Raw genomic sequence first — 108,506 nt, 5'->3', positions numbered from 1 at the left:
GGGAACTTCCCAATCCAGGGATCGAACCCTGGTCTCCTGCCTCGCAGGCAGTTTCTCTACGGTTTGAGCTATAGAGAAATCCTGGTGTATATACTTCATATAAGATCATACCTTATATTCTGTTCATAACCTGTAACTGTATGATAAGTTTCCATGTCAGATATGTTTTCTCATTGTTATAATAGATGTGTTGGTAAAGAGCAATTTCATCATTTCCTCATTTTTAACATTTAGCTTGCTTTTACTTTTTCACTTTTATAGATGATTCTTTGATGAAAATTCTAGTAGTTGTATCTTTAGGCTCATCCATGATTGCTGCCTTGGAACTGACTGGTTAGTGTGTTAGTCACTCAGCGTCTGACTCTTTGCGACCCTATAGACTGCAGCCCATCAGGCTCCTCTGTTGGTGGGATTCTCCAGGCAGGAATACTGGAGTAGGTTGCCATTTCCTTCTCCAGGGGATCTTCCCAACCCAAGGATTGAACCCTGGTCTCCACCTTGCAGGAAGATTCTTTACCATCTGAGCTATAGATGTTAAATTGCTGGGTCAAAGGAAACATAAAATTCTGGGTCTTTTAGTATGCATTTTCACATTATCTGGATAAAGATCATACACAATAAGGTTATGGCTTACGGCAGAATATCCAAAACAGTATTATCACATCAATTTTCTTTACTCCATACAGATCAATCTTTAGAAATATTAATATTTACAGCTGTTTTCCTGAATAAAAAAATCAAATACTACAAGCTCACATTTTTATAATCTGATATAAAAGAAGTAACTACCCTCTGGAATGTCACCTTTATTAAACCAGGGCTCTCTGAGAGCACCTTACAATGTAGTGCTTGTTTTATAAAAACACATTCGTTTCATTTCGAGATCAGTTTGTGAGGGGGCCTGGGGGTATTCCCACCCTCTTTTGTGCTCTGATTCACCCTAGCAATGCCGACTCAGCACTTTGTTTTCGACTACAGGGTCTGGCGCTCCTTAGCCATACCATGCCTTTTCGATTAAATCTGATTTCTTCCTTCAAGTGGATGCTTTATTCTCATAGCCAACAGGGCACAGGGTTCAGAGAAAGAAGATCATGTTCTGTAATGTTTATTAATGTCTTAAAACTATGTGCCCATCTGTTCTGAGTCTGAAAGAAATCAAAGTTAGGCTTACAGAAAATCAGGCACAGTTAATCAATCAGTTAACCACTGTTGAGTGCCAACAATATGTGAGGCAGCAGAAATCCTCAAAATCGGAGAAGACACAAAATACATCGGTAAATATTCTACTTTCCTTTCATTTTGGTTGCTTTTTCTGAAATATGGGACAAATGTTCGTTTGCATTTTGTTTTTCTAGACTCTTCTTTTCTTAGCCTAGGGGAAGATTGAAGTGGCTAAGGTTTGCAAGTATCCTGATTTTCCTCAAAGGATGCTTTTTAAATTGAGGAGATTGAGTGTCTTGCCATATGAATGTTGGCTTTATGTGTTTCCTCTTCTGTGAAATGTCCATTTACGTCTGTCCCTGTCTTTCTATTGGGTTATTGTCCTTTGTTTATTGACTTGTAGAAGTTTTTAAATATTCCTGGTAGATTCTTTGTGATATATGACACATTTTCTCTGTTTGTAGGTTTATCTTTTTACCTTCTTTAACATGTCTTTTGATTAATACAAGTTTTTAACTTCAGTGTAATCAAATCCATCACATTTAATTGATAATGGGCTTTTTTGGGTCCAATGTTTAAGAAATCCTTTCCTACCCTGCAGATCTGAAGATAAACACTCATATTTTTTTCTGAGAGTTTTAAAGTTTTGCTTTTGATATTTGAATCCTTAATCCATCTGGAGTTGATTTGCATGTCTGATGTGAGATAAGAATCTGATTTATTTTTCATATGGATAATCCTTCTCTTCCTATTTCACTTATTGAATTTCTCATAAATAATCCAGGAAATGCAAATCAAGACCATAGATACCAATTTACATCCATATAGCTGGTAAAAAATTGAGGTCTAATAATACCAAGAGCTGAAGCAGATAGATCATTAGCATGGTGAGAATATAAATTGTTACAGCTGCTTGGAAAACTGGTTTTATACTGCAAAGGTAAACATTCACACTACCTACAATTGACCCACATTCCATTCATAGATATAAACCGAGGGCAACTCCAGCAGGTATGCACTGGGAGAATAAACCACTTATGAGAAAGTTCATTGCAGCAAGAAATGTGAAAACCCGAACTCCAGGATCCAGGAAGCCAGATAAATAAACGTTTTATTTCACACAATGAAATGCTATACAGCAGTGAAGTTGAATGAATCATAGAAGCCCACAACTCTTAGTAATAGAAGTAACTCTTGGCAATTGAAAACTAAATGGAAAAAGTGTCCCAGAAGACTATATACAGAACAATATGCTTTTTATAAAAGTCAAAAGCAGTGAAAACTAATCATCAATTTGTTTGCCTGCATATATGTGTGATAAAAATATTTGAAATCAAGAATGAATAAAAATACAAGATTCAGAATTGTGCCCACACAGTAGGCAGAGGGCAGGCAGTAGGGGGCAGGGTGGGGAGGGGCAGGGGCAAGGCAAAAGGCGGAAGTTTCTCTCAACGTGTTAGTCCTCTAAGTGGATAGTGAGTTCAGGGGTATTCATTAAATTATTAACAAATAAACACACAAGTAGATAAAATAAAAGAGGGCCTAGTTTGGACCAATGATGAGAGTGGTGGGGGGGGGGGGCGCAAATCAGCACAGAGCTGAATTGCCTTAAAGTATAAAGCGATGATATTCAAAAACCAAGATCAAAAAGCTATTTGAAGGAATTCTTTAGCCGTCCTGTGGTTAGGACTCTGCCTTTCACTGCTGAGCGCCCAGGTTCAATCCCTGGTCAGGGAATTAAGAACCTACAGGACTTAATGGCATGGTCAAAAAAAAGCTATTTGATGTAACAGCTAAGTATTACTAAATCAAAACTCCTCACTGTATTAATTTTTTCACCAGATCCTGATTAGGTATTAGGGATTCCCTTGTGCTCAGCCGTAAAGAAGCCACCAACTGATGCAGGAGACGTGGGTTTATCTCTGGGTTGGATCCATTAGAGAAGGGGAATGTCAGCCACACCAGTATTCTCGCCTGGGAAATCCCATGGACAGAGGAGCCTGGTGGGGTACAGCCCATGGGGTCCCAAAAGAGCTGGACACAACTTAGCAACTAAACAACAAGTACACATGCAGCCTGCATATTCAAATTTAAAGTCCGTGTCCTTTCAGCTTTGCTTGGACCACAGTGAAAAAATAAATATGTTCTCTATGGAGGGACTGGGTGGAAAGAGAAACAAGCTGATGAAGAAAACCTTCAGTTCTTCTGCGGACTCTCATTATGTCACAAGAATAAGTTAAAGACTACGGCATTTCCAACCTTCTAATAATAAAAGCAGCTTGCATTTTTCTGGGATTTTGTATTTGCTTAGTGTTCTCATGTACATGCTTTATTTGATGGGACAAAGAGCCTGACAACTTAAAAAAAATATATCAAGGCTGTCAGATGTTGGTGATGAAAAACAATAATACAAATGAAACGGAGTGCTGGTGTTATCTGAAAGTTGTCTCTGTGGATAAGAGCCAACTAAAGACAAAACGTAAAATGAGAGGTAAACTTATCAGCATGATCTTTCTGTGCTTTAATTCTTTAAATCTTCTTCTAAATAGGAGGTTGCCTTTATCGTTGTTTCAGTCACTAAGTCGTGCCTGACTATTCTCAACCCCGTGGACTGTAGTCCCCCAGGATCCCTGTGTCCATGGATTTCCCAGGCGAGGATACTGGAATGGGTAACCATTCCCTTCTCCTGGGAATCTTCCTTCCTGACCCAGGATTTAACTTGTGTCTCCTGCATTGGCAGGCAGATTCTTTACCACTGAGCCCCCAGGGAAGACCCTGTGCATGCATGCTAAGTCCCTTCAGTCGTGTCCGACTCTTTGCGACCCCATGGACTGTAGCCCACCAGGCTCCTCTGTCCATGGGAATTCTCCAGGCAAGAATACTGGAGTGGGTTGCCATGCCCTCCTCCAGGGGATCTTCCCGACCCAGGGACTGAACCCGAGTCTCGTATGTCTCCTACATTGGCAGGCAGGTTCTTTACCACTAGTGCTCCTGGGAAGCCTGGAAGTTACCTTCCTGTTGTTGTAAAAGGACAACTCAACAAATATTCATCGAACTCCTAAAATATGTAGGCATCGTGCTTGGTGGAAGAACAAAACAATGAACGGGAAAGAAAACAGACATGGAGCTATCGATAGATGGTATTCAGCAAAATAAATAGATTTCTGTTTTTATTTTAAAAACTGTATCATGCATGATATCTTTGATGAAGCTTTAGCTGTCTTTGCCTGAAACATATCCATAGATAACCCTGTATGCGAGACAGCAGAAGAGACACAGATGTAAAGAACAGTCTTTCGGACTCTGTGGGAGAAGGCGAGGGTGGGATGATATGGGAGGATGGCATTGAAATATGTATAATACCATATGTGAAACAGATCGCCAGTCCAGGTTCGGTGCATGAGACAGGGCTCTCGGGGCTGGTGCACTGGGATGCCCCAGAAGGATGGGATGGGGAGGGAGGAGCGAGAGGGGTTCAGGATGGGGAACACGTGTATACCCGTGGAGGATTCATGTCAATGTATGGCAAAACCACTACACTATTGTAAAGTAATTAGCCTCCAATTAAAAAAATAAATTTATATTTTAAAAAATTTAACTTTCTTCTTTTTTTTTGGCTGTGCTTGTCTTCGTTTTTTATACATATATTTTTAAATTAATTAATGAATTTGAGGGTCCCTTGGACTGCAAGGAGATCCAACCAGTCCATTCTGAAGGAGATCAGTCCTGGGATTTCTTTGGAAGGAATGATGCTAAAGCTGAAGCTCCAGTACTTTGGACACCTCATGCGAAGAGCTGACTCATTGGAAAAGACTCTGATGCTGGGAGGGATTGGGGGCAGGAGGAGAAGGGGACGACCGAGGATGAGATGGCTGGATGGCATCACGGACTCGATGGACGTGAGTCTGAGTGAACTCCGGGAGATGGTGATGGACAGGGAGGCCTGGTGTGCTGCGACTCATGGGGTCTCAAAGAGTCGGACATGACTGAGCGACTGAACTGAACTGAACTGAATGAATTTATTGTGTGGTCGGCTGCACTGGGTCTTCCTTGCAGTGCACAGGCTTTCTCTAGTTTTGGTGTGCAGGCTTGTCTTTGCATTGGCTTCTCTTGTTGCAGAGCACACGCTCTAGGGCTTGAGCCCAGGAGCTGTGGTGCACGGGCTGAGCTGCTCTGCAGAATATGGGATCTTCCCAGACCAGGGGTGGAACCCGTGTTCCCTGCATTGGCAGGCACCAGAGAAGTCCCCATATCCAGTACAATTGCTGGCTCCGTATCTGTCTCCACTAGACCTCACCGTGCTGACTTGCAATCATTGGTACAGACATCTGCAGTGCTGCCCTGTGCTTAGTCGCTCAGTTGTGTCCGACTCTTTGTGACCCTGTGGACTGCAGCCAGCCAGGCTCCTCTGTCCATGGGATTCTCCAGGCAAGAACACTGGAGTGGGTTGCCATGCACTCCTCCAGGGGATCTTCCCAACCCAGGGATCGAACCTAGCTCTCCTGCACTGCAGGCAGATTCTTTACCATCTGAGCCACCAGAGAAGCACAAGAACAGGAGTGGGTAGCCTACCCTTTCTCTAGGGGACCTTCCCAACCCAGGAATCTAATCAGGATCTGCTGCATTGCAGGTGCATTCTTTACCAGCTGAGCCCCACCTGTGCAGTAGATGTCTGTCATATTTCTTCTGTCCAGGCTCTTTTCCGCTCAGAAACTCCTTTCTCCACCTTCTAAGGCTGTCAGACACATGGCCCCGCCTCCCCCACCCCATGGGGAAGCACAGGACACAGGCCGGCAGGAAGAGAAGCTAGGTCTGCGATGCAAGTGGAAGTTTTTTGGAGGCTTGGTTTGGATCCTGAGAAGAAGAATGTGTCCCTTCTCCTAAAATCACTAGTACGAACATCATGGATGACTAGAGCTTTGCCTTCATGAGAAAATCTAAGAAGCCAGAGGAGAGCAGAACTGTGAGATGGAGACACCGAATCCTGATGATTCACTTTAAGCCTGATCCAGCAGTGCCTGAAACCCATTATCTCGGTTAAAAGAACCAATATATTGACTTTTAGCTTAAGCCTGTTAGGTTAGTTTTTTTGTCACTTAAAACTAGGCAGTCCCAACCAGTGCTGTGCATGTCTCTTAACCAGACCGTGAGCTTCTAGGAGCACCTATGAGCAAGGGTCCAGTTGGCACCAACATTGACCTGGTGACAACTGGTGACACAGCAGGCAAATATCTAGACAAAATTGTTCCACATCTAGAACAGGCATGTGTAACCCTAGGTCTGTGAACTTCTAGTTGGATCCATGCGTGGATGTGTATATGAGGATTTTTCAGGTAAGAAAGTTAAACTTGTTATCAGGACTTCCCTGGTGGTCCAGTGGTTAAGAATCCACCTGCCAGTGTGGCGGGACTTGGGTTGGATCCCTGATCAGGAAAATCCCACTTGCCCCGGGGTGACTATGCCTGCGCAGCACAACTACTGGAGCCCATGCGACCTAGAGCCCAACGCTCTGCAGCAAGAGAAGCCACAGCAGTGAGAGGCTCTCGCACTGCAACCAGAGAGGCGCCTGCAATCATCAGCCGAGACCCAGCTGAAAACAAACAATGAATTTTAAAAAGAAAAGCAAAACTTATTTTGGAAATACTAGTCATCAGATTGACTAGTTTTCTGTGAATATGGTTTCAGTGTGTCTGCCCTCTGATGCCCTCTTGCAAAAGAAGACTCTTGAGAGTCCCTTGGACTGCAAGGAGATCCAACCAGTCCATTCTGAAGGAGATCAGCCCTGGGATTTCTTTGGAAGGAATGATGCTAAAGCTGAAATTCCAGTACTTTGGCCACCTCACGCAAAGAGCTGACTCATTGGAAAAGACTCTGATGCTGGGAGGGATTGGGGGCAGGAGCAGAAGGGGACAACAGAGGATGAGGTGGCTGGATGGCATCACTGACTCGATGGACGTGAGTCTGAGTGAACTCCAGGTGGTGGTGATGGACAGGGAGGCCTGGTGTGCTGCGATTCATGGGGTCGCAAAGAGTCGGACACGACTGAGCGACTGAACTGAACTGAGTCATCAGATGTGCAAAAGAATCCCAAAGGAAGCGAGTTCAGGAGCTCCCACTGGTTTAAATGCTGTGCCTGGCAAACTCAGCTTGGTTTCAGGATCGTGGGGAAGATCCACAACATCAGGTCCAGCATTCGGCGACCGACACCAAAAGCGGTCATCACATCTGCAGACATGGAGCCGGGGGAGAAAGAGCTCTGCTAGAACTTTCCTTCAAGTTTAGGCAACACGCAAGCTCGCTGTATTCCAAGTACCATCTTGCCAGGTTTGTTTGGCTTGATAACTAGTCTGTGTGGATAATTTCTGGTCTGTTTTTCTAAGTCCACTGACGGATAGAGCTGGGAAATGTAGGTAAGAGGAGAAATCCAGGCCCCTTTGGGTACAGGCTCCCCACGGTCCCCCACTCCCCCACGCCCTGCTCATCTCATGTAACTGACAGAACCCCTCCTGCACCCCTCCCAACGCATGGGCTCCCTTCAGTGCTGACCACACCGAGTTCTGGTATCAACCTCTAGACTGCTCTTTGCTTTTGTTTATTGTGGTAAAACACATATAACATTGAATTTACCTCCTAACCTTTCTTTTAATGGCAAGCCTCACAATTTATTTATTCTTTATTTGTTTTGGCCACAGCATGCCGTGCCGCACACCATGTGGGGTCTCAGTTCCCTGAGCAGGGGTTGAACCTGTGTCCTCTGGAGTGGAAGCACAGAGGTTTAGTCACTGGACTGCCAGGGAAGTCCCAACCACTTTTAAGTGCACCATTCAGGGGTGTTGAGTACCTCCATATTGTTGTGCAACCATCCCCACCATCCATCCACAGAACTTTTCATCATCCCGAACTGAAACTCTGCCCATTGACAACTAATTCCCTGTTCACCTCTCCCGCAGCCCCAGGAAGCTCTATTTTACTTTTCTGTCTTCTGAAATTGACTAATATAAGTGCCTCATATAAGTAAAATCATACAGTTTTTCTTCTTATATATATATATATATATATATATATATATTTTTTTTTTTTTTCACTTAGAAGAATGTCCTCAAGTTTCATCCATGTTGTAGCATCTTGCTTCCATTCCGAGTGACCTCTGGACCACAGTGAATTAGCTTCCCAAGCCTGCCCCTTTGAGGATATCATGTGGGCTGGCTCTCAGAGAGCTGCACCGAATGCTGAGCCCAGTGCTATGAACCTTCATCTCCCTGGAACAAATGAGCCTCTCTCAGGGACTTCCCGGGCAAGCCGACGGGAGAGTTTATTATCCCAGGCCCACGAGGTCTCTGAGTATTGCCTTTGTCATGACTTCTCCCACAGGTATGATTTGTTGGGAGATTCCATCAAATAATTTTTGGAAGTTCTTCATACGTATTTGCTGATCTCTCTCTCCCATGCATGGTCATCAAATATTTACTGGCTATCTGCCATGTAATAAGCTTATCCTAGGTGCTCGAGATATAACTGCTGCTGACCCAACATATGACATGAGAGCTGGGACCCCAGCTGGTGATCTTGAAGATGAAGGCCAGGTTCTGAGGCTGATGGAGCGGAAAAAGAGGCACCTGTTACCTTGTTGTACTGTGAAGTCACCACATCAGCCCAGGCCTAGCAACCATGAGAAATGAGAAAGAAATAATCTTCTCTTTTAAAAAATAATTGGTATTTTGGGTTTTCTGCTATATGCAGCTGGAACGAAACTCCGATTATTAAGGTTCTCTATCCCTCACCGTTGTTCAGTCACTCAGTGGTGTCCGACTCTTTGTGGCCCCATGGACTGCAGCACGCCAGGCTTGCCTATCCTTCACCATCTCCCAGAGTTTGTTCAAATTCATGTCCACTGAGTCGGTGATGCTCTCTAACCGTCTCATCCTCTGCCGCCCTCTTCTTCTGCCTTCAATCTTTCCCAGCCTCAGGTCTTTTCCAGTGAGTCCTCTCAACATATGTACTGTCCTTGGACCAGCAGAATCAGCATCATCTCTAACCTTGTTAGAAACGCAGACTCTCAGGCCCCACACCAGATCGACTGAATCAGATTTTGCAGTTTCCCTAGGAGATTTGTATGCACAGCGAAGTTGGAAAAGCACTGCTTTAAGCCATTTAAGGAGGCTGACTTTCCTATAGTAAGTTTTGGCTCCATTTTAGTATTTTTTTAAATGATGGAATATATCATGACATGTGGACTGGATGTAGACATGGATAATTCTCCATATTTATTCATATGGATTTTCTTTATTTTTTCTTGAGATATAATTGGTCTATACCATTACAGCTGGTACAACATAATGATTCAATGTGTGTATACATTGCAAAATGATTACCGCAGTAAATCTGCTTAAATTACAAATCTTTTTTTCTTGTGATGACAACTTTTAAGATCTACTCTCTTAGCAACTTCCTTTTTTATTATTTTTAAATTTTTACTTATTATTTTTGACCACACCACACGGCATGTGGGATCTTAGTTGCCCAACCAGGGATTGAACTCCAGCCCCTTGCGTTGGAAGTGCAGAGTCTTAACCACTGGAAGTCTCTCTTAGCAACTTTCATTAATGGTTTTCAAATATAACAGATAATCTTTCTGCACCAATACACATGCGGATAAAAGAGGGTATCAGATCTATCATTCCCAGGTGGTACAGTGGTAGAGAATCTGCCTGCCAATGCAGGAGACGTGGGTTCGATCCCTGGGTCAGGAAGATCCCCTGCAGGAGGAAATGGCAGCCTACTCCAGTATTCTTGCCTGAAAAAATCCCATGGACAAAGGAGCCTGGCAGGCTACAGTTCATAGGGTCAAAAAAGAGTTGCACACAACTGAGCAACTGAGCATGCCTGCAAATAAAAGGTATCAGATCTTTCACTAGGTGAGGTCAGAGCAAGCTCCAGAGCAGCGATAGTGAGGAAGAGAGGAAATGCTAGTGAAGAATCAACCAGGACTGGCAGCTACTCCCCAAACATCAGCTTTCTTCTTAGGACAGCTGGGCTGGAGGACGCAGTGGGACCTCCTACTGCAATCCCGCTTGATCGAGAGCAGTCAGGTCTTGTAGGGAATATACTATGCACAGGCCTGTACCATTATTAGCAGGGCTTCTTTGAAAAATAAGAATGACTTTTTCATCACCCCCAGACAAAGGGCTACGAGCAGTAAAAAGTACATCGTGGAAAAACATCTTGAAAACAAGATGTCGAAGTACTGATGTGACTGATGGAAAACCACTAGTGACCGTTCTCTTAACCAGAGCCTCGAGGGAGTTGCTGTGGAAGGTCGTCACTAGCCAAAGGGCCAAACAGAGTCATGAAAGGCCTGAAGGTTTGACATTGAGGACTGTGTGTTGTATATCTTTATCCCCGATCTGAGATTGTAAAGAACAGATATCTCTAGAGCACGTACAAGGAAGTAGATGTTAGCAATAAAAAGCAGGCAAGGATTAGGATCTGGGCTTCTGCCTGGAAATGGCATCAGCCCCCTGATCCCCACTTGATTTCTGAGTCTTCTTTTTCTTTATTCTGCTGCGCACCACTCCCTCAGGTCGGTTCGTTGCTGGGCTGGTTCCAACAGGGTCTGCGGCTGAAAAGCTGGCAAGGATGTGCCTCTCCTCTGGGTGGCACCGATGACACCAAGGCTGGTAGCATAAGACCCCCCCCCCACACACACACACACCTGAACAAAGGCAGGTCCAAGAGGGGACCGTCAACTGCTCTTGCCACACGGGGGTACAAGTGGCTTTGACTGGTCAGCCACCCTATCAAGAATCCTGCTCGAACGTGGCCATCGGTGAGTCACTCTTCCATTCAGAAGCAGCCAGAAAAGGGATGGAGGGAGAGGCAGGAAGTGAAAGTATTGGGACTGGTCATTTTCCTCTGGGCTGAGGCAGGGATAGAAGAGCTAAGGGAAAGATAAATCCACCTTGCAAATTCCAGAAAGCCTCACAGTGCCTGACAGCAACAGCCTTCAAACTGGAGGTAGCAAAGACTGGCTGGTTTGTGAGCTCTTGGCAAGTTTTAGGAAATTCATTAGAAGATCCTCAACTTCAGTTTGTCTTTTTTCTTAAAACTGTTCTTCCAGAGAAGCAATGTGGCCAAGGTATCATGTGGTGGTGGTGGTTTAGCCAGTAAGTCGTGTCTGACTCCTGCGACTCCGTGGACTGCAGCCCACCAGGCTCCTCTGTCCGTGGGATTCTCCAGGCAAGAATAGTGGAGTGGGTTGCCGTGCCCTCCTCCAGGGGATCCATTCTGGTGTTCGATTTCCTCCTCCGTGTTCTCAGTAGAGCTTCTGCCACTTAAACGAATCAACCTCTCGCTCAGTCTCCCATCAATCTCCCAATGATGGATTACCATTCTGTGTAAAAAGCTCCAGACACCCACCCACAAAGGGCAATGTGAAATAGTGGTGTTGGTGCCCAGTGGTTATGAATCCACCATCTAACACAGGGGACATGGGTTCCATCCCTGGTCTGGGAACTAAGATTCCACATGCCACAGGGCAGCTAAGCCCGCTCACCGCAACAAGAATTCTGTTCTGGAGAATGAAGACGCTGTGATCAATTTTTTTTCTTTCAGTTTTTAAAAATGGGCAATTTGGAATGGAAACATAGGTTTAAAGAGAAGAGAGTGTTGGAAAATGTCTTGCTGTTAATATAGGGCTTATTCTTTTTTTTTAGTGGATGATGGATGGATAAATTTAAGGGACGAATTTGGATATGAATAAAAGAGTGACACAATTTATTTTATTTTAAAATGTATTTATGGAACCCAGGAAATAACATCCTTTCAGTTCCATATGCTCACAATGAAAAACTTCTCGAAGTCACTCGCAACTTCTTTCAGAAAATATATTAAAGTGGCACTGAAACTAGTAGTCGCTCAGTCGTGTCCGACTCTTTGCGACCCCAGGGACTGCAGCCCTCCAGGCTCCTCTGTCCATGGAATTCTCCAGACAGGAACACTGGACTGGGTTGCCATGTTCTTTTTCAGGGAGATCAAACCCAGGTCTCCTGCATTGCAGGCAGATTCTTTACCATTTGAGCTACCCAGCAAGCCCCTTTGCTAAAGAAGCCCCTTTGCCTCTGAATCTGAATTGCAGATTCCCAGAAAAGAGGACCTGACTGATCCGGTGTCGATCAGATAGCTTACCCCTGGTAGAATCAGTTGTGGTCTGGGAGGTGTGGTCACAAGACTTACTGTCAACTCAGTAGGGGCCGTGAGGGATTGGGTAGTATTTGCACGATGGTCCTCGGAGAAGAGAATGGTGCCCAGGAAAGCTTAACTACTTAATAAAGGTTTTTACTTAATATGCAAGTGGTCTCAGTAAATGGACTTCTATGCTGAATCCATTTTTAAAATATACGTATACTGAGGGAATAGGCGATGGTCACTCAGAAACACATTGGCACCGACTCTCTGGAAAATCTGTAGGCACTGATTTTCAGAGACCACTGGGGATGCTGATCACGCAGCCAGGCGCCACCAGCTCCGTGTGTCTCCATGAGGGACGAGAAGCAGGCAGGCTCTTTGTTCATGGATGGAAACGCTCAGCACATGAAATATCACACAAACCGCCCTCCTGACGTGAATTTCCTCCTGCTTCCAGGCAGTGGTCCAACGTCTATTTTCGTTTCCTTCTTTAGCATCCGTCAGTGTCTCTGCCTCTTCTTTCATAAGCCAACCTATATTTTGCTCTTATACTTTTAATTGGGTTGAGTAATACAGCTACTGGTTTAGACCAGATTGAAATGATTTGCTTGTGACTATGAATAACACCACGGGGAATAAAAAGGAAACACGAACAGACAGGGTGTCTCCAGAGAGGCACAGGGGATCGTCTGAGGAACAGCAGGCTTCAATTCAGTGTCTCCCCACGCTGTGGACACTTCTGTACTCTCTGCATGAACTTAGCTGCGTCACTTGCTCCTACTTGAACTTAAAAAAAAAAAACAGCTGTATTGGGATATTACATCATTTAGTGTACCATTCAGAGTTTTTCTGGTATATTCACAGAGCTGTACAATCATGCATTGCGTGCTTACTGGCTCAGTTGTGTCTGATTCTTTGCAACCCCATGCACTATAGCCCACCAGGCTCCTCTGTCCATGGGATTCTCCAGGCAAGAATACTGGAGTGGGTTGCCATGCCCTCCTCCCAGGGGATCTTCCCAACCCAAAGTTCAAACCGGTGTCTCCTACATTGGCAGGCGGATTCTTTACCGCTAGCGCCACCTGGGCAGCCCACAATAATCACCATCATCTAATTTTGGAACATTTTCATCGCCCACAGGACAAAGTCCAGACCCACTAAGTGTACCTCCACATCCCAGCCCCCACCGCCAGCACACGCACTCCCCAGGCCTAAGCAACTATTAGCCTGCTATAGGTCTCTATGCACTGGCCTATCCCGGACATTGCACACATGTGAAATCATACAATTTGTGGCTGACTTTTTTCACTCATATAATGTTTTCAATCCTTTTTCTTGTCAAATAGTGTTCCATTATACCTAGATATACCACTGTATTAGTCAGTGCTCTCCAGAGAAAAAGAATCAACAGGATGAGCACGTATGTATACAGAGATTTGTTTTTTAAATTTTTATTTTATATTGGACTATAATTAACTTACAATGCTGCGTTAGTTTCAGGTGTACAGCAAAGCGGTTCACATACATATATACCTACTCTTTTTCAAATTCTTTTCCCATTTAGGTTATTGCAGAATATTGAGCAGTGATGTTCAAGCTGGTTTTAGAAAAGGCAGAGGAACCAGAGATCAAATTGCCAACATCCGCTGGGTCATGGAAAAAGCAAGAGAGTTCCAGAAAAACATCTATTTCTGCTTTATTGACTATGCCAAAGCCTTTGACTGTGTGGATCACAATAAACTGTGGAAAATTCTTCAAGAGATGGGAATACCAGACCACGTGACCTGCCTCTTGAGAAATCTGTATGCAGGTCAGGAAGCAACAGTTAGAACTGGACATGGAACAACAGACTGGTTCCAAATAGGAAAAGGAGTACGTCAAGGCTGTATATTGTCACCCTGCTTATTTAACTTATATGCAGAGTACATCAGGAGAAACGCTGGACTGGAAGAAACACAAGCTGGAATCAAGATTGCTGGGAGAAATATCAATAACCTCAGATATGCAGATGACACCACCCTTATGGCAGAAAGTGAAGAGGAGCTAAAAAGCCTCTAGATAAAAGTGAAAGAGGAGAGCGAGAATGTTGGCTTAAAACTCAACATTCAGAAAACGAAGATCATGGCATCTGGTCCCATCACTTCATGGGAAATAGATGGGGAAACAGTGGAAACAGTGTCAGACTTTATTTTGGGGGGCTGCAAAATCACTGCAGATGGTGATTGCAGCCATGAAATTAAAAGACGCTTATTCCTTGGAAGAAAAGTTATGACCAACCTGGATAGTATATTCAAAAGCAGAGACATTACTTTGCCGACTAAGATCCGTCTAGTCAAGGCTATGGTTTTTCCAGTGGTCATGTATGGATGTGAGAGTTGGACTGTGAAGAAGGCTGAGCGCCAAAGAATTGATGCTTTTGAACTGTGGTGTTGGAGAAGAAGACTCTTGAGAGTCCCTTGGACTGCAAGGAGATCCAACCAGTCCATTCTGAAGGAGATCAGCCCTGGGATTTCTTTGGAAGGAATGATGCTAAAGCTGAAACTCCAGTACTTTGGCCACCTCATGCAAAGAGTTGACTCATTGGAAAAGACTCTGATGTTGGGAGGGATTGGGAGCAGGAGGAGAAGGGGACGACCGAGGATGAGATGGCTGGATGGCATCACTGACTCGATGGACGTGAGTCTGAGTGAACTCCGGGAGTTGGTGATGGATAGGGAGGGCTGGCGTGCTGCGATTCATGGGGTCGCAAAGAGTCGGACACGACTGAGCGACTGAAGTGAACTGAACTGAACTGAGCAGAGTTCCCTGTGCTATAGAGTAGGTCTTTGTTGGTTATTTATTTTAAATATAGTAGTGTGTATATGTCAATCCCAACCCCCAATTTATCCCTCCCCTTCCACGTTTCCCCTCAGTAACCATAACTTGTTTTCTAAGTATGTGAGTCTGTTTCTGTTTTGTAAATAAACTCATTTGTATCATTCTTTTATACCCCACATTTAAGCAATACTGGGCATCCCCCAGGGTTCAGCAGTAAAGAATCTGTCAGCAATGCAGGAGCTGAAGGAGACGCAGATTCAATCCCTGGGTCAGGAAGCTTCCCTGGAGGAGGTCATGGCAACCCACCCCAGTATTCTTGCTTGGAGAATTCCATGGACAGTGGAGCCTGGCAGGCTACAGTCCATGGGGTCTCAAAGAGTGGGACACAACTGAAGCAATTAAGCACACACTCACACATAAGCAGTATCATATAATATGTCTTTCAGCACTGCAATGATTGTTGTAGGGCATGAATCCTTCTGAACCATGGTTTTCTCCAGATACAAGCCCAGAAGTGGGACTGCTGGGTCATTTGGTAGCTCTATTTTTAGTTTTCTAAGGAACTTCCATCTCTTCTCCACTCTACTCTTCTTACTTCACTTACTATGATAATCTCCAGGTCCACCCATGTTGCTGCAAATGGCATTATTTCACACTTTTTCATGGCTGAGTAATATTCCATTGTATATATGTACCATATCTTCTTTTTAAAAAATTGTTAATTTAATTGGGGGATAATTTCATTACAATGTTATGTTGGTTTCTGCCATACAACAATGTGAATCAGTCATAAGTATACAAATATCTCCTCCTTCTTGAACTTCCCTCCCAGCCCTCCCAACACACGCCTCTAGATTATCACAGAGCACTAGCTTGAGCTCCCTGTTATACAACAGCTTCCCACTAGCATCCCTTTTTCAGGCTGAGTAATATTCCACTGTATATATGTACCACAACTTCTTTATCCATTCATCTGCCAATGGACATTTCAGTTGGATCCATGTCTTGGTTACTGTAAACAGCACTGCAACGATCGTTGTGGGGCATGAATCCTTCTGAACCATGGTTTTCTCCAGATGCAAGCCCAGAAGTGGGATTGCTGGATCATGTGGTAGCTCTATTTTTAGTTTTCTAAGGAAGCTCCATACTGTTTTCCACAATGGCTGTACCAGTTTACATTCCCACCAACAGTGCAGGAGAGTTCCCTTTTCTCTACACCTTGAAAGGTATTTAAGTAGCTGGCTCATATGATTGTGGAAGCTTGACAAGTCAAAAATCTCATGGAGTAGGCTACAGGCTGGAGACCTATGGAAGAATTGCCATTCAAGTCCAAAGGCAGTCTACTGGCAGAATTCCTTCTTGCTCATCTTTTATCGTCTTTGGACATTCAGCTGACTGAGTGAGGGCCACCTTCATTATGGAGCATCATTTGCTTTACTCAGAGTCTACAAATTTAGTGTTAATCTCATCCAAAAAATACCTACACAGAAACATCCAGAGTAATCTCTGATCAAATATCTGGATGCCATGGCTCAGCCATGTAACTGTACCAAATCAACCATAACAACTACCCTGTTATTTATGCGTGCAACGGGTGATCAAAATTTGTGATTTCATTTTTTAGTTATTACAATGTCGCTATAAAGATTCATGTACAAATTTTTGTGTGGACCCATGGTTTCATTTATCTAGGATTGAAACTACTGAACTAAATGGCAATTCTATGTTTGAAATTTTGAGGAACTGTCAAAATGTTTTCCTAAGCAGCTGCACCATTTTACAGTCTCGCCAGCAATGTATGTTGCTTATGTTGCTTATGCTTTTGGCTTCATACGTTAAACAAAAATCACCTAATCTAAGGTCTCAAAATTTACTTTTGCATTTTCTTCTGAATTTCATAATTTCACATAATCATATAAGTGTGTGTAATTCTGAATTAATTTTTCTGTGCGCTGTGAGGAAGGGATACAACTTCATTCTTTTGTGTGTGTCTACCTAGCTGAGCCAGCACTTGAACTTTTGCTTTCGTTACCTAATATTTTCTGAAATCATTTTTTCATGTAAACACATTATTTTAAAGAAAACATCATAGCATACTGTGAATGTAAAGCAAGTATGATTTGCCATGAAAACAGGGGAGCATGTAAATACTAAGAAAACAAAACAATGCTATAAAATGTTCGAGATACAGATGACTGCTGAAGGCTTCCTTTCTTTGTTAACAAGGGGAAATCTGTGAGTATTAGGGCGTTGTTAAGGATATACCAGCACCAAATGGAGATGTTTCAAGTTAGAAGAATAAAAAAGAAACATTTGTCTCACTGAGTGACTTGAGCTGCATTAGGGCCTCCCTGAGAATGAATAGATGAATAGGGAATTCTCTAAGCACCTTTTTAAAAAATATAAATGTATTTATTTTAATTGAGGTTAATTACTTTAAGCGAGGGTTGGCCCTGCAGGAAACATTTTTCTGTATCCCTAGCCTCAAGAGTCGGAGGCAGCCATGGCACCCCACTCCAGTACTCTTGCCTGGAAAATCCCGTGGACAGAGGAGCCTGGTGGGCTGCAGTCCATGGGGTCGCGAAGTCGGACACGACTGAGCGACTTCCCTTTCACTTTTCACTTTCATGCATTGGAGAAGGAAATGGCAACCCACTCCATTGTTCTTGCCTGGAGAATCCCAGGGACGGGGAAGCCTGGTGGGCTGCCATCTATGGGGTCGCACAGAGTCGGACACGACTGAAGCGACTTAGCAGCAGCCTCAAGAATAATGGAAGAACCTGGGCTGAGGGGGGCGTCCACCAGGAATTTGAGCCCAGGCGCACCACTTATCGCCTGAATCTGGGCAAGTTAGCCTTGCGGAACCTTGTTTGCTCAGCTGTGGCTAATTTCTTTCTAAAGGGTGGTCTGAGGATTTACTACTGGGTTATGTGGAAGGCAGTTCCACAAAGGGTCGGCGTAAAGAAACATGAGTGCCCTCTCACCACTTCAAGAAAAGCAATCTAGTACCCACGTAGGGTTTTCCAAAATGTGGGATGCTAGCACCCTAAGAATCTCCCCGCAGAGGAGCCTGTAGCTCAGTGGCTCCACGGCATGCCGTGGGCCTCTACGGCTTCGATCACTTCTGTTTTGACAGACTGGCCTTGGCGAATTTTCCATTCCTGAAGACATAGCCTCTGACAACCATCCCCAAGGTCCTCTCAAGGCTCGGGGAATTCGGTGTCATGACTCTAAGGGGAAAACGGCTAAAAACATGGAGAATCCAAACACACTGCCGAAAGTTCAACCTTCCTAAAGCCAGCAGCAGCATCCACGGTCTGTCCCACTCACTTCCTCTTCCCAGCCTTCGGTGACGAATCTTTAAGAAGCAGAAACAAGGTACCCAGGCTCCCCCTGGGCTGCAGAAAGGAGGGATTGGAAATCCCAGCTGAGAATAATCCGTTTCTGAAAAACCACAGGCTCATTCGTGCTGGGAGGAGTTACTGAGCCCTTCCCCCGGGACTGTGCGGTACTGGGACGGTGGGGTACCGATGTGAGACAGGATACAGGAAGCCCTACCTAGGACCCCTCTGCCCTGATGGGGAGATGAACCACACAGGAGGGGTCCCAAGCTGTGACATCTAGGCCCGGTTCAGGGGCGAATGCAGCCTTGCTGGGGAAGGAGCGAAAAACACATGGTCCAGAGGAAGAGTGGGTGGAGAGGCTGGAGAGCTGAGGTGCACGGAGGGGTCGGGGGTGGCCGTGAGGGAGAAAAGCAGAATGGAAGCCGGATGTTAGACACCCGGCGATCTTTCTTTAAGGCAGTCAGCTCCTTCCGCCCTGCGTTAGGCCCTGGGTTTCCGGTTCCGGTTAGCACGGGGAATCCCGATAGCAGACTTGAACCTACATGCTCTCCTAGGTGGGGTTGTTCTTTAAGAAAGCCACCCAGCGCACATGTATGGGATCTAGAGAGATGGCACCGGTGAGCCTAGATGCGGTGCAGCCGTGGGGACGCAGGCGTGGCGAGCGGACTCGTGGACACAGTGGGGCAGGGAGAGGATGGGACGGATTTGGACAGTAGCTCTGGAACATGTGCGATGCCACGTGCGAAACAGACGGCCGGAGGGATCTGCTGTGTGACGCAGGGACCTCAGATCGGGACTCTGTGATGGCGTGGGGGGTGGGGGTAGGCTCAGGAGGGAGGGACATACGTATGCCTGTGGCTGATTCCTGTCGATGTGTGGCAGAAGCCAACACAATGCTGTAGAGCAATTTTCCTCTAATTAAAAATAAATGAACTTTTTTTTTTTTAAAGAAAGCTATCGACAGACCAAAGAAGCTGTTGATGGAGGTGCAAGAAGTAGATGAAATGCTCACCAGAGCGATTTAAAACTGGCCAGGTAAATGTGGGGCTTGAAAACACTCAGAAGAAACTCCTCCCGGCAGATCTGTCTGTAGCCTTGCCTGGAAAGTGTACACTCGTAACCATCCTACTGTGCCGTTTACATCCACGAAGTTACCCTTACAAGACTGCCTGTGACAAATCCCCTTGGAAGGGGGTGGCCTTTCACAGTTTAATGTCCTCTCCCCTGTGGTGCGTAAGCTTTTCTCTTTTTAATTACAGTTGATTTACAGTGCTGTGTTAGTTTCAGGTGTACAGCCAAGTGATTTAGTCGTGTCCGACTCTTTGTGACCCCATGGACTGTAGCCCACCAGGCTCCTCTGTCCATGGGGATTCTCCAGGCAAGAATACTGGAGTGGGTTGCCATTCCCTTCTCCAGATCTTCCCGACCCGGTGATCGAACCTGTATCTCCATGTCTTCTACATTGGCGGGAGGGTTCTTTACCACTAGTAACACCTGGGAAGCCCATATATAGGTGTGTATTTTATATGTGTGTGTGTGTGTGTGTGTGTATATATAGTAGGGTGTATGTCTTAATTCCAAACTCCTAATTTATCCCTCTGCCCTTTTCCCTTTGGTAACCATAAGATTGCTTTCTATGTCCATGTGTCTCTTTTGTAAATGAGTTCTTTCGTATCCCTTTTTTAGGTTCCGTAAGTCAGTCATATCATATGATATTGGTCTGACCTACTTCACTTAGTATGATAATCTCTGTGTCCATCTGTGTTGCTGCAAATGGGCTCATTTTATTCTCTCCTGGCTAGCATTAATCTCAAAACATTTCATGCAAGGTGGTAATGGTATGGTGGTTACAGAGGGGAGAAAAGCCAGCACAAAGACGGGAAGGCTAGAATCACACTGTCCCAGCACGTGGTGGGGGGAGATAAAGGGATCGATGGAATCAGACAGGTGGCCAGTGGGGCCAACCCGAGTGGACATGGACCCCACCTCCCAACCCCTCCTCCACTGATTCTGCTTGACTGAACCTGGGCATTTGTTATCCTCTTCTCTCTACTTTTTTGTGTATTTGAAAATTTTCATAATAAATAATTTTTAAATTGTCTGATTGATCGTGGAACCAGATGTACCAATTCGTATTTAAGATGTACTTAAAAGGTATTTGTTGCTCCTAAAGTATCTCAAGATTAAGTTATTTTGTTCAACTGAAGACCTTGATGGGATGGACACGTGAATAGATACATGAATAGACAGATGGAGGGATGGATGGTCAGATTGCTGCTAAAACAAAGGCTGGTTTTGGGGGCCCTGGTCACTCAACTCCAGAGAGCACTCACCTGCCCAGTTCTAAAGTACCAACCCTTCTTGATTCCATCTCTGATTTTCCTTCTAAAGTCAGATCCCCATGTCAAACATCAGACAGACAAGATGCTTTTCTTTCCACCTCCTTTTGGATTACTGACATCCCTGAAAGATGCGAAGCGCTGACCTCAAGATGAATGGCTCCAAAGCCTGTCACCAAACCCCCCAATGACCTATTTCCAAACAACAGGCCCTAGTTACATCCTAAATGTGGGTGTTTGCCACTATTAGCATTTCCTGCTGTTCTTCTCCATCCTGACCCCTTTTCCTTTAGGAAATTAATGGAGGTCTCACATTCACTCGATCCACGGTTAACCCCCACTTGTTAAACTCTGATTGTGTGCTACTAAAACTCAGCAACAACGGAAACTGCCATGCCTTTTTTGTGGTTCTCAGAGGATCTGCTGTTATATAATGCTTATGTGAGGAAAGTGGGTTTTCAAACTCTTTGGGGTACGCATTCCAGTGGGGCACTGGAACGGGCTCATCCAGGCTCCAAAGACCTGGCTGTGGCTTCCCTCCCCAACTCTGTGTCCTATGACGCTAAACCGGCGGCTTGAAACCAGCTGGAGTACGTACACCACAAAACCAGCACATTCTCCAAATCAAGATTTCTCCCCTCTCACCCCACAGAGCCAGCTGTTAAACATTTACCAGGATACAACAGGCTTTTTGCATGTATTACCCCATTTTCTCTCTACATTACCCCTTAATGTAAATGATTTACTCATGAGAAAAGCCAAGCAAAACCAGCAAGTGACAGGACAAGACAGTAAAACTTGCAGCCCAGTGCTCATGGTTGCAAACCAGGTCCTGCTCCCCTGACACACCCACAGCCCCCCAACCACCTCCTCCCCACCCTCCTAACTGTAATTGGCTCTCTTTATCTTTGGCTGCACTGGGTCTTCATTGCGGCGTGAGGGCTTTTCTCTAGTTGCAAGGTGTGGGATCTAGAGCATGCGGGCTTCTCTAGCTGCAGGGGGCGCTCAGCTGCCCCGTGGCATGTGGGATCTTAGTTCCCCGACCAGGGATCAAACCCGCGATCCCTGTATTGGAAGTGCAGAGTCTTGCACACTGGACTGCCCGGGAAGTACCTCTCCTTCTTTACTTCTCATCTTTCCCCTTCACTTTTTCCAACCAGATTTTAAGAATAAGAAATAACAAGATAGAAGATGAAGCGGAAATGGGGCAGGCAATGGCTTTTTTAAAATATAATTTTTTTAAGTAGATGACAAAAGTGACATATAACCTAGAGAGCAGCACTTGTCATGGGGTCTGTTACTGATTAAGACCCTCACAAGCTAGCCTGGGGAGTTTCACAATACCTATTGAAAAGGGTGAATTTGGGCAGTGATAACAATTGAAAAGCAGAGACATTAATTTGCCGACAAAAGCCCATCTAGTCAAAGCTATGGTTTTTTCCTGTGGTCATGTATGGATGTGAGAGCTGGACTATAAAGAAAGCTGAGCGCCGAAGAATTGATGCTTTTGAACTGTGGTGTTGGAGAAGACTCTTGAGAGTCCCTTGGACTGCAAGGAGATCCAACCAGTCCATCCTAAAGGAGATCAGTCCTGGGTGTTCATTGGAAGGACTGATGGTGAAGCTGAAACTCCAATACTTTGGCCACCTGATGTGAAGAGCTGACTCATTTGAAAAGACCCTGATGCTGGAAAGATTGAAGGCAGGAGGAGAAGGGGATGACAAAGGATGAGATGGTTGGATGGCATCACCGACTCGATGGACATGAGTTTGAGTAAACTCCAGGAGTTGGTGATAGACAGGGAAGCCTGGTGTGCTGCAGTCCAGGGATGTTGCAAAGAGTCAAACATAACTGAGCAACTGAACTGAACTGAATAATTATTCTAAAGACCAGCAGGATATTAGAAATGTAAAAAAGAATTATTAGCAATAGATTATTTACATTCTAAATAGAGACTGTAGATAAGATACCAGAAACTCAGAGGCTTGGGATTTATAATCTCTCTCCACGCATGCATGCATGCATGCTAAGTCACTTAGTCATGTCCGACTCTGTGCGACTCCATAGACGGCAGCCTACCAGGCTCCTCTGTCCCTGGGATTCTCCAGGCAAGAATACTGGAGTGGGTTGCCATTTCCTTCTCCATCTCTCTCCATAGATCTCCGAATTTTCTTTCTTTTTTCATTATCTGACCATCCAGGTGCCGTAAAAAATAGGAAGATGGCCTATTGGAAACCCCAACTTGGATTCTCCAGGCTGGCTCCCATTTTATATAATTACATATTGTATCAAAACCTTAAATTTGTACTTCCTTATGAAATGTTACCTAAAGTCACTGAATTTTCATCTTTTCATAACCCTTTTCATATAACCATTCACAGTTTTTAATATGATTAATGAGGTAGGTTTAGCCTGGCTCTTTGATTCAGGAAACAGAGCCTCTGTATGGGGACGGTCCTGACCCAGGGCCCTTGTGGACGGCTGGAGAAACTGGCTGTAGTTTGTGACTCAAGCTGGGTAAGCTTAGAAGGAGCAACTGCCTTTTGGGGCTCAGAAGGCTCCAACCAACTACCTTGCAGAGAAACAAAAAAGAGATTCAAGCATTTACTAAAGAGGACAGCTTCCATTTACAGGTGGCTGCAAGGCTACAATGAGACGACATTTGCACTGTGTCACCCGTGAGGCACCGTGGGGGAGTGAATTGCCCCAAGTCATCCAGCTTGACTGGATGGGGCATCTCCAGCCAGCTTGAAAGGCGATGCCCATCTTCCTCCAAAACCTGTGTCCTTTCCTCGATGCCCTGGTCTCAGGTCACTGGGAATAGACTCGTGAAGAACCAGGAAGATGCTCCTAAAGAAAGCAATGGGTGGTCTCCTGTGATCCTCCCTCCAGCTCGGCCACCCCACACTCTGCAAGCTCTTCAGTTTCTGTCTTAAACCGGCTCCCAGGACACAGCATGTCAACATCAGAATCAGATCCGAAAAGGGAGCATACATAAAATGCCTAGGGCCAAGCCCTCACTCAGATCAACTGCATCAGAATATGTGGAGGGAGTGCCCTAACTGCAGTATTTTTTAAACTTTCCTTAAGTAATTTTAACATGCAGCCAGGATGGGGAACCATGGTCTCCAATCCACACACAGTAACCTCTTCCTGGGCCACACAGGTTCTTACATTTCCCAGCTCTGTCCCAGGCCAATCAGATCTGAATCACCGAGTGCTGTCTTTTAAACCATATTACTCTACAGTCTACTGTGGGGTATTTTTACTTTGTTACTATGTTTTCATTAGTTAATTTATGGGATATATTTTGATCATTATTATTTGTTGTGTTGTTGAGTCGCTAAGCCATGCCCAGCTCTTTGCGACCCCATGGACTGCAGCACACCAGCCTCCCCAGTTGTTCACCATCTCCTGGAGTTTGCGCAGTTTCATGTCTGTTGAGTCAGTGATGCTAACCATCTCATCCTCTGTTGCCCCCCTCTTCTCTTGCCCTCAATCTTTCCCAGCATCAGGGTCTTTCCTGATTGAGTCGGCTCTTTGCTGCAGGGGGCCAAAGTATTGGAACTTCAGCTTCAGCCTCAGTGCTTCCAATGAATAATTCAGGGTTGATTTCCTTTAGACTGACTGGTTTGATCTTGCTCATGGGATTCTCAAGAATCTTTCCCAGGACTACAGTTCAAAAATATCAGTTCTTCAGTACTCAGCCTTCATTATGGTCCAACTCTCACATCTGTACATGACTACTGGAAAAAAAACCAGCTTTGACTATACAGAGTTTTGTCAGCAAAAGTGATGTCTCTGCTTTTTAATATGCTGTGTAGGTTTGTCATCACGTTTCTTCCAAGGAGCATCTTTTAATTTCATGGTTGCAGTCACCATCTGCAGTGATTTTCAAGCCCAAGAAAAGAAAATCTGCCACTGTTTCCACTTTTTCTCCTTCTATTTGCCATGAAGTGATGGGGCTGGATGCCATGATCTTAGTTTTCTGAATGTTGAGTTTTAAGCCAGCTTTTTCACTCTCCTCTTTCACTGATAATTAAGGAGGGAAAAAAAGAAAAAAAAAAGAATCTCTACGAGGGGCCTAGCGTTGGTTTCTTAGGCTCCCCACCTGATGGCCAGGGGCACCTGGTGCTGTTTCCTGCAGGCTGATGGAGCACACAGGCGCCAGAGGTCTCCAGAGAAGCGCTGGCCAGAGCTCCTATTGTTTAAAAGGAAATTCCTCGAGGCCCACCGGAAAGCCTCCTACACCGGAGAATCCATCAGAAGCCCACATCCTCGTAGGCGTCCCCAGCAAGGCAGTTATGAGAGACAAAGATAGTAACAATGACTGAGAACACGCATAGGGCACTGTGTGTGGGCCGTTCCGAGTGCTTTGCGCATAACTCATTAATTCTCACTGCAGCTAAGTCTGAGAGTCGGAGGGGTACATAAGTGACATAGCCCATTGACATTCATCTCAAAGAAACATGGGTTTTTATGCAACAGTGGAATAGTGGGCTGAAAGCAGTAATTGGGAATATGGGTACATATTTTTTGTGAGAAAATAAACAGCCTCCACTTGAAAGACCCGCAAAATGGGTGGAGATCTCAGTTAAGTTCAAGAGGAAATGCTGAGGGCAGACACGGAAGATGTGTAGAACTCTGATAACCATATCTCTTGACGTAACTGTCCTAACTATGATAACCGTAACTACAATAAATCTCGAGTCCCTTGGACTCTACAAGAGATCGAACAAGTCAATCCTAAAAGAAATCAACCCGAATGTTCATTGGAAGGACTGATGCAGAAGCTGAAGCTCCGATACATTTGGCCACCTGCAGAGCTGACTCACTGGAAAAGACTGATGCTGGGAAAGTCTGAGGCAGGAGAAGGGGCTGACAGAGGATGAGATGGTTGGATGGCATCACCGACTCAATGAACACGGGTTTGAGCAAACTCTGGGAGATAGTGCAGGACAGGGAAGCCTGGTGTGCTGCAGTCCCTGGGGTGGCAAAAAGTCAGACACCACTTAGCGCGACTGAACAACAAAGGTTAGCCAAGGAGTGGGATATTCCCAGAGGGTAAGTTGTGTAGAATAAAAGGAAGAGGCACAGAGGGAAGCCTAAGGAAAACACAATGAGGATGAGTCTGGTTCAGAACAAGCCAGAGGGGTTATGCGTTAAGTGGTCACTATGAAATGGACCACAGCTCTATTAAGAGGATTAGTCCCTGACAGATCCTTGGTGGATTAGGATAGGGTGAGGATAGGTGAGCTGGCTTTCAGAATTCAGCAATGGTCCAGACAGGAGTCCTTTTAAAGGCAGTCTTAGCTTCTGATAATTAGAAAATCTCCAACCAGTCCGAAATCAGCTGTGGGAACTGATGATATGGCTGCAGATTCAGAGGCTCCCAAGAGCCAACGCTAATACATAACCCAACTCAGGTGATACAGACACTTTAGCAACTTGAAGATACCGAAAGTTCACTTAATCACAATTTGTACGGTGTGTGTGCTCCGTCAGGTTCAACTCTTCCACCTGGGAATTTTAGAAATAGCATCCACACGTTCAGAAGGAAGGGGGTAGAGCTAGCAGGTATGCTATTAGTAATTAAAATCATTTTAACAAATTGTTAACAAAATCTATTAATGGGACCATCCAGTCTATTTCATAGCTAAAAACTTACCAGACCTCATTATGTTGTAGCCATGCGTTCCGGGAAACAAACTCACTCAGAAGGACAATGCAGATGGTGAAGTGCAGTTTATTACACTGGCGGGCCCAAGGCAGAGTCTCCTCTTAGCTAAGGACCCCGACCAGTTTTTGTGAAAACCTTATATACCCTAAGTGTAAGTGCCCAAACCCACCTCCCCAAATTCCCTGAAACTAGTCAGAACAAAGGAAGAGAAAGATATGATCAATGTTAACCCGTGATTCATATGCCTTAAGCCTAGGTAGTTAACAGTGAACAATTATCAATAGGCCTGTGGTCACACCCCAATAAGCATAATAGAATTTATGATTCTATTTGGTTACACAGATAATTAGCGTATTCTTTTAGGCAATGGAGAGTCTAGGTATGAGCCCTGGGGTTCTTCCATCCAGGGGGCCTGGTTTTCCAGTTGGTATGTCATTTCCATAGATACTGGGCATATAGCTTAAAGTTCACAGTCCAGCCCATGATGGAGTCCTGCTTTCAAGATGGAGCCTGTTCTGTTTCCTCCTTCAATTAACTCTTCTCAGAGGAGTCGCCAGGCACTGAAATCCACTGTAATTCTTAAGTTTCGCAGCTACTTAAATCTACAATGTCCAAACATTTTTATTCCACAACATATTAAAAAACTTCAGTCATCTACTAACAATTCTCACCTCAAGGCCTTGAGCCTGTTAAGTCCTCATGGAAAGTTCTTCTCACCAATATCTGATCAGCAAAGCTGTCCAAATGTCATCCCACTAGAAATGCTTTCTTGGCCCACCCCGCTTAGAAACAGTAAACCCTTCCCAATCACATGCTTAGTGAAGAATATATACACACTATCTCAGACTAATTACTTGTCTGTCTTCAGTTAACTGCTGTTTATCTGCGTATCTTTCAATTTTTGAGAGGGGGAAAAAGATGTATTAAAATCTGCAATTGTAATTTGATATTTCTATTGCTCTCTTCAGCACTCTACTCTTGTTCAATATAAACTAAGGTATAAGTAAGTGCATGTAAGTCAACAGTAGACATAGCTTCTCATTATTTTTGAGATGACTGAGGTAACAGTTTCAAGTGTACAGCACAATTCACTGTATGTACATACTGCTATATAATCATAGTAAGTCCAGTTAATATGTATCACTACAGTTGAAAAATTTTCTATTTACCATTTATAGTGTTAAATTTGTATTTTTATCAATGTATATGTAATTCCTCTTTGCAACTGTATTATGCGTTAAATTCTACTCAAACTATTACTCCATCTTTATTCTGGTTCATATTAGCTTGCTATATTTCTATCTCCATGCTCTTATTTCAATTTTCAAGTATATGAACAATTTTAATACAATCTAAGAATCTGAGTTTAACCCATTTATTATCATCAGTGGTCCATCAGAATTTTTCATCCACTGTAATCTCTGTTCCTCTTTTTCTGCTTTCCACCAGATAAATTTTCCTTTTATATTTGTAGTTTTTAATAATCATATTCATGTTTGCGCATAGTGAAAAATCCATCAATTTCTTTATCGTTTCAATGTCTGTAACGTCCTCTTAAGGCACTTCAGCTTTTAAGTCTATACCTCCAACTCTAGCCTTGATGGTAATGCCTAGAATTTTGTTACGTTAAAAATAGCTTGATAACAGTCAACTCTGCAAAGTTACTTGATCACTCTTCTCGTTTTATCTCTAGGAGCATCTTCCTGATTTTGTTACCTCTTAATATTGTTCCAAAAGTATTTTCCACCAGGACTTTCTAAGGCAAATCTGAGGTTTATATGACTAAGGATATTTTTAAATGCTGTCATATTCTAATGCTAATTTGCTTGGATATACAATTTTAAGCTCAAAGTAACTTTCCTTCAATCCTTAAAAAGCCTTTCATCTTCTTACATTCAATAATGCTTTTCAGAAACCTGATTTTTCTTCACAGTAATCACTACCTGACATTATAATGATTTGTTTGCTCTCCCCCTACTAAAATATAAACTCCATGAAAAGGACACTTTAGTTCACTACTGTGTTTGTCATACCTGGAACGATGTCTGACACACAAAAGATGCTCAATAAAACACAGACTGGATTATATATAGCTTTTTACCCTGTAGGCTTTGCCTGCTAAATCCATTCCTCAGAAAAGAAACCAGGAATTTCCTAACAGTCCAGTGTTTAGGATAGTCTGTGCTGCCACTGCAGGGGGCACAGGTTCCACCCCTGGTCAGGGAAATAAAACCCACAAGCCATGTGGCAGGGCCAGAAAAGGAAGAAACCACAAGAAACCTAAAGGCAAATTCTGAAGTCATGACACAATCACATGAATCTTTGCCTTTTCCTATTTGTTCCAATAAACCTGGCAGGTTCAAAGGACTTCTCCTGCTGAGACTAGAGATCTCACTAAGTACTTAGCTCTCAGATGCATCTCCTTTAGCTTTCCAAAACTAAAAGGTCCTCTGCCCAACTTGGGATAGGGTGGAGGGACGTGACTGAGGGACACGATACAAAACCCTTAGTAAAAAGGATCCCTACCCACATTCCAGGTTTACAATGCTCACACTCAAAGTGGGATGGGAGGAAATAGATACAAGCTCTATACACAGAGCAACATACCTCTGGGCCTCACTAAGCCCGGTGGCACTCTCTTCCTGCCTCTACACATCCACTGTGCCCACCCTATGTAACTCAGAAACTCCAACGATCCCAATGGAATCCTTTTTAAAGACTGCTATTGAAAGCACAATTTCCACATAAATTATGATTAACTGGCACCTTTTAAAGAAATGGCATTTACTGATAGTAACATGAAAAATTACATGCTTCCCAGGGTATTTAGTGACAAAGATAGCCTACTTCTAATATTATTAAAACACTAAAAAGAAGCCAAACCGTTATGGCACTAATATTGGTAGGTGGTTATTTTTTAAAAAATAAACTTGTAAAACTATGATAATTTTGTATTCTCTCAAAGAAAGACTTTGCAAAAATATTTTGATAGTGTAAAGCTATAAAAAAACACAAGCAATTTTGATAGTGCAAAGCAATAACACAAACACAAGTTAAGTACAAAATAATTTATTACAGTATTATATAGGTTGGCTTTATTTTACAATGAACTCTTTTCTCTCAACAATTATGAATCTAAATATGAACAGCATGAAGGAAAACAATTTTAATTAGAACAGTTTCTCTAAATAAAATCTCTTTTGAATTTATATTTGTCTTAAAAGGAAGTATTAACGTTACAGACATATTTATATGGTTCTGAAAAAAACATTCAATGATGCCATTACTGTTTTCTGTACAAGACAGAACAAAAGCTGCTGCTGCTGCTGCTAAGTCACTTCAGTCGTGTCTGACTCTGTGCAACCCCACAGACGACAGCCCACCAGGCTCCCCTGTCCCTGGGATTCTCCAGGCAAGAACACTGGAGTGGGTTGCCATTTCCTTCTCCAAGAACAAAAGCTATCCCCCCCTAAATATTGCTCAACACTATATTTTAAGAGCTACACTATTGCAGGGAGGAAGCCAATCCTAACTCCAGGTAGGAAACGGTTTCTTTGACTTGCTTTTGTTTGATCACACTTACTGATCACACTTAATGGGTTGGCTGGAGGACCCTGGCCCTGTGCTTGCCAATAAACTAAAGTGCCTTTGTTCAGAACCCTGTCCACCTGCAGATGGCAGAAGGGAGAAATTAACACATCCCCTGACTGAAGCTTGCCATTCTGAAAGATGTTTGCAAGACTAACAGTCTTTTTACTTTGCTTCCTCAGCTCCCCCCATCCCTGATCTATGAAAGAACCTGGCATCCAGACCCTGTAAGATGGTTATTTTGAGGCACTGGCCTGCCATCTTCTCGGTCGGCTGCTTTCCAGATAAAGTCTCTTCCTTGTCTCAACAGCTCGTCTCTGGGATTCACTGCCCTGTCGTGTGGCAAGCAGAGTGAGCTTGGACTCGGTGACAAAACTAGCTGATGGTCTAGATTCTCATTGTGCTGATATTAAAATGTGTTTAATAGTCAATGTATAGCTGTAACAGTAAGACTATCTCACTGAAATCTGTCTTCTGCCCTGTCAAGCCCTCCTGAAGCACACTACTCATATATAGACTACTTAAACTCCCTGGGGACACACAAAGCGATTTAGTCAAAAAAGCATAGCTCTCACCTGTGGGTCAAGACTGACCTAGACATGCAACAAAGACACTACTGAACTTCCATGGGTAAGAGGCAAACAGATCCCCACACCCTGAAGTATCAACATACAACTGCACCACCCTTATTCAACAGGCAATAGCATTTTCATGGATATTAAGAAGAAAATGGTGCATCAGAACAAAATTAAGGTGGACAAAGTATCACACTAAAGTTAAGCTTTAAATAAATATTTGCCAAAAGGAGTTCCATACCATTTCTGACATACAGTTAATACTTGAATATTGATGTGCTTTAAAAAACAGACAGACAATAACAAAACAAACCAAGAAGGGATCAAAACATAAAATTCTGAAATGAAACCTGAATCTAAAGAAAATAATACAGTGGAGCTGGATTCAACTTAGGTTAATTAAGAAATTATCATCGTTACAATATGAAGTGACAGCAACCATCACAATGTTGATAAGTGAAAAATTTAAGACAACTGTACAAGAACAAACAGGTAATTTTAACAGATTGTTACGTAAAGTGGCAGAGTCAGATAAAGAATAAAATAAGCTTACAGAATACTCCATTCAAAAAAATGATATCCATTACAGCTGACCTCTGCGCAAAGCAACAGTTAGGTGCTCTGACCCTCCGTGTAGTCAAAAATACACATACACTAATAGCCTGCCGCCTGTGCACACACAGTTCCTCCCTACCTGGGTTCTGCATCAGATTCAACCAACCACAGATCACAGAGGAAGGTAGTATTTACTACGGAAAAAATCAACACGTTAAGTGGATCCTTGCAATTCAAACCCATGTTGTTCAAGGGTCAATGGTATTTCATTTCCTATCTATATTAAAATACAAGCTGGAAGAGAAACCTTAACCTGAATTGAGCTTTGAGTCTAAGAGAAGTCAGCTTTCTAGAGGATTTCAAGTTTCATTTGCCAAGACATCACAGTTGGCTGTGGGGTTCAGAGCCGCGCCGTGCCTGCCGGCTTCGCTCAGAGCGGGCAGGAAAGCAGGAGTGAAGGGGAGCAGCTTGTGACAGGCCATCCTGTACTCCTCATACTGGGAGTGGCAGCTCCCAAAGCTGCCATCGAGCAGCGCCTCAGAAACCTTTATTAAAGTCTATGTAAACAAGGAAAAAGAGAAAATTATTTAAAAAATAGTCTAGTTAATAATCACCTTAATCAAAAGATGCAGTCTGTTAATTAAGCAACAGAAAATCAACAAGGCCTCACTCTAAGATAACTTCTTGCTGTCTATAACAAGTAATCAGCACAAAAAGGAACATTAAAAAATCAGTTCTATGAGGCCTTGAAAAAGCAACAGAATTCTAATACTTTAAAAAGGTGAATCTCTAAAACTATAATCATTTAAGTGGAGTCGCTCGGTCGTGTGTGACTTTCTGAGACCCCCATGGACTGTAGCCTACCAGGCTCCTCCGTTCATGGGATTTTCTAAGCAAGAGTACTGGAGTGGGTTGCCATTTCTTTCTCCAAGGGATCTTCCCAACCCGGGGATCGAACCCGGGTCTCCCACACTGCAAGCAGACGCTTTACCCTCTGAGCCACCAGGGAAGCCCATGATCATTGAACGTGTCCTTTATCAACAGTAATAGTTTCCATTTACTGAGTGCTTACTACATGTCAAGCACCTCACAGTTCACTATTTCAGTTAACTGTTATGCTAACTCTGAGTTGGACCGTCTTTTCATCCTCAACTTATAAATGAGGAAAAGGACGTTAAAGAGGTAAATTACCTAACATGATACAGCTCAGAGTGAGCAGAGCTGAGATTCAAATCCAGTCGTAACTCTGAAGACCCACTCAGGAATTACGTTGCAAAGAGATGTTTTGTCAGCTCACTCAGTATCCACAATCTGTGGCAATCGGTTGGTGAAAAATCTTACCTTTACATTTTTATCTTTTATAGCTTCATCCAGTCTAGTGGCAATAGCAATTGCTTTCTCTTGCCTTGACTTGTCCAGAAAATACATCATTTTAGCACCTGAAATACAAAGACATTTCAAAACCAGTAAATGTGGACGTCTTACATTTGATCTGAACCGATCAGTGACTTAAAATACAGCTCCAGGTACCCAGTCAGCAGTGGGCTGCACAGTGGCCTTTTTTCCCTAACTCCCTATTCCATGATATCCCACTGACAGCTTGGGGCCACAAGAAAATTATTAGTATTACGTTTAGACACACACACAAAGGCCCCTACAAATTGGGGCTTTTTCTGTGACAAAGAGATGGCTGTGAAACATTTACCAGGAGACCAGGGTTAACAACCCCATCCCCCCGAAATGTAAACATGGGCTACCCCTGTGGCATCAGTCAATATTTCAACTAAAATCATTTTTGAAACATGACACTCTAAAATAAAACACCTAAGGAACAAACTATTACCAGAGTAGTGTGATAGACGGACAACAGGAAAATCTTTGCATGCTCATGAAGAAAGTAATTTTTAAAGCTATTTTAAAGTAAAATCCAATTTATGTTCCCCCTATAAATTCATGGTCCATGTTCATTTTTTATTGGTCTTTTATTAATTTATATTATTATTAATCTATAAGATTAGTATGTATATTATTAGCTTTAATCAGTTACACATCTGTGAATATTTTCCCTTCTTGGCCTTTTGACTTTATGGCTTTTTTTTTAGTGAAGCAAAAATTATCTTTTTCTGAGAACATAATGTTTAGAAAGGCATTTCCCATTATTACAACAAAGAAATCTCTCCTTCCATTATCCTGTGTTGTTGATGAGAAATTCTTACCTGCCCTTACTACCAAGAAGTGCTGTAATTTTTCATAGGAATTAACTTTTTTCATAGATAACAGAACCAAGCAGTTTCCCTTTACAACAAGAAAGCTTAGGTTAAAATATTTAAATATGTGGCTTAAAGTAGGTGCATAGTTAATTAGATTATGTACTTCATTTATTTTGTCCCCAGTTCCGTTTCCAGTCTTTTTCTAGTTTGCATTTAATGCTACCTTGTCATTTTATGAATTTGTATAGACTGCCTAAAATCCTTCCTATAACAGGGCAGGATATAGGAAGTCCTCAAAACACAAAATATAGAGAGTAATAAAAATACAAGAAAAAAATAAGCCTCACGTAACCTCAACATTCAAAGCCAACCATTAAAGCTTTAATACACGCTTGTCTTCGGCTTTTCTGCTATGGGTATTTTTACACGGCTGAGACTGTATTATGAGTCAAGCCTGTCTGTACACTGTTTGCCCCTGTTGTGAACCTTTTGAACAGACATCATTTTCTATCACCACCTGGTGGTCCATCCTATAGACCTACTACTGTTCCCCCTGTAACCGGACATTCATTACATTTGCTTCCATCCTTTTCCTCATCCTCACACACAGAACTCCAGTTAATACCTTTGGCCTTAAAACTCTTTCTTTGCTTTGGATTCTTTAAAATTATTTACACAAGTATGAACAGCTACAGCAAAAGACAAAGTTCTTGGTAAGAACGACGCACTGTCCTCCTACTTCAGGCCAGTTCACACCTGCAGCAGTAGAATACAAGGCTGCTCATACAAGCTTTTCCCTACTTTAGCCTCCTTTTTTCAGACACGAATAGCCCTTCCTTTTAGGTGGTAGGTTAGGTTAGAGAGCTTTCTTATTCTCAGGGGAGGCTTGTACTGCTGTGAACTTCTCTCAAGAGTTGCTTTGGCGGCATCCCATAGATTCTGTATGGCTGTTTAAAAATAATCTTTCCTAATCTGAAAGATCAAAATGGTACTGTGTGCTTTTTCTCTGATAGTTTGATCATCTTGCTAAACTTTTTTTTTTCATCACATTCTAACTTTTTGCCATAAACATTTTAACCCTGGGAGCTAAATACAAACCTGAAAGCAGATGCTGAAGAGAGGTAGCATTATGTTTGAGAAAATCCTCATTAAAACTTTCCAAGTCCTTGTTAACAAATATTTTCTGCATTTCCTGAGACAGAACTTTGCTCACGATGTCTGGAAGGTTACTGTGATTAGACACTATAAAAACAGAACATTTGTAGTTTACAGTATGTTTGGCCTGTCCTTTGAAACAAAATCAATTGAAATACATTCATATTTACTATTAAGCCTGATACATTTTACATAATAAAAATAGGAGTGCTCCTTTGGAATATGAATATATTCCAGCTTAAATTGCACTAATTTCTAACATATCTTTGCTAGTATCTTCATTTAAGTACTTCGCAAACTTTTTTCTTTGTACTAATCTCTTTCATGTCCAGCTTAATAGAAGATAGGCAAACTGTCATAATTATTTTTACATAAATATTACCTTTTTTATACTTACCAGATTTAGAAAATTTAATTAAACATTCATGTAGCCATGGGTTATTCTTATTGATAGCAAAAGCTCGTTTAACCGACTGCAGCATTAACAGAAACTTTCCTATGTCAAAAAACATTAGAAAAGTAACAGCATCAATATTTAAGTATGTTATTTTATTCCCTTTATTTTAGCCTGACTTAAAATCCAGAAACAAAGTATTATCTTTCCTATAATCTTCAAAAGCAAAATTCAAAGTTGATTTTGGTTATCAGTGACAACTTTTATTTTCTAAAGAAATGCTTGAAAAATCGTGAAGAATTACTTCAGGTAAACAATCTGTACGCCTATTCAAATAATTCATTTGATCATAATATTCTAATCTATTACTCAGTAAAGTTTTCAGTAGCAAAGGAAAAAGGGATTAAGAGCCTTTGTGGGAGGTTGAAATGAAGGTTTAAGAAACAAAAACAGATCTAACTCACAAACATTATACTGAATATAGTCACCAATAAAATAAAAAATTAAAATCTGAATCCAAACTATTACCTTTTCTAAAATATATTTCAAATGCTAACAGATGAGTGTCAATGTTATCAGCAACAAGGTTCTTAAGAGGTATAAGAAACTTGATAGCTTCTTCTAATGGATTTTCTATCTATTTTGAAACAGAAAGAAAAATTATTATATTTAAAAAGCAGTCACACAAGTCAAATTTCCCCCCAAATTTTATAGTAATGCATAGCTGAAGTAATCTACATAGTTCTTTTTATATAACTAAGAAGCAAAAAAAAATTTTTAACTATCAACTATAAACAAAGTATAGTCAATACTTTTCAAAATGGGAATAGCTCTATTGTTTTCATGATTAGAAAATTCAAAAAAATTTTATAAAAATTAAAAAAATACAGAAAATTGTTCTGTAGACTTAATGAAGTGGTACTACAAATACCATTATACTACCAAGCCCCTTAAACTACAGACATTCTAAAGGAGACAAATACAACTGCATGACATAATTGAAAAAAAGTCAAGTTTAAAATACTAGATTCATAGTGAATAAACTAGAAAGCTAAATATTTCCCTAAATCTGGTTCCTAAATAACTATTAATATTTTGAGAAAATTGTGGAGATAAGCTACTATTCTCTTTGCTGCTAAAACATTATCTAGCAAAGTATATAAAATGCTGCCATATTTCACTGTATTGCTGCTCTAACAAATTACCAAAAATTTACTGTATTAACACAAATTTAGGGATTTCTCTGGCAGTACCATGGTTAAGATTCTGTGCTCCCGATGCAGGGGGCACGCATTCAATCTCTGGTTATGATAAGGACAGAGTAAAGGGACAAAGTAGGTGATTAAAGTTAATCCCACGAGGGAATTTAAGTAGAAAAAATGTGGGCGACCTCTTTAAGTTAATGATTACTCAAAGAAAGCAGGTTTACTTAACCACAAAACCAAGCAGCCTTGCTTGGCAGCAAAGTCCTGCAACAGAAGCACAGGACGTGCCCCAAAACAATAAAAAGATGGTGGCACGAGGCCCACATCCTGCCCAGTGAGCTCAGCGCATCAGTGATCCCGAGGACATGCACACACAAGAGAGAGCAATGTGTGACCCGAGCCTGACCGTGTAGGGACAAGAAAAACGTCCCCGCCCAACCTGGAGGAGCAGCAGGTGATGGAAGCACAGCGTCCGCTCGAGAAGACACACAGGTCCTCTCCCTCCTCCTCACTCGTGCTTTGATTACGGAACTGTAGCCGACCACGTTCTCGGGCGTGGCACTCCCCCACCTGCACACTTGTAAGCCTCCCGAGGGTCTAGTCTAACAGATCACTTTGCTCTTGCTGAAGTCTCTCTGCACCGAGACATACAGGACTGTGGTACTGGAGTTCTTTGGAGACCCTCAAATGACACCAAACGGTGTCAGTTGGGCCACCAAGTTCCCTCATGCCACACACTGCAGCCAAAACGAAACAAAACCCCACAAATTTATCTGACATGGTTCTGCAGGTTACAAGTCCAACGTGGGTCTCACTGCACTCCAAGAGGACTGTGTTTCCTCTTGGAGGTTTTAAGGGAGCGTGTTTCCACGCCTTTTCTCGGCCTCTTCAGGATGCCCACCTCTCCTGTCTCGGGGCCCCCACTCTCCTTCACAGGCAGCCACAGAGGACAGGGTCCTTTCCCATCACTCAGCCCTCCCTGCCTGCTGCCCTCCTCCCCCTAAGGCCCCTGTGATATAACTACACTGGGCTCACTGGGTAGTCCAGGAATCCTCTCCCTGTCCAGTTTTTTATTTTTCAAATTTTTTTTGGCTTCACCATACTTAAGGCATGTGGGATCTTAGCTTACTTGTCTTATTTAAAGGCCAGCCATATATAACCTTAAATTTCATTTGCCACCTTAATTCTCTCTGCTATGTAACGTAATATATTCAGTTTTCAGGGATCAGAACATGAACGCATTTAGAAGGCTATTATTCTGTCTACCACAAGTACAATTCTACCTATAATCTGCATTAGCCCAAACTCACATATTATCACTTAAAAGTTACTGATGACCATCAAAATGATCTTAGCTAATACTACAAATCTGGCTTCTGATTTACAGATTCAAATAAATCATATTTATGGTCAGCAGAGAATTAAATAATACAAATCTTATCAAATAAATACAGTGTAGTCATCTCACCCTTTCTAATTTTTCAGGTAGAAGTTCTTCTTTGAGACCACTGGTTTCTTCTTCTTCATCCCGTTTTTTCTTTTGATTTTTTGGTTGATGTTCCCTTTCCACATGCTTTCTCTCTTCTACTTTAGCCTTTTTCTGAGCTCTTCTCTGCTTGCTAAGCATTTTCTTCAATTCTTTGGCTGACAGGTTTTCTGTAAATATTCAAATGAATGAGAACTCTGAGTCAGTGCTCTCAATTTCCTCATATTCTTACTCAATGCATACTATTAGTATATCTGGCCTTCCCTGGTGACTCAGAAGGTGAAGAATCCGCCTGCCGTGCAGGAGACCCGGGTTCAATCCCTGGGTTGGGAAGACCCCCTGGAGAAGGCAAAGGCTACCCACTCTAGTATTCTGGCCTGGAGAATCCCGTGGACTACAGTCCATGGGGTTGCAGAGAGTCAGACACAATTGGGCAACTGTCACTAGTGTATCTGGGGGGACGGGGAGGCACCTGTATGACAGTTTAGAGAGAGTGTATTCCTAATGACCTACTTACATCTGGCACACCAAGGGCAACAGCAAATGCTGCAGCAACTGAAATCAACCAGCTCTAGCCTAGCTCTTCCTCCTACACAATACATGGGCTTAGGCAAATCCTCTCTCTCAATCGCAAGTCCCGAACTGTATAAAGTAGAGCTGAAGATTATCCTTTTGGAAAAATTCAAGGAGAAGTGAGAAAAAGCACACAGGTGTAAGTGATCAGAAATCTGCTTTCATGCCACTATTTCTCAAATATTCTTGGGTACTGACGTGTTAGTGGTTAAAACGTTGTATTTAGATATTCTCATTGGCATTACTCTTTTCAGTCAAGTAGGTATTAGAAGCTGTACAAATATATTTTTTTCTCTAAAAGCTCAGTTATTTTCAATTACCACTTTAAAAAACAAAACAGCCCATAAACATCAATTACAGGACAACACCCTATCAACTTTTTCTAAGTCTTCCCCCTATTTTTTGGGGGTATATCCATTATCTAATGTTGCCTTCACACTCATTTGATAATATACTTTTCCATCATGAAGTTAATGACATTCTGAAATTCTGTGTTCTCAAGTCTCTTTTTAGTTACCTGAATTTCTCTCTTGTTGTTTGCTTTCACTGGTCAAGGGATTATCATACAGTTTCAAGTATATTTCAATAGCTGATCTAGCAGCCTTGAAATAAAATCCATGTCTCCTGAGTATATCTTCTAATCTCAGAAGGTCAACGTAGGCCCGAAGGGTCATCTTCCTCATGCAGTAAGTATGGAAGTCAAACTGATCGTCAGTTATCTCAGAAAAGTGCTTAAAAACAAAACCACAAAGTTATCCCTTACATTTATGTCAATAACGCCTACTTTTTGAAAAGAAAATCATAAAAAGCCCATAAGATAATGTAAGCAGTCGCAATTTCACTTAGTTGCCCTCTCCACGGTTTAACATACAAAGGACCTCAAGTTGTTCTTTGCACTCAACTTAAGCTTCTCTTCCTTACATTCCGTCCCCATGCCCTATAAATCATGTTTCAAGATACCCAATTTATATGTAATAAGTGAGATGAGGGGAACTTCCTGGTAGTCCAGTAGTTAATGGAGGAAGAAATGGCAACCCACTCCAGACAGAGGAGCCTGGCGGGCTCCAGCCCATGGAGTCACTGCTGAGCACCAGCAGTGAGGACCCGGTGCTTTCAACCCAGGCTGGGGAACTAAGATCCCGCAAGCCATGTGGCACAGCCTAATAAAAGAAAGGCAGATGCCCAGGTTATTCTTTAAATCTGGAAATTAGAATATACCAATATTTTAGTTTTATAAATACTTCTCAGTATTCCCTCAAAATCAGCAAGGTAGAGTTAAACAGAGCTCTTAATGGAGACTAAACATATACAGGTTTACACTGAATGTCTATGCATCAGATGGTTCTACTCAACCCTGACCTCTTCAAGGACAAGCCTGTCATATCCATCCCCACTCCCTGGCACAGGGCCTGGCACAGAAGACATTCAGTAAGCGTAATATGTGCCAACTCAAGAGAGAAGCTGCTTTTCAGGCATGTGACTTCGTAATTTCCTACAGCCTCAATTATTTAACCTAAGTTAGGAATAAAAAAAATATACACAGCCAATCTCATAGGTTGTTAGGGGATCGAGTAATTATTTTAAAGTTCATTCTAAACAGTAAACTGCTTCACAAGCACAGAGTGTTATGGCTTTCTCTCACTCATTAAACTCGTTTATCTAACTATACCCCATTTTAGCAAAAGTTTTAAATCTGGAGTCTGTGTATAAATAAGCAAAGTAACGTTTTTCTAAGGAGAGAGCTTGAAGCTTTCAACTGATTCTCAAAGGGCCCATGGCCCCCAAAGGGTTAAGAACTAATCCCTTACATGAAAGAAAAGATGACTAACTCCCCAACAAAACAATTTATACTTTTATTTTCTTCCCTACGTGCATCTCCACCTCCATCTTCTTTCTTTTTCCCTACTTCAGCTGCTCCAAAAATATATAGAAAAATGAATGATTCATTACACAAACACAGATCAAACTCTTCTACTACTTGACCTCTCTCTGTCCTGGGGGCCTAGTAACTCATTCGATAATTTTAGTTGTCTTGGTAACTAGAAATACATCGTGCACAGAATTACATTAAGAGCCTGATATTCTAAAATATTAAGATAAAAAGAATAAATGTACACAGTGTAAGGGAAAGAAACGGTGAAAAAAATGACTATTCCACATTAGTTTATATTTACTACTTCACGAACCATGCTTTAATGGTATATTTGAAAGTTTCATTCCTCTGATCAATAAGACAAATCAAATAACTTTTTTTAATGAAGACATTACATAATTGTTCACGGTTAATATAAATCACATTATACCTAGCACTATAATATCTTAAAATTCAATACAACTGACTGAGGAAAAATGGCAGTGCCCCAAATCATGGAACACATGAGACGAAAATGTCTAAGAGGTTGCAGTGTTCTTAGGGCGAGAAACCTTTATGTGTAAAAAAAAAAAAAGGCAGACGCAAGTTTCAAGAGACATTCCTAGAGCATGAGGTTTGAGTGAGGTCTCGAGGGAGCCACACAGAACCACAAGCGTGTAAGCCGCCTCTTTATCAGTAACCGCCCATAGGCCGCCTCTCTCCAGCCACCGTCTTCCAGAAACAAAGCAACCCACTTATCCTAGTGTGTCTGAGGCTTTCTCAGTTCTTGTGCTTAAAGCCCTGTGTCTCAGGAACCTGCTCAGGATGGCATATTCCTACTTAAGAACAACTAAATCATCTTAGGCTGACTTTCTTATCGTTTCGTTTTGAAATGAACATGGACAAAGAAGTTGCAAAGACGGTACAGGGATGTCCTATATCCTCTTTGCTCAGTGTCCCCACCAGGTTACATCCTGCAGTTAACTGCCAACACAAAGAGCTGAGATGGGCTTGATGTGTGTGAACAGTTCCATGTGACTTCACCATACGGAGGTCTCTCTAACTACAATGCAGGGGACACAGGCTCAGTTCCTGGGTGCAGAACTAAGATCCCACATACCGAGGGGCAACTAAGCCTGTGAGCCCGAACTACTGGGTCCACGTGCCACAACTCTGAGAAGTGTGCATGCCTCAACAAAGATCTCGTGTGCCGCAACGCGGGCCTGACACAGCCATAAACAAACAAACAAGTAAAAGAAGTAATAGCCAGACCAACCAGGGCAACGAGCAACTCAATTCCTTTATAGAAAATCTGTCGTTATAAAGTAAGTGTCAACTTGATAAAGATGAAGGCGCAATGGAAGATAAAGTACGGGCTTCCTTGTGGCTCAGTGGAGAAGAATCCCCTTGCCAATGCAGGAGACATGGGTTCGCTCCCTGATCCAAGATCCCACATGCTGTGGAGCAATGAAGCCTGTGCGCCCCAACTACTGCCCTTGTACTCTAGGGCCCTGGAACTGCAACTGCTGACGCCTGTGCGCCCTGGAGTCTCTGCTCTGCAACAAGAGAGGCCACCACAATGAGAAGCCAGGTGCTACACCTAGAGAAAAAGTCCACACAGCACTGAAGACCCAGCACAGCCATAAATAAATAAAACTAATAATTAAAAAAAGAGAAAGTTACGAACGTCCTATGGTTTTGATTTACTGGAAACCTTAGATCTTATCAAAAAGTTTTAGAAATATGCACTGCTCCTCTCAGATATAAATCTACATGCTAAAATAATGAGAAACTAATCACCTGAGAAAAAGGTGGGGGGGGAAGCTCATTCTTGAAAGAAAAAATAGTTAAAAATATTATTCTGAACACAAGTTTATAGCCAATAGTCTGCAGGTGGTCATTCTGTCTTATTTTTAATAAAACTTAAGTTCTAAACATCCGATTGGGTTGGACTACATAATCACTATATGTAATCTTAAACCCTGTAAGGAAGGCAAGGAGGAGGCAGAAAAAGGACTACAGTGGACCATTCTAGAATTCTAACATTTCAAATCCAATTAGTAAGAGTGCAAAGCAGTATGTCCTAGGCTGAAACTGCCTTCAGTGAAAGAATTCTTGAAGGCAGGACTCAAGTCCTTCTTGGAACTTAGTTCTCTATTCAATAACCTTTTATTTAGAAGGTCAACTGCAAAATTATATATATATAATTTTTTTGCCACACAGCATGCAGGATCTTAGTTCCCTGAACAGGGATTCAAACTGTGCCCCCACTGCACTGGCAAAGCAGAGTCTTGACCACTGGACTGCCAGGGAAGTCCCCAAAGTTTTATTTTTGAATAAGGTGCTCGTTTCTTTACTAAAATATTTAAAACCCAGGCACAAAGGTAACTCAAATAGGTATCTGTTGTACCTTTTAATTCTGTAATTACTCCTAAATCCTTACAATTGTTATCATTAAGAATTTTTTTTAAGATGACATTAATGTTATTAGAAACTCATTTCAGAGAGCTCTCTGGCGGTCTGGAGATTAAGAATCAGCCTTCCAATGCAGGGGACCTGGGTTCCACCCCTGGTAAAGGCACTAAGACCCCACAGGCCTGGGGGCAACCACACCTGCTCAAGACAGGGAGAGCAGCCAGGGCGCTGGGACGACTGAGCCTGTGCACCACAGCCGCTGAAGCCACGCTTCACAAGAGAAGCCCTCGCGCTACAACTAGCGAAGCTCCTTCGTGCCTCGACAAAGATCAGTGCAGCCAAAATGAGAGAGAAAAATTAATCATTTCAGAAGCATTCATCAGCAAACAATCACCCTCTCTACTCTACACTAATGTTTTTCCTTTTAGTGTGAATTACCCACTATAAAGACTAGCTTCTACGCGTAATGCTAATAGGACCTTTTCTTCTGTATCTGCCTCTGGCTATATTCTTAAGGACCAACAGCAAACCCTAAAGATACTTAGTAAAGTTTCCAACGATGATAATTACATAACATAACCAGAGGGTGATGATTTCTACCATCTCTGATAACCAGTGATCGTCTGTTAATTTTTTTTTCCTTCAAAAATGCTTTCTACCAGTCAAAACACATTTTTTAAACTGGAAATACAGGTGACCCTTGAACAATACCATGTGGGCCCACAGATATGTGAGTTTTTTCCAACAGTAAATTCTACAGGACCACGTGATCATGGTTGGTTGCATCCATGGATACAGAAACAGGGATATGTTGGAACCACGTATACAAAGGACCAACTGTAAGTCACAGGGAGATTTTCAACTTCCCAGAGGGTTGGCATCCCACACCCACTTTGTTCCAGGGTCAACTGTAGTTATTCAAAACCACTAAAAACTCAGGAGAAAGCATAATCTAAATGAAACTTAGTAATGGAACAGCTGGTAATCACAGTCTAACAATTTCTTAATAAAAAACATTAAAAAGAATAAAGTAGTCACTAATGTTAGGAGGAATGGGACTAGAGACAGAGAAGCTCCCAATGATCCCAAGGTGCTGAAATTTGACTTCCACAGAAAGTCTGATCAACTCCTAATTATAGTCGTGCTGGAACAACTAATATGTAAGTGCCAAGCTACGGCTCCCTGAGAATGTTCTGGGTAACAGAAATGCATCTTTCCTTAGTAACGAGCAGAATGCTTTTAAAGTGACGATCGTCTAGGATGTCAAAACAAGCTAGTGATCTATGGTTTGGTCACAGAAATCAGAGCCTGACTTAAACTCAGGATGCTTGGATATTGCCTGAATATTTCACATATCATCCAAAGGCTTTACAGTTTCCGAGAAGATGAGAAGGGTTTTCCCCAGCAATCAGCCATCAAGTTTAGGCTTAAACAGCAAAGAACAAAGCGAAAGCTACACTACTGCTGAAAGGGCTCTAACGGAATCTTAGTTCCAGTTCCCGACCAAAGCCACCCCCTAAGAGGTCCAGCCTTCCTTTGGGCAACTTCACAACTTTCACGTGGGGAAGAAGGCCAAAGTGGCTGCCAGGGTGCAGACCGCAGGCTCACCTGACTGCGCCAGCTCAGGACGGGGCTGCCGAGTGACCCCTGGCTGAAGGCTGCTGAGGCCTGCCTCGGGGGTGCATTGTGGCTCTTTTCCTCCCGTGGTCCATTTGGAAGGAGAGTGCTTCGGAGATGACAAAGAACAGGAAAACAAAAATTCACACACAAGGAAAAGAAAAGTCCCCCTTCCTAAGGCACATCGCACACAAGATCCTAGCAAGTCGTAACATAAGCCTGCAAGCCAGCCCCACGTTGGGTACAGGAGTGCAGGAGGTGAGAACACACACCCTGGGAAGACAAACTGGAGAGAGGCTGACTACAGAGCAGATCCTGACACAGAGCGGAGAGAGGTGGCCCTTTGCCTGTGCATCTTCCAGGCTGGGGATGAAAATCAAGTAACGGCCCAATTAGGAAAGAGAACTTTTGAGTACATGTTAGTAATAGCAACAGTAACTTAACTAATCCTTCTCTTCTTGCTTCAGACAAAAATATACAGACATGTCTACCTCATTACCACCTGAGGATCCAAAGAAAGGAATCATTTATTCACAATTTCTGAATGTTTGAAAGGCTAAAGATCGAGAATTTTTTCACAGTGAAGTTTTCCAAAGTCGTTAGAAGAGGTAGATGAGCCCTTGTAGAAATCTACCTGCTTTTCTGGAGAAAAATGAAGCCCAAACTCTTGTTAACTTACCCTTTCTACTTCATGGCACTTTTTCAAAGCGTCCCCGTACCTTCCCAGGCGCTGGTAAGCGGAGATGCACTCTGTCTGAAACCACATGCACTGCATCTCATTTAGGTTCTCCATGGCAGATGTCCCTTCCTGAAACGGAAGCAACCACAAATAAAGAAAGCAAACAACACAAGAGAGCCTAAAAACCCCGTTTTCTCTTTTACAACAATGTGTATGAGGATTACGGTGACAATAAGTAGCAGTGACAACTTATATAATAAACACATCAATGTGCTTCCGAAAGGCTCCTACCAACTTGAACCTGTATGCCTTATTTACCCAACTCTCTTGAGACAGTCAACAACCCACACAGAAAAGACTACAGGTAACTGAAGCTAAGTTTTAAACACCAAAGCTTTTATTTAACCTATTTAAGACAGGGATCCTATGAAGCACCTGTCTTTTGTCTATTAAGCAAAAGCCACTTAACCTTTCCCTTGCTGACCTAGGATCACTGCTATTTGCAACATTGTTTTCAAATCTCTTCATAGTAGTTTCCAGCCCGCTTTTCAGTTTTGCAAGTCTCCTTCCTCCACATCAAGCCATCAGTTGTCACTTCCTTTCAGAACTATGTCTATGAGGATTATGATGACAAAAAGGGGCAGTAGTGAATTAAATGAAAGAATATTCGCTAATTCGGGCTCAGTGTGTATCACGGGAGAATGCAAAGCACAGAGTGCCTGGTCTCAGTGCAGGGACATGGAGCTCTGTCACAATGTAGGACAGTTATTTAAAATGCATTCTACGGGACCCCAAGAATGACAGCAAAGATATGGGTATATTTACGTAAGTTCAGTCTTCCATTTCTTTTTCACACCCACTGTTTATCAGTTTAATTTTCAGAATTCTCATTGAAAAAGTATAAAAACCAGTTATCTCTGGGTAAACAAAATTATGGTGGCATTTTATGTCTTCTTCATGGCTACAGGTATTCCATCGTTTGATAACTACATATGTTTATAAGAAATTGACTGTATTTTTCATTTCAAAACTTTACCAACTAGAACTATTCAACCTGCCTCAGCAACTCTACAAATATTATAAACTGAAAAATCTGCAAGAAGGAAACAGGAGCACTTCACTTACTTATTACAGAGCAGATGTGAATTGGAATGGAAGTCGTTAGCAGCCCTCCTCCCCCAGCTCACCGCTGCCCACCACCATCAGGGACACGCCTGGCCAGTGAAGCAATGCGGTAACTAACTACACGGCACAGCAAGCTGTCAAGAGTGGACGGCTGGAGGCGATTATGACGAGCAAGCTGAGCCCCAGACTTTGGGAACTACTTTCCTCAAACAGCTGAACTTGCCCCTTCTTTCTCATTCTCCTGGGTCTTTTCAGACATGTCCTAGTTGGCTGTGGTTTGCTGCGTGGGTGTTTTGTTGTTGTTTTTTAAACTACTGAACTTATTTAACTTAGATACCCCCATTTCTAATTGTACTTCTATTGTACTTTACGTCTCATCTCTACAGGGCTTCCCAGATGGCTCAGTGGTAAAGAATCTGCCTGAAAATGCAGGAGACAAAGGAGACGGATTTCGATCCCTGGGTCAGGAAGATCCCCGGAGAAGAAAATGACAACCCACTCCAGCATTCTTGCCTGGAAAATCCCAAGGACAGAAGAGCCCAGCAGGCTATAGTGCACAGGGCTGCACAGAGGCGGACGTGACTGAAGCGACTTAGCACGCACACACCAGAAGCACAGGCACGCTCATCAACCACAGTAAGCAATCACACTTAGGATAGGAGCTGGATAAGATAAAAAAATGACAACAAACGTGAATTCCAAGGAACTATACCAGCAAACTTCACGCATCACCAGAGAATTCAAGTTTAATTTTACTAACTCAGACAATGACATGCTATTTCTTACCCTTGTGAACTTGGAGCACATTTCCTCTGCTTCCTTTATCATATTTGCCCGAAGCATATACTTTGCACATTTGGAATTGATGAATCTATCAGCCGTATCCAAAGACTGAGCTTCATCCATCCACTTGACAGCTTCTCTGAGATTACCCATATGCTTTAAGAGATCAAAAAGTTTTAAAGACATCACTGTTATGATTAAGAGAATATGGGCACGATACAACAGAAAAAGTTCTTAAAGACAAATTAGAAATGTTACATTTATGTCAAATCTATGTAGAATTTTTTTAGATACATTAAAATTCATATTTACTAAGAGCTGAATGAAACGATCAACACTGACTATATGACTCTGCAACATAAAACTCCTTAGGATTATTAGCGTATGGGGAATAAATAATCAGGGTGCCCTAAAAGTTATCTCCACACAGAAAACTCCATGGGTCCTTAAAATGGCCAAATTCTTCAACTATTCAAAAAACATGACCAAGATTTTACCTTGTAAATTTTTGCTTTCATATAGAATAATTCTATTAGAGTTGGAGTGCTAGCAATTGCAGCATTAATATAATCCAAAGCCAAAGAATACTGCCCAAGCTTATCAAAGTGCTGTGCCAGGAAGTACTGAACCCAGAGTAGTGTCGTTGGGGGTTCCTTCTCCCCGTTCTCTGCAATCAAACAAACACAAAATTATTATAAGGAATGAAGCAAAATGAAGCAACTCGCTTTCTTTCTCCCAATGCATAATGAAACCAATAACTATTAGAATAAAAATCCAGTAAAAATGACCAATTTCAACAGAAAGAGATACAACCTCAAGCCACAAAGTTCAGGGAGCAGCAGCCGAGCAGAGCAACGATGCTGCTTTCACAAGCTTCTACCCACACCTCATGCCAAGCAAACAGTCTGGGAGAGGAGGCAGGTCAACCTAACTACGAATTCTCAGGCAGAGAGCATTAAGGCAGCAGGTCCAGGAAAAGCCAAGGAAAACAGCCTGGAGAAAACATGTCCCTAACCACCATGGTAAAATTTCCACAGAGGCAAGAACTGCCAGGGCTTATGTGGATCATCCAGGTCTCGACACAGATCAGGGAAACCCCAAGTTGAAGGGTATCAGGAGGGTACACTCTTGACAAGATTGTCACAAACAACCATCTGACCTCTATCTGGGTTCCCATTCTGTGCCCTGAAACTACAGAAGAATAAACAAGAAACACCTAGCTCTCAAAATGGGTATCAGAAGGGAAGACACACAGGTATAAAATGAGGTAGGAAGAGCAGAAAGGAGAATTTACTCATGTTACCTCAGAAGACAAGAAGGTCTCCTAGACTAGCTGACCAAATGAAACGACAATGCAAACACACAAATTAACATAAATCAAGATACAAATAATAAATATAAGCAAAGAGCCAAGCATTATCTTGCTCCTCTCATATACACTGTATTTAAGGGGGATTAAATATCTGAGGAGGAAAAGTTCTTTACAAGAACTCCAGCTAATATTAATAAATGCAGAAGGAATGATGATCAGAATGAAATAAGGATCAAGGCAATTTTTGCAGTGGCTGCAAAAATCATCAGATAAGTGACCAATAAGAATCACTGCATGGCCAGATGAGGCTGACAAACATCTAAATTCTGATGAATCCGTGTTTCACAAGAAGACAACCAGAATGTCTTCGGCCTTCAGATGTGCTGTAACAGGAAGTTCAAAGTGTCACCTGTGAAGTACTAATCAAGCCTATAAACCTAGGGGACTTCCCCAGAGGAACAGTGCTCAGGACTCTGTGCTTCCACTGCAGCGGCAAGGGTTCAGTCCCTGGTCGGGGAACTAAGATCTTGTATGTTGTGCAGCACAACATGCAAGAAAGGAAAAAAAAAAGCCTATAAATCTAACTTGAAGTTTGTAAGAAATATGGATGACAGCAAGATGTCTTAAACGCTACCATGAGAAAACCGTCGGCAAAATTCAAAGCATGGTGCGTTCCATGAGACAAACGACCTTGCAACAAACAGCCTTTAAAAAGAGGGGAGAAAGGAAGGACAGGACAGTGCCACCCAAGATTAAAGGAGCATCAGAAACATAGCAAACAAACGTAAACTGGGGACCCAAGCCGGATCCAGATTCAAAGAAACCAATTATACATCTTTTTAAATAGTCAGGAAAATCTGCGTGTGGACCAGGTGTTAAGATGTGTGGTCTGAGAGTTCATTTTGTGGAAGACACACTAAGGCTCCCCCATGGCTCAGCACTGAAGAATCCACCTGCAGTGCAGGAGATGCGGGTTCCACCCCTGGGTCAGAAGATCCCCTGGAGGAGGGCATGGCAACCCACTCCAGTATTCCTGCCTGCAGAATCCCATGGACAGAGAAGCCTGGCGGGCTACAGGCCATGGGCTTGCAAAGAGTCGGACACGACTGAGCACACGAACACAAAACTAGGAATTCAGGAAAAATACATCTAAAAATTAACTACCGGATCTTGGTCAAGCTACTCAACCACTGGACTCTTTACTCATATTAAAATGAGGTTAACTCCCACTTCACAAGATTACGGAAATTTTTAATTACTTTAGGTTGCAAGTGCTCTTCTCATTTCATTCACTAATTAAAAAGCTAGTGAACAGCTATCATGTAGCACATGATGAACGTAATTTTACTGTAAGTGATTAAAAATGGACTGAAATGAATGATCAAATTTCAACTCAATCTAATTTAAACTTACCATAAGGGCTAAAAAAGTCACACGTTTTAAGAGAGGTTTCATAATTAGTAACAAGCTCCTGGATTATGGAAACCTGTTAAAGAAACATAGTTTTAAAAAAATCTTTTATTAAAATATTTTATTTATTATGGATTAAATTAGATTTGGAAACAACATACAGTTTATTTCAGAACAATAAATTAACTATAAATTGAGATGCCTGCTTTCCCCACTCCCACCCTCCATGTTGGAAGGAAAATGAGAAAAACAGAAAATGTACTGCTCTCTTTATTAATAGTAAAATAGGATCTCATTAATTTCTCATCTCAATAATTAGTTTCAAATTATGAAACTAATGGACAAATTATCACTAGTTACCACACACTCCCTTTTGGCCAATGAACACACCTGTGTAATTTATTAACAGTTTATCGCTTTTTGCTTCCCACTGTCACAGGGTAAAGCTGTAAACCATTATATTCTCAGATCTTCTAAAATGCCAATACAAAAAAAGTCAAGTGAAATAATCTAAACTACACAGTGAGTTGATGGAAGAAGTTAAGTAAACTTGTAATTAAATGTCTAAACTCTGTTTCCAGTGATCATTTTCATGAATTGGCATTCCAGTGCTATACTTAGGTAGGACTAAAACATCATGAGCCACACTGCAGACACGCTATGCCCAGAAAGCACACAGCAAGAGCGACATGGATTAGAGTGGCAGGAGAAAGCAGCTTCTGTGTACAGGCTGTGATGTTACCTGTTCAGAATGCATCACAAAATATAGCCATCTTACTTATGAACTTCAGAAAAACAAAGGTCAAAAGTGAAGAACAGCAATTAAAATTTATAACAGTATGTGATCAATATAGTCTTATTTTAATACCATCCCACTGACAGCAGTCAAAAAACAAAGATCAAATTAAAACACTTCTCAGGCCTATATATCTTTCTGATAAGAATACTACACTATATGGTGTAATTCTCTCAGATAGAAAGGCAATAAGGAATACGTGGGACAACATATAACAGTGGGGGAAATACGTAACATAAACAAAAAAAAAACAAAGAAAGAATTTACACTCATTACTGAAAATATGACCAAATGGATTAGGGTAGTAGAATATGAATACAGTCTTAAAAAAAAAAAGTGACAATAATGCTGTATTATCTAATAAGATCTTTAAAACAAAGATCATTTTAAAAGAATGTTTATTAAAATCTGAACAGACCTACATCTGGTAAGGAGATTAAACAAGGAATCAAAACCTACTGACAAAGAACAGCCCCAGACCCTATGGCTTCAACGGTAAAGTCTACTGAACAGCTTAAAACCTACCACCAAACTTTCCCAAAAACCTGAAACGAAGGGAACACTTCCAAAATCATTCCACGAGGCCAGCATTACTCTCATACCAAAATCAGAAAAAAACACCACAAGAAAGCTACTGACCAATACTCATGATGAATACATACAGATGCAAATCCTCAACAAAATACTAGCATATAGGCCTCAGCAGCATGCTAAAAGGATCACACATCATGACCAGGAGGAATTTATTCCTGGAATGCAAGGACGGTTTACCTTAAAACTGATCAATATAATATGCCATATCAACAAAATGAAGTAAAAAGCCCCACGTAATTATCTTACTTGCTGCACAGAAAGTATGTGATGAATTTCACCACTCTCTCATTATAAAAACACTTATCGAACCATGAATAGAAGGAAATTATCTCAATATAATTGATGACAAATATGAAAAACCCACAATGAACATCAGACTCAGTGGGGAGAGACAATTTATTTCCACTACTAAGATTAAGAACAAGGCAAGGATGCCTGCTTTCATCACATCTACTCAACACAGTTCTGCAAGTCCTACTGCTGGAGGGCAAGAAAGAGAAATAAAAGGCATCCAAACTGTAAACAAAGAAGAAGTAAAATTTTCTCTGCAGATGTTTCACAAAAAAACCAGCAAGACACAGAAAGTCAATACACAAAAATCAGCTGCACTTTTACACATAAATAATCTGAAAAGGAAATTACTAAATCAACTTCATTCACAATAGCATCAAAAAGAATAAAATGCTTAGAAATAAACTTAACCAAGGAAGTGAAAGGCTTGTACAATGAAAACTATAAAACACTGCTGAAAAAAATTCAAGATGACATAAATAAATGGAAACACATCCCATATTCATGAACTGGAAATTTTAATATTATTAAAATATCAATACTACCCAAAGAGACCTATAAACTCAAAGCTATCTCCATCAAAATCCCAGTGTTTTTTTTCCGGAAATAGACAAGCCTGTTCTAAAATTAACATTTGGGCTCTCAAAGAATCCAAATAGCCAAAACAATCTTTAAAAAGAACAAAACCAAGAAGACTCACTTCTGATTTCAAAACATACTACAAAGTTACAGTAACTAAAAAAAAAAAAATACAGTGTGGTATTAGCATAAAGATGGACATAGGGACTAATGGAATAGAACCTAGAGTCCGGAAACAACGCTCACATTGGCGATCTTTTACGAGAGTGTCAAGACCAATCAATGGAGAAATAAAAGTCTTTTCAACAAATGGATTGGGAAAACTAGATGTGCACATGCAAAGGAATGAAGGTGACCTTAACCTAATTCCATATAAAAAATTAACCCAAGGACCAAAGACCTAAAGCAATGAAACTCTTAGAGGAAAACATAGGACAAAAGCTCCAGAGTATCAGGCTTGACAATGATTTCTTGGATATACCACCAAAGGCACAAGAAAAAACTGACAAACTGGACTTCATGAAAAATGAAAAATGTGTACAACCAGATGCTGTCCACAGAATGGCCACCCCCAGAGTGGGAGAAAATATTTGCAAATCATGTATCTAACAAGAGGTTAGTAACCAAAATACAAAGAGAACTAAAATTCAACAACAAAAACCCCATTCAATGTTTGATAAAATACTTAACAAACATTTGTCCAAAGATATACAAACAGCCAGTAAGCACATGAAAAGATTTGCAACATTACCAGTCATTAAGGAAATACAAGTCAAAACTACGAAGAGATGCCACTTCACACCAGGAGGATGGCTATCTAAAAACAAACAAAAAACAGAAAACAACAACTGTAGACAAGGATGTTTAAAAAAAAAAAAGGAAACTTTGTGCACTACTGGTGGAAAATGGTACAGCTGCTGTGGAAAGCAGTATGGCACTGCCTCAAAAAATTAAAAATAAGACTACCAAATAAAAAATTAAAAATAGGACTACTTCCGCTATGGACTTCCCTGGTGGCTCAGATGGTAAAGCGTCTGTCTACAATGCGGGAGACCCGGGTTCAATCCCTGGGTTGGGAAGATCCCCTGGAGAAGGAAATGGCAATCCACTCCAGTACTATTACCTGGAAAATCCCATGGACAGAGGAGCCTGGTAGGCTACAGTCCATGGGGTCGCAAAGAGTCGGACACGACTGAGTGACTTCACTCACTCTGCTATAGATCCAGAAGAACTGAAAGCAGATCTCCAAGAAACATTTGTACACCCATGTACACAGCATTGCTCATAACTGTCAAAACGCGGAAGCAACCCAAATGTGGGAGAGACATACGACAGGTATTATTCAGCCATGGAAAGAATTCTGCAGTGTGTTACAACATGGATGAACCTTGAGGACATTATGCAGAAGGAAATAATCTAGTCACAAAGAGACAAATACCATCTGACTCCACTTATGTGAGTTACTTAGAGTAGTCAAAATCACAAAGCTGTAAAGTTTAATAGCTGTTGCTAGGGGCTAGAGGAAGTGAAAAATAGAGTTACTGTTTAATAGGTAGTTTTATTAATAGTGCCACAAGATAAAAAGAGTTATGGGGATGGATGGTGGTCATGGTTACAAAAAAAGGTGAATGTATTTAATACCATTAAATCATACACTTAAAAATGGTCAAAATGGTAAACCTTATGTTAAGTGTATTTTGCCACCTAACAACAACAGTGGTTCTAAAAGCACAATCCTCTGACCATTAATATCATAAATGTTAACATTAGCATGACCTGGTAATCTGTAGGCATGCAAATTTCTGAGCAAACCCCACATTTATAGAATCAGAAACTGAGTCCAGCAACATTTTCAACAAACCCTCTATAAATAATTCTAATATACCCTAGGGTTTGAGAACTGATTTTTTAAAAATGCTGTAATAAGACTATTACTATAAAGCAAAATAAAGTAATACGGATTTTTCAGCCACCAAGACTAATTTCATTCAGAGTATATGTAACTTAAAAAAACCCTTCAGGTTCAACTTATGGAAATTCAGGACTCAACTTATGGAAGCAATAAGTTTTTCATGAACTTACACTACCACCTACTGGCAGTTACTAAAGCTGCAGCTAGAGTAGATTTTTAAGTAAGGGTGTACCTTTTTGCATCTCTAGGGTGGAATACATTTTAAAAATTAGTTTTAATAATTTTAAAAAGTACAACAAAATACTGAAGTTACACAGAATATTACACTCTTAATAAAGGAGTGCAAATACTACTGAATAAAATAGAATCTCTAGCTTCAGAACTGAAAAACAAGACTTAATTGAGGGAATAAATCAAGGTAATGGAAAGCTCATATGAAATGCTCTAAATTAAAAACTACAAAGATCACTGTCGTTCCTGGTTTACCTGGCATATATATTGAATCTAAAAAATGTGTATTATAGTCACTCACTAAGTAATTAACTAAAAAATTCAATTTTCCAAATTTATCTATGAAAGTTAGTCTAAGGAGTTTTACTGAGGTATAAAGGATCCATTTAACTTCAAGTTTACTTACCATTTACACTGCAATTATACTGTAAAATTACATATTCAATTATATAATTGTATACCATATAACTATAGTCTCTTGTATAATATAACTGTATATTCAACTTCTTTCTTCTAAAACTTAATAAGTAATGGCTAGCCTTGAAAATAGTATTTCCACTGGAATTTAAAATCAAGAAGTCCAATTTACTCACATTAGGTATCTAATATCACAATAAAACTTCAAGCCTTAAAATAAGTTTAAAATCATACAGAATTTCTATGAACTGAAAATATTTCAAAGTTCAACCACCTTCTCCTGATTTAAATACTTTCTTCTAACAGTTATATTTGACCAGAATTGAAAGAGCTTTGCTTTTGCTAACCAAATCTAACATGGGCAAATGTGACGATTGTAGATAATTTCCTTAAATTATTGATTGCCCTTAACCAGCTTTTATTATATATGAGTTAAAAGAATTCTTTATTAACCTTAAAGCAAAGTCCTACAAAACATATATGACACACAATTTTTCACAATATAAATACAGATCAAGTTTAAAATGTTACTGTAAAACATGAAAGCCACTGAAACTGTCTTTTCAAATTTTTTTAATCCAAATGAGAAAACCAAGCACAACAGTTTATCAACAAGGACCAAAACTGGATTAATTTCTAATAAATATACAATTAACATAAGGGACAATTTTGGTCCCCAAGCAGCTAGCTAAACTGTCCAAGAACTATGACACTAAAATGAAACTAACTTCTTGCAGAGACGACCTGTGAGGGGATGAGGATGGTGAGAGAGCTGAAATCTTCTCTGAACCAAGAACTTGACAAACTTTATCATTTAATTAAAACACACAGCAACTCTTTCAGTATTAACTGCTCCAAGTTTATAATCCAGAAACAGATTCAGGTAGCTGCTCACGCAAATATGTGATGGAGTCAGGATTCCAAACCAGGCTGGATTCCATAGCAATGCTCTTTTCCCTATACCAATATTTCCCAAAGGATGACCACGAAGCTAATTCACCAACTGAAATTTTCAAAGCAGATTTTAATATTAGATATTTATTTTATGAGTACAAAAACTGTATTAACCCAAATCTGGCTTTTATGAAAGACAAAAAAATAATCAAATTTGGGGAAAAATAATCAACACTGTAGTTGTTACATAGATTCGGCAAAAATTGTGAAAAGGATTAATAAATAAGTTGACATGACACTATACTAAGACACTTTCCTAGGTAGGAAAAGTATTTGCTTTTATTTTCCTCTCCCAAAATTTAACTGTTTTTAAGCAAGAAATGAATTCATGAATTCATTACAATTAACGGTTGATCAGCATATTTGAAAAATACTAACTCTTGACACTGTTACCACTGCAAATAATGCCTTTTGGAATTTTTAACGACAGAATTATTTTTCCTTTAGTGAGAAATCCAGGATTCTAAGAAATATTCTTTTTTTTTTTTTTCCTTTTTTCAGAGAGACTGTATTTGCAACCATAAATGCAAAAGGCGGAAAGGGCTATTTTAGTGTTGTGAGCTGGCTGTTGCCACAGAAAGAACCAGTGACCATAAGATCTGCAGAGTTAGACAAAAGGGCTTTTATAAGTGGAGTGGACAGAGCTAGGAAGAGCCTGGTGTGGGGAAGCAGGATAAGAGGACAGCAAATAGGACAGTGTTTTATTCTGACACCAGCCTCTTCTCCAGTAGAGACCCAGGAATACGGGCTGTCTGCTGTCTCAGCCTGAGAGCAGGCTCAAGCTCAGGTACCTACTCCTGGCCATGAGCCTTTACAGAGTCACCCCCTATGCCACAGCAACTCCCCTCTTCCTGTTTTTCTTCTCTTCTTCCTCCTCAGTCTGCAGAATCTAAGAAATATTCTTAATGTAGTTCTTCTATTATTTGGAGCATCTAAGAAAGAATCCCTTATACTGCCCTTAAATACAAATCAAACTGTTGCTTTCCTTGGTAATTACTCCCATAGATAGTTTTCTGAAATACCTAGTTTTCCAGAAGTATACAGGAAATGAAGCATTTTTTAGAATCATTCTGCTTGACCATTAACTGTGTTGTCATTTTTATAATGGTGACAGAACTAATTATTTTTACAATGCTGCTCAGCATCATTTTCCCCCCTAACTTACCTTCACAATTAAAGTTAGCTAGTAAATAAATACAAAATTTAATTTTACACCCACCTGAGTTAATTCAAAAGGAACAAAGATACCTTAGAGACAATATATTCCAAGATGAACATCTAATTTACCCCCACCTCCAGCAACAAATTATAGGTGTTTCCCAGTAACCAGAGCCAAACAATTCAGTACTGTCCATAGACATATGTCAACAATGTTCATGACGATTCTCTTTCTTCACTGAACAGGCCAAGTGTTCTGTAACTCTGGGCCTACCGTCAAAGGTTTCTAAAGGTCACAAATACCTCAACAGGTCCTTCAACTGAATGAGGATCTTGACGTATTTTCACAGTTATGGGCAGATTTAACACAAGAAAGAAAGGCTGTCTTGGAAGCAGCCTACCTTCCCTTCCTGTGTATGGACAGCCATACATTTTCTGTTGAGAAAGCTACGCTTCACCAGTCTGTCTCACCAAGCACTCAGACTCCATGTTCACTCGTGTTCAGCGCAACTATGCACCAATGTCCAGCTTCAATGGAATCAAATGTACCTGTAACAACCCACGCAAACCGTGATGATTCACTGCGTTCACTCAAGAGTCCGACACAGTGAACAGCTGCAGAAGGAAACTGCCAAATACTTTCCACTATAGGTGAAAATGGAAGTCCAGAATTAATTTCCACCTCTTACCAGGGTCATTTTGGTTTCTTTTAAAACCCTCCCAAATATTTTTAAAGTATATGCTGTAACCCTGAATTTATCCTTCAACTAGAAATAAGTAAATTTTTTAAAAAAGCAATTGCAAAAAGATGAGCAAATTAAACATAAAACCAGCAGAAGTAAGGATATAATAAAGATAAGATTTGAATACTAGTGAAATAGAAAACAGAGGTGGGGGGGTCAGTGAATCGAAAGCCTGGCCTTCAGAAAAGACTGCCAAAACTGGCCAGCCTTTAGTTACACTGACCAAGAAAACAAGATTCAAGTTATTAAAACTAGAAATCAAAGAAAAGACACTACTTATTACTGACTTCACAGAAGTAAAATTATTATAAAGAAATATGATGAATAATTATATGCCAATATTGGATCATTTAAATGGACAAACTTCTAGAAAAACTAATCTCAGAAGCCAAATAAGAAAAAATAGAAATGAATCAATAATAAACAAACAGTTGAAACAAGTAATCAAAAACAACCCACACAGAAAAGTGCAGCCCCAGACAGCTTCACTGGTAAATTTTACCAAATATTTAACACCAATACCAATCTTCACAAATTTCTCAAAGAAAGAAAAAAGGAGAGAAAATTTCCCAACTTACTATAAAGTCATTATTACCCTGATATATCAAAGCCAGACAAAGACATTACAAGAAAACTACACAGTATTTGTCAGAAATTCTGACACAAAAACCCTCTATAAAACTCTAGCAAATTGAACCTGAAGTGAAGTTGCTCAGTCGTCTCCAACTCTTTGTTAACCTCATGGACTGTAGTCCCCCAGACTCCTCTGTCCATGGGATTTTCCAGGCAAGAATACTAGAGTGGGTTGCCATTTCCTTCTCCAGGGATCTTCCTGACCCAGGAATCGAACTCGGGTCTCCTACATTCCAGGCAGACTCTTTACCATCTGAGCCACCAGGGAATCCCAAATGCAGGAAGACCCCGGTTTGATTCCTGGGCCTGAACAATCCGCTGGAGAAGGGATAGGCTACCCACTCCAGTATTCCTGGGCTCCCCTTGTGGCTCAGCTGGTAAAGAATCCGCCTGCAATGCGGGAGACCAAAGTTCGATACCTGGGTTGGGAAGATCCCCTGGAGAAGGGAAAGGCTACCCACTCCAATATTCCAGCCTGGAGAATTCCACAGATTCCATAGAGTCACAAAGAGTTGGACACGACTGAGCAACTTTCACTGTCAAATTGAACCTAGCAACACATAAAAAGAACTACATATCATGACCAAGTGGGTTTTATCCCACTAATGCAAAGTTGTTTAACACCTGAAAATCAATTACTGTATGACATAATTATCAATAGAATAAAAAATAAACACATGATCATCTCAATAAACAGAGAAAAAGAATTTGATAAAATTCAACACCCTTTCAAAAATGTTCAACAAACCCAAAGTAGGAAGGAACTTCCTCAACATCATAAACAGCATATACAAACATATCCATAGTTTAAACAATATTTAATGGAGAAAAACTAGACACATTCCCATTGAGACCAAGAACAAGACAAAATCGTCAATTCTTATCATTTCTATTCAACATATACTGGGGGTTCTAGACAGGACAAGTAGTCCAAAAAATAAATAAAAGGGATACTAATTGTAAACGAAGAAATAAAACTTTCTATTTGCACATGACAGGAATTCATTATACCAACTGTTAACAACTAGTAAACAGATTTATCAAGGCTGCAGAATATAACAATATAAAAAAATCTACTTACTAGCAAGGAAAAAAAAAACCTGAAAAATTAAATTAAGATAATAATCTCAATCCAAAGAACACAAGAACACTAATCCAAAGAGACAGATGCACCTCTCTGTTCACTGCAGGATTATTTACAATAACCAAAACATGCAAACACCTTAGATGTCCATCAACGGATAAATGGATAAAGATGTGGTGTAATACATGGACTATTACTCTCCTCAGCCAGAAAAAAGAATGACATCTTACCATCTGCCACGACATGGATGGACCTCAACAGTGTTATGCTAAGTGAAGTAAGCCAGAGAGAGATGAATGTCACATCATTTCACTGACACACAGACTCTTAAAAAAAAAAAAAAAGAACAAAATAAAGCAAAAACTGACAGATACAGATAACAGACTAGTGAAGGAAAAGGAGTTGGGAGTGAGTGTGAAATGGGTGAAGGGGCTCAGCTGTATGGTGACAGATGGTAACTAGGCTTGTAGTGGTGAACAAATTACAGTGTACACAGATGTCAAATTATAACTGGCTCTACGTAAGTTTCAACATGTGCACCTGAAACTTATAAAGAGAAAATAATTCTATCTAGCATAGCATAAAACAGTAAAATACTTGGGAATGAATTTAATGAAAGATGTATAAGAGGAATACTGAAAACTACAAGAGACTGTTCAAAGTAAGTAAGGACGCTCTAAATAAATGGAAAGACTACCAATGTTCATGGACTGAAACACTGGTGTCAAGATGAAAATGGCAATTTCCATAATGGAAATTCCCAAAGTGATCTACAGATTCAAAGCAATCCCTATAAAATCCCAGCTGGCCTCTTTGTAGAAGTTGAAAAACTGATCCTAAAATTCAACTGAAAATAAATCCTTAATGGCCAAAAGAAGATTTAAAAAAAAGAACAAACAAGGAATATTCACACTTCCTAATTTAAAAAACTACCTGAAAGCTATAGTAAACAAGACAGTGTGATGCAGCCTAAAGGTGGACATACAAGAGAGCCCAGAAACGAGCCCTCACATTCATGGTCTATCTATTTTCAGCAAGGCTACCTAGCCTTTCAAGGGAAAAAAAAAAAAAAAGTAAATGGTGGTAGGAAACTGGAAAGACAAAGCAAAAGAATGAGGCTGGACTCCCAGCTCACATCAGATACAAAAATGAACACAGAATGAATCAGACTTTAACATAAGAACCAAAGGTACAAACTCAGGAGTAAACATGTATAGAGCTTCATGATCCCAAATTTGGACATGGTTTCTTAATATACAACACAAAAGCACAGGCAACACAAGGGAAAAAAGAGAAAATGGGGTTTATCAAGACACTTTCAAGAAAGGAAAAAGACAATCCACAGAAGAGTAGAAAATATTTTCAAATGTTTATATTTATTATTTCAAATATCATATGTCAGATAAGAAACCTGTTTCTAGGATATATTTAAAAACTTAAAATTAATAATAAAAAAAATAACCCAATTAAAAACTGGGCAAAGAACCTGAATTGACATTTCTCCAAGGAAGATATACAAATGGCCAACAAGCACTTGAAAAAATACTTAAAATCATCAGTCATCAGGGACATGCAAACCAAAATCACGAGGAGATACCACTTCACACCCACTAGGATGTAAGTTACAACCAAATGTCATACAATAACAAGTGGATTGTTGGTGAGGATGTGTAGAAATCAGAATCCTAATAAACTGCTTGTGAGAATGTAAAATGGTAGCAGCATATTGGCAAAGAGCCTGACAGTTTTTAAAAAGTTTAAATATGGAGTTAGCATTTGATCTAGCAATTCCACTCCTGGAGTATATACACCCAAGAGAAATGAAAATGTGTACATGCAAAAAACTTTACACAAATGTTCACAGCAATATAGGTACTAACCAAAAGATACAAACAACCAAAATGTCCATCAACTGATACATAAAATGCTCTACAGCCATACAATGGGACATTATTTAGACATAAGAGAAGTGCTTGTGTTACCACATGGATGAACATATTTATGCCAAGTATAAGGCATTAGAGAGAAAAAACCACCTATGGTTTGATTCTGTTTGTATGAAATGTTCAGAATAGGCAAATCCATGAACAGAAAGTAAACTAGTGGTTGCCTGATTGGGAGAGTGGGAGTGGGCAAATATGAATGGGAGGTTTCTAAAATTATCATGTTGATGGTTAGAAAACTCTGAATATACTAAAAATCAGTGAGTCTGTAAGCTTCAAACACGTCAATTTTACGGTATGAGAACTGTATCTCAATAAAGCTATTAACGGGGGTAAGCTACTGACATCCGAGAGGCAGAGGCCAAGGACACTGTTGCTGCAGCTGCTAAGTCGCTTCAGTCGTGTCCGACTCTGTGCGACCCCATAGACGGCAGCCCAACAGGCTCCGCCGTCCCTGGGATTCTCCAGGCAAGAACACGAGTGGGTTGCCATTTCCTTCTCCAATGCAGGAAAGTGAAAAGTGAAAGTGAAGTCACACAGTCGTGTCCGACTCTTAGCGACCTCATGGGCTGCAGCCTACCAGGTTCCTCCGTCCATGGGATTTGCCAGGCAAGAGTACTGGAGTGGGGTGCCATTGCCTTCTCGAGGACACTGCTAAATACCCTATAACACACAGGACAGCCCCTAATAACAAAGGGTTATCTAGCCCAGTTGCTGATAATGCAGTTCTTTCTCATAAGGGGCTGTCCTCTGAACTGCAGAAGCATCAAGCAGCACACCGCCACCACAGTGACAACCAAGTCTCCAGACACCGCAAAACGCCCCCTGGTGGCCTAATTCCCTCCCCTGTCCCACCTTGTGAAGTGGTGCTCGAGACGAAGAGGACTTTCCAAACTGTTTTTAAAACAACAGATGAAATTCTACAATAGAAATATAGATCAACAAATCTGGTTACATTTTAGCTTCTTTATATTTAGAAGAAAAAAATCTCCTGAGAAAAGCAAACACAAGAAAATATTTAACTCTGCCTAATGCTGGTGAGGAAACAGTGAACCTTCCACACACCTTTGCTACTGGCAATACAAACTGATGTTTACAGCCTTATAGAAATCAATATATCAGTGTTTACCAAGAATAACAGAATGTTCATACCTTTTACCCATTAACTTATTCTGAGAATTTATGGGGGGAAAAATCCTAAGTAAAAACTACGTGTATAAGGACATTTTTTTAAACAGCAAAGTTCAATAACTAGAGGTATGATTTTGATAAAAGACTATGCTGTTATGAAAAAGAAGATATCAACGACTACACAATAAAACATTAAGTGCCTGTGAAACTGCTAGGTGGAAAAACAAAATTTTTATGGTCAAAATTACTAGAGCTACATATATACATCACAAATTCACAGGGAAAAAAATTTGGAAAGGAATTACATGAAAATTGCTCTTAAATTGTGCAATCACAGTTTAAAATGCTGGAGACGTTTTTAAAACACTTTTCTACAACTGTATTATATCCTAAGCTAACTTCAAAGGCTAATTTTTTTTTTAGTCTTGGAATTTTACAAATTAAAACAACTGTAATTATTCCTTAACCTCTTTGAAATCCTTCAAGAGTTAAAAGTGCATCCCTGGGGCGGCTTCCCTGGTGGCTCAGAGGTAAAGAATCCACCTGCCAATGCAGGGGACCCAGGTTCGATCCCTGATCTGGGAAGATCCCACATGCCTGGGAGCAACTAAGCCCAGAGCCAGGACTACTGAGCCTGTGCCTGGGAGCCACAACCATCAAGCCCGAGCACCCCAGGGCCTGTGCTGCGCAATAAAGGAAGCCACAACAACCAAGAGCCCCAGCACTGCAAGGGAAGAGCAGCCCCCGACCCCCTACGATGAGAGAAAAGCCCATGCGGCAAGGAAGACTCAGCACAGTCAAAAATAAGTAACTTTTTTAAAAGTTCATTAAATAAAAAAAATGCAGCCCTTGCTAAAAATCAGGACTCACTGCTGATTAGAAATATGCAAATTTTAAAACTGCCCTTTTGAGTAATCACAAAGATATGCAGCCAAATGATTTGAGAAGGATTTCCCATACTTGTACACTTTTTAAAAAATATACTAAGTTCTGACAACTTAAACTCAAATTTCTGCATTGTAATTCAAACATCAAAAACATATGATAAACATTCCTGCTGTGTGCTTAAAAATTAACACTAAAGATATGTTACAGGTTCCTATTATAGGTCAACGCATCCTCAATGCCTTCTTTAAAAGTGCAATTTCTAAGATTTATGAAATATCAACAAATGCTTAACACTTTTATGATGGTAATTTTGGATCAGTACTGAAGGGATTTTTTAAGTCTATGCCTCTTATGAAAACTGAGAAAGCCAGGGAAAGCTCACTGACAGCTTTAAGAGGAACAGATTCTGAAAGGACTGAGGTATTCAGTACTTGCTGTAAGATGGTTACATACATGCTCTTTATTATTAACACTGCTGACATTTCATCTCTTCTTTCTTCTTTGTCAACCTTGCCAAAATGAGTAGAAGAAGCACTTCGGCAAATGCTAATTTAAATAACCTACAGAAACCACTGTTAGGCACTGCTCCATGTTTTCATACAAATCAATCACTCAAAAAAATAAGATAGCAGGAGAAAAATCGACAGCAGTACCATGGCAATCAAATAAAGTATACTACAGACATTAAAAGAACTACACGGTTTTCTGGTTTTTTTTTTTTTTTAATGCAAATGACACTCCCTTACTGATCAGGCACTACAGGTATCTTTCTAGAAGTGGGGCTGTGACCAGCTGACAAGGAGACTGGGTGCACAGTGGCAGGAAGAGGGTGCAGAAGTTCTGCGAGCCAGCCTCAGCCACTCCCCTCTAGATATTATGAGTCGGCCCTTTTAGTTTATGAACCTGCTGCCAAAGGAAGAAAGGGTCAATTGGTACACCTACAAAGCACTGATCTTTTTGAATAACTTATTATTCATAATTATGCTAATTTACAAATAATTACGGGTCAAAGCTAAATAAAGTGATGAAGTTCAACTAAAAATATTTTAGCGCTTCTAATAAAGTCTCTTCCTTATCCGTTCAATTTTCAAAAACTGTCTACACAAGATTTTTAGATCTTAATAAGAAGCAACACTTGGAAATAGAAGTATAACTTGTTTTCTATTAACTTTTAATTTTCTAATTATCTTTCTAATATAAAACCACATCTATTTCCTAATTTTAAAAAGCAGAAGGATGACTCTTCATGGGAAAACCAGCTAAACCTATCTTTTATTAAAATGTAGCCTGTGAGTTAAAATAGTGCCTACATTTTATTGTTCCACTAACAATTAACCATGCTCTAACTTTAAAAGCAAGCATAACAAATTTAAAAATCCACAACCACACTATAAAGTAATAGATAACTAACCGTGAAATAGTTAAATATAGACCTCTGGTGACAATATGTCAAATTTATTAGTAAAATTCCACTAGAAAAGTATACCCATTAAAAACAATAACCTTTTAGTGTTCTTATAAGCCCCTTAGTAAATTTCAGACTGACATTTTCTTTGACACTACTTATAGTACATGCATATAATTTCAGTTCATCTATTATTAAGCTAAGGTGCACACCATTACTTGAACAGAGAAAATGTCTTTCTACAACAATAAAGTGAGTAAAAAGACTACAGCAAAACTGAATAAAAACCAAATTTTACCTTTTCTGTATTGTAATACAGAGATTTCAAAGTAGTAAACAAGGGCGGGCAGCCTTTACTGAAGTTAACCCTCAGGAACTTATCCATTAGTTCTCTAAATTTCTCACCTAGGAATAAAAGTGTACTTTGTTAAACTTCAATTGATGGAAACAGCTCTCAAAGTTATTTTATAAATAAAAATAAAACTTCTTCAGCAACAACGACTCCCCTATTACGTTTAAACCCAAAAAGTTAGCATTACTTGTTTGTTATCGCCAAAGAGTGTAACACCAAATATCTCAGTCGGCACGTTTATTTCCCCTAGATATAGGTTCAAAAAGCTTCAAGTTACACTTCAAAAGACCGGCAAGCAAAATGACTAGGCAGCTTTGAGGCAGAGTAGCCTACTATCCCGTCTGCCTTTCCTAGTCTCACTGACCAGCACAGGCTCAAGCCTGCTATCTGGCATCTCAGAAGGCAGTCTGCAAACTTTAGAAAAGGGCTCTACTGTGATCAGCACCGTATGCAAGTGGCAGTCAAAATACCTTCTTAAACGCTGACATATTTACAAATGTCTTGCAGACCAACTAGTGATCTGCTCCATCATTCGCCCACAATCATCCATCGAGCACCTACTAGGTGCCAGGCACGTTTCAAGTATCCAAGATATAGCTGCGATTAAAACAAAAAAATTTTTTTAATTCTGCCCTCATAGAACTTATTAACATTCTAGTGGGCGAGATGGACAATAAGTAAAATAACAAACGTAAGATATCGGCGAACTGGGGCATGCTAACATTAGAATTAAATAAATACCCCATCTGTAACATTAAGTAAATACATCTCGTATTATTGCTAAACCCTTACCAAAAAGTTTCAGTATCACTTTTTAAAAGCAGAAAAAACTGAAAATCAAAATTAATTTTAAATATGAAGGCTCTAACTTTTTGACAGTAAGGGTTAACAATGTAAGAGCATGGATCTGGCCATGCAAAAGAAAAAAATATATAGGTCATGAATGGTTTAAGCTAATGTAAGACTACTGAAATGAACTTTCCTAATGTTTCTTTATGAAATCATGACATTCTACCAAAACACTCAACAACCCAAGTGGTTTTTATCTGCTGTGACTGACACTGTTGAACAAAACGTGCATACTCAACATATTACAGATGTCTTAAAAATTAGGAGAAATTCAAATTTTATTGGATTAAAAATTTATCTAACATAAAAACAGGTTCAAGATTTTTACTTACAAAGGTTGTTGTCAGATGATCTCTATCTTTGTAACAAAGGAAATGCTGGAAAGATTTTACCTCTGAAACTATTTTTGATTTTCAAGGAAGTAATGATATGTATTTAACCCAGAGTAAAATTTTCTGCAATCTTCATGACTCTGTGCAGTCTTGATAACCTTGAAATGCTGGGCTGGATGAAGCAAAAGCTGGAATCAAGACTGCCGGGAGAAATATCAATAACCTCAGATATGCAGATGACACCACCCTTGTGACAGAAAGTGAAGAACTAAAGAGCCTCTTGATCAAAGTGAAAGAGGAGACTGAAAAAGCTGGCTTAAAACTCAACATTCAGAATGAATATCATGGCATCCAATCCCATCACTTGATGGCAAATAGATGGGAAAACAGTGACAGCCTTTATTTTTTGGACTCCAAAATCACTGCAGATGGTGACTGCAGCCATGACGCTTGCTCCTTGGAAGAAAAGCTGTGACCAACCTAGACACCACATTAAAAAGCAGAGACGTTACTTTGCCAACAAAAACTAGGGTTTTTCCAGTAGTTATGTATGGATGTGAGAGCTGGACTATAAAGAAATCTGAACACTGAAGAACTGGTGCTTTCAAACTGTGGTGCTGGAGAAGACTTGTAGTCATGTATGGATGTGAGAGCTGGACTATAAAGAAATCTGAACACTGAAGAATTGGTGCTTTTGAACTGTGGTGCTGGAGGAGACTCTTGAGAGTCTCTTGGACTGCAAGGAGATCCAACCGGTTCATCCTAAAGGAAATCAGTCCTGAATATTCCTTGGAAGGATTGAAGCTGAAGCTGAAACTCTAATACTTTGGCCACCTGATGCGAAGAACTGACTCCTTGGAAAAGACCCTGATGCTGGGAAAAATTGAAGACGGGAGGAGAAAGGGACGACAGAGGATGAGATGGTTGGATGGCATCACCGTCTCAACAGACGTGAGTTTGAGCAAGCTCCAAGAGTTGGTGATGGACAAGAAAGCCTGGTGTGCTGCAGTCCATGGGGTCGCAAAGAGTCAGACACAACTGAGCGACTGAACTGATAACCTGGGATTTTCAAAAGATTATATACAAAGTATGCCAAAACCACAAAAAATATCACTTTGGGTTGGATAAACATGATTATTTCCTCAAATATAAAAACTAGTTTTAGAAATCAAATCTTTCCAGCACTTGCTCTGATATAAAACAAAGGTCAGCAATATTGTGCTAGGTGGTCAGAGACCCTGTTGCTTACTTCCTGTGTGACATTATCCACTCAAAGATGAGGATAACACCACCAGCCTCAAGCGTACTCTTTCAAGGCTCACATGAGATGAAAAGTATAGTGTAAGCACACAATAACCGCTCAATAAATGCTATCATCCCACGCACTGACATTTAACAGCTGTCGTATTTCTGAAGTCAGAAGTGTTTTCCACATGCACTATCATCCACTGAGACACTGAGACAATAGGCATTTTATCTTCATGTCAGAGGCTACTCTAAAAACTCTTCCAATCTCAACCTATTCAGATCATACTAGCAAGATCTCATTTAAAAAACAATGCACTCTGTTCTCAAGTGCCCACTACACTGAAAGCCTCTTCTCCCATTAAATTATTTCAACTGTGCAAAAGGTCTTCTGTACTGATACAGGACTGAACTCCAGACAGAGTTAGTTCAGTGAAAGGGAAAACCAGGTACAGAACAACCTATGCTCCTTTTGTACAAAAGGGAGAGGAAAAAGGAAAGTTGCACATAAACCCTCACACACATGCTTTCGCTTGCATAAGCACAATTTATTTCTGGACGAGTTCACCATCTACTAGTCATAATGGCTGTCTCTGGGGAAGCAACCTTGGTGGCCAGAAGACAGCGACATGCAGAGGGCCTTTCAGTCGAAGCCCGTTTTGACCCTTTCATTGGGAACTACATGAACGCAGTGTCTAAACCAGAAGCCTATACAGCTACTCAACTGCCCAGTCACACACCATATCCCCAAATTACTATTTACCCATCTCATAAATGTATCTTTGTATATTAAGAAAAACTTATTCACAAAAATAACTTCCCTTCTTCCTAATTATTAGGACTCCCATAGGCTTTCCTTTGGGTACGGGGGCGGGGCGGGGGGGGGGGGGACTATCAATCATTATGTGCCTATTTACAACTGCAGCTTGTAAAACAAATTTTCTATCTTCAGTGACGCTATGCTAATTCTTTACTAGATGTAGCAGATTCAGATAAAAATTGATATTCCCCAAAACCACCACTAAAATTAGTGAACAAAAGGAAGATCAGACAGTATCTGATAACCTGAAAATTTATTCTAAATAATGGTGTGTGTTCTCACTACAAAACAGAAACGATAATCATGTGACCTAACGAGGTATCAGCTAACACTACAGTGGTAATATTGGAATATATAAATGTATATCAATACATCGTACACCTTAAACATGTTAATTATATCTCAATAAAAAACAAAAATAATCCAATGAAACAAAAATAAAATAGGAGTAAAATGTGATTAGCATTCTCTGTTTAACACTCTGGATTATCTCCTTCCCTCTTTCTCCCTCCTCGGCCAGTGAAGACTAATACGTCACGATGAATCAAACTAGGTATTTTGAAAAGCTCTGTTTTCATAGCACTTTCTATTTCAGGCTGTTGGAGAATCTCCCCAGGACTTTGGCTGTGTTCACTAATCTGTTGGTGATAAATCTTTTCACTTAAAAACCAGAAAGCCTTTTTCAAAACTTGCATCTTCAAGTCCCATCACATTTCTAGGAAAACATCTTACTGCCTTTGGTGATGCTGAGATACCTTTCTTATGACACATAAAAATATTTCTAAGCAGGCAAAAAAACTTCAAGTATTCACCTGTTGCACAGGTTCAATTAAGTAGCTGCAGAGTTTTATATATGGTCCCCAGAGCTTTGTATACACATGTTTATGTTAGAACCTCACATGATGGTTGCTGACCCTGAAGCCTAAGCCCTCAAGACCCCTCAACTGAGGCCTTGCTTGCAAAAAGACCCCTTTAGCATTTCAAACACAGAATATCCTACAGGGTCCAGAATCATTCCACTTTAACCTAGATCACACTTTACAGTCAAAGCTGGCTCCAGGCTATCTTTCAGGAAAAATCTATTTCCTACCTAGTACACACAAGGCCGCCCACGGTATGATTTCAATTACACAAAATGTGTGAAACAGGCAAGTCCACAGGCACAGAAAGGTAGACCGCGGCTGCCTGGTGCAGGGGTGAGAGCTGGAAGTGACTGCTAACGGGTATGAGTTTTCTCTCTGGAGTGATGACAATTTCCTGAAATCAGAGAGTAATGATGGGTGTGCAACTCCCTGGGCATACTAAAGTACTGAGCTGCACACTTTAAAAAGCGAATTTTATGGTATGTGAGCTACATTTTGACAAGTTGCTTTTCTATTTTTTGTTTGTTTGTTTGTTTTTTTAAGAAGATACAGAAATGTGAGTCCAAGCATTTTCCAGAAAACACTTTTACTAGGGAAATGCTCCTTGGAGCTCAGTACATTCCACCTTGGAAACTCACAATGTATCTACTGAAACTTCCAGGAAATCCTGCAGAAACCTGACTGCTACATTTAACCAAGTTTCCCAAAATCACCTGACTGAAAAATATCTCAGTACATCAGCATCCTCCCCACCAAGCCTATTAATGTCCACTTGGACTTAATGTTCTCTTGAAAACATTAGGAAATTTGCCTAGTTCACAAGGTCAAAACAAAACAGAGAATCAGAGAAATACTATTTACCCTTTATGTAACTGAGATGCACTATTTATTTATTTTTAAATAAACTTGTATCTACTGTCTGATCCAATACATTTCTAAGAGGTATTGCATATATTTTTAAAGTCAGTCTACTAAAAAGCTCTTAATTTCCATTAACCTTTTGATAAAAGGAAAACAACACAATTATTTAAACAAACATTTCCACTGTAAATGAGAAAAGGCATAAGAAAATACATTCCCTAATGTAAAAAAGTTAGAAATAAATTTTTTAAAAGAAAAAAAAAAAAATCACACACAAAAAAGAAAACACTTTCCCTCCACACCCATGCCTAGGATAGAGATTTTTTAAGTCACATTAGCTTTCTAAGGTCTAACTTGTATCAAAAGACATGCCAGAAGTCTCAATAAATAATTCATTATCTAAAGTACATGCAACTAAAAAAAAAAAAAGATGACTTTCAGAAAAAGGCACATGATACCTTCTAAAACTCTCAGGTCCTCAAATCCTGCACAGTGTTGGTATTTCTATTAAAACTGGTAACCAAGTATTAGTCAACCAGTCATATAAGCATCTATTATATGATATGTACTCAGCTCTATATGCAGAGGTAAGAAATGAACCCTCTCCTTGTATTTAAAACTTAGATTTACATGTTTTTCAAGCAGGCAAGGAGAATTGGATGGGTTTCTATTTTATTGGCACCTTTGAAGAATTGTGTAGACAAATCAGATGTATACAACCTGCATTACCAAAGAACATTAAATCTGTGATGGTCAGTTTTGGTTTTTTTAAAAAACATAATGGGTCACTATATGCAAGACAGCAAAAGAGACACAGATGTGAAGAACAGACTTTTGGACTATGTGGGAAAAGGCGAGGGTGGGATGATCTGTGAGAACAGCACTGAAACATGTATTATTACCACATGTAAAACAGATGACCAGGGCAAGTTCAATGCATAAAGCAGGGCACTCAAAGCTGGTGCTCTGGGACAAGCCAGAGCGATGGCCGGGGAAGGGAGGTGGGTTCAAGATGGTGGGACACATGTGTACCTGTGGGTGACTCATGTCAATGTATGACAAAAATCACCACAACACTGTAATTAGCCTCCAATTAAAATTAAAAAATAAATTGGGAAAAAAAAAGGGGTCAAAAAAAATGATGGAAATAATCTATAACAACTTCTAGAGGGAAATATTTCAAAAAAAAATTTTTTTTCTGGAATCGAGATGTGTTGAATGAGATCTGTATGTTGTATTGTGTTAAACTGTAAATAATGCAATTTTGATTTATGCTGTGTTAGCAACAATTTTAAAAGGAAGCTGGAGCAAAAAAAGAAAAAGGCACATAAAATCATCAATGAAGTCATTAACTATCTCAAGTGCTAATATACTCTTTACCTCATAAGCTCAATAGCAAATGAATTCACCTACACACTATAATTTAGGTCAAGGTCATGAATACACTATTGTTCAATAAAAATAAATCATAAGAGTATATACCACAGTGCTCCAAATTACATAAAGTACAAAATGGGGTTTTTTGTTTTTATTTCTAGGGTTACAAAATACATGGGTCTACAAAATTGATAAAAAGCTAAAGTCAGGAATGTGGTCAACTTTGAGGAGAGGGCCTTGCACAGGATTGATGACATTCTTAAACACTGTGGCAGGAACAAAGAATTCACAACTCTCTCTCTGAATTTATGTCCTAAAAAAGAAAATCTAGAACTTCAAAACTTTTACCACTTAAATCACAATACCTCACATATAATTTTTCATCAGTTCTATGGAATTTAATTTACCTTCTAAATATGGTGTTTAGTTTTTAAAGTCACATAAGAAAAACCATTTTATATAGATAACTTCTGACACTTAAAATCAACATAAAGCTAAACCAACATAAATACTCTTAACAACATATGTGTATAACAGATTAATAACTGATGACTCCCACCCCTAAGACTGGTGTACTCTCTTCCAGAAACAAGTTTTTAAAATGTGATTGGTGTTGAGTAATTTGAACAAGTAATTATTAGTGTTACAAAAGATATCCTATTATTACCTGGGACAAGATTCAAAGGTAATCTTCTAGGTGAAATTGCTCTGGGGTGCTGCTTACTAATGTCTTCATAAATTTGAAGTCTCTCTTCTAAAGTGCCTATTATCAGTAAATATGTGTGAGATTCAAAGCATCAAAACTTTTATCTATGATAAAAACTTTAAACTTTTATTTAGGATAAAAACTAATAAATTTTAAAAAGTATGTTATAAATTAAAAATCCCATTATCAATATTAAAACTACTCTCAATTTTTGTAGAAATCACATTAAAAACTCTGTGGTAGTGAAATAAGATAATCAGTAAATGATCATTTTATATTCAAAGTCAGAGAAATACAAAGCTCATCACAACAGATTCTATATCCAACTCAAATCATATACACACAACACTCACAGAAGCAACATACTCCTCTTACATTCCTGTGTGCACAACCCATGGAAAAGAAAATGTTCCTTTAGAACATATCTTACATAAATCCTCTAACCTAATATAACCCATATAAATCCAACAGAAGTCTATATAGCACCTAGAGATAAGCTTAAAGAAGCAACAGTTTTAGGATCATGACTGCAATATCTTAAAAGATAAGAATTAAGTTTCTAAGGTCGCTTTGAGACTTAAAATCTTCAATGAAACTGTATAATAAAGAGTCCCATCAGTTCATGTCCCTGTCCAGGTACCCAAGAAAAAGACCCCATTAGTACAGACTTTTTAAAGTGGCAATTACTTCACCCAAGTATTATGATATAAAATGTATTTCTAACAGAAAGTTGTATCTTCCCTCTCAAGACCAACCTAATTTTATAGTACTAAATTCAAAATCTATAAGTAAACTAACAATCTGAAAATAGGTTCTAGGTCTAGTTTATTATTCTAAAATAACATCCTGCATAATCTACAGAAAGACTATTTAATATGAGCAATAAGATATTTACAGCAAATTTCAAGAAAAAGCAAACACTCATTTTTAAACTATAAGGTTCCAGGTGGATTTTAATTCAGACCACACATACGTAATTATTGTAAGAAAACCCTTGGTGCCAGCAGTCTAGGTATCTGCACGGTAAATGTAGTGTTCAGTATCAAGATTATAAACACAGAACTTTAAAAAGTCAAGTCTGGTTTTATTTAGACTCCTTCCTTCCTCCAATAATATGTTTTGGAGCTCCAAAGTGGTTGAGTTTTTGAAAGTGGGATATGAGAAAAATTATTCTCATGCTCTGTTAATGATCTGGGAACTTCATGAAATATTAAGGATCCTTATACTAAAATTTACAAGAAGGTTATCGCAAAATTTTAAAAAGCAATTCTCATATTTATGCCTAATCTTGGGAAATGAAACAAGCTATGAGTACAAAAACAAACTTCCTACTAGCTCAGATAAAACAGGTCTTATAAACGTAGTTAAATCAAGACCAACCCACTGCAATGTCCTTTGTGAAGTCACATGTTGGAACTCCAGAACTTACCATGGGGGAGAAAAGGTTCTAAGGAACCGAGAACAATAATGGAATTAGTTTCATAATCAATGTATTTTATAGTGAGCATGGATCCTGACAAATAGAACACAATACATTCATTTTACTAAAACAGTTATTAATGTATGTCAGTAACTGGTAGTTTAAAGAAAAATCAGTTATCTCACACTTCCAACCTTCCGACACATGACTCTGTCCCCTTTTTTTTTAAAAGAGATTACTAATCTAACCAATATTTTAATTTTCATTATTTTCTCAAAAACAATTATGTAAGGAAATTTTTAAATAATTTGTGATATTACATTTTAAATACAAACACGAAACTTGGATTTAAGCATACAGGTAATTAGGATAACAAAAAATAAATTTTTTCTCAAATTTCTTCCCACTGTAAATATGGATAGGTACCTATTTACCATATTTTTTTAATTTAAAAATTTTGCTATTTCAATATCTTTGAGTTTCATAATTATTTCATACTAGTCTCATAATTATTTCAGCCATATACTTACTTTACCCATGAGTAAATATAATTTTGGCAATACTAACTGCTCCTAAAAATACTTACTTATGAAAATATAAGGGAAAGTTTAGAATAATATTCTAGATTCTGAAAGAAGTCAAGGCTATCAAATTTCAGAATATGTATTCATATTCGGCACAAATTAGCCTAGTTTGAAACTAAAAGGATAGTTTTTATGCTGATGCGGTATACCACACACTCTCAACAACCTTGCTTTGGCCCAATTCTTATGCTTAAGAGATTAACAGTCCTTTAATTGTTTAAAAATATTTAATAATTATGACATTTCCCAGAAAGGGAATGCCCATTTTCTTCCCCACCAGTCTAGTCATCTAAATTGGTAACTGACGATTGGGATGAATAAACTTAAAATTATCTGTAAGTGTTTATCACTGAAATATTTTAAATATCTGAATTCATTTTCACTCCCATGTTTAACCTGCAACTTTCCTAAATGGAAAAATAAATGCTACTATTAAAAATATACATCCTCAAATATGACTATAACTTTATATTTTACTATTTTTTACTATACTTCAAACACTAGTTAAGAGAAGGTAGGAGAAAAATCATTACATACTAAGTTGCAGAGCTTTTTCCAAGCCTTCATAATAACACCAATTTTCTGCATTCCGATCAATCAAGTTTTTGAATACTTCACTCGCTTCTTTTAATCGCCCCAATTTCAACAGCATTTCCCCTAAAATTAAGTTTAAATGTCACATTCATTTTACTTAAACATTAAATACCTTTCTGAGCCCAGAGATTTTCACTAACCATTATTAGTATAGTAGATATTTATGAAAGACAGAATTTTATGTGCTTTCCTTCAGGGTTTGTTGCCACTGTAGTTTAAATAACTAAAAATTAATTCAGAGTTTGCCTTCAGAAATGAACCTTCATTTAAATATTCTATTAACATTCATTTTTGGCTCCCTCCCACACCCCAAATATAAATGATATTAATTAGTAAAAATTTTTGCTATTTTGTACATTTTTATACACCCTTTAAGATAACTAAAGACACCCTATTTACAGATTGGTAAATAATTCCAATGAAATATCTCTACCTTCCTACTGCAAGATTTTCAATGTACTTTTCCAATCAGTTTTTGTGCTAAGCAATTCTCCATTTAATTTTCTTAGTGTCCTTTCCAGGTCACTAAAATCAGAGAAGTTTAACTCACAAAACGATAACACTAAATATCATTTCAGAGCAAGAAACTACACAAAAAGAGTTCACCTGTGAGTCATCTCTAACTACATCAGTTAGAGGAACTAAGTCAGTTCCTTTAACTATGCCATATAAATTGCAAGTGGGAACGGGAAAGAGCATCTAAACTCCTCAGATAAAAGCAAATCTAATCAAGAGAATGGGGAGAATCTCAAAAAAGAATATACCTCAACTTTCTATCACTAAGCTTTTCCACTTCCTGAAGAATCTGCTTCAAACAACCCTTTGAAATGTCTTCAGTCATACATACTATTTCAGCTTTTATCATCATATTATAGTGGTTATTATACATATTATTTTGCTATTTACACGTATTATATATTACTCAATCTCTAGAGTAGGACTAACAGGAGTGGGAGAGCGGTTCAAGGTGGGAGGACATGTGTATATCTGTCACCAATTTATGCTTACGTATGAGAGAAGCCATCACAATACTGTAAAGTAATTATCCTCTAATTAAAAAAAAGACTAACAGGTATAATTAACAGTTTCACCACTTTCTGGCTCTGGAACCCTGAGTAACATAAAACTTTCAATTTCCACTTCCTTGCTTGCAAAATATCAACTATTTTTATGATCATCAATTGAAATAATGTACTTAAAATGGTCAGCACAGTACTAGGTACAAAGTGAAAACAAATAAGCATCTACTACCTAAAACTGTAAATAGTATGTCAACTATACTTCAATTGAAAGAAAAGGAAAACAAAAACAAAATAAAAACTGTGACTGCGCCCCATTCCTCCACAGGAGTAGAGGAGAGCAGTTAAAAGGACTCAAAAAATGACACGAAGGAACCTTAAAAGGATATTGCTGAGTGAAAACAAGCCAATATAAAAAGGCTACGTACTATGGTTCCATCTCTAACACATACTGTTAAAGGTACAAATAAGGAGACAGGAAAAGGATTTCGGACTGCCAAGGGTTGGAGGCAAGGAGAAACAAGCAAGTAGAACACAGGGATTCTATGGCAGTGAAGCTACCCTGCATGATACTATAATGGTAGATACACGTCATTACACACTTCCTAAACCCTGGAAGGTGTGCAGCACCAAGAGCGAACCCACATACAGACTACCGGCCTGGGGCAGGGAGGAGTCTGCGTGTGTGAGGACAGAGGGCGCATAGGAGACCTTTGTGTCTTCCACCCAGGGTCGCAGGGTACCTAGAGCTGCTCTAAACAATAAAGTCTATTTAAATTAAAACAAACAAAAAAAGTAAAGGCTCTGAAATCAGAAAGGTATGTTTAGAAATTAACTCCTAAAAGGCTAGGCAACTTCAGGCAAGTCCTTAACCTCTCCTAGTTTCTTCAAATATAAAAAGGGATAATAAATAATACCCATGTTAGAAGTGAAAAAATATTCCAAGAAATTAAGCCAGTTCAGCAATTACTACTGTGAAAGACTAAATAAATCTCGGCAAGTATTTTATTAAGCTTTAGAAGTCCTGCAACTATATGAGATTTTAGTTTTAAACTAATTTTTAATTTAAATGGACAGTCTATACAATATTCCTCAGGAAATGGGTAACTGATGAGCAAAGTTAAATATAAAAAAGAAACAGTTTGACTTTGTTGTATAACACTTTTAACAAACTATTTCTCAGGATTCTGTCTTCTTAATTAGCCCATAATGAAAATAAATGAATGTTGCTTTCATGATGATCCCGGTGTCATTTACTAATCTCATTTTACTACATATGAAGATAAGAATTGGGAGAGGAGATGAATATGAAGGCAGTATAACCACTATTTAGAAAACGGAATCTGGCATCAAAATCCCTGCACTCAGATCCTGCACTACTCAGCCTAATGGCTGTGTGACTCTGGGCAAGTCACTTAACCTCTCTGTTCCTCAGTTTCTGATCTCTAAAGTGGATATAACAACTACATCATAAGGTTGTTATGAGGATTACATTAATTAGTAATGGTTTAATAAAGGAACTGTTTAGAACACTGCCTGATATAGCCTCACTTAAGTGTTAGGGCATGAAAGTGAAAGTGTTAGTAAGTCAGTCCTGTATCTTTGCAACTGGCAGGCTCCTCTGTTCATGGGATTTCACAGAATCCTTGAGTAGGTTGTAGGATACTTGTGAGAATACTTGAGTCGGTTGTCATCTCCTTCTTTAGGAGATTCTGCCTGACCCAGAGATCAAATCTACATCTCCTGCACTGCAGGCAGATTCTTTACTGTATGAACCACCAGGGAAGCCCAAATACAGCTTCTATTCTCATCTTTAATCGAGACCATTTTTAAAAAAAAGAAAAAGCAATTCAACTAACCTTTAATTTCTTCCACCAAAAGCTTATCACATACTTGTTTCTCGTATGTTTCTATATGTTCCAAAGATTCCTGAAACAGATCTGCCTCCCTCATCACTTGATTCTGGTACAGTATCAGTTCACTGTATTCATAGTCTATTTTGCTGGGAGGAACCTGGAAAAAAAAAATCTTATTTATATAACAACATAAAGCAGTTATAGATCTTTAACTGACTTCTCAGCAATGTCATTCACACAGACTTTAAAAAGCAACCTACAAGCAGTTACAAATAGAAGAGGGATCAACAGCAAAGATTAATATATTCTTTAAAGCAAATGAAGGGACGGAGATTTCTGCAAAGGGAAGAGGTCAGCAAATCCTATTACCAAAGAAAAGTAAAATAATGGGATTAAAGTCCTAAAGAATCTTTCAAAAAAGAAACCTACTAGAATAAATCACTTTAGCAATGTGACAGAATACAAGATCAATATATGAGAATCAACTATATCTCTCTATACCAGCAATAAATAATCCTACCCCACCAAAAAATTAAAATAATTTCACTCACAACAGCACTATAAAGAACAAACATTCAGGAATATATTTAAGAAACAAGACTTATATCAAAGAGTACAAAACATTCCAAGAGAAATTAAAGACCTAAATACATCAACAGACATTTCATTCCATGTACATGGATCAGTATTTTTTCTCCCACCTTGATCTAAAAATGCAATGCAATCCCTATCAAACTCTTAGTAAGCTTTCAGAAACTGACAAGCTGACCCAAAAGTTCAAATGGAAACCAAAGGAACCTTGCCTATACCAACAGAATCATAAAAAGAAAAACAAAGTAGGAAGACTTCAAATTTCAAACATACTGTAAAGCTACATCAATCAAGACAATGTGGTTGGTAATGGCCTAAGGACAGACACAGACATCAATGGAACAGAATACAAGCTTCAGAAATAAGCCCTTATAACCTGGTCAATCAATTTTCGACAGATGTGCCAATAAGATAGGGTAGTCTTTTCAACAATGATGGTGGAACAATAAAATATCCATATGCAAAAAAATAACCTTAGACACATATTTCATACCATATACAAAAATTAACTCAAAATGGATCACGGACCTAAATGTGAGCACTAAAACTATACAAGAAATCTCAGAACAGAAAAAAAATCTTCATGACTATTTGTATAAGAAAAAAATTAGTAAACTGGATTTCAGAATTATAAACTTTTCCTCTTCAAAAGACATCATTAATAACATGGAAAAACAAATTACAGACTAGAAGAAAATATTTTCAAATGATATATCTGATAAGGAGCTTGTACGGAGATTATAAAAGAAATTCTTACAACTCAGTGGTAAGACAAATAACCCAACTAAAAAATGGGCAAAGAGTTGAACAGACATCTTATCAAAGAAGAAATATAAATGACTAGTGAGAACATGGTGAAGTGAAATGAAGTGAAGTGAAGTTGCTCAGTCATGTCTGACTCTTTGTGACCCCATGGACTGTAGCCTACCAGGCTCCTCCCTCCATGGGATTCTCCAGGCAAGAGTACTGGAGTGGGTTGCCATTCCCGTCTCCAGGGGATCTTCCCAACCCAAGGATTGAACCCGGGTCTCCCACATTGCGGGCAGACGCTTTAACCTCTGAGCCACCAGGGAAGCCTGTAAAATGCTCAATATCATTAATTTCTGGAAAAATGCAGGTACAATCAAAACAAATATTACTACATACCCACTAGGAGACTATCATCAAAAAAACTGAACAGTAACAGGTATAAGGGTGGGTAGAAATTGGAATTCTCACACACTGCTAGTAGGAATGTAAAATGGTCCAGTCATTTAGAAAAGCAACTGAACAGTTTATGAAAAAGATAAATATATACTTATCATATAACCATGTAATTTCATTCCTAAGTATCTCCCCAAAAGAAATAAAAATATATGTCTGCCCACAAACTTATACACAAACGTTCACAGTAGCACTATGCATAGCTAAAAGTAAAATCTACATGTATGTCCATCAAGCGTGTAAAGTGTGGTGTATCTCCAAAATGAAATAGTATATAGCACTGAAAAGGAATTACCCACTAATACTACACACTCTAACACAGGTCAATCTCAAAAGTATTCTAAACAGAAGAATCTAAAGACAAAACACTACATTATGGCTGTCTTTATTTGAAGTTTCCGAAAGAGGTCTAAGTATATTCCCTAATGTTGTAACATATGGAGACCTTTGTCCTTCCATGTCTTCTCTGGACCACAAGGCAGGGACAGAAAGGTTAGGATAGAGGACAGTTACCATGAAAACTCTGTAATGAGAATTACTGGATAAATGAGAAGAGAAAAAACATTCACCACCCTAGCAGGTAAAATTACTTTGGCTAACAAACCCATCATGTTTTGGGTAATGTGTCAAAAGAGAAAGTTTTCATTAAGAAAATACAGAGGATGATGTCAGGAGAAATGGCAAAGAAGTCTAAAAATTCACCTCTCCATAAAAGAAAGGAAAGAGCAGGTAAAAACTGTCAGAATCACATTATTCAGAACTCTGAAAATTAACCAAAGGCTTCCCTGATGCAGACTCGACGTGCAACACAGGAGACCCAGGTCAATCCCTGGGTCAGAAAGAGCCCCTGGAGACGGGAATGGCAACCCATTTCAGTATTCTTGCCTAGAAAATTCCACAGACAGAGAAGCTTTATGGGGTACAGTCCATGGTGTTGCGAAGTTGGACACAACTGAATGACTATCACTTACAGCTATCTGGGGAGCAATTACTGAAGAAAAAAAGCTAGATCTTAAGAAGACCAGTGAGTTTTATGTCATTTTAACTTGCCTTAGTCCTATCCCTGGTGGCTCAGACGGTAAAGCGTCTAACTACAATGGGGGAGACCCGGGTTCATTCCCTGGGTTGGGGAGATCCCCTGGAGAAGGAAATGGCAACCCACTCCGGAATTCTTGCCTAGAAAATCCCAAGGACGGAGGAACCTGGTAGGCTACAGTTCATGGGGTCGCAAAGTGTCAGACATGACTAAGTGACTTCACTAGTCCTATCCAAAGCTCTCCAGCTACACAGTAGCCTTGAGAAATAAGCTTGTATTCCTGTAGCAGCTTGACAGTCACCACTGAGAAAAGAATGAAGCTAGGGCTCTTTAAAAGCTTCCTTCCCAAGAACTGTAATTAACTGACCCATCTCCTGGTTCACTGCAAGCCTCCAAATACAAGCCTAACTCAGAGTGTGCCCACAGCAAAAAAAAAGCCTCAGGGGGCAGGGGAGAGCCTAAGTGCTCAACAAAACTGATCACAAGGGGACTTTCCTGGTGGTCCAGTGGTTAAGAACCCCTCTGCCAATACAGGGGACACAGGTTTGACCCTTGGTCCGGGAGATTCCACAAGCCGCAGAGTAAACTAAGCCCGTCAACTACGACTCCTGAGCCCGCCTGCCCTAAAGCTCCACAAGAGAAGCCGCTGCAATGAGAATCCCACACACCACAACTAGAGTCGCCCTCGTTTGCCACAACTAGAGAATGCCCAGGCACAGCAATGAAGTCAGTGCAACTAAAAAGAAAGAAAAAAGAAAAGTGATTAGAGGCATGCGTTTTACTCTCATAGTGCCTGAAAGATGGGTAATAGTCAGGGCAGAAAACAGACTACACAAAAGCCTTAAAGAAAAAGCTGGGAAATGTGGCATCCACAGAGGGCACTGAAGTCACACACATACAGAGCTATATGCAGGTTCAAGAATTACCTGAGAAAATCCTAAGCTCTCGCTTCCTGCTGACCTTGAGACTGCACAAGTAAGAGGTGAAAGTTAAGGCAGAGTTGTAAACTGCCTTCAGTTCAGTTCAGTTGCTCAGTCGTGTCCAACTCTTTGTGACCCCATGAACTGCAGAACGCCAGGCCTCCCTGCCCATCACCAACTCCCGGAGTCCACCCAAACCCATGTCCATTGCATTGGTGATGCCATCCAACCATCTCATCCTCTGTTGTCCCCATCTCCTCCTGCCCTCAATCATTCCCAGCATCAGGGTCTTTTCAAATGAGTCAGCTCTTTGCATCAGGTAGGCGAAGTACTGGAGTTTTAGCTTTAGCATCAGTCCTTCCAAGGAATATTCAGGACTGATTTCCTTTAGGATGGACTGGTTGGATCTGCTTGCAGTTCGAGGGACTCTCAAGAGTCTTCTCCAACACCACAGTTCAAAAGCATCAATTCTTCAGTGTTCAGCTTTCTTTATAGACCAACTCTCACATCCATACATGACTACTGGAAAAACCACAGCTTTGACTAGACAGACTTTTGTTGGCAAAGTAATGTCCCTGCTTTTTAACATGCTGTCTAAGTTGTGCATAACTTTCCTTCCAAGGAGCAAGGGTCTTAATTTCATGGCTGCAGTCACATCTGCAGTGATTTTGGAGCCCCCAAAATAAAGTCTGTCACTGCTTCCACTGTTTCCCCATCTATTTGCTGTGAAGTGATGGGTAAACTGCCTGGCTGATGCTAAGGCATACACCAACACAGAGAAATTTAACAATACTACAAGATCAACAAATCAACAAGTCGTTAGCGAGAACAACCAAGAAAGAAAGGAGGTTACGAAAATTGAGAATAAAAGGAAGACCATTACCACAAACTCTGCAAAAATAAAAAGGATTATAAGGGACTGTTAGGCAAAGTGGTATGCCAACAAATTAGTTCACCTAGATGAAATGGACTGACTCCCTAAAAGCACAAGCTGCTGAAACTGACTCGAGAAGAAACAGAAAATCTGAACAGACCAATATCAAATAAAAAGTAAAGCATAATTACCAATAATCTTTCCATAAAGGAAAGCCCAGGACCAGATGCCATCACAGGTGAGTATTACCAGATGTTCACCTAAGAACTAACACCATCCTGCACAAAACACTTCCCAACTCATGCCTTGAGACCAGACAGACATCAAAAGAAGAGTACAGCTTAATATCTCTTATCCCAGTATCCCTCACTAATAAAGAAACACAAATTAAAAGAATAATGAGATACACTTCTTCACAAGTAGAAAACTGGAAAAACTATTAGTCCAGAAGACTAATAAAGCTAACAGTAAGTATGTCTGTCCAGTAAGGACACAGGCAAATAATAACCATCAAATCTTGCTAGTGGGCATATAAATGAGTACAAGTACTTCAAATGGGGAAAACTGAAGACACAGATCTGAAACTCTGCAATTCCAGTTTTAGGTATTAATTGAAGAGGAACTCACAAATATGGCTAATGAAACAGCAGAAAAGAATGTTCACCATAGCACTAATTTCTAATAGACACGAAACAGTGTAGCTATGGAACACCAAACAGCAGTTTAAAATGGATAAACTAACCCTACATGTATCAACACAGATGTACGTCTAGGATTTTAAAAACTGAGTATCATTCTTATAAAATTTTAAATATACAAAATAACAGTCTGCAACTTTCACGGACTTAACACATAAGGTAAACATGACTAGAAATGATCTATACCAATTTCACCATAGTGGCTACCTCTAGGGAGGGACATGGGAGGACTCTAGCTTTTCTCGAACATTTTAGTTCTTTAAAAAATAATTAAATCTGGAGCAATTATTGCAAAATGCTAACATCTTTTTTAATTTCTCTTGGGACACACACTATATTTTTGCATTTTTACTATTTTTCACTATTTTACACTTTTTTCATTTTTTACTATGCATAGTAAAACGTATTAACACGTTTATATATAAAAATATATATATATAAAAGCAACATTAAAGAAATTCCCACAGTCACAAAACTATTTTCAGTTTCATGTATTCTTTTCTTTATTCATCTGAATATTATTGAAATTATAGCATAAAAACATTTTTATATTGGGAATTCCTAGAAGTCCAGTGGTTTGGACTCTGCACTTCCATTGCAGAAGGCAGTGGAATCCCTGGTCAGGGAACTAAGACCCCGCATGATGCACGGCATGACCAAAATAAAAGAATCCTACATTATAACTTTCTCCAATTATTTCAAAAATTGTTCAATTTTCCCAAAGATCCTTGAGGGGTGGAGGCAACATAGAAGTCAACTGTTTTAGTTTGTAGAGGAAGGACATGTTGAAATGAACTTCTTACTTGCTGAGTCTGTCTAAATTCTTCCAGCAGTTTCAGTGCCATCTCATAATCTTTCAGTAGATGGTGTGCAATAGCATAGCCAATCCAGGAAGCACGTTGTGTCGGGCGCAACTGAAGCAGCTGATATCTTGTCTCCTTAAAAAAAATTTTTTTTAAATTCTTTTCATTTTCTTAAGTTTCACTAAAATATAATCCATCAGTTTTAAGACAACATACCTTTAATTCCTTACTAATGAAATGAATGAACAAGTATCAATGAACTCCAGAATAAAACAAAAATACTGAGTTGGACAAAAAAAATTCATCTAGGATTTTCTGGAAGATGGTACAGAAAACCTCGAATGAACTTCTTGGCCCACCCAATACTTTCTATGTTCCTCATCTAAACTTAAACTCTAGAATACTCCATAACGCTCACTGAAAGACTGTCACTGAAAAGCTGTCCTTGGAGTCAATGCTGTTGGGCTGCCTTATAAAATTACCTTTATATAACAAGAATGTCTTCCGGTAACTGAACACCTTTAAAGAGAGAATAAGATAGCTTTTAATGAAAGCAGAGTTTTCTGCATATTAAATTATTATATAAAATTAAGACCTTCTTACATTGTTATAACAGGCCCATAGACAGGCTGGACAGAGCCAGAGAAAACACTCAAACAGATGACTGGACTTTTCTAGCAGAAACACCACTGCTGCTACTCTTAAGACAGCTCAGTATCTATGATATTAGGAAGAAAACACCAGAAATTCCACCTGGTTGCCAAGAAGAATCAAGACCAGCACACAATCTTCAGACCAGCACAAAATCTAACCTCCTACACAGCTCTAGCTTCCTCGTAGTTCATATATATCTCCAGGTTTTAAGAAAGTGTAACTGCCTAGAGGAACAGGGTCTCATGAAAAACCCTAGCTGCAATGAGTTTTAAAAATGTAATGTTTAGCTTCTGTGACTGCCACTGGAATGTGTGCTGGCCATCTAGGCTATAGGCCATGAGGAGAACCATGATTAGATCTTTCTTTAAAAGAGGTATCTTTGACAAAACGATTGAGACAATATTCACGTCTAAGTGTCTGTTTCTTCTAGGAATATGGCATTAAGCTCTTTATCAATCTCACCCCTTATTTCCACTGTTACTTCTCTGTCTTCCCCCTACTTCATTAAAGTCTGACTCAGTTTTCATCTCTCTGTCAAATCCTGCCATTATCCTAGGCAAATGCAACACTAATCGTCCAATAACCTATCTTCTTGGAGCCAAGATTTCCTCCTCTTTAATGATCTCCATGCTGTTTCAGGGACCTACTCCCACCACCACACCCTAGACCTTACTGCCACCCAGAAATCATAAATTCAGGTATCTCACTCTGGCTACAGCTCCTATGCTATCAACACGCTAACCTGGGACCTTCCCACCCTTGTTCCTAGATACCACCAGTACCTCTAGTTCCTGGAGTCCTTCACTTCTAACCACCAGCTCTTTTATCTGTATTTATTTCACAACCCCTCCTAGCAACCAGTCTCCTGCCAATATTGTTAATTTCTTTATTTCTAAAGATAAGTGATTTGAACTCTCACCAAACTTAGGCTGCTAAGTCCTAACCAAAAAAAAAAAAATCATATAACCTTGATGAATTAATTGGGTGGCATTATTAAGTTCAGCAGAACCCCTGAAACTTCTGCAAAAGTCTAAGCATAGGGTAGAAAGATTTACATAGCAGCAGAAGGGCAAAAGGAAAAAAGTTAATGGAAGAAGACTTACCTAAAGAGAACTATTAAGTTTTGGTAGCCTCCTTCACATGAGAAGGGGGGAGAATTCCATTTTGAACATACTGAATTTAGGACACTAAGTGGGGTAAGCACCTGTAGATGCCCAGTAGAGTTGACAGTAATAGTCTGGGACTACATCTGCGGCAATCGCTCTCACGGTATCTTGTATTTTCTAACCCATAATAAAGCGAGCTAGTCAATCTCTACATTTAGATCTCTATTATAAGATGTTTGCCAAATTTGTAAATATCAAGCCCACAAAGAATATGGTACAATATTAGCACATAGGAGATACTCTATCTTTCATAATAAAAAGCATTAAATGAATAAACCAGTTACCCTTTTTGATCAATTTATGCAATTCTGCAACTATCACTGGAGGGGAGATCCCAAGTGACTTCCCCCTTCTACTATGGAATGCAATTAGCGATCAAGTCTACGTGATCTTTAAGTTTACCTCATTCTGAATTCACATGCTTTTAAGTTATAGCTATCACAAAAACACGTACACTTAAGACTAAAATACTTACTCGATAACCTTCAAGGTCTCTCATTTGGATCTGCAACAGAGAGAGATCCCTCAAAATTTGCAGATTATCTTTATCTAACTTGAGGGCATTTCTGTAACATTTAATAGCTTCATCATATCTCTTATCAGAACGCTGCAAGAGTCCATATACATGCCAACCTATTAAGTTAAGGAAGACACTCACAGATACTAGAATATACTATGCTATATATTTAACAGAAAGTTTACCTTAACAAAATAATATTTTGTTTGGGATTTACCCCTTAGAATGACCTGAGTAAAAGGGGGATAGTGAGGTGATTAAAGATGAAACCAGATCAGCCTTGATTGACAGTTGTTAAATTACTGAAGCCAGGTGACAGGCATATAGAGTTTCATTATTCTATTCTATTTTTGGACACGTCTGAAATTTTTCATAGAATTTTTTTTTAAGTAACCTTAGAAATTACTGGTAGGAATTCTTCACATTCCCTACCCCCAGTCCCTTACTTTCCTACGCCAGCATCTCAACATGCTCTTAATATCAAACACTGTGTATTAAAACAGAATATATACAAAAATTGCAACTATCTTTTAAGACAAGTATATATTCATTCAATCAACTACAAAACATGTTTTTAACTCACTAGTGATTAAAGACCACACAAAAAAGTAAGTTTTTATTTAATATAAATTAAAGTCTTAGTATATCTTGGAGCTACAAAAACTATCATACTTACACACCCTTTCTCTTCACTCTGGGGTAAGCATTGGGATGAAGAAGTAAGTATTTAGTATACTGAGAGAACCCTAAGCTAAATACGTAGAAAACACCATTAAGACTACTGATGTTCAATACTGGTCAAGAGCTAGATGATTTAAATGCAAAACATTAACATAAAAGGGCAATACGCGAATTCTGAATAAGTATACATACAAGCAAAACACAAATTAAAACAGTTTCAATGACCCATCCCTAAAGAATATTTTTGTTTTCTTACACACTGGGGTACTAGCCAAAGAAAAATATGGTAAGTATCCAGTGAAGTAACTGCCAAGTCCTTGTGCAGCAGAAACCAAGTGGAAGAATCAACAGGATAGTTATACTAAATAAAATCTATCTTACAAGTTCCTTCTGAATGTTCATCTAAGATTTCTAAAGGAAAGTTTAAGGAACTTTTTTAAGGAACACAAAGTTTACTATACAGGTAAGTCATTCAGAATGGGGAAACTATCACTCTGTTTATGGATATATATGAAAAAAAAATGGGTTTTAAGTCACATATAATTATCAAAGTTGGCTTCCCAAGTGGCGCAGCATTAAAGAATCCGCCTGCCAATTTAGGAGACGCAGGAGATGTGCTTTCAATCCCTGGCTCAGGAAGATCCCCTGGAGAAGAAAATGGCAACCCACTCCAAAAATGGCAACCCACTGCAGTATCCTTGCCTGGAAAATCCCCATGGACAGAGGAGCCTGGCGGGCTACAGCCCATGGGGTCACAAAGAGTCGGATACAACTCAGTGAGTGTGCGTGCACACACACACACACACACACACACACACACGCAATTATCAAAATTACTTTACTCTTACACTAAGTACAACTGCAGTAAATATACAGTGCATAGGGATTCTTCTTAAAATCTTCCAATAAACAAAAAACAAACGGTAGGGAACAGATGAAACTAATATTAAAAATGTTGATAATATTGAAGCTAGACAATAGGTACATAGACTTCATTAAACTCACTCTTTCTTACAGCTTTAAATTTTTCCATAGAAGTTTTTTGAGTTAGAAATACTAGTAAACGGAAAACAATAAACGAAATTAGAACTACTCAACTACTACAAAAGGATACAGACATGACTCTTCACATTGTTACGAAGTCCTTTACGAACAAATTCATATGCTTCTTCTTTTTTTCCTAAACAGTTCAACGTTAATCCTTTCATAGCCAAAGTCTCTGAAAAACATTTTCAACCTGTATTTACCCATGAAAGATTCAAATTATTCTCTTAGCAATATTGTAATATATGAGATCTACCAATGAGTACAATATCCATCCTTTAAATCCTATAGTTAGAAGAACTTCTCTCCAAATAAAAAAGTAAAAATATATTTATATATCTGCTTAAAGTTTAGCCCTATCCTTTTCTCAAATTCCTTAGGCTGGAACTGAGTTAGTAAAAAGCTTTCTGCCTTTCTGAAGACTCTATAAAGGAAGTTAAGATTATTCTGCTGAAAAAAGGTAACACAGCACGGGCCTGAGTCCTGTTGAGTTAAATCTACTGCAGCCGACCTCACCTTTCACCTGAAGTCAATTCTACTAAGAATCTAACAATCTGATTTATACTCCACAAAATCACTCAATCTACCTTAAAGTGATGTACACAATGTAAAAGTCACCCTACTCAATACTGGACCAAACTTCCTTTTTGGTTGTAAGTTTATTCCAACAAAGTCCACTTAGGCTAATTAACATCAGTTTGCACTTGAAAAGTGCAACACTGGACTGTGCGAGTGGTAACTAACCCAAGAATATGTTTAAGGTAGTTAGTGGAAGATTATTTGGAATGAAATAATTCTCTCAATAATCCACAAGACCGAATTACAAAAGAAAAATGGTTTCCAAGCTGATCTCTATGGATTCTGGTTTTCAGAATACGGTGATCCAACAATTCAGGCTCCTATGATCAAACATCTTATTTTATCTATTTTGACATAATGAATTTCCCCCGAAGCTCCCATCTGGATAAAGGCCTGGAGAATCCCATGGACAGAGGAGCCTGACGGGCTCCAGTCCACAGGCTCACAAAGAGTTGGACACAACTGAGCAACTAACACACTACTCTATTGCTAAATAGCTTGAAAATAAGCTTTAATTTCTAAAATGCTATGAAACAAAAGACTTCTTTCCACTTCCTTCAAAGAATGCTTTAAGCATTATTAGAAACTAAGTAGGGTCAGGCTCATGCATTGGAGAAGGAAATGGCAACCCACTCCAGTGTTCTTGCCTGGAGAATTCCAGGGACGGGGGAGCCTGGTGGGCTGCTGTCTATGGGGTAGCACAGAGTCGGACACAACTGAAGCGACTTAGCAGCAGCAGCAGCAGGGCCAGGCTATTTTTCTAAAAGAGATGGTCTCGAGAATTACTCAAGGCTAATACTGGAGACCCAGTTGGCTTTCCTCTGCTATGGGACCATAACTTCCATGTCTAACCTATTCATCCTTTTACCAAGCACTGGGCACCAGTGAAAAAGGATTAGATAAGAAAATACAGACTTAACTGACATCAGTGCTAGAAGAACCAAGATAATCCAAATGTCAATCAGTAGTATCCTATTTACATATGAAGATCAGCAGATATATTAACAATACATCTACCAAAAAATAAAATGCATGTGATTGTATCTTCATTCTACTTTGGTGTTGCAAATATTGTCCTAATTTTATACATAAGAAATCAAAGGCTAAGTCCTACTCATAGCAACAAATGATATCAGGGCTATAAAAGTAGAGGTATATATGCCACTTATTTACCAACAGATCAACTATTTCTCATCTATTAATAAAAGTCTATAAATATATCTAAGCATATTGAAGGAAATAATCTAGAATAATAATGATATGAGGTATAATTCAAAAAGTCAAACATGTATGGACTCTAAGAGGCCATGGAAAGTGGGAAGTATTCTTCTTTCACGGTTAGAAATCCTTTCCATCTGATTGTGGAATTAGATTTTCTCAAAGGAATCTCACAGGTGATACCTCCATGTTCAGCAAATTTCGGATTTGAAAGAATCATCTTGCAAAATTTGAGGCCATTTTTGTATTGCTTCTGTTCATAACATTTCTGAAAAAGAAAAAAAAATTATACAAAATGAATACACATGGAAATAACTTTTCATTGCATTATATAAATTCTAAATTCAAGATTCAAAGTTAGGTTTAAAACATATGTGATGGAAAGGTTTTATACCAACTTATATCACTTATAACATGAAGTGTACCTCTCTTACTTACTGGTACTGAGTCTTTTCACTTTTACAGAAAATAAAGAAAAAACTGGGACTTCCTGGTGGTCCAGAGGCTAAAACTCCCAAAGCAGGAGCCCAGATTCAACCCCTGGTCAGGGAACTAGAGCCCACAGGCCGCGACTGAGAGTGTGCATGCTGCAACTAAAACCTGGTGCAGACAAATAAATATTTGAAAATAAAGATACTTTAAAAAAAAAATCCTTATTGTCAATCAATACACTGCTATAGCTTTCTTTTATTCAAAATCCAAAAGCAAAAACATATGTGATCATAAAGAAAAATACTAGAAACAGCATTAAAAACCTTTGCTACTTCAAGAATGGAACCAAAGCATATACACAATACTGCTATTTATTGAGCAACTAATGTTTGTCTGTACAAAACTTGTTATGACTCATGACAATTCTTTAAGGTAGGTGTCATCATCTCCACTTCACAGATGCAGAAACTTAAAAGTTCATTAAATCTGTTTATAAGTGGGTCAGCCTAGTTGCAAACTCTGGGTTGACTTCAAAGACAATGGTCTTTCCATCAATTACTCTAACACAAATGTAAGCAACCTCTTTATTCCTAAATGCCACCAACCAGGCTAAGTAACCATGCCTGGCCTCCACAGTCATTAACTATGAGAACACCTTATCTTTAATCAACCTCTCACTTGTGGTTATAGGTTATTTTCCCTAGTACTCAGCATGCCAAGCTCATCCCCACCTCAAGGCCTCTGCACCTGTGTTCCTTCTACCCTCTGAAATGTTGTCCTTCCCCAGACCTTCCCATGTCTGGTTCCTTATGATCAAGTTTTCCACATCATCTACCTGACCACGCTAATACCGCCAGCCTCTTACTGTACCCCTCCACACACACATACACACTCTACCATATTGCTCTATTTTCTACACAGTGCTATCATTTCCTGACATTATTACTTATTTGCTTTTCCTTAGTGTCTGTCTTTCCCATCATATTGTAGGCTCCATGAGAACAGGGATCCTGCCTGTTTTAAGCACGGCTGTATCCTCCGATTCTAGACAATTAAGCACTGCTCAACACAGTCAATGTGTACAGTCTTCTAAGTTCAAAACAAAACACGACCAGCAAAGGAGAAGAAAGAGATTAATTCTTGCCAACATGGGTGGCATCTGGAGGGGAAACATAGAAAAGTATTCACAGAAAAAAAAAGTCTTTGAAGCTTATTGATGGCCTCTGGGGAAGAGACCTTAGTGGTCGGGGAGACAGGACAGGAAAACTTTCAATTTTGAATCATGCTAGTATATTATCCATTCCAAAAGTATTTTAAGATAAAAATTATAAAAAATAATCTGAATCTAGTCACAGGAGTTCATCTGACAAAGACAAGAAGAAAAAAACAAGCAGAAGGAACTACTGGGGAAGAGGAAAAAAAGAGAAATATATTGTTTTTTTCTGCCTTACCAAGTGATCTGGAAGTAATAATATCATACTATCAACAAACAGGAATAATAATAGTTAACACTTCCTGGAAGCATTTACTATGTGACAGGTGCTTTTCTCATTTACTCTTTACTTAAACCCCAAGGAAAGCCTATGGGATACATGTAATCTCCATTTAGATGGAGACTGAGGCATAGTTACTGAGTTTACACAGCTGGTGTCAGAGCCACAATTCAAACCCAGGTAGTCATCTCCAGTACCCAAGTACTCAGGTTATAGGAAAGTCTTATTAAATTCAATAAGGAATCTATACTTAGTAGAAAAAACAGACTGTAGTTTCAACTTGGCTACTAACCAGAGAACCTTAGACTGTCATTTACTATTCCTGGGTTTGATTGTCTCCTCTGTAAAAGAGGGCATGAAGTAGTTCCAAAAATTTAACAAAACATAATGCTAACAGCCAGTTTGGGGAAATAAGATAGGCAGGAACAAGTCATGCAAACCATGTTGATAAGCAACCTGGTAAACTTGTATGGATGTTTAAATACAATGAAAATTAGCATTTAAAAGTTACTGTTGGTGGCAAAGCACTTTGGTCCACAATCAAACTAAAAACTAATTCTATGATAGGCTTCTGAAAACTACGGAATTTGTCACAGTCAAGTTTTACCCACACTTACTGCAATTTGAGATGATAAAATAATTCATTTTGCAGCATCTTCCTAAAGTCCTGTAAGCTTATTAAAAAAGTACATACTCACTCAGAAAAAATGCTCAGCATTTCCCAATTTGGGGGGGCAGGGACGGGGGGAATAAAGTGAACTCTGCAACGGTTTTAACTTTTTTTTACTAGAATATAATAAATTAGTTGCTTTTCATTATGCTCTTGATAACATGATTTGAACTAGAAAATATCCACAGACAAAAAAAGCGTTCTGTCATCTTTCATGTACAATGCAAATATACTGAAATCCAACTAGCAATTTATATAGATGATTTTTCATTGACATGTTTCAGCTTCCTTAAACGAAAAAAATAACAATAACACATCAGCCGACCCGAAAGGGGCAAAAAATTCACTTCTCCAACTCCACATTGCAAAAAATAAAAAGATATAAGAAAAATGAAAGTAAAATAAAGAAAAAATAAAGGCAAAGCAGAAAGAAGCATTTTGCCACAATTAGGTTTTTACACTCATTTCGCATTATCTGCTCAACACTAGCTCAATTCAGTTCAGTCACTCAGTGGTCTCTGACTCTCTTTGCGACCCCATGGACTGCAGCATGCCAGGCCTCCCTGTCCATCACCAACTCGCAGAGTTTACTCAAACTCATGCCCATTGAGTCGGTGATGCCATCCAGCCATCTCATCCTCTGTCGTCCCCTTCTCCTCCTGCCTTCAATCTTTCCCAGCATCAAGGTCTTTTCAAATGAGTCAGCTCTTGGCATCAGGTGGCCAAAGTATTGGAGTTTCAGCTCAACACTAAGCACCATATAAAATTAAGATTTAACATTTTCACCGCATTTTCCACGTTGCTCCCCAGGTTTCTTTCTGCTAGGAAACAAAGTGAATGCACCCTTAAGTGCTACGCCGGCCTACCCCAAGAAACTTTCATCACTTAGCTCATCGCAGGGCCAGTAGGAGTTAAATGCAATCCAAGTTCCCTGTGACAACCCAGAATGGTGGGATTGGGCTGGGGGTAGAGGTTGAAGAGGGAGGGGGCATACTTATGACTGATTTACGTTGCTATATAAAAGAAACCAACACAACATTATAAAGCAATTATTCTACAATTAAAAGTAAAAACACTTTTTTTTTTAAAGCAATCAACAGTTGTGCTCGAATTTATAACTTAAAAATGGCAGCTCCGGTCACTAACTTCTCAAACTGAGGGTAAACACTGAGCCCCAAAGGAAGACAAACCTCTCTACCAAAGGGAGGGTCGGTCTCCGTCCCAAGTTTTAGCTCCCGGGAACCGGTGTAAACCAGATCCCAGCCCGCCAGAGAAGAGCTCCCTCCTTCACGGGCGTCAGCGCGCGCCGTGCGGCAGATTCCACACGGAGCAGCGAACCAGCACACGCGGGCGCGGGGGTGACGGCGGAAGGCAACCGCGGACGACTAGGGGCGAGGAGCCGGCGCCGGGCGCCGCAGCACGCGCGGGCCGCGCCCCGCGCCCAGGCCCAGGGTGACCGCGGCGGGAAGTTCCTGGAAGGACTGTCCACAGAGAGAGACGGCAGCGGGGAGGCAGCCCGGCGAGGCGGGCGTGCGGGTTTCCACAAAAACAAAGAACCCGAGGGCGGGCGGGGCGACTCGGCCCCGCCGCGCCAAGCCCGGGGCCGCCGGCGGCGCGGTCCGCGGCCACTCACCAAGATGCGTTTGAAGAGGTTGTTCTCCTTGGGTGGCAGCTGCACGTTGGGCATGGCGGCCGGCTGGGTGCCCCCCGCGCACCGCCTTGCGGGACGGGCACCAGGGCAAGCCGCGGCTGAGAATCGGGCTGCGAGCCCCGGATCAGCTCATTGGCCGAGAGCTGGGGCTGGGCGGGTCGAGCAGGGCTGTTGGCCGGGGCTGACAGAGCAAAGAGGAAGGCGGTGCGGACGGGACGCCGCGGCTGCAAGCCCAGGCTTGGGACCCGCGGTGTGAGTCCCGCGCGCGGCAAGATGGCGGCCGAGGCCCGCCCCTCCTCGAGCGTGGCGGCGCGCGCATGCGCCCCCGGCAAGTACCCGCGGGGCGTGTGCCAGGCGGCTCCTCAGGCACCTGTCTCGCGGGCACGCGGTAGGAGTCCCGCGCTGGCGCAGCTCGCAGGTCGCTGGTTTGTGTTGTGCTCTGCCTGTGAGGCTTTGGGCCTTATGTTTGTGTCTGTGTGTGTGTGTGTTTGTGTTTTTCCGTCCAGTGAGGAATTTAAACAGCCCTCGACTCCGTATTTTGGTGTAGGGCGAACTTGTTTTCCGTCTTTTTCCTCCTCCACTGGACTTGAAGACAAGCCTTTTCTGTGTAGACCAAACAAATATTCACAACGTAGGTGAGGTCACTGGACAGGACTTGAAATGGGCTGATGTGAAAGCACATTTGAAATGTCGAAGAAAAATACTCTCAACAGTATAGAACACCTAACACTGTCAGTGAGAATTATGCTGATGTCATGGAGGCCATTGATTCTCCAGGTCTACCTAGGCTTTCTCCTCAGCTCCTTCTCCTTTGTACAATGCCTATGATAATGGAAGAAACAAGATTCAAACCCAGGGTCTTCCAACTCAGGGGTATTTTTCTGCCATATATAAAATGCACCATAATGACAGAAGTATATCTTTCCTTTTCTCCTTCCCTTTTCACTTCTCTTCACAGCTATTTGTAAGGCCTGCTCAAACAGCCGTTTTGCTTTTTTGGATTTCTTTTTCTTCGGATAGTTGTGATTCCTGTCTCCTGTACAATACCATGAACCTCCATCCATGGTTCTTCAGGCACTCTATCAGCTCTAGTCCCTTAAATCTATTTCTCACTTCCACTGTATAATTGTTAGTGATTTGATTTGGGTCATAGTGTAGACAGTTCACAACATGCGACCTTTGTTACTCTGATGGTCATTTCAAATCTCCCTAACCCTCCATCTATAGTAAATTCACAACCAAAAGTTAAATTCCATATAATGCTGAATATTTAGAAAAGGCAGAGAAACCAGAGATCAAATTGCCAACATCCGCTGGATCATGGAAAAAGCAAAAGGGTTCAAGAAAAACATCTATTCTTCTTTATTGACTATGCCAAAGCCTTTGACTGTGTGGATCACAACAAACTGGAAAATTCTGAAAGAGAGAGGAATACCAGACCACCTGTCCTGCCTCTTGAGAAATCTGTATTCAGGTCAGGAAGCAACAGTTAGAACTGGACATGGAACAAGAGACTGGTTCCAAATAGGAAAAGGAGTACGTCAAGGCTGTATATTGTCACCCTGCTTATTTAACTTATATGCAAAGTACATCATGCGAAATGCCGGGCTGGATGAAGCACAAGCTGGGATCAAGATTGCCCGGAGAAATGTCAGTAACCTCAGATATGCAGATGACACCACCCTTATGGCAGAAAGTGAAGAAGAACTAAAGAGCCTCTTGATGGAAGTGAAAGAGGAGAGTGAAAAAGTTGGTTTAAAGCTCAACATTCAGAAAACGAAGATCATGGCATCTGGTCCCATTACTTCATGGCAAATAGATGGGGAAACAGTGGAAACAGTGACAAACTTTATTTTGGGGGGGCTCCAAAATCACTACAGATGGTGACTGAAGCCATGAAATTAAAAGGCACTTGCTCCTTGGAAGAAAAGCTATGACCAACCTAGACAGCATATTAAAAAGCAGAGACATTACTTTGCCAGCAAAGGTCTGTCTAGTTAAGGCTGTGGTTTTTCCAGTAGTCACGTATGGATGTGAGGGTTGGACTATTAAGAAAGCTGAGCACCGAAGAATTGATGCTTTTGAACTGTGGTGTTGGAGAAGACTCTTGAGAGTCCCTTGGACTGCAAGCAGATCCAACCAGTCCATCCTAAAGGAGATCAGTCCTGAATATTCATTGGAAGGACTGATATTGAAGCTGAAACTCCAATACTTTGGCCACCTGATGAGAAGAACTGACTCACTAGACCCTGATGCTGGAAAAAATTGAAGGCGAGAGAAGAAGAGGAGGACAGAGGATGAGATAGTTGGATGGCATCACCGACTCAATGGAGATGAGTTTGGGTAAACTCCAGGAGTTTGTGATGGAGAGGCAGGCCTGGTGTGCTGCAGTCCATGGGGTAGCAAAGAGTCGAACATGACTGAGTGACTGAACTGAGCTGAAACATTCCATGAGACACATAAACAAAAAACCCTCACCACCAAGATTCAAGTTGGAACCCTCATCAGAAACAACAAATTGCTGATGGAACCACAGACAGTGAATGCAGCCTAGATCTGGTACTATTCAAAGGCCCTGGGTCAGCACAGAAACATCCTCTAGAGCCCATGCTCCACAGAGTGAGAAGCCTGCACACTGCAACGAAGAGTAGCCCCTGCTCACCGCCTCTAGATAAAGCCCAGAGCAACACAAACTCAGCACAACCAAAAAAAAATGTATTTTTTAATGTTTAAAAAAAAGAGACTCTTTAAAAAAAAAAAGAGAGACCAACCAACAGATTCACACCCTCCAGTCCTGTCACTTCTGTTGTGTTGTTGTTTGTTTGGCTCTCTGTTTTCTCTCCAAACTCATCTTCTTGTTGCTGTTTTCTATGCCACACCTTTCCACTTGGCTTTATCCTCAACCCCTTCACTGAGCATTCTCTTCCTTCTTACCTTCGCTGATACCCAGCCCTTCACCAAGGATACTGTCTCTCATTTTGCATCTTCCTCTGCTTACATACTGTAGAGCTGGTAAGGGAAGCAATCAACATTTTTTTTTCCCATCCCACTGCCCATCGCCCCCCCACTCCAGTCATAAGACTTCACCTTCATTATTTTTGAGTCTATACCCACCAGCTCTGTTCTCCTCTCATTTTCCTCTTGGTTGCTATCCTTCATTTGTTCATCTGCCAAGTGACAATAGTTGTCATTTCAGCTTCACTCCTAGTATCCATCTACTATAATTCCAGTAACTATATGGATTTAAAACCCTAGCCTTCGATAAATAAACTGTGGTATATCTAGACAATGGAATATTATTCAGTGCTAAAAAGAAATGAGCTATCAAGTCATGAAAAGATATCAAAGAATATTATATGTATTAATATATTACTAAGTGAAAGAAGCCAATCTGAAAAGGCTACATACTATGTGATTCCAACTACATGACATTCTAGAAAAGACATTTATGGAGACAATAAAAAGATCAGTGATTGCCAAAGGCCAAGGATTAGGGGGAAGGAGGGATGAATAGGTGAAGCAAAGAGGGTTTTTAGGTCAGTGAAGCTCTTCTGTATGACACAGTAGTGCTGGCTACACTGTCAAAACCTAGAGACCGTAAACATCAAGAGTGAACCCTAATGTAAACTATGGACTTTGGGTGATAATGACATGTCAGTGTAGGTTCATCAATTGTAGCAAATGTATTGCTCTCCTGGGAGATGTAAGAAGTTATGCATATGTGGGGGCAGTAGTTTCTGTAAGGGAAATCTATGTATCTTCAGCTTAATTTTTTGTGAACCTAAAACTGCTCTAAAAAATAAAATCTTTTTTGTTTTTAATCCCTAGCCTTACAGTTCCTTGGTTTCATATGCAAAGAACTTCACTTTCGACCCCATTTTAGCTACCTACTCACATGGCAAATTTAGAATCAACAAGACCTGCCCCACTTCCTAAATGATAAATTCTAGCAGTGTACTACCTTATTTTTAAAATTGTTTTTAAATGAGAAGACGTTTGCCAATAACCTTTTAACTCCAAGGAAACTTGTTACAGCAGGCACAACTATCTGTTATTGAAGACGAGATGCCAGCTTCCAGGATTAGTAGCCTATCAGGGTGGCATTAAGAGATGTCTTTCTGCCATTGCACTGAGGCTCCAGCATCCGGCCAACATGAAGCCAAGAGCTGTTGTACTCAGAGGGCTGTTTTGTGTATAACACTGATTTCTGATGCTAGTGACTCCAGTCAGATTCTTTGAGAGACAATCCATGTTCTAATGACAATTACGTATCTTTCCTTCTGCAAACCTATGCTGATTCCTTAATAAGAGTCATTCACTCCTCAAGATGCAGGGGATCTAAGCAAGCTCAGTTCAGTTCAGTTGCTCAGTCATGACCAGCTCTTTGCGACCCCATGGACTGCAGCATACCAGGCCTCCCTGTCCATCACCAATTCCTGAAGTGTGCTCAAACTCATGTCCATTGACTCGGTGATGCCATCCAACCATCTCATCCTCTGTCGTCCCCATCTCCTCCTGCCTTCAATCTTTCCCAGCAGCAGGATCTTTTCAAATGAGTCAGTTCTTCGCCTCAGGTGGCCAAAGTATTGGAATTTCAGCTTCAATATCAGTCCTTCCAATGAGTATTCAGGACTGATCTCATTTAGGATGGACTGGTTGGATCTCCTTGCAGTCCAAGGGACTCTCAAGAGTCTTCTCCAACACCACAGTTCAAAAGCATCAATTCTTCAAAGCTCAGCTTTCTTTATAGTCCAACTCTCACACCCATACATGACCACTGGAGAAACCATAGCTTGGACTAGATGGACGTTTGCTGGCAAAATAATGTCTCTGCTTTTTAATATGCTGTCTAGGTTGGTTATAACGTTTCTTCCAAGGAGAAGCGTCTTTTAATTTCATGGCTGCAGTCATCATATGCAGTGATTTTAGAGCCACCCAAAATAATCTGTCACTGTTTCCATTGTTTCCCCATATATTTGCCATGAAGAGATGGGACTGGATGCCATGATGTTAGTTTTCTGAATACTGAGTTTTAAGCCAGCTTTTTCACTCTCCTCTTTCACTTTCATCAAGAGGCTTTTTAGTTCCTCTTCATTTTCTGCCATAAGGGTGGTGTCATCTGCATATCTGAGGTTATTGATAGTTCTCCTGGCAATCTTGATTCCAGCTTGTGCTTCATCCAGCCCAGCATTTCTCATGATGTACTCTGCATAGAAGTTAAATAAGCAGGGTGACGATATATAGCCTTGACATACTCCTTTCCCAATTTGAAACCAGTCTGTGTTTCCCTGTCGAGTTCTAACTGTTGCTGCTTGACCTTCACACAGATTTCTCAGGAGGCATGTCAGGTGGTATTCCCTGGTATTCCATCTCTTTAAGAATTTTCCAGTTTGTTGTGATCCACACAGTCAAAGGCTTTGGCATAGTCAATAAGACAGAAGCAGATTTTTTTTTGGAACTCTCTTTCTTTTTCGATGATCCAATGAATGTTGGCCATTTGATCTCTGGTTCCTCTGCCTTTTCGAAAACCAGCTTGAACATCTGGAAGTTCTCGGTTCACATACTGTTGAAGCCTGGCTTGGAGCATTTTGAGCATTACTTTGCTAGTGTGTGAGATGAGTGCAATTGTGTGGTAGTTTGAGCATTCTTTGGCTTTTCCTTTCTTTGGGATTGGAATGAAAACTGACCTTTTCCAGTCCTGTGGCCGCTGCTGAGTTTTCCATATTTGCTGGCATATTGAGCAGCACTGAACAAAGTGCAGCATGTTGCAGCACTAGACCAGCATCATCTTTCAGGATTTGAAATACCCCAACTGGAATTCCACCACCCCCACTAGCTTTGCTCGTAATGATGCTTCATAAGGCTCACTTGACTTCGCATTCCAGGATGTCTGGCTCTAGGTGAATGATCACACCATCGTGGTTATCTGGGATGTGAAGATCTTTTTTGTATAGTTCTTCTATGTATTCTTGCCACCTCTTCTTAATATCCTCTGCTTTGGTTAGGTCCATACCGTTTCTGTCCTTTATTGTGCCCATCTTTGCATGAAATATTCCCTAGTATCTCTAGTTTTCTTGAAGAGACCTCTAGTCTTTCCCATTTTATTGTTTTCCTCTATTTCTTTGCATTGATCAGTGAGGAAGGCTTTCTTATCTCTCCTTGCTCTTCCTTGGAACTCTGCATTCAAATGGGTATGTCTTTCCTTTTCTCCTTTGCCTTTCACGTCTTGTTTTTTCTCAGCTATTTGTAAGGGCTCTTCAGACAACCATTTTGCCTTTTTGCATTTCTTTTTCTTGGGGATAGTCTGGATCACTGCCTCTGTTGTACAATGTCACAAACCTGTGTTCATAGTTCTAAGGCACTCTGTCTATCAGACCTAACCCATTGAATCTATCTGTCACTTCCACTGTATAAATCATAAAGGATTTGATTTAGATCATACCTGAATGGTCTAGTGAATGGTCTACTGAATGGTGCATGAAGCTAGCTCACACACCCTTCTATTCTCAGTATACCTCCTCTTCAACTGCATCTAACTTGCCAGTTTCTGTGTACAACATTTTCTCCTTATCTATTCACTCATTCAATCCACATTTGTTGGCAGCCCCTCAGCAACCGTCAGTTTACTTCTTTCTTCCCCTTTCAGCAAAAATGGCACCTTCTAGACTTTTAGACTCTTGAGAGTCCCTTGAACTGCAAGGAGATCAAACCAGTCAATCCTAAGGGAAATCAGTCCTGAATATTTCATTGGAAGGACTGATGCTGAAGCTGAAATTCCAATACTTTGGCCACCTGATACAAATAACTGACTCGTTGGAAAAGACCCTGACGCTGGGAAAGATTGAAGGCAGGAGGAGAAGAGGATAACAGAGGATGAGACGGTTGGATGGCATCACCGATTCAATGGACATGAGTTTCAGCAAGTTCTGGGAGTTGGTGATGGACAGGGAGGCCTGGCGTGCTGCAGTCCATGGGGTCACAAATAGTCGGACATGACTGAGTGACTGAACTGAACTAGCCTATGCAGAATTAATTCCTCCATCAGTGCTTAAAGGGGATTCCCTGGTGGCTCAGACAGTAAAGAATCTGCCTGCAATGCAAGAGATCTGGATTCAGTCCCTGGGTCAGAAAGATTACCTGAGAAGGGAATGGCTACCTACTCAGTATTCTGGCCTGGAGAATTCCATGGACAGAGGTCTATGGAGTCAAAAAGAGTCAGACGCGACTGAGCAACCGACACTTCCACTTTCACATGAATAAAGAAACTGCCAAAAAAAAAAGAAAGAAAAGAATAAGAAAAAGAAAGAAAAAGCTTACACAATCACAGAAATTTAACATTGACTAGCTATTTGTGGGTTTCCCAGGTAGTGCCATGGTAAGGAATCTGCCGCCAATGCAGGAGACCCAGGAGATGCTGGTTCAATCCCTGGGCTGGGAAGATCCCTTAGAGTAGGAAATGGTAACCCACTCCAGTATCCTTGCCTGGAATAGTCCATGGCAGAGGAACGTTATGGGCATGGGGTCACAAAGAGTCGGACATGACTGATCAGTTGAGTACACAAGTAGATATTTGATATTAGGAAGTTATTTTTAAGAGTGATCATATGATTTTAAAATCTTTATTTTCTGAAGCTATATACAAAAATATTTACATGTGAAAATTATGATGTTTTGTATTTGTTTCAAATTAGTCCAGTGAGTTTGAAAAGGTTGAGGGAGGAGGGCAAGTAAAACTGAGTTGATTAACATTGAGAATTCATGATGAATGCACAGGAGGTCGTTTTACTGTTCTATTTTTGAAAGTGTTTGAAATTTTTCATAATAAAAACAAAAAAATAAAAAGATACATATTTACACACAGTATAGATTACGGACTATTCCTCAATGGAGGATTTGGAAATAAGTTGGAAAGTAATGCTTCTAGAGGATATTTGAAGACTACTGTTAGTAGAAAAAGATGGAAAGGCAATTCATTGAAATGAAAAATTGAAATGTAGAATTAAGCCTGAAGTAAAAAAGTTTAAGAAAAATACTTAGCCTGATACTTAGGTTGAAAAGAGAAGAGATGAAATGTCAAGAAGTTGTAGGAGACAACACTGCTGCTGCTAAGTCGCTTTAGTTGTGTCCGACTCTGTGCGACCCCATAGACGGCAGCCCACCAGGCTCTGCCGTCCCTGGGATTCCCCAGGCAAGAACACTGGAGTGGGTTGCCATTTCCTTCTCCAATGCAGGAAAGTGAAAAGTGAAAGTGAAGTCACTTAGTCATGTCCGACTCTTAGCGACCCATGGACTGCAGACTACCAGGCTCCTCCATCCATGGGATTTTCCAGGCAAGGAGACAACACTAAATAAGCCTGTTAACAAAGCTGACCTCATCCTAGGATAATACCAGTTTATGGGATAAAAGATGAGTTTCCGGGATCTACCCCCCTCCCCCTTTTTTAAAGAGTAGAAGGAATACAGTATAAGTTGACATTTCAGGACCTCTTCATTAGCTTTTGACTGTGACGATTATTTGTGATATGTCTCAACACCAGTAGGTGGCGTATTTGTTAGGTTTATTTTTTTCAAGCTCTGAAAAATTTGAGAACTTGAATGAATATGTGAAAATAAGAAATGCTGGCTTTTCATTCTTCATAACCACTTCTCTCAGGAAAGATTGTTTATGAGAATACAAAAAGAATAATCTTTGTTTTTCTACTTTACCATCTTAGTGAGAGATTGAGTTTTGTATTAAATTGCTAAATAACTTCTTTCACTTTTCCTCTAGTAGAATATATCTGATTAAAATCCCAGGCCATTGCTGATCTTCCCAACATGAAATGTCTCAATATGTGGTCAAGAGGCCAGACTCCAGGGAACCAGAAAAGTATAATGTATTATAGCTTGTGTGCTGGGATTTGACATTGCTTCCAGTGCCTTTGAAATTTTCCCACATAGGACCAAAGGTTTCAGCTTAGCCTGGAACAGTCTCTATACCTACCCTTGTCGAGCTCCCCAAGGAACGTCCAGGGCTAAGGAAAGTCTGCGGCTCTGCCTTTCTCTTGGAAAGCCCTAAGCAGACACTTTATTGATGTGAAGTTTCTGCAGAAGGGCACAAATCAACCTCCTATTGGCTTCCCTGGTGGTTAAGAATCTGCATGCCAATGCAGGGGACGCTGGGACGTGGGGTCAATTCCTGGTTTGGGAAAATTCCACACGCCATGGAGCAACGAAGCCCGCTGTGCCACAGGTACAGGAGCCCAGGTGCCTAGAGTCATGCTCAGCAATGAGAAGCCGCCACAATGAGAAACCCATGCATTGCAACTAGAGAAAGCCTACACGCAGCAACGAAGACCCAGCACAGCCAAAAATAAATCAGTAAACAAATCTTAAACAAACCAAAACCTCCTGTTAGTACTCTAGGCACAGGAGTATCCTCAGAACCTTTAAAACAATCCGGAAGTCTCTGAAAGGAAGCCAAGTGAAAATCTCCATTCCTGACTCCTTTGGGCTTGGGGCAGATTTTGCTCTAAATGGAGCTGAAAAATGGCCCCACGAATTTTGGTGTCGTAGCGTGCTCCAAGATGAGGTGGGGGTAGGGAAAAGCAGGTCATTTTGTTTCTGACAAAGAGATACCAAATTGCATTGCCCGTTACAAATTCATTCAATTAAAAAAAAAATTAACTGTTCATAGTTGACTTGATTGTGAGAAATATGCTTTCCTAATTTAATCAAAATGCTATTCCCCCCTGCCCCCCGCCACTGAAGAAACCTCTGTTATTACTATTCCTGGAAACTTTTTTTCTGTAATGTATCAGAATATTTGGAAATAGAAGTTGTTCAACTTCAAGAGTGATTCAACAATACCTTCCATAAGGCTTTTCAATCAAACATGAAAGAATGTCTTTTTTTTTTTTAATAGCTTTCTTACTTACAATACCCATCACAAAATTTCTGGAAATTTGTAATATTATAAAAAGGAACATAGAGTTTACCTATAATTCCACTGACTTTTTTTTTCTTGCCTCTCCACATGACTTGCATGATCTTAGTTTCCTGACCAGGGATTGAACCTGGGGCAACAGCAGTGAAAGCATAAATCCTAACCACTGGACCATGAGGAAATTCCCTCCACCAGACATTTAAATATATACACATCATATATATTTTAAAAATAGAATAGTTTGATAAGTTTTTTAAACATCCTCTTTTACTAAATGTATTATGGACATCTCTGAATACTAATAAATACAATTATAGCCACATTACTTTCTTTAAAAAACATGGAGTAGGAAGCAATATTTATTGTCTTTAGTGATTTTTTAAAATAGATAAATAACATTCATAAGGTATATAAAGTTTTGTGTACATCACAATAAATTTTTACATATTGTCTTATAGTTTTGGAGGCTGGCAAGTTGAAGATCAGGGTGCTGGCAAGGTAGGTTTCATTCTGAGGCCTCTTCTCCTGGCTTGTAGGTGGCTATTATCTTGCTGTGTGCTCACGTGACCTCTTCGCACTCCTTGTGAAAGAGAATAAACCAAGAGAGACCACGCAGACTCTCTGGTGTCTTCTTGTAAGGGCACTAATCCTGTCAGATTAGGGTTCCACTTCACTGCAGATGGTGACTGCAGCCATGAAATTAAAAGACGCTTACTCCTTGGAAGAAAAGTTATGACCAACCTAGACAGCATATTCAAAAGCAGAGACATTACTTTGCCGACTAAGGTCCGTCTAGACAAGGCTATGGTTTTCCCAGTGGTCATGTATGGATGTGAGAGTTGGACTGTGAAGAAGGCTGAGTGCCGAAGAATTGATGCTTTTGAACTGTGGTGCTGGAGAAGACTCTTGAGAGTCCCTTGGACTGCAAGGAGATCCAACCAGTCCATCCTAAAGGAGATCAACCCTGGGATTTCTTTGGAAGGAATGATGCTGAAGCGGAGAAACTCCAGTACTTTGGCCACCTCATGTAAAGAGTTGACTCATTGGAAAAGACTCTGATGCTTGGAGGGATTGGGGGCAGGAGGAGAAGGGGATGACAGAGGATGAGATAGCTAGATGACATCACTGACTCGATGGACATGAGTCTGAGTGAACTCCTGGAGTTGGTGATGGACAGGGAGGCCTGGCGTGCTGCGATTCATGGGGTCGCAAAGAGTTGGACACGACTGAGCGACTGAACTAAACTATATGACCTTATTTCACTTAATCACCTTAAAGGCCCTATCTCTAGTACAGTAATACTGGGAGTTAGCTTCAGTATATTGAATTTGGGAGGGATACAGTTCAGTCCATAGCACTAAGGTTTATTTTTTAAAAAGAAAGCTTTATAGAGATCTCTTCAAGAAAATCAGAGATCCCAAGGGAACATTTCATGCAAAGATGGGCTCAATAAAGAACAGGAATGGTATGGACCTAACAGAAGCAGAAGATATTAAGCAGAGGTGGCAAGAATACATGGAAGAACTGTACAAAAAAGATCTTCACGACCAAGATAATCACGATGGTGTGATCACTCACCTAGAGCCAGACATCCTGGAATGTGAAGTCAAGTGGGCCTTAGAAAGCATCACTACGAACAAAGCTAGTGGGGGTGATGGAATTCCAGTTGGGGTATTTCAAATCCTGAAAGATGATGCTGTGAAAGTGCTGCACTCAATATGCCAGGAAATTTGGAAAACTCAGCAGTGGCCACAGGACTGGAAAAGGTCAGTTTTCATTCCAATCCCAAAGAAAGGAAATGCCAAAGAATGTTCAAACTACCACACAATTGCACTCATCTCACACGCTAGTAAAATAATGCTCAAAATTCTCTAAGCCAGGCTTCAGCAATACATGAACCGTGAACTTCCAGATGTTCAAGCTGGTTTTAGAAAAGGCAGAGGAACCAGAGATCCAATTGCCCACATCCGCTGGATCATGGAAAAAGCAAGAGAGTTACAGAAAAACATCTATTTCTGCTTTATTGACTATGCCAAAGCCTTTGACTGTGTGGATCACAATAAACTGTGGAAAATTCTGAAAGAGATGGGAATACCAGACCACCTGACCTGCCTCTTGAGAAACCTATATGCAAGTCAGGAAGCAACAGTTAGAACTGGACATGGAACAACAGACTGGTTCCAAATAGGAAAAGGAGTCCGTCAAGGAATGTCACCCTGCTTATTTAACTTCTATCCAGAGTACATCATGAGAAACTCTGGGCTGGAGGAAGCACAAGCTGGAATCAAGATTGCTGGGAGAAATATCAGTAACCTCAGATATGCAGATGATACCACCCTTATGGCAGAAAGGGAAGAGGAACTAAAGAGCCTCTTGATGAAAGTGAAAGAAGAGAGTGAAAAAGTTGGCTTAAAGCTCAACATTCAGAAAACGAAGATCATGGCATCTGGTCCCATCACTTCATGGCAAATAAATGGGGAAACAGTGGCTGACTTTATTTTTTGGGGCTCCAAAATCACTGCAGATGGTGATTGCAGTCATGAAATTAAAAGATGCTTACTCCTTGGAAGGAAAGTTATGACCAACCCAGACAGCATATTCAAAAGCAGAGACATTACTTTGCCAACAAAGGTCTGTTTAGTCAAGGCTATGGTTTTTCCAATGGTCATGTATGGATGTGAGAGTTGGACTGTGAAGAAAGCTGAGTGCCAAAGAATTAATGCTTTTGAACTGTGGGTGTTGGAGAAGACTCTTGAAAGTCCCTTGGACTGCAAAGAGATCCAACCAGTCCATTCTAAAGAAGATCAGTCCTGGATGTTCTTTGGAAGGACTGATGCTAAAGCTGAAGCTCCAGTACTTTGGCCACCTCATGCAAAGAGTTAACTCATTGGAAAAGACTCTGATGCTGGGAAGGATTGGGGGCAGGAGGAGAAGGGGATGACAGAGGATGAGATGGCTGGATGGCATCACCGACTCGATGGACATGAGTTTGAGTACACTCTGGGAGTTGGTGATGGACAGGAAGGCCTGGCGTGCTGCGATTCATGGAGTCGCAAAGAGTCGGACACGACTGAGCGACTGAACTGAACTGAAGTTATATATTTGCATTGTTGTTGTTGGTCACTAAGTCATGTCCAACCCTTTGCAGCCCCATGAAATGCACACACCAGTCTTCCCTGTCCTTCACCATCTCCTGGAGTTCATTCAAATTCATGTCCTGTGAATGAGTGATACCATCCAACCATCTCATCTTCTGTTGTCCCCTTCTGCTCCTGCCCTCAATCTTTCCCAGCATCAAGGTCTTTTCCAGTGAGGTAGCTCACTGCATCAGGTTGCCAAAATATTGGAGCTTCAGCTTCAGCATCAGTCCTTCCAGTGAATATTCAGGGTTGATTTCCTTCAGGATTGACTGATTTGACCTCCCTTCTGTCGAAGGGACTCTCAAGAATCTTCTCCAACACCACAGTTCAGAAGCATCAATTCTTTGGCGCTCAGCCTTCTTTATGATCCAACTCTCACATCTGTACATGACTGCTGGAGAAACCATAGCTTTAACAGTACAGACCTTTGTCAGCAGTGTTAGCTTTAATATATTGAATTTGGAAGGGATACAATTCAGTCCATAGCACTAAGCTTTATTTTTTAAGAAGAAAGCCTTATATGTACTACTTAAGTTATATATTTGAATAATATTTCAAAATAAAATGTCAAAAGATTTTGTTGAATTGGAGAATGATTTATGTGGTTTCTCTGGAATTTGTGGGGCTTCCTTGGTGGCTCAGCTGGTAAAGAATTTGCTTGCAGTGCAGGAGACCTGGGTTCGATCCCTGGGTTGGGAGGATCCCCTGGAGAAGTGAACAGCTAGCCACTCCAGTGTTCTTGCCTGGAGAAGTCCATGGGGTCACAAAGTCAGACACGACTGAGTGACTTTCAGTTTCTGGAATTTGTGAGGTCAAAGATTTTTCTTTTCTATTCATTGCTAAATTCTCATGTCTAGAACAGTGAGAAGCAGATAACTAGTGCTCCATAGTTACTGAATGAATGACTGAATGTTTTCCTTTCTTTTTTTTCTGGAGGAGGGAGCTAGTATCAGAGCTTAACAGCCATAGATTATTAAGACAGGTAAGCTTTATCACTAGTTTGGACAAGTTACTAAAATTCTCTGTGCCATTGTTTTAGTGTTGTTGTAAGGATTAAATTAATTAAAAGGCTTAAGCCATTTAGAATAGTATCCAGTATGTAGTTGGTAGAAGTGGATACCTTGATATAGGCAATAAATGCTAGATATTTATGTTTATGCCTAATTCCCATTTTTACATTTATGTTCATAACCTAAGAAAATATCCTGTGAAGTCAGTAATATGGAATTCTTGTTGCCTCTTCTTTTCAGGAAGAAATACTGAGGCAGAGTTCAATATCTGCAATATAAATAAGTACCCTACTTGAATATTTAAAGTAAGGCAATATATTTGCATTTTGCTGGAATTGTTTGTTATTTATGTTTTCTAATGTTTTACTTAATTGATGTTTTACTTAATGTACTTACTCAAACCTAGATTGAGCCCCCAAATTCTGTTTATGCATATACAACAGATATAAACTCACTAACCTGTGACTATACATGGTCTCCCATATTTTGGATCCTCCTTGTGACTTTCAGGGCTTCCCAGGTAGTGCTCAGTTCAGTTCAGTCGCTCAGTCATGTCCGACTCTTTGCAACCCCATGAATCGCAGCACGCCAGGCCTCCCTGTCCATCACCAACTCCAGGAGTTCACTCAGACTCGCATCCATCGAGTCAGTGATACCATCCAGCCATCTCATCCTCGGTCATCCCCTTTTCCTCCTGCCCCCAATCCCTCGCAGCATCAAAGTCTTTTCCAGTGAGTCAACTCTTCGCACGAGGTGGCGAAAGTACTGGAGCTTTAGCTTTAGCATCATTCCTTCCAAAGAAATCCCAGGGTTGATCTCCTTCAGAATGGACTGGTTGGATCTCCTTGCAGTCCAAGGGACTCTCAAGAGTCTTCTCCAACACCACAGTTCAAAAGCATCAACTCTCCAGGTAGTGCTAGTGGTGAAGAATCTGCCTGCAATGTGGGAGACCCGGGCTCGACCAGGGAAGGGAAGACCTCCTGGAGGAGGAAATGGCAACCCACTCCAGTATTGGACATGGGAGTCTGGAGGCCTATAGTCCATGGGGGTCACAAAGAGTGGAATACAACTTGCTATCTGAGCACTGCTATGATTTTTTTAAAGA

The 108,506-nt window shown here is 40.2% G+C and overlaps 1 protein-coding gene across 1 annotated transcript; it reads right to left on the bottom strand.

Moving 5' to 3' along the window:
- Positions 1–31,072: 31,072 nt before the first annotated feature.
- Positions 31,073–93,364, bottom strand: NAA16 (N-alpha-acetyltransferase 16, NatA auxiliary subunit). The gene is made up of 20 exons (XM_052650111.1): positions 93,309–93,364; positions 89,264–89,348; positions 87,354–87,458; positions 85,517–85,674; positions 83,222–83,356; positions 77,100–77,253; positions 74,165–74,284; positions 71,585–71,680; positions 64,517–64,623; positions 49,463–49,535; positions 47,235–47,404; positions 46,741–46,893; positions 44,830–44,958; positions 38,784–38,997; positions 37,676–37,863; positions 35,531–35,639; positions 35,006–35,104; positions 34,552–34,695; positions 32,585–32,682; positions 31,073–31,800 (listed from the first exon to the last, which is right to left on the bottom strand). Exons 1-20 carry the CDS (start codon positions 93,360–93,362, stop codon positions 31,603–31,605), a joined length of 2,589 nt encoding a protein of 862 aa, XP_052506071.1. The 5' UTR covers positions 93,363–93,364; the 3' UTR covers positions 31,073–31,602.
- Between the last annotated feature and the right edge of the window lie 15,142 nt (positions 93,365–108,506).

Source organism: Budorcas taxicolor, chromosome 12 (genome assembly GCF_023091745.1).
Source record: "Budorcas taxicolor isolate Tak-1 chromosome 12, Takin1.1, whole genome shotgun sequence".
In the NCBI taxonomy this organism is placed as follows: Eukaryota; Metazoa; Chordata; class Mammalia; order Artiodactyla; family Bovidae; genus Budorcas; species Budorcas taxicolor.
The sequence above is the reverse complement of the archived record's forward strand: the minus strand, read 5'-3'. Positions and strand labels throughout refer to the sequence as shown.

Coding starts and splice junctions, on each gene's coding strand:
- NAA16 (XM_052650111.1), bottom strand. CDS start 93,362: ATGCCCAACGTGCAGCTGCCACCCAAGGAGAACAACCTCTTCAAACGC. Junction 83,357..85,516: donor GAGACCTTGAAGGTTATCGA/GTAAGTATTTTA, acceptor ATTTTTTTTAAG/GAGACAAGATATCAGCTGCT. Junction 64,624..71,584: donor ACCTTTGAATCTTGTCCCAG/GTAATAATAGGA, acceptor TTTTATTCCTAG/GTGAGAAATTTAGAGAACTA.